General features: G+C 39.6%; 1 protein-coding gene across 1 annotated transcript; it reads left to right on the top strand.

Moving 5' to 3' along the window:
• The first annotated feature begins 14,594 nt into the window (after positions 1-14,594).
• On the top strand, positions 14,595-90,795 carry pcdh17 (protocadherin 17). The gene is made up of 5 exons (XM_053635567.1): positions 14,595-17,281; positions 18,032-20,798; positions 45,610-45,668; positions 45,852-46,024; positions 89,420-90,795. Exons 2-5 carry the CDS (start codon positions 18,297-18,299, stop codon positions 90,076-90,078), a joined length of 3,393 nt encoding a protein of 1,130 aa, XP_053491542.1. The 5' UTR covers positions 14,595-17,281; positions 18,032-18,296; the 3' UTR covers positions 90,079-90,795.
• Positions 90,796-144,179: the final 53,384 nt, after the last annotated feature.

Here is a 144,179-nt window from a genome sequence, read left to right on the forward strand (position 1 = left end):
CAATGGCACACAACTAGACACACACTTGCACCTGCATGCTAACACACACGCACATGACTACAGAGTAACATTTAATACTGCTCTTCTGTCTACCCCTCCCTAGAATTGAGAGTCTAAACGGATGAAATAGGAGATTGAAAGTGAAGTTGGATGTCTCACAAGGCGACCCAGGTGCTGCTCATGGCTCCTAACTCTGAACTCCTGTGTCCTGACTTCCCAACCTTATAAATCAATCTGCCCTTCAAAAAGTCTGATGAAATTATTTGACTCTGGAGCAAGAAAAACATGATGACACCTTGCTGCAAGTCTGCCCTGCTTGGCGGTAAAACAACCTCACCATCAGTAGGGTGACACTGACATAATCATATGCTGAAATGCTCATGGAGATCTTGCTCACATAATGGTTTGGGACCAGGAATAGACTGAGTTTTCTTATTAAATGCTAAAAAAAAAACCATGTGGATGAAGTTAAGGCAGAGTGCTTTCATTTGTTTCTTTTTTCCAGTCACTCACTCACTCACTCACTCACTCACTCACTCAATTTCTCACTCACACACTCTCTCTCACTCAAACACACAGACAGAGCCATCTTTTGGTGCATGCAGGGATTATTTTCAGCTTTTGGTTTTCAAAGGCACCTGGGGAGATACCATGATGTGGCAGATTTCAGCAGGAAATCTTATAGAAAGTGAGAGAGACAGAGAGAGAGAGAAAGAGAGAGTAGTGTGTCTAGGTGGTTGCTAAGGAACTGCCTGAATGAGCCGAAATTGTAATGTCTGGTGTCCATTAAAGTGTTAGTGAGTGAGCAAGGTAGGAGCTCAAACCATTCTCCTTCTCTTGCTTTCATCTGCAATACAGGAAAAACTCAATGATGCACAAAAGCTAATTGATTATGTCTAGATGCTATCATTCTGAAGAAACAATTGTTTACTTGATGGAGTGAGATAGTTTTGTTCACTCTATTAGCCAAAGAGAGTTGTGCAATGACCAGGTTAAGAGAGACACGGAAAAAAAGAAGAAGAAGAAAAAAAAAACAAGGTCGGATTTGGGTTTCAGGTTGTGTTTGAGATTTTCTCAGTTTTATAGAAATTAATTCTGACACATTAATGTGAGAAAATTAATTAACCCTTAGACCAATCTTATTCACGGTCTGTTTTGTTTCTTTTCTTAATGTTTATTTGTTGAATATATTTAGAATCAGATACAGCCTATGTGAATATATTAAAAATTATACATCAATCAGCCATAACATTAAAAGAACTGACAGGTGAAGTGAATAACATTAATTATCTCATTACAATGGCACCTGTCAAGGGGTAGGATATATTAGGCAGCAAGTGAACTGTCAGTTCTCAAAGTTGATTTGTTGGAAGCAGGAAAAATTGGCAAGTGTAACTATCTGAGTGACTTTAACAAGGGCCAAATTATGATGGCTAGACGACCGGGTCAGAACATCTTCAAAATGGCAGGTCTTGTGAGGTGTTCCCGGTATGCAATGCCTAAGTGGTCCAAGAAGAACAATGAGTGAACCGGTGACAGGGTCATGGGCACCCAAAACTCATTGATGTGCATGGTAAGTGAAGGCTAGCCTGTCTGATCCCACAGAAGAGCCACTGTAGCACAAATTGCTGAAAAAGTTTATTGCTAGCTACGATAGAAAGGTGTCAGAACACACAGTACATCACAACTTGCTGTGTATGGGGCTGCGTAGCTTCAGACTGTTCAGAGTGCCCATGCTGACCCCTGTCCACCACTGAAAGCACCTACATGGGGCAGTGGTGGCTTGGTGGTTAAGGCTCTGGGTTACTGTTCGGAAGGTCAGGGATTCAAGCCCCACCACTGCCAAGCTGCTACAGTTGGGCCCTTGAGCAAAGCCCTTAACCCTCTCTTCTCCAGGGGTGTTGTATCATGCCTGACCCTGGGCTCTGACCCCAACTTCCTAACATGCTGGGGTATGTGAAGAAAATAATTTCACTGTGCTGTAATGTATATGTGACAAATAAAGACTCATTATTATTATAACATGGTCTGATGACTCATGTTTTCTTTTATATCATGTGGACAGCCGGGTGCGTGTGCGTCGCTTTCCTGGGGAAGAGATGACACCAGGATGCACTATGGGAAGAAGGCAAGCCGGCGGAGGCAGTGTGATGCTCTGGGCAATGTTCTGTTGGGAAACCTTGGGTCCTGGCATTCATGTGGATGTTACTTTGACATGTACCACCGATCTAAACATTGTTACAGACCAAGCACACTCTTTTTGATGACAATGGTATTCCCTAATGGTAGTGGACTCTGTCAGCAGGATAATGTGCCCTGCCACACTGCAAAAAAATGTTTAGGAATGGTTTGAGGAACATGACAAAGCAAGTGAAATGTATGATTCTCAGTTTATGACACTATTGTGAATTACAGTTAGTACCAAAATTCCACATTCGGATCATGCTTTGTTTAGACATGCTTTCCCTTACTCAATTGCTTGCACACACAGACACACACACAGAGAATAAAGAAAAGCACATTTACACACTCAAGCCTGTATATTCTTTTTTCCTGGTTTAAACTTTCTTGATTAACTGGTCTCCCTCTCAAGACTTGGTCTGTTTCCATATTTCAGAATAACAAAAAGCGTCTGTAATTAGTCCATGCCAGCTTTGAGACACCACTAGGTGGTGCTAAGGTGCCAATGAAGCCTACATTTTTGTCTCCACAGAATGCCATGTGTTCACCAGACCCTGTTTCACCATCCACATTAATACGAAAGAGTTGATGCTAATTTTTGGGACATTTCCTTATGTGTTCTTTCATTCAAAGTCAGTGCAAGCAAATGTGCTTCTCAGACAGACCTGATCCTAAAGTTCATTTGAATGCAGGGTATTAATTCACTCCCTGGTTGTTTACCATGCAAAGTACAAGAGCACAAAATCTGCATAGGGGTCACTTATTATTCACTTATACACAAACACAAACTTCTTGTATACAAAGAGCTGTGCAGTCAACATTTGTAACTTTGGTTTCTTTCCTTATACCCTACAGTGTAATATGTGGCAAACTTTACTTAATCATTGCTGCTATGGTGTTACATAGGTTCTTTATCAAGATGATATTTACTATAATATTCAAGAATAGCAATCTTAATTAAAGTACCTGTGCAAAATAATTAACACAACTGTCTGTTGTTCATGTAGATTTGATCTGTTGAAGATATTACAAAAAAAAAAACAGAGCACTCATATAAAAGATAATACATACAGTATATTTTATATATAATATGTTTTAAATACAACAAGGTGTAAAGCTGACATTCTTCAGGACAGAGTGATTGTGAGCATGTGAGCGAACTGAATCAAGCCCACAGTTGTCCTCTCTCAGGTGAGAGGATGCGACACATGAAATCAGTTACATGGCTGACTTGCCTTGGTAGCCAAAGATAATAGCTGGAAACAGCTGTGAATTGCTGGTTTCATACTTCCGTGATCATGCGTCAATTTGTACACTGTGAAGATAAAAACCAGTGAGAAATGCTTCACACTTATTTAAGGACAAGTTGAGAGGAGGAAAAAAAAATGGAGGGAGATGCAAAAATGTATGGGTTACCATTTCTCCCCAAAGGGTATTGATCATCCATCAACATTCATTACTTGTTCTTGTGCAAATCAGAAGAAAGCTGCAGATCAGTCTGACAGCAATTTAACATATGCTATTTTGGAGAAGGGAAAAAATCTATAGAGAGCAAGTTTCCATCATTGTTTTTAAGATCTGTAATGATCATTTCCAAATGTACTTAAATCACTGAGTCCTTAGTTCAGTGTGTAGGATCTCAGGCTGATATTTCTACTCTGCTGTGTGCCAAATAAGCTGCTGGATACCTACGCTTTATTTCCACATCAAAGGCTTGAGTAAGGAGGCTTCCTTAAGAGAAGCACTGATAAGAGTCATGAAGACTTAGAGGAAGCTCAGTGTCTTATTCCCCAAGCTCCCAACCTACTGAAGTAGCACAGCAGGCACGGCTGCAATAATTTCAGATTTACTACTATATTTCTTAATACAGTATTTCCCCTAATTGCATGCAGTAAATACTGAGTTGTGACTAATTTCCAAATATTTAGCTTTGACTGAATTGCTGGCAGCTTTAGTTTTAGTCTTTTAGTATTCTTCTAAAAGAAAAAGCAATATGAATCTGTACATTATGTTGTATTGTTTTCAGTCCAGCCAAGTAAAAGAGCAAGGAGACACATCGAAACGTGAAATAGCCTAGTCTCTTCATCCTGTTCTTTCAGCCCTGGTCTTGTTAAATGACCCCTTTGTCCCTGTCTTTTTCACTGGGAGTATAATAATGATAATTGTGGACTAAATTGCAGCTTGAGAACAGAGAAAGCTGACAGTAGCTTCCTGAAGCTGTGTTCTTCTCGTGCCCCTGCGGTCATCTATGTACCACATAAACAAGCACAGCCGTGCAAAAAAACACACTCACAATCACACACAAAGGCACTCATACACAAAAAGATCCCTCCCTCTACTTGTACTATGCCTATGTGGTCATTTGTTTTATTCACTGCTGAGGGAAAGGCACAATTTCTCATACACACAAACACAAACAAGCACGCACAGCACCAGTTCTAATGGTAACGTAAATAATTCTGATTTGTAAGCTGCCTCTTGCTTCTTTTTTCCAGGACAAGTTTTGTGAGCTGCAGAAGAGAAGAGAGCATAAGGCAAAAAAAGGCAATGTGTGAATTAGTCAAGGGCAACCCAAAAAAAGGTGAAGAGAGACGTCTTTATCCTTGATGGAGTCTTTGACCTCATTAGAATTACTTCTTTGGTGGGAAGAAAAAAAATAATCTGAACGTGTGATTCTGCTAAGGAACCTAAAGGCATGTCTGAATGTGGCTGCCAGATGAAAACAATTTCGCTCGCTCTCGTTTAATTATGTCTTTCACTTCTCTAATTGCCAGACTGCATGGAGGAAACATGCACCCAATTTGTTAGATAGAGCGAGTGAGTAAGATATTATTTGATAATTAAAGGGAAGGTGGAAGGAGTCCTTTGCATTTCATTGTTTATGAATTAATCAAGATGTAATTCCTGAAAATTACTGACAGGTGACTTTATAAAAATTGCACTAATAATCTTCTTGGCAGCTAAAATGACATTGCTTCTATGGGAACTGCATATTTATTCAGATCAAGATGTGTGAATTCCACATGGCCATATATTGCTCATGCATTTCCCGCCTTCTCCGTCTGCTCTCCCACACACTTACCCCGTCTGTTCACTCCCCATTTTTGTCTTCTGCTCAGGCAGACTGATCTCCTCTTCTGTGCTGGATCTGCTGTGGGTCTTTTGCATTGGTAATTCTCTACACTGGCTCAAGCTGACCAAACCATGTCCTCTGTCTCTGTGCTGAAAGATGGAAGAAGTATTGGATGCTGGCAGACCACCTACTCAGAAATTGCTGCAAAGCAATACCCTCCACAGAGTAATGACAGATAGAACAAATCCTGTACATAGACAAAAATATAACCAAAAAGAAGAAGCAGAGGGAGAGAGAGAGATCTTTTAGAACCATGCAAAATACACAAAATGCAGCAAACTTCCTGATGCCTGTATTTATGACGGAGAGACAAATGCTTTCTGCAGCACGATTCGGCTTGAGTTTCACTTTCATCAGTAATACAAAGATAGGCTCTGTATTAGGTCACCCAGATTCAATGGTTTTTGAGTTTTCAACATTTTACTACTCCTGTGCTTGTGTGCATTGCCTGAAATAATGCAATGACCCAACTCAATGATAACTCCTCTGTAAAAAATCACGCTGACCCATTTTGATGTAAAGTAGCGCAGGGTGCTATTCTCTCTATCCATTCTTTATGGCTCAAATGAACAAACGAGAGCAAGTCATGCCTCCGATGTCTGTAAAGAGCATTCTCTTACACAAACCAATTTATTACAATTCCCACAAGAAAGAAAATGGAGCTGAGTTTGATGATAATGCACTGTTTTCATATAGACACTGATAGTCCCTGAAGGGTGGTTGAAAGTGAGAACAAGGAAAAAAGGGAAAGAAACGATTCACATTGAGCTTTATCTGAGCATGACGGATGGAGGGTGTGTACAGTAAAAATGTAAGAGGGCTTGAATCATTACTCTTGGGTGGTATTTGTTGGAACACTTGAGACTTGGCTGGACTTCAACTCTGATAAGCAACTCCAATAAGCACATATGTAGGACATTAGGCATTTGTGCCAAGTGTCTGTCCCACTTAGAAATATTATATACCAGCTTTGTCGAGCAATCAGACATTGTGTCATCTTGACTCAAACGTACACTTGCTCTTCCTTATGGTTTGTGTGAAACAGGCTGCATTACACTTCAAACACATTTATTATTGGAAGAACAGCAGTAAAACTGTGGGTGTCTTGACTCTAACTGAGTCTTCAGAAGACAGAAGAGGAATCACATTAATATAAAAAGAGCATGCGACAAGGTAATGCACTTTCAGCCAGAGGAAGAATGTTGTGAGGGAGGGAAAGCCTGCTAAATATGCTCTATGTATATATGACAAGCCTTATTATATAAGATATTATAAAATGACACATTCATTAATTATGGTGTTTTCGTGTTGTGCCAAATGTATGTCATTGGCTAGTTACCACTGACTCACATTTGATTGGTCTTGACAGCGACTGGTAAGTTTTCGAAAAGCTAATCAGGAGTTTGTTGACGATTAGTGTCAGTGCAACTCCCATTGGTAGATAAAATGGAGGTTGAACCCTTACATACCACTGCCTCAGACAGCAGCAATTACAGCTAAGTTGTTTGTCTGGATGAAGCTTAGAGTAAGAGCTGGTGGGAGAAACGGAATCAATCTTCTATCACTGGAATGAATGAAGAATTAATCCCTGTGGTCTCCCATGAATTGTTTTCCAGTTCTGACAACTGCTTTCTCTGTCACTCCTTTTAATCGCTTGGCAAACTTTAACTGTTTGTTTCTTAATTTAATCTTCTAAACATTAATTAAAAGTGTGAGGCGGGACTGTGTCTGAGAAAGGTGCGAGAGTGTGTCACTCCAAATCGCCATCCTCTGCCGATCTTCCATTTCCCAAGGTTTGTCAAACTGACAAAACAATAATTGGAAATATGCCTTTGTGAGCTTATCTCACACCTGCAGAACAAAAAGGAATCAGGAGCGAGAGAGAGAGAGAGAGAGAGAGAGAGAGAGACAGAGAGAGAGAGAGAGTTTGGTGAAAGTTGGAGAATGGTAAGAAGTGTGGAGGATCACAGCAGGTGTCCTCGCTATGAGACACCCAGACACACAGTCAGAACATGCACCAATCCATGCACAATATCTCGTTTCTCTGCATGTGTGTGACCTGCTAGCAGCGTGAGATCAGGCCTATGCCACAGTGTGAGACATTGTTTACCATTCCCTTAGGGTGAGAGATCTATTCATCCTCTATACTTAAAGGCCCTTCATTGCTGTCTTCTAGAGTACAGAGTGCCAAGCAGGGTCTCCGCGTGCACGCACACACACACACACACACAGAGGGCTTAACCCTGTCTCTCTGCTCAGTAAATAAGGTCCACAGTGTGAAGCATTGCAAGTGATAAGTGGAGTGCAGCTCACGCACACCCAGAGAGACATAGATCTCTACCCAGAAAATCTCTCCACTTTGATGGGTGTCCCAAAAGCTGCTTGGACAATTTCACACAATGAACCGTGATCAGTGGGGGGTGGTAAGACCTACCTGTGACCAAACGTCTCAGCTTAGAAATGTGTGATAGTGTACGGTTGTAAGAGACAACATGGAAGAGTAAGTCAGAGGAAGACAGACAGAAGAGAGAAAAAGAGAAAGAGGCCATAATAATTTCAGAGGCAGTTGTATGAGCAGTATTCTGGGTTTTAAATGCAAAATGCTTTTTATTATAAATACTAGAATTTTGACTAACCTCAGCAACATCTTGAGCACATTTGCAGAATGTCCCAGTCAATCAGCATAGGCAGGCAGCTTTAGAATTATTATCATTATGGGCAAAAATAATAATATGAACATTACACACAATAATTAAAATGCTCCACTCGAACAACTGAAATTTAGAAATTCCACTAAGCTGGAAGTGGCTCAGTGTATTATTCTCACAAGGAGCATAACGCACAAATAAATAATAATTGTGTGTTTGTGTGCATGTGTGTGTGTGTGATGGGGGTATAATCAACCATGAGTTGATTATAAATTAAACTGAATATAGAGAGATCTTGTCTTTTTTTGAAAGCCATTCAGTTCTCTTTGGTCTGAGGAACTATATATCCTATATTTCTATATATTCTATATTATAACTATATTTCCAACCACAAAATTGTGACGAAAAATAACATCATTAAATGAGTGTATTTTGGAAAAATGCAAGGTAAAATTTGAAGACAAATGTGTGCATTATTTCCTAATTGTTTTTCTGTAATGTTGTATGCCTTCTTGCAGAAGGGAGCTGTGACATAGACATTCAGTCAAGCGCTGCTAAATATTTGCATTAATGAGGTAGCGCTGCCACTGGAATAGTTCTCAGTTCCTAGGCATAATCTTCAAAACAATCGATATTATTAGCCACGTGTATGCAGACAAACTGGACCTTCTAATAAACTGGACCATATAAGTGATTTTCTAGAGTTAAACAAAAAAAAAAAAAAAAAAACCAACAAAAAAAAAACAACCAAAAAAAAAAAGATGCCAGGAAAATAAACATGAAATCTGTTACAGCACATGACACACACCACTTACCTTGGGCTCATCAGATTCAAATTCATTCATTTTTTTTTTTTTTTGGCAGACTGTTTCCTTCACAGTATTGCCAAGGCAACGGGAGGTGACAAAGCATACCACAAATTTACAAATGACCTGTAAATAATAGAATGCTCACAGAATTGATACTAACAATAAATGTCTGCTCCAATATTGCTGAGATGACTTACTCAAGAATATAAGCGTGTTATTTCTTCACTATCCCTCAGGCTATAACACAAACACTGCAGCAAGCATGGTTACAGCTGCTGTGGTGTCCCTCTCCTATGAGAATTGTCACTTTTCAGCAGTTGTGAATTTATTAAGGATTTTCCATATGCTTAAAAACAAATTGCATCATTACTGCATCAGAGAGATTCATTATGCCTGTAAAAGCACTTAAGCAAGGCAAATAAAATAAAGTACAAATGATACAATATTGATAGACTCATTTGTATGTGGTGGAAATTATTTGATAGTGTAATATTGACAACTGTTCTCAATGGGAGTACTGAATTCATTCTTACTAGATGGGACATTTAATACAAATCCTACATATGCCTATTTCTAGAAACAATGCAGACATACAGAATCAAGAAGAGACTCCCGGAAAGAGTTCCTTTAGATATGTAGCTCCACAAGAACTATTATCAAGGCAAGGCTAAATATAAACCAGGTTATTAAACAAAATAGGAACAGCTATTTCTCTTGTACAATCGTACAATGAAACATAAAAAAAGTCATCTTTATCTCCTGACTGTCAGAGCAGAGTCATTGATTACAGAATGGGCTTGGAAAAGAGGAGATATAAAGACAGTCACTGTGTGACTGGTGAGGTGCGCTTTTTTCTTCACTGTAAAAAAAAAAGAGGCCAAATTGAAATTTAAACCTACAAATCAATCTCAAATTTAGCAACTCTCAGGGGAAAAGTGGCTTAACACACCATCATCTAAGACAGCAGGAGACAAACTCCTACCCACCATATGTCACATGTAAATATATCTTCTTCCTTGGCTTAATAATAATAATAATTATTATTATTATTATTATTATTATTTCAAAAACTGCACAATCCTGTAGGTTCATTCTGTACAACATCGAGAAAATCAGACCCTATCTCACCAAACAAGCTACACAGCTACTAGTCTAGGCTCTTGTTATCTCAAAACTGGACTACTGCAATGTACTACTCCCGGGTCTCCCAGCCAGCTCCATTAAACCCCTTCAGATGATTCAGAATTCAGCAGCATTCCTTGTTTTCATCCAGCTCAAAAGGACCCATGTCACACCCCTCTTCATCTCCCACCACTGGCTTCCTGTAGCCGTTCAAATCACATTCAAGGCCTTGATGCTCACGTACAAGACCTTGTCTGGAACAGCAGCCCCCTACCTCAACACTCTCCTTGAGGGTTTACGTTCCCTCACGCAATCTGCGATCGATTAACGACTGACGCTTAGTAGTGCCTGGTCAGTGTGGCTCAAGGTCCCTTTCCAGAACTTTCAAACTAACTGTTCCTCAGTGGTGGAATGAACTTCCAACCTCAATCCGGACAGCAGAAACTGCCTCTATTTTCAAAAAACAACTAAAGACTCGTGAGCACTTAACTAACCCCTAACCGGCCAAACCCACATTATTAAAAAAATAAATAAATAAAAAATTTACATTGGCTCTTATACATCTACTCTGCGCACTTTGCTTCTCTAGAACTTAATTAAAGATCTTGTACAGTAGCACTACTTGTATTGTTCTCCGTTTGATATATCGCTTTGCTTGTATTTCCTCATTTGTAAGTCGCTTTGGATAAAAGCGTCTGCTAAATGAGTGAATGTAAATGTAAATGTAAATAATAATAATAATAATAATAATAATAATAATAATAATAATAAGTAATTTACTACTGGCATGACTTGCTAAAGGGCTCTAACCCTTTTTGTTCCTGAGCTTGAGTTACTGTTTTTGTCATGTTTTTTTGCACGTTCTCCTCATGCCTGCATGAGTTTCCTTTGGGTACTGCTTTATTCCTTTATTCATCTCTTGAAAACATGCCTGTAGGTGGATTGGCTATGATAAATTGCCCCTAGGTATGAATAAGTGTGTGTGTGTGTGTGTGTGTGTGTGTGTGTGTGTGTGTGTGCATGGTGAACTGCGATCGACTGGCGAACCTTCCAGGGTGTATTCCTGCCTCATGCCTTTCCAGGGTATATTCTTGCCTTTGTGTATGAATCCACTGTGATCCAGACCAGGATAATGTGGTTACTAAAGATGAATGAACGACTTGTATGTTCATCCTTACCATGGAAAAAAAAAAACACAATAGAAACCCTCATAAAATTGTAATGGTTTTAATGGTTAAAATGGGAATTGTATTGGTTTTAATGGAAACTATAATGGTCCCTATGAGTCTGTACTGGTAATTTGTTGCATTTTATTGGCAGCATGCTATGTCTAGTGGATACCATTAAGGACCAATAATGATAATGGTAATTTGTTTATGGTTGCCTGATGGTTTGTAATGGTATTTGTAATGGACACCTGTGAATTTCTGTGTTGGTTTCTTTTTTTTTTTCTTTTTTTTTTTTTTTTCAGCAGGGGTTACATACTGGTTAAACCATTTTTCTGTTTTTTTGCTTAGGTAAACTAGACACAGTCTTGTTAAGAAAACTGCCAGCAACTGTACTAGAATACATTAGGAGAAGAGGAGATATAGGAGGGGCGGAGGTTAAACAAAATATGTTATATTAGTCATGGCATTAAGTGGATCACCTGAAAGCATTGCCGTATAATGAATGCAGCTTTGGTATTTCATGTGAATGTGTGGATCAGACTAAAGCAGGGTTTGTCCTTCGGCAAGCATGTCCTTGTGTTGTTCAAGGGGGTTTGCAGAATGTCAACATCACAGCCATCCACTACACACACATTTAATGTTTTAAAGAATTTGAAGAAATTAAGCAAAGGATTTGAAGAATGCACACATGTGAAGCACTTGCAAAAGACAGTACAGAGACTTGTGTCATTTACAAACTTTACAAAATCAAATCTGTGTTATTACATAAATGGAATTGTTCAGCCCATAGTTGTACTAGCAATTTGTTAAAATGAACTAATACCAAAGAAATCTTTGCGCATACCTTGTTGTCTTTAAATACAATACGTCACCAACAATATGTCACTTTTTCTAATATTATGGTTGTTTCACAGTAAATATCTGTATTGCCAACTGCATACCTGTTTTATACTTGTTTTTATGTGTTTTAAATAAAAACATCTGAACCAAGGTCTGTCGCTCTCGATATAGGGGGAATAACATTAGAAGGATTTCTACCTAATAATATATTTTACAATTAAATGTTTTAGGTTGAGTTCAACAAGCATAAAAAAAAATCACTTTATAAATGTATCCATTTCATTTTAACTGTATTTGATCAAATTAAGTTGGACAAACTCAATTACATCTCGTTGCATGAATCAGTTTTTTTACGAGTTGGGGCTATACATATTTATTGGATGGAAATCCTGCCCTCAATTAAACTGTGTTCATCCAATGAGTTATTTTTGAGTGTGAAAAGAGAAACTTGCTCCCAGAACTAGCCTTGAAAGAAAAATTTTAATTTAATAAAATGTTTTGTACTACATACAACTCTCATTTACATAGAAGGGACAGAAGAAGAGAGACAGACAGAGAAAGAGAGAGAGAGAGAGAGAGAGAGAGAGAGAATTTCATATAGCCTGTCCAGAGCACAGCCGCTCGTTCGGTCTCATTACCTGAAGACAGACTGTCGCCATTAAATTGAAATTTAATTTACGAAATTGCATTTTAATGTGCGTATTCCCTTCCATCCGTCCAAATGTGGTTCCCGTCACTAGTGTGTCCTAAGGACATTTAATTGGGCTAATAGAGAAGCCTATTAATAGCAGAGCTTACAGTTTCTATACTATTTCATTAAAACCCTTATAATGTGCTGATGATGTCTAAGATGCAAGACAGAGTAAGACTGCCTTATACGTTGCTTAAATATTTGACTTTTACTCTTTTCCTGTAACAGTCATGTCAAGGTCTCACCAAATTATTTACTCACTAACCAAGTTGTTAAACAGACGTCAACACAGTTTATCAGACCAAGATTTCACAGTGAACAGAAAGAAAACAATCAAGATGACAAATAAGTAGTGTATCGTCAGTGATCCCTCTTTATCCTCCTGAATCAATTCGCATGCATTCTTGTCAAGGATGTAGTGCTCTGAAATGAGGCTGAGTAGGAAATATTAGCAGTGCGACACTAGCGAATGTGCCTCCATCTCCACATAATCAAAGGACATTAGAGACTAAGGAGCTTCAAACGGCCTGCATTAAACAGACAGCATTATAATGATATGACAAAGGCGAAGCGTCTGAAGAAAATGAAAGCATACTGTGTGGAAATACATAATGAGCTCTGGTGCTCTGGTCAATTCCACTGCTGCCCATTGGCAACTCTGACCCTGCTTCTGCCCAGGTACTGAGCCTGTACTGGTTCATTAAAGCATGGTGTCAACCCCACTGTGGTACAATGCTTATCTAAAACAGAATGCAAAGGTGCAGAACAACAAGCGATCAGAACTAAAGGGTGTCTTGAGCAAGGCTAGGAGACACATTGTTCCCCTGGAGTGCTTATTCAGCAAAGGCTTGATCAAGAAAGAACTGGGAATATTGAGATTTTTACATTTTACTTTCTCTTACTCAGGAAAAAAAAAAAATCTAAATAATTTTCTCTGACACAGTGATATATACACTTACACACATAGTAGCCCTTTGTACACTCAATGTCAAATGCATTAACACTAAAGCTCCTAATCTTGAGAAACTAATTCATACTAGGAACTGAGGAGCAGTGTTGCTAACTTAAACACTTTGTTTGACAAAAGAACCAAATGACAAATTTAGGGACTTTTTAGCAGATTTTAGCAACTGTGCTGCACTCAATACAGTTCTCCAGCTCACATCACAACTACGGGTTATAAGAGTTGACAGAGCAGGTTCGAACTAATCACTAGCAGTGTGAAAAGTCTTGATAAGTTGTGCTTATGCGAGCCTATGTTCCCAAACAATCAATGATCACCATTGTCCCAGATGACCTATCACTGATCATCACTGACCCAATGAACTATCACTGATCACCAGTGTTTCCAATGACCTATCACTGATCAATACTGACCCAATGACCTATCACTGATCACCAGTGAACAATGGCCTATCACTGATCACCACTATTTCAAATTACCTATGACTGATCACCATGCTTCCCAGTGACCTATCACTGATCAACATTGTTTGTCCACCTGCATGCTTCTGTGTTCCTATTTTTAAACTCTCTTCTTGGCTATATTTACAAAGGACAAAAGTGAACTGTTTCCTGACTGTTCACTGAAACTGCTTAATTTTGTATGTTTTCTTAATAGATATTAAGGCACTTTTGCAAATATATATATATATATATATATATATATATATATATATATATATATATATATATATATATATATATATAAGTTTTAAAAAACGTTTGTGGTACACTGACCAAAATTCTTGTTTCTATAAGTAATACATTAAATTACAAAACAATGGAAATTATTACCTTGTGTTCTGTTCATTTTCTATTATCTTCTATTTTATTCTTCAGTGTCTTCAGAAGTGTCCTCAGAAAACCCTTCTTCTTAACGTACAACTTTTTGATATGTAAGTCATTAAGAATTTGCTTGAGCTTGTATGAGAGTATTTTGCAGACAATATTCAAAAGCAATTGCAAACTGTATTTGCAATTGCATTTCCTACTATTGGACGCATAAATTGTGACATAATTCAAATGAAAATGCAAATCATGTATTAACGTTTGCATTTTCATTTACACAAACGTACAGTTTCTGCCAAATTTCAGATGGAAACACAAAGTTTATTTGCAATTGCATTTCCCGTGTGTTACGCGTTATGACCCTGTCATATTGAAATAGCAATAGCAATTACCCCGTTTGCTATTTAATTTCCTCAGTGTTGCGTATGGAGTCTGACAATATCCGAACGGAATGGCAAATCCCTTTGCATCTGCATTTCCAATGCCTTACACGGAAACCTGCCAATAGGTGTTGTGGGCAGGAATATACTATGGGCCATGTTTGTATTTGGCAGTCACATTCAACCACATTTTAGACTGGCTCGTGGTCACTGGAGGTTCACTGTAAAAACCAAATATACTAGGATACAGTTCATTATTACTATCAACTAAAGCGAGAAGATTTTTTAAATTCTGTTTATTTGATTTGATTTTTTTTTTTTTTTTAAAGAAATGGGTTGTACATGAGTAACTCCTACAATCAAAAAGTGACTGAATTTTAATTATTTTTCTTTTTCTTTTTTTTTAACAAAAAAAACCCCACCTTATTTTCAAAATTGAGTTTTGAAAATAATCTCTTATATGAACAATGGAATATAATATAGTGTGAATAATAACATTTGTTGAGTTTCATTTCTATTTGTTTACAGAAAAAATGTAGTAATAAAAACCACTTGGTTTTGTTTTTGTTTTTGTTTATTACAGCATTTTGCTGTAGTTGCTAAGACTAACCCTGGGTTTTATGTGGCGTAATAATGTTTATATAATAATAATTGTTTGTATCATTAATAATTATTAATAAAATATATGCTATAAAAATAAATAAATAAATACTGTATCCATACTGTATCAGAATACTGCAATACGTTAGATATCCTGTGAAGTAGATGACTATAATCTTGGTCGAATGTTACATAGTTGCCCAGGTCATGCAATTTTTAGACGGTCCCTTACTGACTTTAACACTGTAACGTGCTGGTGAGCTGCGTTTCTGAGAGATAAGCTTCAGGGGGATTTAACGGGATAAAAATTAAAAGTGCATTCAATAAGCATTTTGTCCTTTCTGTGTGTTTGTTTGTTGAGAAATAGAAGAGAGAATCTCGAATGTGCAGTGAATCTCCGGTGACCGCGAGCCAGTCTACCACTAGAGGGCAATGATGAGCTGAATGAACACACCTCTTGGTCTGCCAAATGTCCAAAGTCTGCCTGGTAGTAGACACTCCTTCTATGCAATACCATTCACAGCAATGTTTGGTAGTGTTGCACTTAGTACATACTATATAGTGAGTTTTACGACATATGCAAATTAAAGTTTTTTTTTTTTTTTTTTAAGTTTGTGTATGAGATCGTAATGTTAATGAAAAGAAAAGGTCTGTGTTAGATGGAATCATAGAGGAAGCAGACTGAGAAAGTACAGTCATACATACAAAGCGGAATAAACTACAGATGTTTTCATCTTTTATTAACGTGAATGTATTTATCATGCTTATTTATTTATTTCTTCATAAACATCTCACCCTGCACGCAGCAATGTGCATTAATGTTTTTTTTTTGTTGTTGTTGTTGTAGTTTTTTTTTTTTTTTTAATGATAATAATACGTTATAAAGATACAGTTTTGCTTTAAAAGCCTTATTGGACACAACAAACAGGCTCCAGTTGTAAACTATGCTCATATATAGAGCAGCTTATATAGGCAGTGACCGTTAAAACGAGGCGTGAAGTAAACAAACAGCGCCTGAATAACGGACTTCATCATCATCATCCGGATTTCAAATCCCGCACGGCGAGTGTGAGATTTGAAATCTGGTGCCTGTTCCAGGAGGGACGTCCCACTTGGTGCATCGGTCGCTTAACTCCGCCTCCAAACACCGAGCGGGTGATTTGATTGGACAGCAATCCGGAAGCCACAGCCCCCTCCTTCATGTATTGGCTGGCAGCGGATCTGCAACGACCTTTAATGCACAGTGAGAAAGAGTGAGTTTAGTCAGAGTGAGCCGTTGAGGGGATGGAACCGGCAAAACCGGGCCAGAAATCAGAACCACACTGTTCTTTACAGTTATCGTGACATGACTGGGGATCTGTTCAACCGGGCCCACGGTATAGAGATCAATGTCTATCAGTTGGCTTTCTTCTTTTTTTGTGTTTGTTTGGTTTCATTTTTGCCTGGACGTCCGTGTTAGGAGCAAGGACGCGCAGATCTGACGGCGATGCGCCGTGTCACAGGGCTCCCTACAGCGCAAACGCCCTTTGTGGATCTATATTCCGTGGCTGGGGCCCCAAAGCTCTCATAAAGATTCTTCAGCGGAAGCCCGGTGACTCACTGCATGCTGCAGCCGCGAGCAGAGGGGACTCACTGCATTCTAATAGGAGGAGAGACGCGGGAGAGAGGACTCGCCTCGGTCCTATTACACACACACGCGCGCGCGCGCGCGCACGCACACTGCTGGAGCACTTTGCACCCACATCCACGCACTGTAGCGCGCGCTGGACCTCTCCGTGGCTTTCCTTGGCTTTTTTGCGCATAAAAAGGATGTAACCTGGCTTTTTTGTGTGTGGTTATTGGGTTATTGTGGTTTGGTTTTGGGGTTGTTGTTATTTATTTATTTATTTTTTGCCTGGACAGCGCGCTGTGTGCTGGGTAAGTGTGCATTTCTAATCTGTTCTGAGATGTGATGTGATGTGATGTGATGAGATGAGAGAGAGATGTCATGTGTGCTTCAAACCCGAAGCAGGACTTGCTGCTGTGCCACAACCCATGCAACAGATTTGTTTTTATTTGTAGGGGGTAGCAACCTAAATATAAAAGGAAATGACATTATACTATAGAGCAGAAATGGTGAGCGCGCGCGAAGGGGTTATTTCTTTTAACGCATCTGTATTCATAGTGTTGCCTCAAGACAGACAGGTACAGATGGGGGCCCCAGTTAAGCCTCTCTTTGTGATAAGAAAAAAAAAAACCCTAAAACAAAACAAAACACGATTAGTAGGCTTTATACACATGAAGTGTGAGCTCAGGTGTGTGTGTGTGTGTGTGTGTGCGTATAGTTCAGCTCGTGCGCATTTATTGTGACATTCTAGTCCTGTACGCGTTGTTAAAACATGATAAATAAACACACCGAGCTGTGCTTAGCTGTAAAGCGTCCGACGCGTTTCAAGGTTACATTATTTACACGCTGTTCACGTAGTTCGCTGAGGAATGAGGAATATATCAGATGCGCTTTTCGTGAGGATGGGGAGGGGAAAAAGCCGCATTTTAAAAAAAGCACACAAAAATGAGAGAGAGAGCAGTTTTGATTTGTGGAATATTCAATTATTCAGGAATCATTTCCACAGCGATTTGCAAGAAATATGTTTCCGACAAACAGTTTATTTTTTGTGTGTTTTGCAGGTGAGAGGAATCACAGAAAAAGCTGCTCGGTCGTGGAAGCCGGATGGTGGTGATCCAGCGCGCGCAGGCTTTCAGCAGAATATCAATTAGATGTTGAGCCGCAACGCTGCTTGTGGAAACGTCGAAGAGACTGTTTGACTGAGGAAAAGACCGCAACAATGTCTTTGCGCATTGTTTCACAATGAACAGACTTGTAACCGGAGGTGTGAATTGTGAGATCGCTTGACGGATCAACAGGTCGCAAGCGTAAAGCGCATCTGGAGCCATGGCGCTCGTGTCGAGAGGAATGCACCTCTCTGCTTTGTCTTTCCTACTCTTATGGGCGCAAGCCCTGACATTGAAAAACTTGAACTTTACGATCTCCGAGGAAAAGAACCAGGGTGTGATTGGAAACATTGCCAAAGACGCAGGGCTCGAGCTCAGAGAGCAGGGCAAAAAATCCAACTTCAGGGTGCTGGAGAATTCAGCTCCACACCTCATAGATGTGGACCCTGAAAGTGGGCTGCTCTTTATCAAGCAGAGGATTGATAGAGAAACACTGTGCAAACGAAACCCTAAGTGCCAGCTCTCTATGGAAGTGTTTGCCAATGACAAAGAGATCTACATGATTAAGGTAGACATACAGGACATAAACGACAATGCGCCCAGCTTCCCTTCTGATCAGATCGACATCGATATTTCAGAGAACGCTGCCCCTGGCACCCGCTTTCCCCTAGCTGCTGCCTATGACCCCGACACCCGGGAAAATGGCCTTAAAACATATCAAATCACACGAGATGATTACAGCATATTTTCTCTGGATGTGAAGTCTAGAGGAGATGGAACTAAATTTCCTGAGCTGGTCGTCCAAAGGTCTTTAGATAGAGAGGAGCGCAGCCATCATACTCTAATCATAACTGCCACAGATGGAGGGGAGTATCCAAAGTCAGGTACAATGCAAATCAATGTGAAAGTAATTGATTCAAATGACAATAGCCCTGTTTTTGAGCAGTCCTCTTATGTTGTGGAAATTCCCGAGAATTCTCCACCAGGCACATTGTTGATAGATTTAAATGCCACTGACCCCGATGAAGGAAGTAACGGGCAGGTTACCTATTCTTTGAGTTTTTATGGCTCGGATAGAATCAAAGAATTGTTCTCGATAGACCCCAAAACAGGTGTCATAAAGATTCAGGGGAAAATTGACTATGAGGAAAACCCAATTATAGAAATTGATGTACAGGCGAAGGATCAAGGTCCGAATCCTGTTCCTGGTCACTGTAAAGTCACTGTTAAAGTGCTTGACAGGAATGACAATTGGCCATCAATAGGCTTTGTGGCGGTTCGGCAGGGGGCAGTTAGTGAAGCAGCACCCCCAGGGACTGTCATTGCTCTCGTGAGAGTGACAGACAAGGACTCTGGCCGCAATGGGCAGCTCCAATGTAGGATTTTAGGCAATGTACCTTTCAGACTTGAGGAGAACTCTGACAATTTCTACACAGTGGTGACCGATAGACCGCTGGATCGAGAAGTGAAGGATGAATACAACATTACAATCATGGCCAAAGACAGTGGTAACCCTCCACTGAACGCCACAAAGTCTTTTACAGTCAAAATACTCGATGAGAATGATAATGCACCACGGTTCACAAAGATGGTGTACCTCCTTCAGGTGCCTGAAAACAACATCCCAGGAGAATATCTTGGCTCAGTTCTGGCTCATGACCCAGACTTGGGCCAAAATGGCACTGTTTCTTATTCTCTCCTTCCATCTAATGTGAGTGAGGAATCCATTACTACATATGTGAACATCAAACCTACTGATGGAGCCATTTATGCCCTAAGGAGTTTCAATTATGAGCAGACCAAATATTTTGATTTCAAGGTCCAGGCTAAGGACTCAGGTAATCCCCATCTGGAGAGTAACACTACAGTACGTGTGAGTGTACTTGATGTCAATGACAACATCCCAGTCATTGTGCTGCCACTGCTGCAAAATGATACAGCAGAGATCCATGTCCCACGCAATGTTGGTGTAGGCCATGTTATTACAACGGTGAGAGCAGTGGACAACGACTTCGGTGAGAGCGGCCGCCTTGCCTATGAGATCTCAGATGGCAACGAGGAGCACCTGTTTGAGATTGATTCTGTGACCGGAGAGGTGCGGACAGCTCAGCCACTGTGGGAGGAGGTGTCTTCTGTTGTGGAGCTCATCATCAAAGTGACAGACCATGGAAAGCCCACGCTCTCAGCCATGGCCAAGCTTGTGGTCAAGGCATATTCAGGACCCCTGCCAGAGGGCGAGCCACGGATCAATGCTGAGCAGCATGGCTGGGACGTGTCGCTCCCTTTGATTGTCACACTCAGCGTCATTTCTGTCATGCTGCTGGCAGCCATGATTGCAGTCGCCGTCAAGTGCAAGCGGGAAAACAAGGAGATCCGCACCTACAACTGCCGCATCGCAGAGTACTCACACCCACAGCTGGGCAAGAGCAAAAAGAAGAAGATCAACAAGAATGACATCATGCTGGTGCAGAGTGAGGTAGAAGAACGTGACACCATGAACGTGATGAATGTAGTGAGCAGCCCCTCGCTGGCCACATCGCCAATGTACTTCGATTACCAGACACGTCTTCCCCTCAGCTCGCCTAGGTCCGAGGTCATGTACCTCAAACCAACAGCCAACAACCTCAGCGTTCCCCAAGGACACGTGGGTTGCCATACAAGTTTCACAGGGCCTGTGACTAGCACCACAGACACACCGGTTAACAGAATGTCCATAATTCAGGTACGCAACGCTGTTTATATTTTCTTTTCTCATCACCCTGTCCTTCCTGCTTTTGCTTTCTCTGACTCTGTCTTGCCCTGTCTGTTTAGATGAATAAGTGTGTGTATGCCGAGCAGCTGGCATGAAGGGTGGGGAAGAGGGGGAAATGGGAAGGGGAGGTAGGAAGCGGGGAATGGTGGTGATATGTAACATTACTCACTCCCGTTCTTTATGTACTGCAAAGCCTACCTCTCTATCCATGTTTGACATTCAGCTTTGCCCATATTGTTTAAGGTAATGCATTTTGGTGAATCGAACAGATAACGTAATTCTATTACAGAGGTATTGTTTAGATGCACTTGTAAGTATAAGTGAGACACTGATAAATAGACAGGCTTGGTGTCTTGCATTCATTATATGATTAATGCTTTACTGCTTTTGTTCATGAAGGGTACTCCACCAGTTCTGGCAAACAAATAGAGCTTTCATCAATCTCCAGCTTATTGTCTGTCTTCATTTATCTGGATGTGTAATTTTAATTTTAACATCTAAAGGTTTTGTTATGCACTTTTTTCTTTTTTTTTAATCACAGTAACCAAATGATCTCTGCATCTCACTATAGTCGTCAATGGCTCAACTATAGACTTGTGCTTTTTGTAGAGGGAAATAAAGAGCTTTGGTGGATTTCTTCATTCCTCACTAATGCGTCTTTGTGTGCAGCACTTTGACTAAGCCACTGACAACTCCTGTGTCTCTGTTAATGCTAAGCCAGTTTCAAGGCATTTGAAATCTGTCGTGTCAAACAAGGCTAAAGTCCCTATTTTAAACACAGCTATGCCAGGTGCAGGCCTGCAGCCTTGTGAGATTACAGCTAGCTACAAGTAATTTACCTGTCGCTCTGTCTTTTCTCCTGCCTTTAATGTGTGCTTCTTATTAGATTTTGTGCTCACGTGGGGTTATGTTTTTTTGTGTCTAGTGATGTTTTACAGTGTGCTGTAGCTCTAACATATTCAGTGTGAAACTCTGTGAAATTTGCTTTCACTCACCTCATATATATATATATATAGAAGTGTTATTGTGTCTGAAGTTGTTGTTTTAATCGGAGCATGTCAGGTGTAATTGAAATCAGTATGGATGAGAATGAGTTTGATGTTGGGGGTATTTCAGCAGATGCTAATTTGTGCATTTAGCATGTCACTAGTAGAAAGGTTCAGTTTATATGTGCGTTTTGTGAAAGACGTGTTGGTTTTGTTTGCAAGCTGAATGTGGGCGTTCCAGTCTATGATCGTGTAAAGTGTGCAGACTGTAGGTCAGCATGTGTGTGACCATTTATGATGGGACTAATAATAAGCAGAATAATTATAAATGCCTGAGCGAGCTGCAATTCATCATCAACAACCCCTGCATAGTACCTCTCTTACCACCTCTTCAATCTGCAAAATAAAATGAATATGCTTCAAACATCACACTCACCTTGACTGTGGTGAAGAAAGCAGACACATACACACACACACACGTACACACACACACACACATACACACACACAGACATACAGACACACACACACACACACACAGACACACACACACAGTTTTTTGTATTCTGACTGCTGGATGCGCATGGTAGAGCTTCTTCCATACATCAAACTGTGTGCTTTCTTTCTTTCTTTCTTTCTTCCTTTTTTAAACACCAAAATGATGGACGGAGGCAGAGCTCGGATCCTGTTACTGAAACCATAAAACAATCAGAGCCTGGCAAAGAGGGAGCTGGAGGGTGTCATAGATCTGAGAAGTGTTGTTATAGGAAACATGTCAGAAGGAAAAACTTTAAACCTCCCTAAATCAATTGAAGTTCACCCCACACTTCTGTCATTAGTGCTGGGAACCGACAGACTGACCAGCATGAACACACACATACACACACACACACATACACACACACACGCCCTCCCTCAGCTCAAAAAAAAAGCTGTAGAAGGGCACCTTAAGCAGCTCCTATTAGGCCCGGAGGCTTTTTAGTGATATTTTATAGCAGGGGGTCCAGGGGTTGGTAACAGCTGGCCACACCATGAGTGGAGCTTGCTTGAAATAAGCAACGATTGTGCGTGTGTGTGTGTTAAAGAGGTGCCACTGGCTGAATCTCTTGGTGAGCTGAAACGTCGTGTAATTTGCCTGGCAGTGCAGGAGCTCCATGATAACAGGATGGAGGATGAGTAATGGCACTTAATTGCGCTGCAGGCGCCCGGGCATATTACTTACTGACGAATCAAGGTTAAAGAGAATTATCCATGCAATCCCTCCAAGCCAAGAACAAGGGATTTCACTAATTTGTTTAAAAGTGGTTCGTTTTTTTTTTTTTCTTGTTCTTTTCCTTACCTTGAAAATGTTCCTTTTCCACGTGCTATCCGGAGCTTGAATTAAAGCCAAGAGAGGATTATCTGTCGGGGTTTCTTCTTGCATGCGACTTAAAACACACGGCTTATGGAAATGAATAATTCCACTTGTTCTTAATGGGTTTAAATGACAGATAGGAAATGTAATAACCAGTAGATTGTGTTCATATTCCGGCTTCTGAGTACGGACATGCATGTAAGCTGAGCTATGTACATAGTACATGAGGTAACATGTCTATAAAATTCTCCTCTAGGTGGCGACAGTCTGCCTAGAAAGTTTCAGAGATGGCTGAAGAAACAACTTGGTCTGGTTTTGATCTGAATATAATTTTAAATCAACTTCTACGGTGCAAGTAACACCTGTTTCATTGCTAGTTTGAATTGCATCAATCCAATTTATTCATCCTTATGAAGTACAAATCCTCCTGTGCTTCGACTGTAAGGTGAAATCCTTACGCCTTATCCTGATGAAATCTGCTTTCTCTGCTTCGGTCGCTGATGTTTTCTGGTTTGTCCTACAAGAAAAGGTCAATGGATACGCAGAAGGACAACTAAAGCAGACAAAAACAGTAATTTACTTAGTTTGGAGATGGGGGATGTAAATATGAGGAAAAGGCTGGTTTGAGCGGTTTCTTATAGAGGTCATATATATGAAAGGTTTCCCTAAGGATAACCATGATTCATAGAATATTTCCTTCAATACAGCGTTCCTCTGATAAATAAGGGACGGTGGAAAAGTGAGACACTACAGCAGATTTACTTTGTGAGCTGATGTTATTGGTGAATGAATTAGGGTTCTTGTGATCTTGGTTTTGTCACATAGGGCAGTAAAATTTGCTGTTAGGTACTCAGTGGCACGTGGGAGAAGCGATACACTGACAAACGGCTAGGGCTTGAAGACTCAATATGTGTCTACTAAGTGCCCCCCTTCGCTTGTCGCTCTCTCTCTCTCTCTCTCTCTCTCTCTCTGCCTGTGTCTGTTTGTGTGTTCTCTATATAATTCTGTGCGCAAGTGAGGGGCCGTGAGTGTAGTCATGCATGCTAATAGATATGTCCTTGCATAGAAACTGGATGCAGAGCAAAAGCTGCAGAAAGGCAATGCCTGAGGAGGGATTTTTCACTTTATTTGTTTATTTATTCATTTTTTGGCTGGGAGGGGGCATTGTGCATTATGTATTCCAGGCATGATTTAGTCACAGCGCTTCCTTTATATGTGTACGACAGCCAACTGTTTGTCCTTACCATTCTAAGGCCTTTCCTCCCCTCATAACACCCCCACCACCACCACCTTCTCCTCTCCTCTCCTCTCCTCTCCTTTCCTTTCCTGTGTGCCCCTCATTTTTCAGAAGGACTTTTTTTTTGCACTCAGGCTTGGAGATTTTTCAGCAACTCGACATAGTATAGAAAGTGTAGTTGCACTTCAGTGCACAGCCGTTTTGTTTGTTTGTTTGTTTCTTGCACTGGATTTTCAAGCCCTCCAGGATTTCGTGAATTTGCGCTCGCAGAAATGAGCGTAAAATCAGGCAAACTCTGCAATATCTGGAGGAGCTTGTAATTTTTCTACTTCCTCAGATTTGGGCATAGACGTGACGTGTGACATCATCACAACACGCATTCAGCCAAAGCCCTCTTCGATTCACGTGCGTCGAACATGAGTACAGCTCAATGTTGGTCTCATTTACCAACAAACACTGAGAAAGTCATGCAAAACAATTTTGTGCAAATGCAATTTTGCCAGTTCAAGTACTTTTCCGCAAAAAACTCCACAGCAAAATCAGGCGTTTTGGCCGCGACAAAATCAAGCATTTTTGGCCGAGAGAGTCAGGTCAGGGAAGCAGATAGTTAAAGAATTGGAAGGAGAAGTTAGAAAATGTTAGCAACTCATGATAACCCTTTTTCCTGTTTCTTTTTAATAGTTCCTTCTTCAATAGTATTTTGTATACTCCTTAATGTGGCACTATTGCATTAATGTTTACTGTGTTTTGATTATCTAAATGTTTTTAGCAATTGTGACATTATGTTTTGCCATAGTGCTTATCCCTTACTCTCTCTATTTCTGTCTGTGTGCGTGTGTGTGTGTGTGTGTGTGTGCGCGTGTCGGTCTCTCTGCTTTCCATCTCCTCCATTTGTCTGTGCATTAAACAGCCTCATTGTCCTGCCCTTGGTGTATTGTTCTTATTTCCAGATTCTGTGCTCCAGTGAATTATTGATGTCAGGTTTTTGATACACATATGCGAGATCAATGTGTTTTGCAGCCTACAAGGGAAATGCATCTGAGCGTCTGCATGAGTTACAGTGTAGGCATTAGAGCGTGCTTTAAACCCGCACCTTGCTTTTTTTATTGTTTTTCTTCTGATCCGGAGGTTTTATTTGCCACCTTGTTAACACTGTATATATTTGTGCGTGTGTGTGTGTGTGTGTGTGTGTGTGTGTGAGAGAGAGAGAGAGAGAGAGAGTGACTAGAGCATACACATAGCATACTGATCCCTGGCTATATTTACTCCCTCATTAATAAATCAGCAGGTTTAGCCAATCAGACATGAATGCTGGGTGTCAGGATACTCTGAAATCCTTCATTACATGGTCTGTGAGCACAAGAGGAAAAGGTGTGTGTGTGTGTGTGTGTTTCTTATTCGTATACAAGCTTTTATAATTCCTTTTTAGATTAAACACACACACACTCCCTCCTGCATTCATACCCTATTTATTTATGTCGCATGGTGAAATTATGACTCAAGTGATGATTTAGATACAAATTAGAGATGGTCTGAGATTAGCCTAGTTTTTTTTTTTATATAAAAGAAAATCCATTCTACTTTTTTTAAAAATCTCTTTCCCTTCTTCCCTGCTTCCTGCTTCTTTTCTTTGTGTGGACCGAAGTGAGTGGAGACAAATGTAGCACGTAGGCTAGCGAGGGAAAAAAAAACCTTGCCACTTTTACACATTCACACAATTAATTAGCGGGCTATAAAAAAAAGTGCATGTCTGTGTGCTTAATACACAGGACATTTGTCGAGCTGCATGTATTATGTATGACAATTCTGGAAATCTAAGTCACGTTGTTGAATTATTTAGTGAGTTGTATAGCCCCATAATCTAGCTCATGCAAGTCTGCCAGGGTTTGAGCTGCGCTGCAAATCGGCAGGTTATTATTAACCCATAACCTGATAGATCTTTACTAATCTCTGTATCTCTTCTCAAATGATGGAATCAGTCGGAAGCTGGCTATTGTGTCCAACGGTACACAGCGGTAGATGGAAGGACAGGATTTGTTAAATGAATGAGTAGAAGAATAAAAGATTTATTGAGCTAAGAGCCATATTTTTGAAGTGGAATACTTGTTTCATTATGAGTCTGAGCATCATCTCTACAGCCTGCTACAAAAGGCCTTCTGTTATAACTACATTGTCGAAGGCATGGAAGTGCATACTAGATAATGCTGTTTAATGCATTTGTGTATGCGTGTGTGTGTGTCTCAAGGTCTACAAGACATTGTTCTTGAAGGATAAAGAAATATTGCTTATTCAGTGTTGCATGGTTAGGTTATTTAATTACTTAAGCAGGCAGCAGAAGCTATTACCGTAGACTGTAAACTAGAGCGAGAGAGAGATGTACCAGTGTGATGCAAGACCACAAAGCCTGACCCTTGAAGCAGGAAATACAAAAGTACTTAATTTGCCTGGTCAAGACAGCTCAAGCTCTTGCGGTTTTGGTTTTCATACTACATTGTTTTCCTATGGTTTTATTGCGACTCTTGGACACGTCAGACAGGTGCGATACAGGATTTACGATGTCGCGCTTTCCATTCTGCTTTTCATCTCAAAGGCTTAAAATTGCTCTCCGACAGCCTGCTTGTTTTTTCACAGGCTTTTGAGGTTTTGTGTTCTTCCATCGATCTTACAGTAAACAGTGGTTTTCTTCTCTCCTCGTACAACGCAGATGTTTGGAGAAGCGAGCCGCTGTTAGTCCCTGTCAATATTTGCTCGGGCTCCTCCACTCTGTGCACTATAACCTTAACCGCTAATGGTAGCCATGCTCAGTGCTGAAAGGCATTATTATTAGACTTGCAATAGATCATACTCTGGTTTGAGTTGATATTTGTTTAACAGGGGAACAAATAGAGAGAAAAAAAACCCTTTACTTTAGTTGCTCGTCCTGTCAGAATGCAAGAACGTACTTCATGTTGCTTACAGTGAAAGTTTCCTTTTTCTACAGTTTAAAGGAATTACAACTTAGCAAGTGAAAATATTTCAAATATAGTCAAATGTATCTAGTATTTGGTATTATAAGATTCAAATGAAACAAATACACTTTCTTATTCCATTGGCAGATAATTTAGCTTCTTATTAGAAATAAATGCTTAAAATTAACTAAATTATCTGCCAATAAAAAAAAAAAAAAAGTTTAAAATGAGGGAAGAATGTCTAGAAATAGGTTCAATAATCATATATTAGGTTTATTGTAATCTTATATTTGGTTCCACTGGACACAGTCGACTATATCCAAGATATTATCATTTGCTAAGATATCATTTTTTTGCGGTACACATTCTGACATTGTTTATATAAAAAAAATTATGTACACCGGTCTTTGCTATGTTGTGAATCCCAAATATTGACTCCCTGGCTGGGTGTTACAAGTGTTCACGCTGCAGAATTAGTCAACTTGACAATTGCTTGGATGATGGAGAACACGACTGGACACTCAAATCAAATTAGTGCTTTTCAGAGACCAGTAAATAGATAAGGATTGTAATTTTGACCCAAGTTTAATGAACATTTAACCCTTCTATTATGTTGGATAAAAAAGTTACATCCATTATGTTATGGGTCAGAATGACTTCCACAGTTTAAATACACACAAAAAACAGCGAAGAACAGCTTCAAACAGTAAACCTTTATTACAGCGTGTCCGAGACAAGCCATAAGAAGAAATATTTGCATATAAGTTCATGACCCTAAATGAGAAAAAGAGAGATTAACCAGTATTTCAGAAATGGGTAAAATTGACCTATAACATAATAGTAGAGTTAAAGGAAAACACCACCCTGAAACATTAAATATGCTTGTATGGAAATATTTTTGGTGATTCTGGTGTGAATTTATTGGTTGGTTGATGGTGTGGTTTTGTAGGAAAAAAATAGAAAAAAAAAGACCATGTTGATGAAAGAAATTTAAACTTAAAACATAAACTCAGACTTTGATCGCAAATAACTATTGGATGCCGCTGAAGATCACGTGTTAATTATAAAGATTGAAGTTGTTTGGGGTGTATTTTTCCTTTACACTAGCACTTTCTGGACTAGGCTTACAAACAGTAAGAAGCCTTTGAAACTGTCCACAGTCAGAGATGAACAATTTGTTCACTCCATGCTGTGACCCCAAAACACACACAAAGCTGGGTTTTATGGTGCACTTTGCCTTGAGGGAATGAATAGAGGCAGGATGATGCTGAGCCTCCACTGCCTGGGTGGGAACACACAAGATTGTTCAATCACCAGCTGTGTTTTGAAGTACCATCCCGCTTCTTTATTATTTCCGAATTATGCTGGCGACTCAGCGGGGCATTCCGAACCCTCAAGGGCCCTTGGAATGCTTCTCATGGGCCTCCTTGAGCTTAATTGTCTAAGTGGCAGGATCCACTCTAGGGTTCTGTTTGTTTGGTTCAATTTTAAATTCTTTTGTCTTGAATGTCCTGTTAGCTAAAATACGTATTGGGTTCATTAATATTCAAAGACCAATAAGACCGAGGATGAATTTTAGTGACAGTTGGTGTTTTATATCTAATCAAGTGGAACTTTTTTGAGTGTTGGCAGTCGCCCAGATTGAACGCTGCCTCTTCTTTGAGTGCCCTCAGGTAAGTTCCTGTGCTGGGGAGTGAGGGTCTTTCTTGTGAGAACCCAACAGAGAGATCTGCTTTTTCACGCAGCACTCATTTGACTTGCAAAACTGTCCTGTTCGTCTCTTTTAACTATAATAAAACATTTGAGGAACCGTCGTCACCCCTGATTATTTGACTGCAGATGTGTTTTGAAACCTGCGTTCACAAACAAACTCCTGCAAAGGGTGAAATCAATGGCAAAATTGGATTTCTGTGAATAGCAAATTTTCCAGTCCTATCTTTTATAAACCAAACTTATGTACCATTTTTGAATCATCATTCACATATACAGTCCAGTAGCTTACATCTTACTATATAGGTTTAAAGCTTACCAGATCTTTGACAGTTGTGACAGTTTTACAGTTTCTCCTGAGACATCTACAGAAATTATGCTCTTCAAAACGTTACAGCAGTTCTGTCTTTGAGTCCAAAGACATCCCTCTTGAAGGATAACAAGAAATATTGACTAGCTAGTGTTGTAGTTATCACAAATTTGTAAATGATGTATGGAAATTGTAAGTATACAGTATATAATTTGCAATCACAACATGGACATTGTGAAGATATAAATTAGGATTTATAGTTGTAATATCTGAGAATAATTGAGGATTGCGCTCACAATGACAGCTGGATTGTTATTAATCTGATTATGGATCAGTTATGGTCTCATGATTACATTTAGGCACAATTGTTTTCCACAGAAAATGACTCCATATTGTTAGTGTGTTAAATGTTGATATAGTGAATGTATGTAATACTAAGCACATTACTCACATACAGTCTTGAAAATTACGCATGTTTATGGAGCAGCCCTTGTCAAAAAATCCTAAAGGATTCCAATAAAAAAAAATAAAAAAACTTGTACAGGATTCTAATTATAATTTCTATCATATTCAGTAACCACTGCTATAAGATTCCTATAGGAATTGTTTTATAGGACAAGATATAAATATACTGTAGGACCACTTCTACATGATTTTTTAATGGGATCCATTTGGGTTCCTATTCAGGTCTATTTGGGAATTCATTGTGATAGTTTTAAGAATCCTACAGGTGCACTCTTCTACTTCATTTTTCTTTTTTTATGGAAAAAAATAGTATTTTTTGACTGTCTTGCAATTTGATTGAACTTACTTTTCAATATCAACTTTTACTTTTTAATCAACTATTACTAATGTTTATCTATCTATCGATCGATAGATAGATCGATGGCTAGATAGATAGATATTAGTAATAGTATAAAATTAGAAAATACTCTACTTTTGAAGAAAATCTTTTAGGATTTGAAAACTCCCTTAGCACCCTATGTAATTTCCAATTACATACTAAGAATCAAATAAGATCCAACTCGATAAACTGAAATTCCAATAGGACTCGTTGACAAGGGGGTTGAGTAAAGGTGGTATTTCTGGTCACCTTTGATCACAATCCTGATATAGGACAGTAAGGGGATTGTGTCAGTGGGTAATTACAGCACAGTGGTTCAACTCAAGCAGTTGACCTTTTCTATTAGCACGATCACTCGGTAGCACTCTAGTGAGAGGTTTCTCAGGTCACTGCGGTTAAATCAATGGCCCGTCCAAATGTGGAACACGGTTTGCCTTTCCAGTGTGCACTCATTTCTTTCCCAGTGTTCTTAGATTGCTGAGTGGCAGGACATGGGGGTAATATGAACCCAGTGACTGTGGCCTTGTCTGTTACACACATCGGGCTTGTCAGCACTTGTGTTTTGTACACAGTCTTATCTGTTTATGGTAAGTCTTGTTCCACCTCGCCTTTTGCCACTTGCTCGAGTCCCATCGTAAATAAAAGGTGCTTTGTTGCCATAAGATCACCAGAGTGACAGGGCTAGTTAAAGCACAGCCTCAAATAGCACCTGGGTTTTTTTTTTTAATCTTAATATGAAAAGGAACAACAAATGAAAACATGTGTTCAAGTCGTTGAAGGGATTAAAAGTAAAGTACAGAATTTAAAGGAAATTTTAGGTTAAATGTGCTGCTCAAATGTGGAGCAATTGTATTTAATTTAATAAATTATTAAAACGGAAACCCCAAAGCACAGGCAGAACATGCAAACTCCACACATGCAGGACAGAGGTGGGACTCAAACCCTCAACCCTGGCAGTGCAAGGCAAATGTACTAACCACTAAGCCACCATAACACTGATGTAATACTTGATATAGCATTATCTTCTTATAATATTGCTTGCCTGAATCATATCCATTGTAGGCCTGCCAATGGAAAGAAAAATAGAAATAGTTTAAAGGTGTATAGGACACGTATAGAAGCATTTTGGCATAAAAGCTCCCTGGTTTGATCCTAAAGTCAGGTTACTGTCTGTGTTAGGTTTCTCTGAGTTCTCTGGTTTTCTCCCACTATTATCCTAAAACGTACTGTTTTGGATACGCTGTGAATGTGTACTTGCATAGTGCACCATAATAGATTGGTGGCCCATCCAGGGTGCATTCCCAGCTCATGCCCATTCCTGGTATAGGCTCTGGATCCACCGCATCCTTGATCAGGATAACGCGCTTACTGAAGTCAAATGAATGTAAGTGGTATTTTCCAAATCAATATTTGCTTTTATTTCTTTCTGGAAGAGAAAAAAAACAAACCTCTTCCTTCCTTTCTATCTCCTGAGGAATGCTGGTACAACGGTAATAGACTGCCATACTGGCACTTAATGTTTTTGAGCGAGGGATCACTGGCGCCTTTTCAAAGTTAGATCCATCTACAGACTGGGGCGCTATGATTGATCCAGTGAGGGAGGAGTTTGTAACTCATTTCGTCTAGTCAGAGAATTGTTTTCCTATCTGATAATTACAGTAGCTCCTTCTTTCTCTCTCTCCCTTTCTCTCTCTCTCTCTCTCTCTCTCTCTCTCTCTCGCTCCCCCCACACACACTTCATTCTTGTCATTTTAAATCAGCTGTGCAATGGTTCATGTCTGTGACGACCCAAGCCAGATATCTGATGATGAGATTATCCTGTCATCGACGTGAACTTTGTGAATTCTCTGCAATCGATCGACAAAAAGGCTGCTCAAAAGCGAAGAGTCACTCTAGAACAATGTTACATTTACCACAATGGAGAAGACAGGACATGTGAATATACACGTTCTCTCTCTCTCTCTCTCTCTCTCTCTCTCTCTCTCTCTTTCCTCCGCCTTTTTCTCCAACCATTTCTTGAATAATCATGAGAACAGTGATCATTTTCGGTCGACACGGGCGTGTATGTGCTCATAACAAGCAGACCGTAGAAACTGCTGCTATTTATTAAGCTCAGTTAAACAAGAAGACCAGTCCATGACTGGTATGTCAAGGGGCAAAATGGAAAAAAGCAACAGAAAACAACCTTAAATGCTGAAGAGAGAGAGTGAGAGAGGGAAATTAGTGAGGTTCTGAGGTTTGCTTGCTCTCCAGGTTTCTCATTTGAGGAGGAATTCTTCTGTGTCTTTTAAGAGAATGTCAAGCGGCTTTATAGCTGTAGATTATGTGTAGTTGTATATTGTGGGTTTTCCTGATTAATTCCATAGCCTGACTTTCTCCAACAACTCACTTAAAAGACTGTGCAGTGTTTCTGTGGCATTCTGGCACAGTTTAAGCAGCATGTTCTTTTTTAAGAACACACACAAACACATGCGCATGTCCTCAGTGTAGCAGGCCACAGAGAGTTGACACAAACAGTAGTTCTTTATTCCAGTTCTGGGTACCATGGACTCTGCACACGTTTTTCCTGCTCTGACGGCCCTGACACACCACAGTGTCGAAGTAACCACGGCTGATGGAGATGAAAAACCTTTTGTGAAATATTGCTTTCTAAATGCTTTAAAATCCACCATCTTCAAGTTAAAACAAATCCAAATTTGGCTTCGTAGATGCTTTATTTGTGCCCTACATAGGATATAAAATGGTGGAGCCTAACACCCTACCTCATGGCCTATGAATAGTATAGACAGAGTCACAGAAAATTCACAACTGCTTATGTATATATGTATTTTTTTTACATACTTTGGTATGCTTTTCATTCAAACATCTCTTTATATCCAATAAAGACTAATGTATTGGCACACTTGACTGCGTTTTCACGCATAGCCAGTCATTAAGTAAACATTTGTTCCCGTTTATTTTCAGTAAACAGGAAAGTATTGTCAGCATTGTGTTTTGTGTGCGCACTGCCACTGAAACCAATTCTCTGACTCGTGCTTACTAGTTCATACTGTGAGAGAGAAATAAGGCAGCGCCACACATTTTCAACATTGAATTACAGTAGATATGCCTAGCTTGGTTTTTTAAAAACTTTTTATTTGAATTTTGAGTTGTATTTTACTTCTCCAAATGCCCTAGGTTTAGCGCCAGGTTCAGATTTGTTTCCTGCGCTGTTTCCTGTGCTGCAAGCAAGTAATACAATTCCCAGATCATGATCTAATCTATTTGTGCCATTTTCTCTGAATGAAAATGAACAGCTTTGCTCACCACAATGTTAAGAAAAACATGTATATTGAAACACATATGCATAATTAGTTGTTAGAAGTGAGTATTTGCTATTAGCTATTTGGCAGAAAAGCCTCTTTAGATGTATCCATAAAGAGCAGACTACCCCGGTCACTCTACAGTAAGCCTGAGCAATTTTTTTGAGTCGCTTTTTCTCAGACGTCTGTCTGCTCTGTCATTTTGTATGGACTATATGTAATACGTTATTTCTAAAGTAACGTGACATCATCCATACTGGCCCTTCCCCTCGATGTTTGGTAGTCTGTTACACAAAGTGACAAGACTCTGGAGGGTTTACAAAGATTGACCAAATCCATACCAGGTGGTCCACGACTACATCTGGCACCATCTCTGAGATGTTTATATAGATGTGACATACAAACTTAAGGGAGGATTACGGGTTCTTTGACCTGTTGCACACACATATAACACACCCTGTGATTACTGTAAGCATCTTAGCAAAAGCTCTAATGCAGCATGCTTAATAAGAGTTAGGCCAAGTAGTATGTTTACAAAGAGAGACACCTAAGATTAAAAAAAGACGCCTATGTGTCATTACTTCAACTGCACTTCCAATTCAAGCTCTTCCGCTCTAGTTTAGAGCCAGTTATTTTCCACAAATATCAGGTGTCTAGGTATCCAATGACTGTTTAAGCATCTGGGACCTTCTGCATCATTTATTGTGTATTCTGATACAGTTTAAACAGTACAAAAAAAGGAGACTCATAACAGTTTATGAAGTTCTACATTTCAAAACACAGCAGGATTCAGTTATCTTTCTCTCTCTCTCTCTCTCTCACCGTCTGTAATGAAAAGTTATGGTGGTGATAAGTCATGTTGCCATTGATTGTTTCTTTGTTCCTTCTTTCCTTCCGTTCTTCCATCCATCCGTCCATCCTTTCTTCCTTCCTTCCTTCCTTTTAGTGGTAACCTAGGTCCTCGTTCCTCATTCTCTGTAATGAATAGTTACGTCACCAGTGAGTCACGTTGCCACTGCTGAGTGTTAAGAGATGCTGTCTGAGTCAGGGGTATCGATTTTATGTACTTGCCATGTCCGCTCCACCTCACAAAGTCTTCCTCTCTCTCGCTCTGTCTTCCAGTCTTATGTCAATAAACCTAGCTCACCGTAGCATTAGAGGTGTGCATCTGGACAGTGGAAAGTGGCACTTTTACTTACATGCTGGAGGTCATATATGAAGAAAAAAGGTTCATTAGCACATGAACGTATTGGCTGCTCATGCTGTGCGATGCTAATTTGTTTGGGAAATAGAACCTACTAAAGACATTTGAAAATATCAGGCAGGCACAAACAAAAATAAAGACTGCAGGCAAGATTGGTCAGAATTCCTTTGGGAAGGATGGAAACAGGATTTAAAAAAATAAAAATAACAGTCTCGTGTGCATCTCTACATAGCAGTGAATGATGTGCTCCACCCTGTTGTTCAAGCCTCACCCATCCAGTGGACTGTTGTTTAAATATTTGTGGTTGTTTGTGTGTACTATGGGTCTTTTGTGTCTGTGTTTCCACAGATACTAAACATTAAATCATGTGTCTTTGGCTCTGTAATACATTTCATTGTTTGTTGTGGATGGTAATGTTTGAAGGACAGTATACGATTCAAGGACTTTTCAGACCGGCCCCCTTCTGTGTGTGTGTGTGTGTGTGTGTGTGTGTGTGTGTGTGTGTGTGTGTGTGTGTGTGTGTGTGTGTGTGTGTGTGTGTGTGTGTGTGTGTGTGTGTGTGTGTGTGTGTGTGTGTGTGTGTGGGTAGGTAGGTAATGTGGCTTAAAAGCATTATTTGTGCTCATTGTACAGGTCTTCCTGAGGGAGACTTGGCCTGCTACCAGAATGGATGCGTAGGGAATCCAAAGGCTTCACTAGAGGCTGAGCTCTCAACAGAAACCTTAGCTCATTTCTAAATCACTTCATGCTTTTATATATCAATTACACACTGCTTATACTGCATTGGAGTGTTACAGCACCACATACTTTTACTTTCCTGTTTGTTTAAGTGCTCAAAATCTTTCAGTCCTGCTAGGTTACACAGCCACAGCCAGATCTCAGTGTCTTATTTACTCAGAAGTCCTATTTACTATATATCAGTGTTTACTGGGTTACATACTATTATCTCAATCTGGGAGCAAACTGTAATAATACTGTCAGAAATAACAGCATGGCCATGCAAAACACAAAAGATGTAGATCTGATCGAGTCAACATGCATTTTTCTCCTCTGTATGTCCTTGTGGAAAAGAACAGCCTCCCTCTTGATAGCAAGCTTGCGTGCTATCAGATTACAGGATTATATTCTGTTATTTTGAAAGGGGAAACTGATTTTTTTTTTCCACCATACATACATCTGCCGCACATCCTATCTCTATTTACTGATCAGGGGTGGTTTTGGGCAAACTGTACACGCAAGGCAAGGGTGCTTGCATATCTCTTTTAATCTGACCCTGGGATTATGTTAATCTTCATGTGTTTATTTGATGAAAGTAGGATTTGTAATATAAATTGTAGTTCACAGTATGAGCATGCATGTGTGAGGTTAAAATAAATTACATACAAAGCCACAATTTAAATTATGTTATTCGTGAAACAATGGCTTCTTTTAAAACGTGTATCTAGTTTAGTTTGTGTAAGAGCAAGCTGGACAAAACACTATGGATTTTTTTTTAATTTAATGCCCGAATTTGCTCTTTTTCCAAAAGTTTTTAGAAGCAAATTTCCCGAACCCATTCTCAGCACGGATGAGCCGATTTTGGTTTTGTGAAAGCACACGGTTCGATCCCCGGAATGATCAGAGGTTAATATTTTTGATGACGTTTGATTTATTTGACAGAAGCACGTACACATCATGTAGTCTGAGTAATCGGATGAGTGATACAGGCAACAGCCAACGGCAAAGCTATCCTCAGAGAAAGGGGATTAATTCTGCAGTTTAGAGCAGTAATCTGTTTTGTGCTGCTTAAAATACAAAGCATTGTGCGTGCATATATTCACTGATAGAGCACTATTAGGAATTAAGACCTGCTAAATGTAGGGCTTTTTTCAGTCCTGAATAATGCAGACAAGATTTGTGGCGTCTCTTTATAATTAATCCAGATGGATACGCTTCCTGACCACAAACGTCTGGAGTTGGGCAAAATACATTTGAGAGGAACCAATTAATTTTTCAAAATTTTTAACTTGAATGGGACAGGAAATGAATGGCCATGGCATTTAGTTCATTAAGGCCAGACGATTGATTGGCTTGGTAGCCGCAGGAAAGCATGCAACTGGTTAATTAAGTTTTATCACTTTGAAATGCGCCCGAGAATTGGCTTGATCAATGCCACTGCCACTGAGGCCCTGTTTACACTAGTGCGTTTTTGTTTTAAAACGGCGTTTTAAAATTAAAACGATCCTTGTCCATACTGGCATTTCCACTGCCTTTCAGAAACGATCTCCGTACACACTGCACGACCGAAAATGCATGTCACATGACCATTCATGCACACTGGGCATGCTCATACAAGTGTAAACAATGAGCATGATGGTGAGGAAAAGCAAGGACGTCTTCATGTGGACATTTGATGAGGTGGAATTTTTACTACCAATAACTACAATGGTGGTCGAAAATGTCGATTGGGAGTCATGTAAAAACAAATATGGCGACATACTCGACAGATTTAGGGCGCACTATCCACCACCGGAGGAAGCAACGGGAAAGGATTATCTGCACAAAAAGGAGGATATCACCAAAGGTATGTAGGTCTTATTGTTGATGTAATGTTTTGACTTTAAAAAAGTTGAAATCAGTAAATTTAAACAGAAAATGTTTTCTTACTCAGGCACACCTGCCTAATCACCAACATTAACCATAATCACCAAAAACCATTAATCACCAACATTAACCATAGATTTAATGTAGCAACACTAACAACTCAGAAACTTGGAAATGTAGCAACTTAGAGGCACTGGTGCTACTGCTCACACATGTTAGTCTGGAGCCCTGTATATATGTATGTATGTGTGTATATATATATATATATATATATATATAAACATATATATATATATATATATATATATATATATATATAAACATATATATATATATATATATATATATATATATATATATATATATATACATATATATACATATATATATATATATATATATGTGTGTGTGTGTGTGTGTGTGTGTGTGTGTGCCTTTATATAACTGGGTTGTATTTTGTGTTCACAGGTCACAAGTCAATTTGGGGAGGATCACCGGCCACATTCGAATTGTCTAAGGGCATAGAAACCAGCGACATAGGACCAGAGGTCCCGGTCTCAGAACAGACAGGCGCAGAGTTGTCCATTTCCAGTGGAGAAAGAGTCGAAGAGGTTTCTGTGTCTGCAGATATGGGAAATCGACGCCAGAGACGCTGCATTACCCTGACTAATTACAGAAGAGTGAAGCTAAAGAGGAAACTCTCCTCTGTTGCTATTGCATATTGGCTTCTGCAGCAACTTGAAACATCTGACAATGAGTTTGTTCAGACAATGAGTCGGTGGTCGTGACGATGGACCATCTGAACTCAAACATTGAAATGCTGGTGCAGCATACTATGGGATCATGGAACCATGGTTACATGCCTTGACCGTCACTACACACCCCTCACCAAAACCAATATTTCTATGCGCACACACCCACAAGAAGACCACTTGTGGAGTACAATCCAGCTGCACATAGCCAGCACAGTACCTCACCTTCACTGTACAGTGACTACACGCAGTTATAGCCTAAACTACAAAAGAGCATTTGCAGCATTGGTTCCCTTTGTGTTGCGCTACTTATATTTATATCTGAACATTAAAATAGCTCCAGGTGTGATATACTTAATGTATATTTACAAATTTGCTATGTGTCTAAATATTTTGTGTTTGTTTTCATGCTATTTTAATTAAAACATCATTTATGACTTTTTGTGTTGTGATACTTAATGTATGTTTACAATTTTGATATTTATCTTGATATTTTTGTTTGCGTGTATGCAATTTTTTTTTTTAAACATCGCGTTTATTAGTTTCTAATCATTCTATTTTCCTTGTCATGTTTTTTCTTTATAAACATGGATAATTGAGGCTAGCATGTAGCTAGCATGTATTTATTCAAACTCAATGCAAATTCAAATAATTGAACTTATTTGTACCATTAGTACACTGGCACATTGCAGTAAAAACGATACATCATTGTAAAAACAGATGCATAGGTCAAATAAGTAGTCATACACTCGTTATGTAATAAAACAATAAGGGATATGTTTGTTTGTTTTTTTAATGTAGGCTGCTCAAATGGCTTATGGCTTAAGAAACCCTGTCAACACGCTTCTCACTCGTTTCCCCTCGGTTTCATTGTCCGCTCTCTCAGCCATTCTGGTGGGGAGCTGAAAGTCCCTTTTGTACTGGAGAGCAACATTTACGCATTGTTCGTTTATAGGTTCATGGAGCGAACAAGCATAAGTAACAAAAGGAAGGTCATGTCACAGACCGTGCCTTCAAACGTCCAAATGCGCACTTGATCACCATACCTTGCAAAGTGATAGTCCGTAGTACTGCTCCTGTGGGGTAACTCCACCATTGGGGTATTCTATCATGAGATATGGCATCGGGGGATAAGCTGGATCACCCAGAAGAAACACGGGGACAGCATCCTCATCTTCCAGCAGTTGTTTAGGTTAGGAGAGAGTGGTCCCATCTTTTAGGTCGGCACTCAGTTGTGAATTAGCAAATATGCGTGCGTGATGTACACTGCCCGGCCATTTAAAAACAACATCCATGAAACAGTACTTGTGGTCACACAACGCTTGAACATTCAAAGAATATTTACCCTTCCTGTTAATAAAGTCTGTGGAATTAGACAAAGGTTTTTTGACCTTGACGTGTGCACAGTCAATTGCCCTCAAGCACTGCGGCATACCATATGTCTGATAGAAGTTGGCGACAAGTTCATTAAATTCGGGCTCTGTTTTCGGTGTCTTGATGTAGTCTGGACCAAGAATGACGGTGAAGGCTTTACACACTTGTCGTATGATGACCGAAACTATTGATCTGGATAATCCAAATGCATTCGCAGTTTTTCGGAGCCTTCCCTCGTCACTCAGGTTGTAGAGTACATGCCGGAGTAGTGTAGACAACCATAGCAAAAGTTATGCATTTTAAAACGAAAATGCACTAGTGTAGATAGGGCCTGAGTGTCTCTTTTCTTTCTTTTTGTCTCCCTCCCCTCCTCTCTCTCTCTTCCTTTCTTTCTTTCTCTGTCTACGTCACTCCATTTCATGGTGTAGGTCTTCAAAAGACTGCACCTGTAAAAAAAGACAAGAGAATTAGCTCTAGCTTTTGTTCTTTTGAATCAGTATTGAGGATAGGGTTTGGTGGTTACTCACGCAGGCCCTATTTACAATGTTCTTGTAAACATTGATTGCTGTTTGTGTATGTAGCTTTATAGTACATGAATACAGATGGCGGTTCTCCCTATGGGCCTTTTGCCTAAACAGCAACTCAAATAGTTTTGCTCTTCAGTCGTTCTGTCTTCAGCTATAAACACGTTCCCTATTTATTTCACTTAGCTAAAGGTTTTGAAGAGTCTATGTTGAGGCATAATTTTACCGATTTTTCACAATTTCTGCATAACTGGCCTGTTGAGAAGTAAATAACGTCATTCAGATTGTTTTGGTGAAAAATGCAAACTTTTTGAGACCCAGACAGACCTCACAGAGAGTTATTGCACTAAATGGTTATAAATACCTTTCCTGATGCCTTACAGACGTCATACAGATTGGTGAAAAGACAAGAAAAGTCTGCTATGAGGGGATTTTGCTGGCATGTTTTTGGTCCACTTGTCCCATTGGATGGAAGGGTCATTGCAAATCAGTACAAAGTTGCTCTGATTGATCCTTTATCTTGTGATGAATCATTTCTATCCTGACGGAAATGGTCAGTGCCAGGGTGATGAATTCTCCATCCACAGGGCACAAGATCTCATTGAATGGTTTCATGAGTTTGAAAATGATGTAAATCATACAGCCTATACAGTCACCAGATTTCAACCCAACTGAAAACATGTTAAACAGTACTCTCCATCACTATCATCAAAAAACTAGTAAGAAATTATGTTTTATTAAAAAAAAGGTGTTCCTCCCTTCACTACAGTTTCAGAGACTTGTAGAATCTATGCTTAAGTTCCACTGAAGCTGTTTTAACAGCTCAGTATGATCACAGTACCGTTGGCTTTAAGGACTTTGGCTTAATGCGTGTTGTGATGACATCCCATGATGCCTCTTGGGCCAAATTTGCAGAAAATCTGCTGTATTTGTGAAAAATTGCAAGCTCCTTGTTTGCTTGATTTTGCTTTCGTTTCTGTGAATGAATGCAAAATCGTGGAGGTATTGTAAAAAAGTTTAAATGGGTTTCTTGGGAAGATAAACCTTTTTATAATTTTGAAATTAGGTATTTGGAGAAATTAATCCAACTGGTTTCTTATCATCTGTAGTGACTCCCAGTTCCAACCACATTGTCGAACTATGTTTTACTTTGTTTAAGAAGAAATTGTGTTAAATTTAGAAAGAACAAAAAAAAAAACAACTATGAACTGTCCCTTTAAAATGGGTCTGCAATTGACTCAGAGGATCTGAAGAAGTAAGAGAGCCACACCACATAAGGTCACCTTGGTAGAATCCTTGGTGGAATAAAAAGACATTCATGTCAACTTGGCAGAGGTACGTGATAAGAGAGGGGATTCGCTTTTAATCCATGCAAATTCATACAATTTATCTACTTCTTGCTCTCTAGTCAGTCTGTCAAGATGTTCTTCTGGATGGTAGACAGGTAGACCCTTCCTTCCTTCCATCCAGCCATCCATCTCCTTGCCCCCAGGCATCCCACAGGTTTATCCCTTTTCATACATTTTCATTCATTCTCCCTTGTTTCTCCCCACCTTCTTGTTCCTCTGTGCCTCTTTTTCCCTCTCTACCTGCTTATTTACACACACACACACACACACACACAGAGTTCTGTTCATTTGTCTCTATCGAGAGGTGTCTTCAGAGAGACCACTGAGGATGCACCAAAATAGATCGGCTATTTTATACTGAGAGAGAGAGCCCATATACGCCCACTTACATCAGACTTGTGCTTTTTTCCTCCCTAAGGTGTACCCATATTCCACCAAGAAACACACACATACACATTTATCATCTGAAACCTGGCCATGCAAAGTAGCGCCTGCGGGTTCATTCTTTAAGCTGAGAGAGCAATCCAGTGTCAGAGAGATGGAAAATGTCTATGTTTGTGAATACAAGCTTATTAACATGGGATAATCTTTGTAGCTGGTTCTCCATTTACACACATAGAACTACCGAGAGTGGCATTTTTGGAAGAAATTACACCCCCGTAGGTCTAAGAAATGACGAGAACACTTTTCATAACATGTGGGCAAGTTTCCGGCATTCCTGCAGCTGTCAATAAAATATCCTGTATGCTCGGAGGAAAAACTCAGTCTCTGTGGCACCTCAGGCTGTGAAAATGAGAGAAAAAAGACGAATTATGTGAACTTTCAGTATGTAGCCAAGGCATTTCAGAGCACACTCATTCCACACTCATTCAAGCGTCAGTAGCACATGCATTTTTGGTTTCAAAGGTCTTTGAAAGTTTTACAGAAAAATATTATCGATAATAAAATCTTTAAAATCCTTCAAAATTCTTACTATAGACCATATTTTGTCTCTCCCTCTAATGTTTCTCTCTCTCTCTCTCTCTCTTTCTCTAGGGATAGTTTGGATAGAGGCATATTATAAAACACTTTCCAGGAAAGTGCTCTTATCGTCTGTTTTAAAGTGCTGAAAGCTGGGTCGTGGTCATGTGATAGCATGTAGTGCTTGCTAGGGCTGCCTGGAACAAGCTGTTAATGCTATCTAAATAAATTAACCCCTATTTGCCTCTGCACTGACCTGAGACCTGTGTTCCACTTCTACCCAACTTTTTAATGTTAACATCAGCTTGGATGAACAGCATACACAATCATTTGGCGTATAACATCTCACAGTCAACTTATCCCAGCCAGTTTATAACCATCCACCAAAAATAGTTTTCTGCCCAAAAAAGATTAGAAAGATTAATGAGGTGGAATGTTAGACTTCAAAACATATTCTGAGCAATTGTTGGTGCCATGCCAGACATTCTTGGTCATCTTATACTCTGATCTACACGACAACCCTCCTCAATTTTTATATCTCCCGTGAAGTTCAACATCATGGCACAATAGAAAGCGTTGACAAAAGTGGAAAAGGTTCTTGTGGTTGAGGGAGGCCAATTTGACCTTCTCCAAATCCTTCTTCCTGCTGAGCCCCTGCCTTTTTTTTTTCTTTTCTTTTCTTTTATTCCCCCCTTCCTCTTTGTCTGTCACTGTCATTATGGCCCCTTTTAAAACTTTCTTTTGAAGTGCATTTGAAGTAGGGTCTTACCCATATGTGGGAAAGAGGTGAAGAGATTTCAGTGGTGTATCATTAGCATAGATTTTAGAGACAAAATGTGAAGGGAGGTAATAAACGGTATACAATTTTAGCTGTTTAATTCTTTGTGGGGATTAGCCTCCTTCCATCTTGTTTTTATCAAGCTAAATCCCTCGCAAAAATACAAGTTTTTGAGTTTGGCGATAATAAGTATTGTATATGTAAATGCATATGTACATATAAACTGTCCACATATATTAACTGCTTTCATATCCCACAGCTTCGGCGGCACTTTGATTGCACATTTGGTGTAGTAAACTTTGTGTACTGAGATATAGGGTTTCCCAAAAGTCTCCATACATAGGGGAAAAAAAAAAAAAATATATATATATATATATATATATATATATATATATATATATATATATATATATATATATATATATAACTCATGCCTCTGACAAGAGAAGAACGTACTGAAATAATTCTCATGGATGGATCAGGAAGCTGTCGCAAGGTTGAAATGGACTTTAAAAGGGAACATGGCAACCACATCACACACAAACCTATTAAGAAATTCAAAAGGACTAGAAGTGTTGCAAACCAACCGAGATGTGTATGTCCCCAAACATCCACTGACGAAGGCACAACTGATGTGGTGCTGGCATAGATAGTTCCCTATGTATGGGGACTTTTGGGACTCACTGTATATCATGACAGAAAACATAGCACAATCTTTCAAGTAATCTTGTATCACAGTATCACTTCTTTTATCATGATATGTAAGGAAGAAAACATGATAAGGCATGTTATTGGAAAATAATCATTACCACAAAAGTTATTTTTCTCACATCCAAAATTGTTTTATTCCTCTTAAACCACAACAATTTGTCAATAGTTAAATAAAAGAACAACAGAACAACACATCATACTTCTTATCCATTTATATTTACGTTTAATGTTGTGGAACATCCATGAAACAAGTTAGTTCATGTTATCACTTTGTTATAGCAGCTCTAAACTATAAAGTAGTTCCCTCACTGGGCTCTTTGTTTTACTCTCTAGTTTCTGTCTGTTAATAAGACAAAAATATGCAGTTTGCTATGTTATCGAGAAACCAGAAAGACATCTATGAAAACTTTACCTCCGACTGTAACAAAGCACTGACACTGGAGACTCCTTCCAAAAATCTTTACCTTTATCAACAGTTACACTTGGAGTGTCTGCCATGTGTAACAACAGGAAACAACAACGTATTAGAACAAGCACATTGATATAAATCTACTATTTGCCTTTGAGCCGAACTACTGTCTTAGCTGCTGTTGTAGAAAATAACAACTCCTGACCAATCAGAATCAAGAACTCAGCAGCTTTGTGGATTTTTTTTTTTACAATATTGACAATAAATAATTTTGCAATATTACAAAATGAAAGCAATTTAAAAAAGAAAGGCTTACAGTTGGCTGTTTGTTACTCTGCATATCAGTGGAGTTGGTTAATACATACATATATGATATTAGTTTTCTCTATTATAGTCAAAATTCCCACCCCTTGTAGACTACATTTTTTGCTACCTCTAAATATATAAATATAATGAGTATATATATTAATCCCAGGACTGCCATTGAGATGCTCTTGCTGTTGTTTTCCCATGAGCTTGGCTATATGCTTGGACTTAATTCTTAGAAGTTATAGGGTTCACTTTGGGTAAAAGCGTTGGGTAACCTCAGATATTTAAATTTTAAAGCTATCATATTGCTGCTAAGTACATGATGCCAAACCCCTCCGCAAGATTGAGACAGGTGAAATTGTGTGATGTGAGATGGAGACACGGGCCCAGTGCATTAGTCTTCGTTCAGGCTCGTATTCAGCCATGTCAATATTGTCTGAACCACAGCTTATGCCGCCTTCTTCCTACTCTCCACTCCATATTGACTGGGGACTGCAAAGCAAACTCATTGTGGCAACATTGACGTAATGCAGAGAGTTGAGTAATTGCAACCTATAGGAGAAGGTGCTATTGGCTTTTCCGGTGTTGTGAGATGTTCAAAAAATGGACAAGGATTGAGGAGAAGGAAGAACTTTGGCTAAATGGATGATTGTTGAAGTTTATTGAATAATGCACTCTTGCTACTCATGGGTGCTCTCTGTTGAGAGACGATAATGTTGATAGTCGACAAGCCTGGACACAGCCTGCTTGTGCTGTGAGAACACATTCACCCCACCTTTGTGTGTGCATGTGTATTTACAGTACTTGGTGCAATACTCTGCAGGTGTGTCTCTTTGCTGCTGCCTTTCCTTTTCTTGTCTTACTATTTCTTCCCTTTCCTATTTATATCCATTAGGTCACTGCAAGTTCACAGTAGTACAAGACAATGTTTTGAATGTTTAATTGCTGTATTAATTCAATAATTAAAATGTACAAATGTAAGGATTAACACCCTACCACCATCTCTGCCGCTTTCCATCCTTCCCCCTTTTATTTCTGAATAATTAATCAACCACATTCACCAGGAGATCTCTATCAACACCAGTATGTGTTTCGATGTCGTGCAACACCTGAATTTCTCTCCCTTCTCCTTCACAGACTGACAACTTCCCCACCGAGCCCAATTACATGGGGAGCAGGCAGCAGTTTGTTCAAAGGTAAGTCCTATTAAATTACTCGCTCAACCGTCACATATGCCTGGACCCCCCCATCCCCCCTCCTTTACTTTACGAGTGAGTGTATGTCTCAAATTAGAACGCGTCCTCCTACCATTTTCATTTCCCATGTCATTTATTTACGCTGCTGTACTTTTTTCTTATTTGATTTTTTGCATCATGTAGCAGCTCCACGTTTAAGGACCCGGAGCGGGTAAGTCTAAGGGACAGTGGACACGGGGACAGCGACCAGGCCGACAGCGATCAGGACACCAATAAGGGCTCATGCTGTGACATGTCCGCCAAGGAAGCACTCAAGATGAAGGCAACAGGGCTCAAGCCTCAACCTCTTGAGCAGGGTGAGTCTTCTTCAAACCTGAAATATTTAAGGGTTTTTTTTTTTGTTAGTTTTTTTGTTTTTTGATACATTTTTTGATACATACACTCTTTGGTGCATTTAGCTTTGGAACCAAACAAAACAAAACAAAACAAAACAAAAGAACTAGTCAAACTCGTCTGACACTGCGGCAAGACTGATTGGAGCCAAATGCAGGAATTTAACCAAATTAACCAAACTGCTATGTGTTTTGGGTTGCAGGTAGAATTATTTTTTAGCTTTAACATTTTAAAGATACTAAGCTAACAAACCAGATGCAAAACGATTGTCAGAAGACAAGAGCTGGAGTTCTGCAGAAGTAATATGTATTCTGGATATTGGGGAACACAAAAAACACAAACACAAAAATGGTACAGGCTCCACGCTCCCTGCGACCCTGTGTAGGATAAGCGGTATGAAAAAATGGATGGATGGATGGATGTTCTCCATGCTTGCTTGATTTCCATGATTCCTGATCGCTGAATGAATTTTCACCAGTAGGGTATTTTCTTGTTGTGGCTTGTTTAAATTTGAGCCGTGTGAAATCAAATTGGACCAGCTAGAAAATAAAATGATCGAATTCAAACTAGGAAAATGGACGAATAGATGAGAAAGTGCCCTAACTTAGCTGACTTCTCTGGGCTTCGTATCACAATACACCCCTCCCCAATATCTTTTGTTCTTGGTTTAATAGGCTTTATTGGCACTATTGCTTTACAGACGACATTGCCAAAGCAATTACAAGTTGGTATAACGGACCGGATGCCAGTACCTAAACAACATTAATTATTTATTTTGGATCCCCCGCTATCTCTCATTCTCAGTTCAGTTTAGTGTGTTTCATTGGCCTGTCTGCTTTTCACGCAGCATTGCCAAAGCAATTACAACTTGGTAGGCAATGCCATAGCAAGATCCCAACATATGAATAACATAACATTTCATTTCCACTTTCTCAATTTTCTCTATGCGTTTCCCCTCTAACCTTTTCCATTCTTCAATATTCACTGCCCCTGTGTTGCTCTGCATCTGTATTATTTATTGCTACTATATTGGACCTTACTCTTTTTATTTATTTCCCTAATCTTTCTCTTTTCTTTTTTTTGTTTGATCTTTATTTGATCTGCCAAAAGTGTATAGCCAGTTTGACTTTCAAAACCCCTCCTTTACTCAGTTTTCGCTCTTTCTCTATACCCTTTACAATCTTTCTTTTTTTATCTCACACCCAAACCAATCCTGTTCTCTCATGTCTTACTCTGACTCTCTCTCCCTCATACTTGTATTCCAGCACCATTCTCAGTTTATCAAACCAGACAAGCCCATTATGATTTTATAAGCCAAACCACTTTAGCCTCTCCATTTAGTCCATGCTGGGGAAGCGCTGGGAGCGTGCTTCTTTATAACTTTCATAATGGAACATGGAAAGCGACTTATCGCGCAGCAGGAGAAATTACGTGCTCAGCCTGATTAAATATGAATAATTATTCGCCGTTCCATGTCGGTAGGACAAATGACTAGTGACATTCGTTGAACAATTCCTTGAACTCCACTGACAGATACGAAGTTGCATGTTCCATGAGAGGAGGCTGGAGAATTATTTGCACTTGTTTCTAAAAGAGGTTGTGTGCATCCATCCAGGGGCCTGCTGAGTCACATTTAAGACTATTACACCAGAGCTTTATCCATCAAAACAGAATCCAAAACCAAAAACACGGTGTGTGTGTGTGTGTGTGTGTGTGTGTGTGTGTGTGAGTGTGTGTGTGTGTTGGCAGTTAGAATAAATGGCCTGTAAAAAAGCTATAAATCAAATATAACAGTACAATTAATCAATAGAACAGAAGGGATCTTCTGCTATTTGGGTTGAGACAGTGGAGTACTATGCTACTGATGTCTGCCTCAATTTAACTGTGTGCTTTGTGTATTTCATTGAGATTCAGGGAGAAAAAAACAACAACAGTGAATGCACTGGCAAGAGAAATTGGCCAATTAAAGAGGCCCATATGTTTCTTATTTTTATGACAGTAGTCATTTAATGGTGCATGGGAATAGTTGGAAAATGGCTGAAATTTGCTATTTTAACTGTGGGACTTGTTCACATGTTCAGTTCAGCAGAGCACTGTTGTCTCAATCTGTGTGTATGTGTGTGTGTGTGTGTGTTAGGCCTGGTTTAACACAGGTTGGTGCCCTAGGGTGACCACACTTGAAGTGCCCCCTTCATCCCACTTTACATGAAAAAAGGGTCATTCTAGCCCTTACTGATGCTCAAAATCTGAATGCAACTCATTCCATTGCAACATATCCTATATATCATTATTCCCAACATAAATGGCCTCTATCAGGACTACATGCAAAACCATTAGAGTATGTCTAAAAAAATCATTGCACACATATACCAAATAAGGCAAGCTCAAGGGGGGTTGGGGGCGTCGGTCACATGCACCCAATTCTTTATATGCATATATTTTTTATATTCGTCCCTCTCTCTCTCTCTCTCTCTCTCCCTGTATATAATATAATATATATATATATATATATATATATATATATATATATATATATATATATATATATATATGTATAGTATTAACTGTTCATTTAGTATCTGTTTGCATCTCTTCCAGTAAATATACTCAAAAAAGAAACGTCCCCTCACATTCAACTGCTTTTATTTCCAGCAAATTTCTTAGCATGTGTAAATATTTGTATTAACATAATATTTATAATATAAATATTCAATAACAGACATAAACTGAACAAGTTTCACAGACATTTGACAAACAAAAATGGAATAATGAGTCCCTGAACAAAGGGGGGGGTCAATATTAAAAGTAACAGTCAGTATCTGGTGACCTCCAGCTGCTTTAAGTACTACAGTGCATCTCATCCTCATGGACTGCACCAGATTTGTCAGTTCTTGCTGTGAGATGTTCCTCCACTCTTCCACCAAGGCATTTGCAAGTTCTCTATCATGTCTGGGGGATACATGGTTTTACCACTGCAAGGAAGATCAGGTGTCCTTCTTGTCTCCCTGTAGCACTGTCTTAGGCATCTTACATTACAGACATTACAGTTTATTGCTCTGGACACATCTGCAGTCCTCATGCCTCCCTGCAGCAGGCCTATGGCATGTTCACGCAGGTGAGCAGGAACCCGAGGCATTTTTCTTCTAGTGTTTTTCAGGGTCAGTAGAAAGGTCTCTTTAGTGTCCTAAGTAACTGTGACTGTAATTGTCTGCCACCTGTAAACTGTTCATGTCTTAAGGACTGTTCCACAGGATATATATACCACTAAGCCACCGTGTGCCCCTATATATGGTTAGCACGTTCGCCTCACACCTCCAGGGTCGGGGGTTTGATTCCCACCGTGGCTCTGTATGTGCGGAGTATTGCATGTTCTAATATATATGATTAAGATAACAACTACTCCTTTAAAAATTTATATATTTATATGGGTGACCCCATTGGCTGGTGCTCCATTGATTCGCACAATCCCATGGATAATCCGGCCTTGGTGTGTGTGTGTGTTGCGGCGGGGGGGGTTATGTTTGTGATACCTGATTCCAGTGTACATTGTTAGGATCACCGGTGAACAATGTCAAGCTCTTTCCCTTGTCGTGTCATTACCACGTTTGATTTTTGTACAGGCATCTGAACTGGTTTGCTTTTTAAAAGGGTCTTGGCTTTGAAATGGAGATTATGCTGTTGTTATGGGGCAATGAGGGAGCAGTATAGCCATCATATTGCAAGCAAAGTGATCCATAATGCATTATGTTGCATTATTGCTGTGTGGTTTAAAGTGGAGTCTTATAGCTCTGTCTTGCAGCAAGCAGGGGGCAGTGTAGCGTGGGGGTGTGGGTGTAGGGACACCAAGCTTGTAGCGATTGTATTCTCGTCATTACTGGAATGCATTATCCAGGGAGGCACTCCTATTGCTTCCTTCATTTCTTCCTTTCCCCTCTGTCTTTTTATGCCTTTCCAATCCTTTGTCCTCTCTCCATTCCTGCTTCTTTCTGAGAACAGATTCAGTAATAGATACTTCTGGACCTGTCTTTGTACAGTGTGTAATTACAGTGTGTAATGTCTTTTCCTTTCTTGGTCGAACATGCACTAATATTTGACATGACGATTTTTTTTATTATTATTATTTATTTAAATTTTACCAGAATTAGACATGTCAAGGCCTTGCAATAGACAGTCAGTTGTAGCTAAGGATATTTGTGTATATATATATATATGTGTGTGTGTGTGTGTGTGTGTGTGTGTGTGTGTGTGTGAATGTATGTATACTTATATATATATATATATATATATATATATATATATATATATATATATTTCTTAGATCCTTCCGTGGTCAATGCTTATTAAGTGATAAATCTTAAGTATCACAAAGGATTTCACATCTAATACCTTGCTGACAGAGGATTTAACTCTTCCAGAGAGCGAAAGATTTATTCAGTGGCCGTGAGATGGAAAAAGCTCAAACTGTCCACTTGAGCAGTTAGTAAAGCATGCAGTCTGTAGTCATCAAGCCCAAAGCGTGGAGAGTTCATCCTGTCCATGTGTGTGTCCATGTTCACTCCTTGGGCAATGTTTATTAGGCAGTAATTCAGGCAGAGACAGAGAAAGAGAGAGCAGGCTCGAGGCTCTGATGCACATAAATAAGCAACACTCCTCAGCAGGGTCTCTCTCACTCTCTGTAGCTCTAGGCCTACACATGATCCACTCCAATTACCGTGTACCCTCCAGCATTCATTTACTGGATTCTGGGCAAAAACATAAAGTGAAACCAAACAAAGTGCAAGACCAGTATGAATTCATCAACACATTCCTCTAGCCAGGTCTTTGCCCAGGTCAAAAAAAAAAAGAACAGATTGACAAACTGTACTTCTTGAAAGCATTTTTTTTTTTTTGTCTGACACCATAAGCAACACATTACTTTTTGGCCTCATTCAGGAATTAGCCAAAGTAAATCGATTACCCGCTATATATATATATACAGTGAGGGAAAAAAGTATTTGATCCCCTGCTGATTTTGTACGTTTGCCCACTGACAAAGAAATGATCAGTCTATAATTTTAATGGTAGGTTTATTTGAACAGTGAGAGACAGAATAACAACAAGAAAATCCAGAAAAACACATGTCAAAAATGTTATAAATTGATTTGCATTTTAATGAGGGAAATAAGTATTTGACCCCCCTCAATCAGAAAGATTTCTGGCTCCCAGGTGTCTTTTATACAGGTAACAAGCTGAGATTAGGAGCACACTCTTAAAGGGAGTGCTCCTAATCTCAGCTTGTTACTTGTATAAAAGACACCTGTGCACAGAAGCAATCAATCAATCAGATTCCAAACTCTCCACCATGGCCAAGACCAAAGAGCTCTCCAGGGACGTCAGGGACAAGATTGTAGACCTACACAAGTCTGGAATGGGCTACAAGACCATTGCCAAGCAGCTTGGTGAGAAGGTGACAACAGTTGGTGCGATTATTCGCAAATGGAAGAAACACAAAAGAACTGTCAATCTCCCTCGGCCTGGGGCTCCATGCAAGATCTCACCTCGTGGAGTTGCAATGATCATGAGAACAGTGAGGAATCAGCCCAGAACTACACGGGAGGATCTTGTCAATGATCTCAAGGCAGCTGGGACCATAGTCACCAAGAAAACAATTGGTAACACACTACGCTGTGAAGGACTGAAATCCTGCAGTGCCCGCAAGGTCCCCCTGCTCAAGAAGGCACATATACATGCCCGTCCATGCCCGTCTGAAGTTTGCCAATGAACATCTGAATGATTCAGAGGACAACTGGGTGAAAGTGTTGTGGTCAGATGAGACCAAAATGGAGCTCTTTGACATCAACTCAACTCGCCATGTTTGGAGGAGGAGGAATGCTGCCTATGACCCCATGAACACCATCCCCACCGTCAAACATGGAGGTGGAAACATTATGCTTTGGGGGTGTTTTTCTGCTAAGGGGACAGGACAACTTCACCGCATCAAAGGGACGATGGACGGGGCCATGTACCGTCAAATCTTAGGTGAGAACCTCCTTCCCTCAGCCAGGGCATTGAAAATGGGTCGTGGATGGGTATTCCAGCATGACAATGACCAAAAACACACGGCCAAGGCAACAAAGGAGTGGCTCAAGAAGAAGCACATTAAGGTCCTGGAGTGGCCTAGCCAGTCTCCAGACCTTAATCCCATACAAAATCTGTGGAGGGAGCTGAAGGTTCGAGTTGCCAAACGTCAGCCTCGAAACCTTAATGACTTGGAGAAGATCTGCAAAGAGGAGTGGGACAAAATCCCTCCTGAGATATGTGCAAACCTGGTGGCCAACTACAAGAAACGTCTGACCTCTGTGATTGACCTCTGTGATATACAACATATATATATATATATATTATATGTTTATAATATATAATATTTCATATATATATATATATATATATATATATATATATATATATATATATATATGAAATCTTTGTGCCATCATGCTATTACAAAAAATATGTTGTTGTTTTTTAAACATAAATAAGTTAGACTTATTAGTGATTTTACATTTGATTTCCAACCTCTACTTTTTAATTTTTCCACCACTAATTATGCGGAGAGGCAAACATACAGGACACCAAATAATGTGAGTAGTCCATAAATTATACAATTGTCTACAATGACCATGAGCCCTTACTACAGTTATTTGTTTCTCTCTCTCTCTCTCTCTCTCTCTCTCTCTCTCTCTCTCTCTGTCATCTTACCATAATTGCATAATTGGATTAAAACCAAATTGCTCCAAGCACACACACTCGGTATTCCCCATCCTCACTGTCCACTGCATTATAGACACATGCTTTCCTGTTTTCCATTTATGGTGTTACTCTGAAATTGATTAATTAAGCTCCCCAAATTATGAACAGTGTATTAATTAAGCAGAAGTGTATCACAAGATTTTTTTTCTTTTCTTTCCTGTGTCTATTAATTGGTGATTAATTGATGCGAGGACTCGCCCAGAGCAACATCTAATCCTGGAAGGTCTTCCTCAGTGATTCGGTTCCACTCCTGTCTATCGTGCGCGGCCTCAGAGATGTGCGTGCATGATAAAGTGTGTAAGTGTGTCTGAGTTTGTGAGAGTGTGTGTGGAACTGGAGAGGAGGTGGGGAGGTGGTTTCTTTAGATTGCTGGGTGAGTGTTCTGGATGACCTCCTCTAATTGCATTTGATTGAAGCGCGATAATCAAATTGCTTCCCCTTTTATTGTCCCTTCTCCTCTCTTTCATTCACCATACTGTCACGGTAACCTTAGCTTATTACAGAGTGACAGAGAGATTGAGTGAGAGAGAGAGAGAGAGAGAAGGATGGAATGTTTTAACAGTAAAGGCAGGAACTGAGCAACATACTGTAGTGTGAGAGAAAGATACTAGGCTTCTAACATTACTCGTCTCCCCTTGTCTCTCGCTTATGCTATTTAAACAGAATCCTGGTAAACATATCAGTGTTTGGAGCAGAGAGAGGTCATGCTGTATAAGACACACACACATGTTCACACACGGAGAGACTATTGTGTGGAGGCTACCCGAGAGCATTGGCTGATTGATTTGCAATGGCCGTGCCAATAAACTGAATTGAGTATACTGGTGGGTGGATTCTACAAAAGCTGATTTACCTGACCTGCTCTAGCTATCAAATTTCAGAGCACTACAAGAAGCCCAGCATAATGTTCTACTCTGACGACAAAGATTGGCTTTTGTTAGTATGGTTTATCGGTATATGGATCACGTTACGGATCAAATACACCACAAAATTATAATGTTTATGCCCATATAAGGAGATCCATTGTCTCACACACGCAATATGAAAATGAGTAGGGCTTTAAATTAATGCCTTCACCTACATCCAGTGGCAACATATTTATAGTTTTGCTGAAAGTATTTTATGATTCTGATACAGATTCAGTATTAAATCTGATATATAACATTTTGCCTTATTTTAGTCATTTATTTCCTGTTAGTCAATGAAAACTCAAATTTCCACAATATTCTTTTAATGCTTTGAAACCCCATTTGAAATTAATTTCTCATTTTTCAGTTCTCTGTAAAGTCTTCTGTCATACAGAATACTTTGAAATTATTAATTTCCCAAAGCTTGTTTTTTTCTCTCGTTTTTTTTATACGATAAAAAAAAATACTAAATAAAGTGTCTGCAGTGGCTCAAACACTTAGTAATGTTACTCTAGTGAACACGTAGTCAAAAGTTAGAAATTTCTGCATGGTGTTGCCAGACATGCTAGTTCTAGTTAGCTAGTATAATATTAGCCTACAAACAAGGCGCTACAAACTAAACACTATGATCAAGTATTTTAGGGGATAAAACATTTGATCATAAGAATATTTTTATATTATATTATAAATATTCTAAATAATATTCATAATATTACTATAACAATATTATATAATATTATTATAACAATATTATAAATAATGTTTTTAGGTTGCTAATGTATGTCAATTATGTTTCTGCAATCATGAAGCATTACATTCCCCATGAAGTGCCTTGAAATGTATTTCGAGCATTACTCGATTGTGTTGACGTGATTTCCATGGAAACTGGAAGTCAAGGTGTGACACATCAAGTGGCTCATCCTACTTTTTAAATAGCCAATAGCGTTTAGCTTACCTCACAAAATTTGGGGGCGGGACACTTCAGATTCTAGAGAGCATTTGATTGGACAAAAAATCTGATGAGAAGCCAAGGTGCAGAATGATGTCATCAAAATTGTTGAGCCGTGTCGGTGGTAGAGAGAGACTGAATTTTGAATGTGTATATCTTCTTAATGTGAATTTTGTCATGGTTTTGGAGCATACTAGCTTATAGATAACCTTAAGGCTAAAATATTGGCATAGCTATGCAGATCAGAAAAGAAGACACCCACAGCCATTCGTCTAGCAAGCAGCACGCAGAAGATTTCACTTCCCTTGTATAAACGCAGTAGGCTTGTGTGATATTGATCCATTAAAAACCATGATATATAGGGGAATTGAGCATTTCCACCATTTCAGGTTTAGGTAGAGTACAGGAGGATGTAATAACAATATAAATATAAAACCTGCTTAGTCAGGAACTGCTTAAAGTGTTAGATTGACACTTCATTTTAGGCATATTTAATCTTTTTTCTTTAGGTCAGATGTTAGAACTGACGTGAAGTATATACTTGTCTAACGTGAGCTAAGTCAAACATACAGTACACGGCTAGATTTTATTTCACATTAATGAACTCAAACATTCTCTATTTGCCTAGATTGAAATCACCCCATGAGTCTTGTCGAGTGCATACAAGATGGTGGGAAAAGGGGGCGGGGCTTCCAGGCCGTGTTGGAGAGTTCAGAACACCTGCGCAAATCATTCCAGATTCATATGTTGATTGGCTCATGTTCTCTTTTTTAATGGGGGGGGACATATTTCCCATCTTGACTGCTCTCAGGTTGGCAGGTCTGATAAAATAATATAATCAGAGTAAACCTCACTGGGCATTGAGGATAAGATTGTACCTACAGAGCACTGAGTGCACAATGATGGATGGAAAAAAGCTTGACTGTTTCTGTATCATTCATTAATATATCACATGTATTTTTTTGTTTGTTTGTTTTGTATTCTGTGTATTAGTAATTGTTAGTCAGCTAAGAATAACTAAACTTGTTTCAAAAAGTGTATGTGACACCTATATTCTCACTCCTGTAACTTTTAATCTATAAACATGAGTGAGTGCAGTGAGTTCACTCCTCTGTACAGGTACATGTTAGCTCTCCAATTAAACGTGTTACCCAGGAGGCCATGAGCCAATCGCAGAAAACTGAGATACAAAAAAAAGAGCCACTTGTACCACCAGTCCTCTTCCTTTTACAGCTCTAGACCCCTGAAACACATCCACTTTGAAGAAGTCAAACAATTAATTAGCGGTTTCTATCCAAATGCCCTTTTTTAGCAGCATGCTACAGAGGACGAGGCTTCCACTCAACTACCAGGATTCAGTGCGATCCATATTGACAGACTTCTAAAGGTCATTTCCTATCATTCATATTTTACGTGGCTACAAAACCTGCAATGAGAAGGCAGTGTGTGTATTGGCTGATTTGTTTTGAAATGTCTCCTCGCTTCACACATAGAGTTCTTCCTCTCCTGCTAATTGACAGCATAAATTATCACTTCAGCTCACCTCATAGATGCGTTTTCTGTATTTTCATTTCGAAACATGTAATCCTGCTCGTTCCTTGGTAACTTATGTGTCTCTATTTTTTCCTTTTCACTAGCATAAGTGGAATGGTATGCAAATTGAAGCACAGGCAGCGTGTTAGTAGAAGTGGTTGTGATTTTCTAGGGCAGTAATGGGGGGACTGTGGGAAAGCATTAGCAGCAGGAAGGTAATGTCTTTTGAGATCCCCAGCTAAAGCTTTTTAAGATCTGGCCAGCCAGATATCAAGCAATTGCACAGTCAGGTTCCCAGCTTTAAAAAAAAAAAAAGAAAGAAAGAAAAGGAACTAACACTGGTAGCAGTGATAGAGACCATCTGCACAGTTTTCCTTAAAGTATGCCTTCTAGTTATTATTAGCTAATCCAACATATTTAAATTGTAGTCTCTGGCTCCTAACAGCTGGCTCTTACTTGCCAAAAAATATTTAAAGGTAAGAGAGTATAAAGAGTAGGAGTAGTTTTGCAAAGAAAAACTTACACGTTAGCATTTGCTTTAAAGTGCTGAGCATACAATAAACTCCACCAGCCCTAAAATTTATTTTCCTAAAGCCAATATGGTTGAAACTGGGCCTAGATGAATTTAGTCGAACTGTGTACTTTCCCTTTCCTTAGTGCTTTTAGGGAGTACAGTGCCAGCACAAGTAAATCACCAGCATCATCCCTCGATGCAGTGGCTCAAACCTGAATTAATATCACATAACGCTTCGATTTTCTGAACGTCAGTGTATTATTTATATTGTGCAACTTCTTCTTTTTATTGCAAGGTGGAGCTGTCACTCACAGTAATTTGGCTGTAGTCTGTAAAATTTCTTCTATATCAAGATTGACAATAACAAATTCATTGCAATAACACAGCATTGATTTGCCGCCTGGTGAAATAACTAGGAATAGTCCACAGACAAATTGAAGGATCAACGAATTTCTACTATAGGCGTTTGTTATTTAACCTCACTAACACCAACAACAATTCATCAATCGACAACGACATCAAGTCTTTCAAATTAAAATGTAGCTTGATTAATGATCACGAGGCACGTTGAACCCCAAAGCCTGAAGCCAAGCCTGCAGTCTCTAGCAAAGAGTTGCCCTTTCAAATCTGAAGGCACATGAAAAAGTTTGACCATATGACCACCATGGAGAGGAGCAGACGTTCTCTCATAATGATTACAGATGGCTCGCTCCACAATTATCAGAGCGCCACTGTCGCTCTTAAAGCATTATATCTGGGCTCGGAGAGAACCATTCAGCAGCAGACTATAACATGAGATTTGTTACGGCTCGAGCACCCAGTAGGACACCCACGCGTCAGCGAGAAGGGTATAAGCATTTCGCATCTTGATGTTCCTTGAAGCTGATGTGCCCTAGAAACAAGAGCTTTTCCACTGAGCTTGGATGAGTCAACTAAACCGCCATTAGTGTCTTTGTTTGATGTTTTGATCAACCCACCCCTTTATGACAGCTGTTATGCAAATTTCTTTCATGCCTCATGTTCTGTTGTTCAGCTTTTTAAGTGCTTAGTTTTCATGATTTGTTGAAAGTAAACTTTACCTCAGTGTTACTACGGTATTAATGTCAGAACAGGTGGACTGCTTAGCCTCAATGGGAATGTTTTAATTACAGTATTTGCATGCACGAGGCCTAAACAGGTAACATTGTTATTACTTACTGCTGTCGCACATCTGTCTTTGATTGTGATTAATTGGGCTTTTCTAGGCCGCGTCTCAATTCTTTGATGAGAGGAAGTTTCAGATGTCCTTATCTTCCGAAACACGTTTTATTTTGTAGCAGGAGTGTAATTGAATAAACATTGTTTCTTTTTTTTTTCTTTGTCTTTTTTGAATACATCTTGTTGAACCGGAGCTGGATACAGCATACTTCCCTGGTTTACTGTTCTGTTTCTCTCCTTCTCATTTTCACCATCTTCTCTGTTGATTCACGTGTGTGTCAGCCACAACATTCGGAGAAGGCAATTAGAAGCCTGAACAGACAGAGGGGTCTTATTCCTCGATTGTGATTTCAGCACCTTTGCTTTTGATAATGCTCTCTTCTTCCCCACCGCATTCTCACTCAGAGATACAAGCCTGTGTATGGAAAGCGCTTTAGACTGCTAAGCCACTGCAATCCCACAGAAAGGCTGCAAACCGTTTAAAAGGAATATCACCATCTTAAGCTTCCCATTCTTTTTATTTAAGGGATTAAATGGATTAGTTTTTAATATGCAAGCCTTCATTCTATTGTTTGAATGAAACAGCAGGGCAGTCTCAGTGTTACTCTCTATATATTATACCCGAGGTAGCGAGGACATGATCACTCGGATGTCACACATGCATACACCCGTGCTTTCTCTTAATCTGCAGCTCTGCAGCTGGAGATTGGAGCCCTCGTTAGCCTCCTGGTTGTGATATTCGAGGTAATAACAAGACTATGTCCTTTGCCTTTCTCAGGGAGCTGGCCATAAATCTTTGACATTAGCCCACTGGCCTTGGTGCTGCAGTGACTAATTATGGTCTGTTTATGAAAGTAATGGCTCATTTCTCACGTGACACCATCAGTATCCCCGCTTCGGTAACAAATCGGACGTCTCAGATTTCTCCCACTTCAGTCCTCCTTCTACTGATTAATTTGACAGGAATAAATGAATGAATGAAAGAACGCTATCTGAGGCCCTTTTTTTTCTCCAGCGCTGTAATGGAGATCTTTTACTGCAAGTCATTAATTAGAGCATGAGCTAATTCCTGCTTCAAACGCACAGCCTTCTTTTAAAGATATCTAGCTGTGCTGCATAGAGAGAGCTGTAATTGGTGGCGCATTTGTGGTGTGGTCAGTACACTTTGATTTCTCTGAGCCTTCCTCGTTGTTCTTTATGATCTTCAGCATTTGACCTTATCACTTGAATTCAGCCAGTTTTGACTTAAAGGTTGGAAACGATGTTTTTGCTTAAAAAGGCCAGTCCACTCCATGGCAAGATTCTGAAAAGTGTTTAGGTTCGTTTAGAATGCAGCAGATGCAGTTTAACCAACAGCTTAACTCATTTATGAAGCTGGATACGAACTAATTTATCCATAAACTGACTATAGGAGCGTTTACACAAGATTCATGAAAAGCCAGTTCGGATTCTACGACAGCTCCTGAGTTCGTGTAAATTTGCATATAAGGAGATTCAATAGCATGAACCTCGATTGATTGGCTGCAAATTTGATAACTTACAGTTTTATATACAGATTATGAGTTTTAATGGCTTATTTATTTCAACTGCAGACACAAATTTGGTCCACGTTAGTGCTTTGGGGAAAAAATGCATACCAGAACAAATCCCTAAATTAGGTAAGACTAGCCATTTAATTAGGACAAAAGAAATGAGAGCCTAAAATAAAAGGAGCTGGATCGTGTGTCAACGGTAGCCAACATATTCGCTTCAAAGGCTGAGCTGCATTATTGGAAGATTTAGTGCACTGTGCATTTAGTAAGCTACCCATTTCTCTTGTTTTCAGCTCCCTGTGAGTTTTGTCTGTTATGAAGTTTTGCGGACCATCACTAAAGTGTTAGGCCCTGTTTACGCAAGTGGATTTTCGTTTTAAAATGCATAACTTTTGCTACGGAAACTCCAGTGTGGACGAGGATCGTTTTCGTTTTAAAACGAAAACACATTAGTATAAACAGGGCCTAAATCAAATGTGCCGTGAAGGCGCTTGGTAACTTGCACATGATTGCTGTGCTCAGTAGTACACAGAAAATCAGCCTTAGCGAAACTTTTGTAAATCTGTGAGGAATTTTTACTTCAGTTTATGAAATGTTGTTCTTAAAAACTAAATAAATAAAAAAGATGAAATCCTTTTAAATCACTTCTTTTAATCACTGTCAACATTGGAACAGGTGGTAAAATTGTAATAGTTCTTTTGTTCATAAATCAAACACGGATCTTACAGTAATTTAGAAATTACTGTTTGCTGCTAAGCCATGTCCTGTTTAAGCAACAAGGCATTTTCATTTTGTTTTCTGTATACAGATCTTGACAAGCCTGGTTGCTTTTGCATATACGAAAGCCCATAAATATCTGATGTCTGTCTGATGGACTGTGTTTGGTCTTTTATTTTTCTTGATTTTCATTTAACCGTGTAACTGGCAGGGAGCATTTGTTTGTTGTTCTCTCTCTCTCTCTCTCTCTCTCTCTCTCTCTCTCTCTCTCTCTCTCGCTTTCTCTCATACTGCTCTCTTAGGGTTCATGTCAGTTTAAACTGATGAACAGCTTTATAAGTGTGATAAGTACACATATGTTGGATTAATTAAAGCTGTGCATCTCCCCTAGGCGATAGCAGCCTACATTTCAGTTTTAACCTTTTCTTTTTAAGGCATTGTTGGGTGTATAATTACGCTTTGCCTAATTAGTGATCTATTAAGGCTGCTGATTAGATGAACAGAGTCAGAATTTCTGTGCATGCAATAGATGGCCAGGGCCGTGAAGGTTGGGGGGGTCGAGGGTGTTGTTGTTGGAGGTTGCTATCGCTAAACTTTGGTTGCCATGCAGTTGTTAATACAATAACACGATTAGGATGAAAACACCACTTCAGCAGTCATTCAACAGGCCCACCCCTGCCTTGTTGTGTGTCTCATTATTATAAAAAGACGTGAAGTGTTTGTGCGGAGGCCGCACTGGCCGCAGTGCTACGTTGGGCACAGACAAAGCTGGGCTCAAGGATACTCATCCCCTTTTATACAAACACAGCTCCTGAAAAGGGAAATTGATCGGGCTTATCACACAATAGTCAGCTTCTGTTATTTCTATCTTTGGCTTCCGCTCCTACCCTCAAGCTTTTGTTGGGACTCGAATAGCTGAATTAAGAGACTGGCTGCATAAGACACATGAAATTATCTCAATATTTCCATCTGTTCTCCACATAGCTCGCTTGTCCGCTTATTACGAATAATGTCCAGTGCCTCAGCTCTTCGGTTATAAGCAGTGCATAAGGACGTTGTTCTCTAGCTCTTATACTGAAGAGTGGTGAATCTGTATGCTCCTGCATGTCCATGTCCACTTGAGAGCTATGAGGGATTCATGCACGCATCCACCTTCCTACTCAAGATTTTATCTTGACGTGGAAACATGGATTCACATATTCTGAGTCTATATGATGCATTTACAACATCTAATCAGAAACCCTGCTAGTAGCAAGGGCTTAGTGGAATAAAGGTTTCATGTTTGGTAGCTCTATGGCATGTGACTGCGCAAGCAATTATCGGGTGCTGAGAGATGTTGAGATGGTCACTGCCTTGTGCAACTAGTGTGGACGCTGCAGTAAGAAAATCACGATCTCTGTGGTTTCGCATCATTCACCTTTGTTCACCTAGTTGCTGCACACTTTCTGTGCATAATTTGCTCGATACCAATATATCCATAGGGAAAAATCCATACCTTAACAAAACCAGCACACCACCCTTTACTAGTGTGTAGGCGTGTATGTTTGGAGTGTGTGTGGTGGACAGCAGAGATATGGAGACCGACTCCAGCCTTGCAGGCTGCCTCTTTTCCTTAGCTTAATGGCTCACAGAGTGTGTGTGTGTGTGTGTATGTCAGTGTCCGTCCCTAGACTCAGTTGGGGAAACATGTTGTCCAGTATCGCCATGACGATGACGCCCCAGAAGGAGATTATGATGATGCGTCCTCTCATCTTGGCACCCTGCCACTTCTTCCCATCTGTCCTCTGTCTTCATTACAGCATGGAATTGTGTGTGTGCGCGTGTGCGTGTGTGTGTGTGTGTGTGTGTGTGTGTGTGTGTCACAGTTAAGCTGTGACACTAATCCAAAGGACTGTCATAGGAGACTTTATTAGGAGTTCAGGTTTCGCCCATTATTGACTACCACATGGTCGACTTTATTCTTATATATTAATCCTATTTCTCAGATGCACTTTCTTAACATCATACTATGAATGTTTGATTTTTGTATCTGCACTTGATATTCATTGACTTTAGTGCATAATAAGTGGCACAGTTGTATATGTGGCTTCACAAAACTTATTGATAATGCAATTTTTAAAATACGTTTGACTCCTAGCTAGGTATTTGTGAATAAAAAATATTTTGAGAATAATGAAAACAAAAAAATGCAGGTGTGGATGGAGATACTCCAAGCTTCAGCTCTCTGTATTACAGAGAGTCTAATTCGTCACAAACACTGCTATATAAAATATTTTTTTTCTGATGGCAGGAGATTTTAAGAGGTTAAAAGTGTCTACATGACACCATGTTGAGCTATAAAAATCCTAATATTTATTCATGTAAAAGCCTAGCTTATAAATTGCTTCAAGCCCCTAAACCAAAACTTCATGCTCTCCCATGTCCCTTTTCATCTCCCTCTTGCCTACCCCATAATGATGCCTCACCGTTCCTCCAGCAGCACAGCTCTCACCATGCTTTCTCCCATAATTGCATCACCTTCCTTTTAACACTAGGCTCCCTCTCCTCAACAGCTTCTTAAAGAGAGCAGCTCCGAAAACGTTTCCTCTACGCACCGCGGCATGGACACTATGTGCTTCACTTAAGCAACTGCCCATAATTACAGTGCATTAGTAGACAAAGTTTTGTTATGTTTCTTTTTTTTTTTTTTTTTTTCAACTCCTAAAGAATGTTTATCGGGTGCACCAGCAAAGAGGTTTCCTCCGATAAACAGATTGAAGCTGTTTGTACATGTCAGATTTCATAGCACATTAAGCTATGCAAATATTTCTCCCTGCATGAACCGCTTTCCACAGTTTAGTCATGTTTCATATTCAGCCCTAGAGCGTCGGCTTTAAAAGGCATCTTTTTGATCTTCCTCCTCCCCCCTCTTCCCTTCCAGTCTGGATGTCACTTGTTGTGGCCTGACTGCTTCCTGTAGAGAGCAGGATGACAGACTCATTAAGAGAAATTGGGGGAGAAAAGGAACGATGTTGATTTGAGATTGGTGAGCGAGAGAGAGAGAGAAAGAGAGAGAGAAGTTAAGGAGATGGTAGTATATGCCTGATGAAGCACTCATAGGGCGCAAAAATGGTGATGTAAGGACGAGAGGTTGGATACAAGAGGGGACAGTGCTAAATGGAGACCTCGAGAGCCACAGAGGGAGGGATGGAGGGCAGAAGAACGGATAGAACAGCAGGCTTTTTCTCAGTAGGAGGCAGGCTTAAGTAGCATACTTCCCCTGCTTCCTGTGGGCTATAAGCCACCTACAGTTAAAATAATAATCAAAAGGAAGGCTGGCGACAGAACGGCACAGTGTGGTGCTCTAGGCAGACCCACACACACACACACAGAGTCGCAGAGGAGATCTGGATAGTTGGAACATTTAGAGATGATCTCTCAGACTGGTCTCGTCCTTATGTACCTCTTGTACAGGACTATTTTTAAATAATCACAGGATAGTCTGAGCTAATGAAATAGGTTACCAACAAGAATATCATTTGGTGATCAAAGGGAGCGCCAGGTTATAATTGGCAAATAGATATCGCACAAGTTTTTATTTATTTATTTATTTATTATAGGTAGGGTAGAAAGTAAAAATACTAGACAAGAATTAGATCTCAAATAAACAAAGGTGACTTATTATTATAAGGCCACAACGATTAAGATAGACTAATGCAATAAATGCACTTGTTCTTGGTGCATTTTTAAGGTTTCATTAACTAATAAAAAACAAGCTGAAAAACGAACCCAAGAACCCAATCGGTGCCTTTTGACAATGACATGATACGTAAGCTCTTTGCAGACCATGACTTCAGGAGTCGGATGAAACCAAGATGATGTCAAGAAGACCCTACAGGAGCAGCTGCTCTTTTTTGGGGGGGTTAATCAGAATCACTTTATTGATGACTGGTGTATGATAATTGCTTTTGATCATGAGGTTAAATGTTCATTCTGAGCACAGTCATATGCCCTTTGATAAAGCGTGTTCACACTTACGGAACCAGATTATTGTATTTTTCACAAGTCTTTCTGTTTTTCATGTTTCATTGTTTTACTTCCCCAAAACCTACAGTTTCAACAGGGATGTGTGGACCTTTTATATCCATCGCACCATATTTTAATTGAAGTAAAATGAGTACACATAAATTAGCATATATTAAATTAATGTTGTAAATGTTGATGATCAGCTAATCGTAGGTCACAGGTGCTGCGTCCCAATTTGCCTAGGATCCGTCCTAAATAGCATCCGAGATGAGAATTAGTGTGTCCCAAATCATAGTATGTTGAAATGAGTATCCCAAAGGTACCCAGATGGTCTACTATTTCCGGTACATTTTCGAAGTGTGGATCTGTGGACACGTTCAGGTAATATTGCCCACAAAATGTGTAACGTTGGTGATGTGTATTTTAGAGAGGTGTAAATTAAATGTGGAAAAATAAATCAAGGGAATGGTAAATTATATTATTAAATTATAGTATACATTATGTAAAGAATAATAAATGAAGAAAAGCTGAAATACAACAAGGAGTTTGTTTGCAGCGACAGCGTGGGTTAACTAGGCAAAAGTGTTCTCTTCCTTTACACAAAGGGTTAGTATGTCCCAGTACTTGCATAATCTTTTGATACATACTGAGAAGTATTTACTTTTTCTTCACAAAAAAAAAAGAGTACATACTTCTATTGCATAGTAGTCCCCTCTGAAACAGCAAGGCCAATTGTTTTGTTTTCACTATACATTGAAGACATTTGGGTTCGAGATCAAAAGATGAATATGAGACGATAGATCAGAATTTCAACTTTCATTTCCTGACATTTACATCTATGATGTATTAAACAACTTTGAACACGGCACCTTTCATTTGAACCCACCCATTTGTTTCTTGTTGGCCAGGTGTGACCTGTTAGACTGATTGTTTAAACAGTTAATAGCTCTGAATTTGCTGTTTAAAAGGATAAACAAACATGAAGACCAGAAAGATATCTACGGGCAAGCCATTTTGAAGCTGAGAAAAGAGGGGAAATCAATCAGAGCCATTGCACAAGCATTGGGCATAGTCAGTAGAACAATTTGGAATGTCCTGACAAAGAAAGAAACCACTGTTATACTAACAGTCATGGAACAGGTCGACCAAGGAAAACAACAGCAGTTGATGACAGTAAACACTGTGAGGGCTGTGAAGAAAAACCCAAAAACAACAGTTTGTGACATCACCAACAACCTCCACAGGGCACTGGTGAAAGTATCACAGTGAAAATGACTTCGAGAGCAGAAATATAGATTCCATACCACAAGATACAAACCACTTATAGGCAGTAAGAATCAGAAGGAATCAGTAAGAATCGTTTCAGTACTTTCAGAAGGGTAAATAGGCGAATTGGGACACAGCATGGGTGAAAACTTTGCAATCAACGTTTGAGTTAATTCTGCCAATTAACAAAGAACGTGTTAATTAAGGCATTCCTTCATAGTGGTCTTTGTTAGCTTGGTTTTAGCCATGGATAGAATAAGCAATAAATGTAAGTTCATTGTTCAGCTAATATTTTAACAAGCATTAATTCGTATTAATTAATGGTGCATTCATGCTAAACTGGTTAATGTTAACTGATAAGTTAGTTTAGGGAGTGCTACCTAAATAGGATACAGTGTCCAATTAAGGCTGACTATATGCTACTACATGATACCTCGAACTAGATTACCAGCCTATTGGTAAGTAATTGTAGCTATATGTGTATGTTTACAATTGCTATCTCTACTATGCGCCATATTTTTTTTCTTCCACTGCTGGTTTAAGATAAAGGTCTATTTTAATGAAGCAATCACATGGCAATACCTTGGGGAATACCTGTGGACAAGCTACTTTAATTTGGAAATCTTTATCTGAGTACATAGCTAAGCATTATCCTTCCACAATCATGTAGGAGTATGTTGGGCCAGAATAACACATGTACTCTTGTAGTATGGTACCAGGAGTGGAAGCAGGAGATCGAGGCAGGTCAACCTGCTTAATCTCCCACTGTTAAATCCAGCAATTAACACTGATCAGAGCACGAGAGACAAAGCGTGGAGGATCAATTATGGAGATTCGCACTCTCTCAAATGTACACCCTGGTGTTGTTAAGCATGTCTTCATTCATGTCTGCATGTGAAAGTGTAATAGCAAACCTTAAGCTCGGTATTTGGATTGTTTAGATGTTTTTGAAGGTGTAGCTATGTAGTGCTTACACAAGCTGTCCAGCCATCTGTGAAGAAGGTGCTGGAAATCCAAAAATCCAGGATTAAAAAGGGCAAATCTCAAGATCAGCCCCCCATCCCCCCATCCCCTAACTCTGGAGATCAGCTCCATTTGTGACAGAACCGAATGAGGAAGTGACCTGCCAACATAATCTAGTCAGGAGCTTGTGATAATGCCTCTCTTAGGTTGGTGACACAGACATGGAGAGAGACAAAAACACACCACCTCTGTAGCTAGGCAACACTGTGAGCAATTTCTAAGCAGGTAAAAACTGATATATGTCCCTTGTGTTCTCAGGGACCTGCTGTAAATTGACTCTTTGTACAGTCTTACCGACTGTTCAGTTTCAGGAGTCTTCCGGTGTGTTGGGAAGATTTTCTACTTGGCAAGTAATGCAGATTGCATCCACACCACCAAGTGCATGATTCATCACAGACCTGCTCACTAAAAAAAAAAACTAAAAAAAAAAAAGGATTTTAACTCAAACTGGCATGTGCATGATTGCCACGCTTCAGTTTCTTATTCAGCCCTGTGAAAACACTTAACCTTATCAAAAGAGGTGAAAGTTGTGGCACTGGTACATCAACATTCTTCGTTCTTTACCGACCAGTAATCAAAGAATGATTTGCGTGGACACTGGTTGGGTTTTTTTCCTATCAAGGAATAAGGCCACCTGGAAGGAAGGGGGAAGGGAGCAACATTCTGAAGTGGTGGCATTACCCTGATTTCACTAGTGGCGCCAAAGAAAAAACAGATAGCCGTGGCATTCAAAGTCATTTGCATTTTATTTGTTTTGCTCAAACTCGCTGTGCCCAGATGTCAGCTCAACTCCCTAGCATAGTTTAATTAGCTTGAACTCGGCACTGAAATGTTGACGGCCTTCACAGACTATATTGCTTTGTTCATGGGACGTGCACTGGGTGTACAATAAGGACAGAGTGGAGAGGGATATGTTATCAGAGGGCTTTGTGTCATTAATCCCCAATGGAATGGGTTTAGAATGTCCAGACTTGTGTTTTTTTAAGGAAATGAGAGCGCCACACAGTCCTGCTTATTGCGGCAGCTGTTGTTTTTCTGATTTGAATTCACTTCATCGTTTCGGTATTATAGGTGAGATATTATAAAGAATGCTCCCAGCCAGGTGTTTTTTTATTATTATTATTATTATTATGATTCTTTCAATAACTCTCAGACATGTGCTTAAACATTGTCAAGCCCATATAATCCTATTCTTATCCTGTGTAAGCCTAGTAATCTTTAACCTTAATCTTAAAGGACTACAATGCATTTTTTCCCCTGGCTTCTATGCGAGCTTGCTTTCTGAACAGATCCTCTAGCATGGAAATTTTGTCAAGGTTTTGCAAGGCTTTAATAATAAAAAAAATTCATCCTTGATCCTTCATGAAGTCAATTTGCTTTTGTTGCTTTTGTATGTGTTTATTGCAATGACATCCTTTTGAGCCTATTTGAGAAAATACCAATCTTCTTCGAAACGCTATGCTCTAATACACAAGCATGAAATGATACAGCTGAAATTTGATATTAAAAGAAAAAAAAACCCCAGCTCTAAACGATTATCCCTCGACAACACAAAGGCTAATAGTCTCTTATTACATTTCATTCAAACATCTCGTTCTAATTTCATCATATTTATGAAACAAAGAGCAAATATATATTTATCTCCGGCTACATTGCTGCAGGGGTCTAGACGCCAAGCAGCGCTGTACTCAGCGGAAAAGGAAACGTCAATGCTAACTCGATGGAGTTGAAACAGAAAGCTGCTAGTGCGCTAGCTAGCTAAGGCAGGATATGGGTGGAGGAGATGGAAGATGAGAGTGGACTGGATCATGGCAGGAGTGTGTCAGTTAGCTTTGTAACCATGTTAGCACTGAGCCTTTGGAAACCAATACTTCGGAGTGAGTCCCAAGTCTCAAGCCATGTACGTCTGGGATTCTGGATTAGCTCAGCTGCTGGTTTCATGTAACAGTCGAGATCTGATTAGGCTGATTTTCTGGTCCTGTAAGCTTGTTGACTTTGTGTAGCTTTAGAGAATTGATAAGTACAGTACTTAACATTTGTGTCATTATTTCCTGTCTTTGGAAGTCGAGGAGGAAGTGATGGCTCTCGCTAATGTCAGCCACTTCATCTCTCATTATGTTGATGGTTTGTCTTTGTGCTAGATCTCTTATCTATTAATGGGCTCTTTTAGTTTTCTTTTTCCCACTTTCTCTCTGTGTGTGCATGTGTGTGTGTGTGTGTGTGTGTGTGTGTGTACATGTGTGCATCCTGTAAGCTGACCCTTGATATTCAAAAGCTGTCCTGCTGCTAAAATGAGATATTCATTTCAGCCTAATCCACCACATCAGCAGCATATGTGCAATTGTACATGTAAACAATTTTTCCATGATTCCCTCTATTGAGGAAAAACAGTTGATAAAACTTATATTTGTATTTCATCAGGAAACATTGAAATGGCTATCTATATAAGGCAACTTCAAATCTAGAGTCATTACACTCTAATGCTAAAGGTGTTCGAATGAGACGGACAGGGCTGCGTTTTCTTTTGGCAGGTCCAAACACAGTAATCATACGAAAACTGGTTGACGAAAACAACCAGTCCAAGATCATCTCGAAGCGATGTTTGACTTGCAGTGAGAAGAAGCGTGAAGTAAACCAAATATAGAGTGTACTGGACTTTGAGTTGCGCAGCAGCATTTATTTATTTATTTATTTATTTATTTATTTATTTTTTATAGTTGCATGCTCTTAACTGAGCCAGGAGCCACAAACTGAGCCAGCAAAGCTATACTGCAGTAATATGATGTGTTCTGGATATTTGGACCCAGGACGAAAGAAGTTTTTTTTTTTTAATGATTTCTGTGTTCACTTAGTACATTGTTGTTTACCTTGTGACCAGTAAATGAAGGAGTTTTACTCACAAAACTCTTATAATTAAAAATATTTATTTTCAGCTCTACTTGCCCTTAAGACATGGGTTCCAAAACTAGGGGTCGTGACCCCACGCGGGATCACTTGATTTACAAATAGGCTCATGAGAGAAACTCAGAGAATCTCCTCTTTTGTTTCACCGATATATTTTACAAAGTAATATTATAAATATTGAAAGATGGATTTTGTCTGCTATTATTTTGAAATGTCACAATTTCACATTAAACCAAGCCATATTTTAGTCGTTTTCATTATCCTGGCACGCTGCACTAGCATAGTTCGGCAATAAAAATGAACAGATTTCCCCATCTATCTACCTCCACAAAACAAATCAACGTTGTATGTCGAATCTCAAACTTATGTACTATTCTAGACCATTTTTGAGTACTACATATTAACCGTTTTTCCTATTACAGTTAGTCTTTGAGGTTAAAAACCTCTCATGTAGTCTTCACACCTAATCGACAGGTCTGTTTTCCATACCCGTTTCCAGATTTCTAGATTAGTAGACTTTTGAATGTATCAGAGTTTTTTTCTATTCAAGATGCATCCCATGACAACAATCATGATGACGGCAGAATGTTTTATAGAGACAGAGCTCATCAGTGTGTTTAACATCACAGTGCACGAATTCACTAAACATTTTACAGTTTGACTTCAGAACCTGATGGACAGGGGTGTTTTAGGTCTGGCATGCTATCTAGTGAATGTCGCTTGTAAATCTTCTGGATGTACCTAAGATGCACAGCGATTGTGCAAAAACTGCCGCTCGTGTTGCACGTGTACTTCTGCATGTGTACGGAATATTCCTTTGGTTTCAAATCACTTATGTTATACATACCTATGTTACTGACATAATAAAATATTAAAGTGTTGCTCCTATATTATAATTCTGGAAGAAAAAAAATTATGTGCATTTGGGATCATAATGTGCATTTGGGGTTGTTTACACAGTTTGTGAACTCCTTCCTTAAAACAAACCAAAACTAATAACCAAAAGTATCAACTTTCACTTTGATTCTGACTTGCAACTGTGAAAATACTCTCTAAAACCTTTGTTAGTTACTTATACTTTCTCTGAGGTTTTGTGGTATACAATCAAATGCAATTGAGTCCCTTGTTTACTTTGAGCTGGTAACACATTAATGCAAATTACTACCTCTGAAAAAGGACAAATTATCCAGTTAATGCTTAGTTTACTAATAACCTAGACTAAATAAAGAAGTTAACTACAAAAGAAAAGTGTTGTGTATAATCATTTATTGACTGTCTTTCGACCTGTATTATACATTATAAATGAATGAGTGTAGTAATCAGCAATCCACTACAAATATGGTTGACAGAGATTAGGTTGAAAAATGCTGTAGTTTGACTTTAACAAATGATCCTTGGTTACAGTTTTCCTGTATACTCTCCATTTAAATTCCGTATATTTTTCACATTTTGCTCTCTCTGTGAGCCGTCGTCTCAAAGAATCCCAATACGAGGCACTGAGAGATAGATGAACAGAGAAGCAATGCTGTGGGAATATTAGCGATGGAAGCCGGAGAACGACGTGTCAGGCAGTGTTTAAGAGTGAGTAGATTGGTGTTCAGTAATGTTGGCACAGTTCTTTTCACCCTAGCGCGATCCACTCAGGAGGCTGAACAGCTTGCTCTCGATGACCCACAATCATCAGGCAGAAAGGGCCGGCTTCAGTAGATCAATTACCTCCATGATTACATTCATCAAACGCTTGATTGAAATTCATGAATCCTGCAGAATGAATGTTTTTATCTCTCACTACCCTTTTCGCTCAGATTAGAGAGGACAGTTTTAGTGTCCAGGATTTAACTCCTTCATCACATGCATTTGCTCTCTGTCTCTTTCTTTCTCACGTATACAGATATACGTACTGTATATAGATGTATATTTTTTTTCATTCAGTCACTTAAAGGTCACATAACATCTCCCTGGAATGCCTCATTTCGCACGTCCTTTGTTCTCTCATGTCTTGTCTCATGTCTTGTCCTTCTAATAAGAAGCTGAACCCGTTGCATGCAGCATGCTAAACAGAGTCTGCTAATGAGAGATCAGACGCAGTAGAGAGTGCTTGTTTAGTAATCTCGATCCTTGGCTGAGATTTAAGTATCCTGCTGACTGCAGGATAATTGACAGAAGTATAATCCTCTTCCTCCACGCAGCACTCCAGAGAGCGATCACAGTGACAAAGTGATGATACACGGAAGTACTGAATCTGAACGTGGCAAAACGTGTGCTGAAGAAAAAACGGCATTCATATGGTGGAAAACTGAATTGGAAGCAGAGTCAGGTTTGTCACTGTACTTTAGTTAAGTAATGCAGTCTTGGGTTAAAGGAATACTCCAGCTTTTTTTAACATAATGTCTGTGGAATGTATGTGTAATTATTTTTAAAAATTGACACGTTTTGCTTTATTGACATGAGAGAAAAATGTCTTTACTTAAAACTCGTCAACATAAGTCCGTATAAATTTGAAAACGTATCTTTTTCTCTACGTTTTGGCTTTCCGTCCACACTGAGACAGAGTTTTTTTGTCCAGGAGCTTTTCGAAAACGCTTTCCCAAGTGGATACATTCGAAAACTCAGTTTTCGCGTTGTAGGGTGGACTGAGAAAACAAAAATATTCAAAAACAATGACGTATTTAAAGATATTCAAAAGAGATTTTCAAAAACAATGACGTAAAACAAACAAAATGGCGGATGATGTTGTACTGCAGTTGTTGTGCCTGTTGTCCAGTTTGATAGTGGTGTTAAAGATTCATGTCACTTTAGTTACAACCTTCAGATTGCATTTTTGTGGTCTTCTCGTATTGTAGCCTATCCACTTCAAGGTTTGACATGTTGTGCATTTTGAGATGCTTTTCTGCTCACCGCAGCTGTAAAGAGTTGAGTTACCGTAGCTTTCCTGTCAGCTCGAACCGGTCTGGCCATTTTCCTCAGACCTCTGTCATCAATAAAACGTTTTGAGCAGTAGAAATACTGCTCACTGGATGTTTTTTGCTTTTCGCACCATTCTGTGTAAACGCTATGGACTGTTTATTAATTATTTATTCGTTCATTCATTACTTTTTTATTTACTGTTATTATTAATTAAAGTATTTTACCTTGACTATATATTGCTCCAGTGCTGGAACATAAGATAATTGAATTTTTTGTATCGATTCTTATTGTCAGAATGTAATGTTAGTAGTTTTGATTTTTGTGATGTTAGTAGTTTTGATTTTGTGGTACATTATGATGTAATCACCTGTCTTAAACATATTTTATAGATGGAATTCGACCATTGACCTTCCATTATAAGTGAGTTTTGAGTAAGCGGGGTTTCTGTAATAATCCTACGTACACTGCAGTAAATAATCAATATCGAAATAATGCTTAGCCTTCAATGATTTTGCCTGTATTCTGCTCCATATGAGCAAGGCAGAACAGATTAAAGTAATTAACAGGTGTATAGGGCTGTGTTTTTTTTTGTTCTTGTTGTTTTGTTTTGGGGTTGTTTTGCGCATGTGCACCTCTTTGTCATTTGGGCTTTATGGCTGAATAAGTGACTTTTCAAGCTTTTCATGGAAAATTACACATCTTAAGCTGCAGGCAGCATAGATACACATGCACACACACGCAAGCAAATGAGGACACACACAACCACACCTAAAAATCCCAGCAGAACACACAACGCGTCTCTGATCCCCTATGTCCTAATTACAAAGGCTTAAATAAAATGGAGGATTGCATTTCGATTTGCTCCTGTTTTTCCCTTTCTCTTGACATTGTTTCTATTAAACTAGAGCCCTTGAAGAACACACACACGCACACACACACACACAAACACACTCTTCAATATTTATCTCAGAAAAAAACATGGCACTAAGTGTGTGTGTGTGTGTGTGTGTGTGTGTGTGTGTGTGTGTGTGTGTGTGAGAGAGAGAGAGAGAGAGAGAGAGAGAGAGAGAGAGAGTATTTTTCACCTTCAATTCAGTTCAGTGGGCTCAGTGTACCCTCTCTTTACACCACTAGTGGACCTGTAATATACTTCTTAAATCTGTTCAGAAAGGTAGCAGGATATTTTATTGCTGTAATCACTGTGCATAAAAAAAGGATTTAGAGTTTCAGTAGAGATCCACAAAGAATAAAGCACCACATTCAGCAACCATACACCGTTCAAACAAAGCAGCAGTGGGTCTATCAAACATACGTAACAAATAAACAAAGACGCGAAACTGATTCCGCCACAGAAAACATTACAGCTAGATCCGTTAGGGCTAGTGTTGTTGTTTTTCTTTATTATTTATCATTATGCTATATTATTCTGTATCGCCTCTGGCTGGCTCATTAGGGATACATTTTTATCCATTTAAAATTTAGATCTGAAATTTATATATTTCTGTAAAGCTGCTTTGTGACAATGTCCATTGTTAAAAGTACTATACAAATAAACTGAATTGAATTGAATTGTATAGCTACTTTAGTTAACAGTTAGTTCCAGTCCATTCATTTGACTGGACAAGATTGATGATATTTATTATAACTGCACTGGAACATTTCACTCCGCTTGTCTGTGTTCGCTACATAATTCTAGCAATAGTTCGTTACACTGAAACCGCTACTACGCTTACCACGGGCTGTCGGTCAGTCTGTGTGTTACCATGGCAACACGCAATGCTCAATCCAGCTGTGGCTTCTCTGGGAACTATTTTCACTGACGGAGCAAAAATAAACAAAACATTTTTTTATCGGACATGTCAGTTACTCATATGAATTTCTTGTTCATAGAACCGTAATTTGACGTTCGCAGTCGTGCGAATATGCTGAACACCTGCGGCCGAATTGAGCACTCTTGCTCGTGCGTTATTGCTTAATTGAGATAGCTGCTGTGGCATTATCTATGCAGGTGAATTCTAAAGCAGGAAACTCTTTGGAGAAATTATAGTCACTGGTTTAAGTGTAAAAACATGAGACTTTATGCTACAATGTTATTGACATGCAAAATATGCATATAGTCTTTCTGTCTGCTACTAGTCACTGGACTTTTGAGGGGGGAAAAAACAGGTCAAAAGTGCCATATATATTTGTCTCTTTTTTTTTCTCATTTTCCAAAAGTTGGTACCCAATTTAGCCTCAGATTCCTTTTGGCTGACAGGAGTGGAACCTGATGAGGTCTTCTCCTACTGTAGACCATCCACTTCAGGTTTGACATCTTGTGCATTTTGAGATGCTTTTCTGCTCACTACAGTTGTAAAGTTGTAGTTATTTGAGTTACCATAGCCTTCCTGTCAGCTCGAACCAGTCTGGCCTTTCTCCTCAGACCTCTCTCGACAAGAAGTTAGAAATACTAGTTAGTAGAAATACTGGTCATTGGATGTTGTTGTTTTTTTTTTTTGTTTTGTTTTTTGCACCATTCTGAGTAAACTCTAGAGACTGTTGTATGTGAAAATCCCAGGAGTTTCTGAAACACTCAAACCAGCCTCTCCATGCTACAGTCAACATCACCGAGATCGCTATTTTGTTTTCTGATGTACTGATATAGTCAGTACATATGACTATATATAAAAGACCAAAATCAGCTAGAATGAGTGAACAGATTCCATAATGACCGTAATGTGAGTACGCTCACCTGTGGTGTAAATGCACCGATGCTTATCAGAGGGACACCGTAGCCTGTACAGGAATGCTAAGAATCCATAACCATGCAAACAACAACAAATATAAGTAGACATCAATCTTTACTGATTTTGAGTTATTGTATGAATTACAATCCCAGTCAGTATGCTTAGCAATCTCTGTGTAAATATCTTTTTCCCCTCCTTATTTCTGTCATCATTGATCTGTACCTGAGGAAAACATAGCAAAACATCTTGCGAAATAGTATAAAAATAAACATAATTAACATATGTCTGTGTACCCTCTCTGCACACATCACACAAGTGTATGAAAGGCTGTCTAAGCTCCCACCTCCACGTCACATGCCTATGTGGTAAAGGTTAGCACCTTTCTTTTTTTGTATAGCACACAAACTTCCAAAGGCCACAGCGCTCCATCTCCTCTGCAGGCTCTGGTTCAAAATACTAAGACTGCTTTCACTCCTACCGAGCTAGGAGAAAAGCAACGTTCTCTAAACCTCCAAGTCTCCGCCATCTCTCATCCCTTCTCACCACCCTCCACTTTTGTCTAATTTCTTCATTTTCAGTATCAAGTTGGGGGTGGGGAGGGGGGTGGGGGTGTGTGTGCATATGGCTATTGATTTGGCTTTTGTGAACGTGTTCTCTCCTGCCCCTGCTCTGCCCTCTCAAGGCGGCCCAGCCCCCAGGGGTTCAGCTTTGAACGGTTTAACCAGGCTATAAAGCCCTGCCAGTATGCCAGGAAAGCATGAAAGGAAAGACTGTATCGAAAGGCTTTTGTCGGCCGTGAGTTAAGGTGGCTCTACCTTTCCGTGGTCACCACTCGCCACTCGTCAATGCGCCTCCCTGGTGTGTATCGGTATTCGCCTAGCCGCCCTGCAGAGATAAAAGTGCCCCTTGCCACAGATTGCTTCACCTGTGGACAGATGTGTTGGAAGTCTGTGTGCATGGATAGATATGTGTGTGTGTAAATCTGAGCATGGGCCAGTCAAATCAAAACAAATCGTACTGTGTTCATATTTGGCTTCTGTGATTGGTTAATGTGATGCGAATTAGGTCAAAAAATAAAATTGCATAAGAGAAAATGCAGAAATCTGTGGCCTCATTTATCATTCTCAATTCAAAATTCCTGAATGGTGTGATATTTGGGGGGAGCACGGTGGCTTGGGGGTTAGCACATTTGCCTCGCACCTGTGGGTTTGGGGGTTTGAATCCTGCCTTTGCCCTGTGTTTATGGAGTTTGCATGTTCTCCCTGTGCTTTGGGGATTTCCTTCAGGTACTCTGGTTTCCTCCCGCAGTCCAAAGACATGCGTTGTAGGCCGATTGGCATTTCCAAATTGTTTATAGTGTGTGAATGGGTGAGCAAGTGTGTGTGTGATTGTGTCCTGCAATGGGTTGGCACCCCGTCCAGGGTATCCCCCACCTTGTGGAGAGGCTCCAGGCTCCCTGTGATCCCATGATAAGTGGTACAAAAAATGGATGGATGGATTTGATATTGTGATAAAAGTGACATACAAGATAGCATTTAAGAAACCTGAAACTGACAAAACACAAAATGAAAGTATGTATACAACATCTTATGGCTGATTCCCTCATCGAAAATCCAGCGAACTCTGACTAGCTAGCAGTCAAATCCATCCATCCATCCATCCATCTTCTATACCGCTTATCCATTTCAGGGTCACGGGGAAACCTGGAGCCTATCCCAGGGATCATCGGGCACAAGGCAGGGTACACCCTGGACAGGGTGCCAATCCATCGCAGGGCACTATCACTCACACATTCACACACACATTCATACACTACGGGCACTTTGGACTCGCCAATCAGCCTACCATGCATGTATTTGGATTGGGGAGGAAACCGGAGCACCCGGAGGAAACCCCCACAGCACGGGGAGAACATGCGAACTCCACACACAGGGCCACGGTGGCAATCGAACCTCCGACCCTGGAGGTGTGAGGCGAACGTGCTAAGCCACCGTGCGCCCCAGTCAAATCAAATACGAGTAATATTACTAATCACTAAATAACCAGTACTAATGCTATATTGCAGATATATTTTTCATTTTTAAGGCAACTTCAATGTTTATTGCTCAGTTTAGTCAAGTAATAAGGAAGCTGAAAATAACATCCCAGGTGAAATGGTCTACCAAATGGTTGACCAGCTCGGCCTGTGTTTTGGTAGATGGTAGCTGTTCAGACCAAGCTGTACTTTTTTTTTCCCTCAGGGTTAGCATTAGAAATTATGAACTGAACTAAAAATCTGTGACTGTCACTTGCAAGTCCCTTCAGAAATTGTGTCGAACAAAATCTGTGAAAGTACATCCGCACATATGATTGTCCATGACCTACTTGAAGACTTGCATAGTTAAAGACCCTCATTCCCATCTGTGGAATTTCAACCACACTCATTTACAGTTGCTCTCATTTCCATATATGACACATTTTCCATGGTGTGATCTGCAGACAGATCCTGTTGCACACATAGCTTCTCTCTCTCTCACACACACATACACACACACACACACAGAGTGCAGATTCCCCCAGGTGCTATGGAAGTCTGTCACTGAGGCCTAAAGAAACTGCCTTATGTAGCATCTCATCATCTTTTTTTTCTCTCTTCTTTTCTCCTCCTCTCTGTCACTCAGAGATCCTTCTTCTCCAAATGCCCACTCAACCCCTACCACCTCTTACACACACTCCTACCAGCTGCGCTGCAGCCTGCCAGGCCACAGGTGCTAGTGCTCTGATGCTTCGCTAGTCATGCTGTGCCATGGTACAAGATGCGACACAGATACCCAGCTAGCAGCCCACTACCCTGCAGAGCTGCCATGCTGCACCGTGCCCATTTTTCCACAAGTGCCAATCTATAGCAGGCTCTTCCACTGCAATTCTCCCTTTACAAGGTCATCATTATCTCTGACATTCTGTTCGAGTCGAACAAGTGGAACAGTATTAAAAAGACAACGTTTTTCCAACAGGAAACTTAATGCCCTTGAATAAATGATGCAAATGAAGGTAGAAAATCAAGTTATACTTAAATATTGCTTACATTTTGTTTGAAGTGAGAGTAACAAGGTGAAGTATGCATTGAACACGAAGGTGAATTTTGGGCGTAGGTGTGGGCGATAGGATGAAAATATCATATGACATCCCTTTGATACACAATCACAGTATAATGGCCAGCAAAACATTAGTGTTGCATTAAGTAAATAAAAAAAAACTGAATAAAATTTTTGATGTATTCAAATTCCAATCCAATTTTAAATATTAAAAGGACTAAAATTTTATTTAAATCACGTAAGAAAAATCACAATTATCACGTTACAGAGGCGAAGGCAGATGCAAGTGCAGATTTATTGAAATAAAGTACAAAGCAAACAACAAATCCATTAAAACAAGGATTATGAACATAAACAATGGATACCAGGCAAAAACACAAAGACTAAGAACTAAGCTGTGGCATACACAACAGACCAGAAACAACAAAATCACTAGAATTTACATAGGGATGCTAATGAGGGTGAGACGAGACACAGGTGTGAGTGTTTGGTGAGACATGTGAAAGGGTCATGTGACATCCGGCTGATGGGTGATGTTGAACAGCACCGATTTCGGCATAACCATGACAACAGTATTAACAATATCCAGAAAACAACATATTGTAACATAATTTATTATTAATTCGTTAAACTTTGTTCATTAAATATTACTGATAATTAAGACTGAACATAAGATGCACTGTATATTTTGAGAGTAGTTTAAAATTTTAATTAAGCTCCACTGGGTCTATTACTAACTGCTCAATACATATTTAATGGTTTAGGAATTATGTTTTGTGAGATGAGTCAGCTAAATCAGCTTGGGTTTTTTTTCTTCTTAATATTCCATTAAAGGTCCGTATACATCATTCTAAACCAATTCTACACACTTTCTCCACCAACTCCAGTGTTTCCCTTTACATCTCTATCATGTGGTAGATCAGTGGTTAAGATATTGGACAAATGATCAAAAGGTCATGAGTTATAATCCCAGCACAGCCAAGCTGCCACTGTTGGGCCCTCAACCCTCAAGTGGATAAATGTAAGTCAATACATCATGCATGTCATAAATGAGAGACCCATAGCCATTTTTTTTTTTACTGTTTGTTGACAGGGAGTGCAGATCAAGTAGTCATCTCAGCAAAGTAACTACTTTTTGATAGAGACAACCGGCACATCTTCCACTGTTGTTTGCACAAGACACAATGCAGAAAATGTACTTGAAACTGTCTGAACACACTCTGCACGCCAGTAGTACACAGAAGCAGTATTGTGACTAGCACTACAATAGGCTAAAACGTCACATTTGTAATTTTGAGGTAGGTATTTTTAATATTTCCATCCGTTTACAAATACATGGATAACAGCCATAAGAGGACACGGAATTTGCTTTGTATGCATTCTAATATGGTCAGAATGTTACAATGTTTGTTTACTTTTCTCATTTGGCTGCGTTCAAAATCGCATACTGTGACAGTACCTACTGCTCAGCCATTGATACAGTACTTACTGATAGATATAAGTGTGTAGCGTGAATACAATCCAGACTTACTACATCCGCCAAGTTAGCACTGTCATGTGACCAACAACTTCAAAACAGCCGACACACTGCCTTCCGCCATTTTTGATTTCTATAGCTCCTCCACGCCAGTCCCGCTGCCTTATGTGATAGCGCAGTGTCCACTGCTTCCATACTGCAGAATCTCAGTGTAGTAGGGATATTCGGACACAGCCATTGTGTTTTTCATGAATGACGACTTAAGGAACCAAAAAGTAGCTACAAGTAAAAGTAGCTAGAAATAATGTTGCCCATATTTATCGTGTTGTGAAAGCCTCTTTTTTTTGTCCTAGTCCTCCAATATTCAACCTGTGTTACATTTCTTCCAGAATACCGCCCACTACAAAACACGACATCCAGTCCAGAGTCACTGAAATGGCCTTGAAAATTCTCTATTCCATCCTGTGCCTCTGTTTTGCCCTTAGCTTATGCTCAAAGATTCAGCTTTATAGTAAATATGAGTAATTTCTCCGGCCCTTCTTGCTGTACAGATGTCAAGTCATAAATCTTGTCGCTGGGTAATAAAACGTGCCAGTGCACAGTGCACTGTGTCTGACACATTGGTGACATTTAGGGAAATCAAGCTGTCTTTCATGAAATGTTCTGCACATCATGTGTGTGTATGTGTGTGTGTGTGTGTGTGTGTGGCCCTCCTCTCTCTTCCCAATTTACAATTCCTGGACCCATTTTACACGCCATCAAAAACCCCAAACCAATAATAATCCAGAATGAAGATGCAAGGGGTGGGGACACACACGTACGCACACACACATACATGCACGCGCGTGCACACAAGCACACACAAGCACACACACACTTTGTGGCATGCAGCCGTCTTTCATGAAATGTTCTGCAAATCGTGTGTGTGTTACTCTGGCTCTGCAAAGACGAATATTTTAATTTGTGACTAGTAAAGTGTATTCACAGAGGTCTACGTGTGTTTACCTGTCTTTCTCTTCTCAGGTGAGCTTTTAAAACAGTAGCAAAAAGCTTTCAATTCTTGCAAAGTCTGTGTGACAGTTGTGTGATAGGAATAGAAGCATATTGATGCAATTCAGATATTACAGTAAATTCTCATTGTGTGCAGTTAACAAGGAATATCAGTAGCATCCTTAAGCTAGCACTAAAAAAATGGAAGGCATATATCTCTCTTTCATGTGTACAGTATTACTGATTTTTCTTCTTGTCCCCACATTTTTTCTAGAATTAAGCTAGCTTAAATCATACCATTCATATACAGACTGTGTTTATGCTGTGTTTTGTGTCAAGTTTTCAGTGAAGTTGAAAACATATATGTAATTTTCACAGCTTTTGCGTTTATAGTTACCACCAAAATAAAATGACTGAACAGTTCGTTAATTAAATTGCACCTCCACACTGTAAACAACAGAAACCTATCTTTTCATCATCTCTTGCGCTTTCCTACTGTCTTTTTTTATCTTCATTCATTCTTTCTTCTTTTTCTCTGACTTTACTTTCCCATGCCTTACCCTATTTCTCTTTCTTGCTCACCAAGCTTTGGATTTGAGAGACCTTTCTTTAGGACTGGCTGGTATATTGGTATAATATCGATATCATAATAAATGATTACATGATACATTTTTCTGAGATATTGTTGGTATGGTGATGTATTTTTTTATGTTTTTAATAATTACAGATTAAATGGTACTAAATTGATGACACTGATTTGTAAAAAAATCAAATAAAATAAAAAAGTCAAAGTCTTTGCATTAAAGAAAAGTACCATCAAGGACAGATTAACGTTTTTTTTTTTTTGTTTGTTTTGTTTGTTTGATTACAGTTTTGCAGACAGTTTGTTACCTAATTCATATATCATGATACGCACACGCACTATATAGCGTAGAATGTCCTCAATTATTGTGATATTAATATTTTTGTCATATCGCCCAGCCCTACCTTACCTTACATTACTCATTACATTTCCAGCAAGCACAGTATGTTACAGTTGCATATTTGGCTTGATTATTTATTGCTTAATTTACTTACAATAATATATATATAGACTCACCTCAGGGTTTTTTTGGTGTTGTTGGCCTTTTCCTTTAACATTGTCTGTCTGCTTTGATGACTGAGAGACAGAGATAGAGAAAGAGAGAGACATATATAGAGTGACAGAGAGCCAGTGAGAGAGAGAGTGAGGTTGGAAGGTGTCTGCGGTTGTGGGCTAGGCGAAGCAGCAAGCCGCTAGCGTTGCTGTGGGATCAGCTTGGCGAGAGAGTGTACACAGCGGGCCTGAAAAATAGGGATGCTAATAAAAGATTTGGCAAGAGCCCTTAATGCACCCAGTCTGAGCATTAGGAATACACTAGAGCCTCAGCTACTCCTTGCACTGCTTTCCCCTCCCGCAGTCCCTATAACTTGCAGTCTCTCTCCTGCTGTCTGTAATAAAAAAAAAAATAGTTCACGCGTCCCCATTTTCCTGAGAGAAAGAAGGAAAGATCTAGAATGGGAAAGGGGAAAACCGGCACTGAAGAAGCTACATACTGGATGCTATATACTGGTGGTGGTTGAAGAGATTTTCCCCCCATACAATGTAAAGTGCTTTGTGTGCCTAGAAAAGCCCTATATAAATCTAAGGAATTATTATTATTATTATTATTATTAAAGAATATGCAGGTGTTAATACCACTATAAAATATGTACTGTATTACATTATTCTACAGTATTTTTAATATCTAAAAAATAAAATAAAATCTGGCAATGACAGCCGTTACTCTTGACCAGTAGACTGGGGGTGTGGTGGGGGGTGGGGCTTACACTGGCAATCCTTCCCAGCACAGCATCACATTCAGTGCCTTAATACTGATAGCATTACCATGATGTGATGTTGTGTTATTACAAGTCACATAAAACTGGTGGCCTTCTCAGATCACTTCTCTGCCTACAGACATTCTCGGGCACAGAGTGTGATGAGATTTGCCATACACATCATTAGCCTGATAAATGGCCAGAGGTGAATCCTAGCATGTGGTTGGAGCAGTGCAATTTCCAATAAGAGACCACAGTGTGCCTTGACAGCAAGGTGCTTCCCCTCCCCCCCTCTCTGTCAATGCTAGTAATTGTGGAGTTGATAGGAAATACCTGGCCTTGCAGCCGAGGGAGATAATGCATGTTGATCCTGCTGGTCATATATAGTGTCACAGAAATGAGGGCTCTTCATCCGATCGATATATAGATTTGTGTGTGGATAGTCAGGAAAGCACAGGAATAGCAGGTTTAAAGCTTTAATTAAGTGGATCCAAAAACGCCAATAACCATGCATGCGTGTGCATGTGTGTCTGTGCCTGTGTGGCCGCTTCCTGATTTCCACACTCGGCTTCCTGATTTCTATCCAGCTTCCGTTTGCATCACGTGCCATGTTGTTAAGGATTCAAGGTCACTTGCTCCACCCAGGCATGCATAATCTATAGGTGGTTCAGTTCCTCTTGACTGGCTGCGTAGAGATGTGTCAGCCATGGATTATTTATGCCTTAATATGCCCCTCGCTGAATGAGCAATCAGTCCCGAGAAGTCATATTCCCTTCAAGTCCAGATTATGTTGTACTCTTGGAGCCATGACTCTGCACACTATATTTGGTTCAGATGATCTCACCATAATAATCTTGGCACTTGTACATATAATTGGAGTGTCTAAGTCTTTTACAAACGGCCTATGGATTTAACGTTGGAATGTTTTAGTTTATTCATTTGCATATCATTTTATGTTGAATTGCTCATGTGAATGCTAGCGGTAGCGCTACAACATGCTACAAAAGGTAAAAGATTGTACTGCCTTCTGAAACACAAGAGAAGACAGTATCATAATTTTATCCTAAACATAATAATGTTGCATATTCATTCCCTCCAGGATTTCGCAACCGCAGAAATGAACGCAAAATCAAGCAAACTCTGCCATATTCAGAGGAGCTTGCAATTTTTCAAAATTACCGCAGATTTTTTGCAGATTTGGGCAAAATCACGCCCTCTTCGAATCATGAGTACAGCTAAAAGGTCTTATTTACCAACAAACATCACTGCGAAAGACAAAACAATTTCGTACAATTGCAGTCTCGCCAATTCAAGTAGTTTTCCACAGAAAAAGCAGAAAAACTCTCAATTTTGAAAAACTGCGCAGCAAAATCAAGCATTTTTGGCCGCAGCAACTCACAAAGAAATTCCGCGAAATCCTATACAGACTGTTTATTATATTTATTTATTAACTCACAGGAATATTTTTGTTGTTCTGATATTTAGCTAGATTTTCCATTTCTCAGGTGACAGGATCATCAACACAGAAAAAAGTGACTGTTAAATTTTTCATGGAGGAAAAAAAACCTTGATATTAATATTCCTTTGGTTTCTCTTGATTGTGCCTTGTAGTTTTTGGCTTGTTTACTTGTTGGAATAGAAAAATATAGTAAAAATACAAATCCTTTTCCTACACAAACAACAGTCGTTGTTGTTTTCACATTTTTACATAAAATCAATAAACAAAATTATTATTTGTTTATTTTTATTTTTAAAGAATGATACAAACAATACATTGAAATACGTGACAGTAAAGTATGTTATATATGACATGCATTTATTCATAGCCATTACCTACTGGAAGTGGCATAGAGGTCAAGCAAGTGTAGAAATGCATGTTCCGGTAAATGTTATGCGACTAAAGGTTAAATAAAGAATACTAAACCTTTGAATAAAAAAAAATTGCAATAGCTTTTGAGCACTGTGAACAGTGAAATTTGTTCTGACAGCCCTAACATATACACCCACATGCAGCCAACCATGCAGTGCTTCATGAAAAAAATACAACACAGTGAAATCCTGTGTGTGTGTGTGTGTGTGTGTGTGTGTTCACACTGGAGACCAGCCACCCCATCTTTTCTCCTCAATAAAATGTACTGCATCTCAAATGTCTCCAAATACTCTTATAGGGTTTTTCCACCACCAAACCTCGCTCTCTCATCTCCCCATCTAGAAGAGTTCTCCCCTGGGCTCAAAGTGAGTCTGCTGACTCTTCACACCCCACACAACCCCCCCACCCCTCTCACAGGCCCCTCACACACACAAGACTGTGACAAAAACACTCCCGCCGTTTGGGGTTAATGGGTTCACATGCTCTGTCAGTCACCTTGATCTCAAGTGTGTTTGTGTTTCAGTAGCCTACACTCTGACTTTGTCGTAAGTAGCTACAATCTGGCGTTAACTTTTTCTACACTCTGTTGGGAAGCAGTGCTTTGATGAATCTGAAAAACTTTTTTTTCCAAGGTTACCTGAATCCCTAAACACACACACACACAGAGAGAGAGAGAGAGAGAGAGAGAGAGAGAGAGAGAGAGAGAGAGAGAGAGAGAGAGCAGGGAAAGGCATCGGTTGGCCACATGCAGTGAAATCAAAAACAATAGCGACTCAGGAGCCAGAGAGAGCAATGATCATTTTTCATTGCACCATTGGCCTTTTTCATTGATATGATGGAGCCATTTAAAATATGATTAATGATGATTATAAGGTCAAAGGTTGATCATTTATTTTCACTGAGTATCTGATGAAAAAGGAAACAGTGTCTATGCTGTGCAAAAGGTAAATGCTGCTATTTTTGCCTCAGTAAGTGCTCTATAAAATGCAGTCTTATATATTATATCGTTTTAAATTGGAGAGGTAATCATTTTTGTTCAGAATTTTTTCAGAATTTTTTTTTGGAAGGTGCGTACAGCACTGAGCCTTATTTTCATTTCATGCAAAAAAAAGGCATAAGATCACAAATTATTTTATTTTTTTTTTGTATTTTTTGGCTTTTTTATGAGCATTGGTAAAGAAGAGAGGTGTATTTTTAAAAAGAGGCACGGTGAAGTGTGCTCCTGTGATATCCAATCACATCAGCTCCTCTCATTCTTAAAAAAAATTGTCTTTGTGTGTGCTGTTGTGGCTGTTTCTAACACATATCATTTACATTTACATTACATATTGTGATAGCAATATGGTTTTTAATTAGTTTAGTGTAGACATTTTTATTCATTTTACTGATGATCAGGTAGTCCCATGTGTGATGTCAGATCAGTAGCCACAAATACTAAAAAAGTGATTTGTTTTTATGTATCATGGTTAAATGGTAAATGATCTGCACTTATACAGCACCTTTTAACCTTAGTAGTTCTACAAAGTGCTTTACTTTGTGTCTCATTCACATACACACACACTCACACACATCAAGAGCCACCATGCAAGGCGCTAGCTTGCAATTAGGAGTAACTTGGGGTTCAGTGTCTTGCCCAAGGACACTTTGGCATGTGGAGTCATGTGGGCCGGGAATCAAACCCCAACCCTACGATTAGTGGGCAACCTTCTCTTCCACCTGAGTTGTAGAAGATTGAACAGGAAAATTGCATTTTATCATTGGGTTTACACTGAGCGGTGATAATTAAATGTAAACCCTTTTTTAAGCTTTATTTGGCAAAATTGCATTAAGTTAAATACAAAATCAAAGAGTGCATTTTCTTCCTGTCAGGAGACAGAAGGCCACATCTTGAATGACTGAATGGTGACAACATGTTTAACTCTTTTACCATTATCGATTCATTCATGGCTATAAATTTAAAAAGCTACATCAGTTTGAAGTAGCCGTGCTTCACACTGGTACTTCACATTAACACTAACTATGTGACATCCGTTTTGAACTTGAAGCCAAGAATAAATGCATACTTCTCTGTCCAATCATCTTAACACATTCTGTTTTAGAGCACTTCACTAACTAGACCAGAGTGGATAAATAAAAACGCTGAAAGTCTGTAAAAACTCTTTACTTTCTTGATAAAATGCCTTCTGGTAAATAATTTGAATAAATGCATGTATAAATGCATGTATGACAAAACAAACCACATTGGAGCATCTACTACAAATGTCACAGTTTCATGTTAAAAACAAAACAAAACACTAGAGCCCTGAACTATGGCCAGGTTTATATATGTATGTATATATATATATAATACACATACACAGCATATAGATGGTAGAGCCATTTCCAAGGAGCACACTCTGGGGTTCGCTAGTTTTCCTGAAATCCTCAATTTTTCTGAAAAATCTGCATCTCTTACTTACTTAAGAATTGGACAAAAATGTTAAACCAGATATACATGGCTTATCCTGGTGCTAAAGCTCAGAACATAAAGTGATGTAAGCCAGGTGCAAATCACCCTCCCCTGTATAAAATGAGTAAAAATGATGGAAAACTGCTATGTATAACAAGCACCTTTGGGAGTCCAAGAAGCAAATGTAGAAGGCATTGTGTGGCCCCAGACACTTTAGAATAGAAATAGTTATTAGTGTTATTAAACACATTTAGGAGCATCTCCCATTGTGCTCTTTATTTTATTTCAGACAATCAAACTAAAGGGAAACAAGATATCAAGAGTTATTTTAATATGGTATTTTTGATCATGTATGCACCGGAGATGCAAGGAGCCATAGAAGGACTGGTAGTGCTTTGGTACTAGATTATTGATTAATAATTACTAGATACTAGATTAAGTCTTCCTGTTCTTCCCACCATGCTTAACTTCTGTAAAACTGAAACTTCAGAATAATAAATATACATGAGGTGTCATATGTAAGCCATAAATCAGTGCACAGAGCAGCAGGCCCTGCTTCATGTTGACTCTTACTCTTACACACACACACACACACTGAATTTCAGAAGCACAGCCATACCTCATCCCTTTGAACTTGAATATTCACAGGACAGCACCTGTCCATCCCTCAGTTTCTTTCAGTCTCTGCCTTTCTTTTGCACTAGGACTTGCTAGGCCCTTATTTGTGTGTGTGTGTGTGTGTGTGTGTGTGTGTGTGGCCCTCCTCTCTCTCCCCCCAATTTACAATTCCTGGACCCACTTTACACGCCATCAAAAAACCCAAACCAATAATAATCCAGAATGAAGATGAAAGAGGCATGCACACACACACACACACACACACACACACACACACACACACACACACTTTGTGGCATGCAGCGCTAGGCACTTGGTTGAAAAGATACAAGGGCTGCCATGGGAGAGCTTCAAAGCCCAGTGACATAAATTTATGATAGCAGCACTAGACATTTTTTGCCAAAACAGAACTGTTGTTGTTTTGCTATGTTGCTGGGGGTGGAGAGATGGGGGATGAGAGAGGATGGAGTCTTCACTGCCATCGTCTTGATCATGCTCATTGAAACACTCACTCAACCAGCATGTTCTCGCAGTGCTTCGGGGGCTTCCTCCGGGTACTCCAGTTTCCTCCCCCAGTCCAAAGACATGCCTTGTAGGCTGACTGCCATTTCCAAATTGTCCGTAGTGAGTGTGTGGTCACTCGCTTGGCATCCCATCCAGGGTGTCCCCTTCCTTGTGCTCGGAGTACAGAAAATGTATGGATTTGGAGTAGTCTGGATTGATAAACAATTGACAGATGCTTAAGATCTTTAAAAGTTATCACAGAGTTTTGTTTTAAGAAATCAGTGGTGTGTAAATGTGATCTCTCCTGAGGTTTCTGACAGGCTCCAGGAAAGGTCTGTGGCTGGTCAATTGCTGTTTCATTCAAATGGCCTTTACCTGTAACCACTTTCAGTGTTGAAACCTGTCAGACTCTCTAGGGAAAGCTAGAGGACTGGCTTGCAAGACTCCATTGACTGACACTACACAGGACACAGCCTGTCTGATGCATAATTCGGCAACAGAGGCTTGCAGAGTCAGCTTGAGTATTAAGATGTTAGTATGTGATCAGTATCAGATATGACAGATACTCAGAGTACCCAAAAAATACAATATTGAAAAAAGAGGGCTCTGTGGATCCCTAGTGTATAAAGTACGTTACGTTTTACATTTAGGGCATTTGGCAGACACCCTTATCCAGAGCAATTTAAATTTATCTCATTTATACAACAGCAGTTAAGGGTTAAGGGCCTTACTCAATGGCCCACAAGTAGCAGCTTAGCAGTGCTGGGATTTGAACTCACGAACATCCAGTGTCTTAACCGCTGGGCTTTATAGTTTTATAGTGTTGACCTACAGTATTGGGACCTGTCAGCCTTCTTCAACATTGATTTCTATTGATTAAGCTTGTTGAAAGTTTGTTGTGTGATTCAGCCTAGTGAATCAGTCCAGAAGAACAGAAAATAAAGTGATCAAAGCAACTGTATGATGCTCACACACATAGTATCTCATTTCCAGCTTCTATTATGTGCTCAACATTTCTCATCTTCTCAAATGCTGTAGCATACTTTATTGTAATGAAATAACCAAGCAGTCTGAGCAGAGCAATGAAATCCAATGCCGGCCATTTAAACATACACACAGCAACAAGAAAATGGTAGCTAGGCTTGTTTGTTTAGCTACCTCTGAAAGGAAATAACTCAGGCAATAGTAGTATTATGGTAAAATAATACACCATAATGGGTGATGATACCCAAGATGGTGGGTCTTACAGTTCTCTCTTTATTAATTTTTTTTTTTTTTTTTTTTTACAAACACCAGTCCAAGCTTGTTCAAAAGCAGGCTTTCATAGAAAGCTTGAGGCAATGGTAAGGCAATGTGAGACCAGCATTGGCCAACCTTAGTTGATCTGTACTAACTCTGGGTCTTTGATTTACTTTTCAAAGACACCATTTTTGTCAGTTTTTTATTTGAAATACAGTATGCTTACTACTTGACTTGAATCACTTTGGTTTTGGAACAATCATAAACATATCTGAAAAAGAAATGTTTTAGTTTTGACTAAATTGTCTATCTGTTTCTCTCTCTGCAGAAGAGGACTGCGTGAACTGCACTGATGAGTGCCGGGTCCTGGGTCACTCGGACCGCTGCTGGATGCCCCAGTTCCCGGCACCAGGTATGGCGCAGGCTGAGGGTCTTGACTACCGCACAAACCTTTTCGTACCTGCAGGAATGGAGGCAGTGGCCACTGAGCCAGAAAGCTATGAGGCAACGGGCAACCCCAGTGGCAAGAAGACCTTCTGTACTTTTGGCAAAGAGCGGCGTGAACATGCTGTCCTGGTGGCCAACGTCAAGCCCTACCTCAAGGGCAAGCGTGCTCTCAGCCCACTGCTCCAGGAAGTGCCCTCAGCTTCGTGCAGCCCTACCAAGGGAACCAAAGGTGTTGCAGACGGCGCCGAGGTCAATCCCAGCACCAGCCACTACGAAGGGCCCAACGGACTTTACACTTCTCCTGGAAAGCAGAGTAGAGATCAGGGATACTGCGCACTTGCCGCCTCGGATCCTGTAGCCAAAGTGCTGTTGGAGGCACGTTCACGCATCAGCCAGGAAACAGCTAATGAGCCAGACGGAGCACTGGAGCACGGAGGAGAGCCAAGCCGAGGAGGCATGGATGCTGAGCAGGTGGTCAGAGACATCGATAAACTTCTGCAGGACTGCCGAGGCAACGAGGCTGCAGTGGTTAGGAAGTGAACAGACTAATACAGTGATGAAAAAATAGAAGACAAACAGTTAGAGAGGGCGAGAGTCTGTGAGCTTTGAAACACTCTCAAAGCGTGAGGTGCTCATGAGGTTTGGCAAATTAGGACAGAAAAGTACTTTTGACAAACTGTCTCAAAAAATAAAAGAAAAAAAGCCAGGTTTTCTGGACGCCATGTTGTGTTTTGGGGGAGGGGATTCTTAGGGAGTTTCAGAAGTTGCTGTTTCTGGCTTCTTAGCAAGCTTTTTTCTTCAAGTGCCCACCAGCTCTAAACTTTTCTTTCTGACTCGGAACACCACAAACCGCAAGAAAAGGTTGATTCTGACAATCGCAACTGAAATGTAGAACACTCCAAATGCGGTTGGCTCTCATCAAGACCGAACCACACTCTTCTCTTTTCTGACTTTGTAACATCATTGTATGAAATACTAAATAATCTCTGATTATCTCTGATCTCTGGGGAGGGGGAGGGGTGGTAACGGGGGTGCTTAATTAAGAAATGTTACCATTTCTTCACTCGCCATTTCTAATCATATGTGTAAGCTGTGTTCCTCCTCCCATATATATGTGTGTATATGGAACATTCCAGATTGGTGAAACTGTTACTCTTTTCCTCATTGGTCCTTTGTGTGAACACTGTCTTCACCTGTCTTCTTCTTGTCACTTCTTTTAAGGTGACCTTCTACTCGTCCTACATTAAAATTAAGGCAATCATAATTATGTATATTAGGGACATATTTCCTCGACTGTGAAAAAAAAAATCTATATAAATATATAGATAATATATATATATATACATACATATATATATATATATATATATATATATATACATATATGATCTTATGTATAGTGTCCAGATATTAACAAAAATATTTATACCTTTTCTAAAAAATTTTAAAAAGTGGAAATCAGAAAAAGAAAAGTGTACTGATGCTGTAAACGCAGTTAATGATATTTATTACACTACAAAGGACACTGGTTTGAATTCGAAGAAAACGAATGGTGTAAAAGAGAAAAAAAAAGGAAATGTCCCTTCACATTTGTCACTTCTTCACAATATCATTTTAATGTGCAAAATGTATCCAATTAATGTGTTTACATCGAAATTACATATTTTTATTGATTTTTTTTTCCCTGCAATCTCTGTGCATATGAGCCAAATTGTTACGTGTACAAGAGCTATATTGTGTATTTTATTAAATTAATATATAGTTGTGTTGCAATATATATGGGCTTATATTGTATTTGGCAACTGTTGCCTTAGTAGCCGTCAAACTCTGTGAGTTTCCTTTTGCTGTTGGGTTTTGTTTTCTTTGTCGTCCTTTCTCTGTCCGTGCTCTTACTGAGCGAGCCAGCTACCGTACATCTGGGCACGCTAGCGGGGCTTTTTTTGTTTTGTTTTTTACACGCGCGTGTTCGGGCAAACTCCTTCGCTTTAACTCGGTCAATAAGAGCTTGTTCAGCCAGCACATTTCTATCAAAATGAGACAAAACACATATGACATACAACTACAGTTTGATGACCTTTTTTGCAATGCTGAGATAAACTTTCAGGGCAGCTATTTTTTAATTGTGACAATTTCTTGCATTTGGATTTTTCTTTTTGTCCTCTCTCTCTCTCTCTCTCTCTCTCTCTCTCTCTCTCTCTTTTTTTTCCTCAAATCTAAGCCTGCCATTCATAACGCAGCGTGGAGTCCCTGGCTAACGTTCTGTGATACTGCCTTACTCACTCAGAAAGCTCATATACTGTAGTGCACTTGAGAACAAAGAGGACGGGGGGATTCTTGAGAATGTGGTATCTTATTTTATATATAAGGACTTTTGAGCAGGCTGTGTATTTGCTTCGTATATGTGTGTTTTCATTATCTTGAGCCTATCACAATTCCTACAAACTTCCTCACAATTCATACCGGCTTCAAATTTCGTCTTTGTGTGAAACTTGATAACCGAGCATCCATTTTTCTCTTTGATTTGATCTGTTTTTTTCTCGCTTTTCTTTTTTTAAAATCTGTCTGGAGCTTCAGTGTAGCAGTAGAGACAGAATTCAAATGATGAATTAATGTCAGGTCTGTAGTTCAAGCATTCACCGTAGCTTCTCTTTGTAAACAACAAATGAGGAAAAAAAAAATTTTTTTTTCATTCAGGGGAACTCTGACGCTACTGTAAATATGTGGAGTGAAAACTTTTTTTTTTCCTAAAAAACAAACGGCTGTAAAAGGAGATACCTGATCCAATATGGACTGGTTTTATTTCTTAAGTGGTGCTGGTCCGTATTATGAACAGAGAATGAGTACTCATCAGTTTCCCATCTCTCCATTCCTAAAATGCAATGTGTACTCGTTTCGTCTCGACTGTGTACTCGAGTGAATTTTTACACACCTCAGGACCTAAAAGAGCCCATGACTGACTAGTTATGACACCTGATGTAGTCACCTGAGGAACAAGTTAAACAATACTGCAGTATTTAAAAAAGCCTCCTATTATCCTTTATTTTCACACAGACATGACAGACAGAACTATTCACCTATTTATTGCTTTATATATTTATTTATCCACCAAGAAAGCTCTCTTTTTTCCTGTTTTTTTTTTTCTTCTTCTCTCCCTGTTTTGCAGCAGGTTTATCTATACCCAGGTGAAGAGATATAAGTTTGGTGTCAGAGAGAAAAAGAAACTTTATGTTGGTTTCTAATTGAGTTTTTTTTTTTCCTGCCCAAACGCAGTGACGAGCGTGATATTTTTGACACCCTCGACATAACCTCAACAAATAATGAAAGGCAGCACACCGGCTTGCGCTCAGAGCTCGAAGCGGCATCTGACACGAGCGTCTTCTCTCTTCCTGCGCACTCATCAGTGTAGTGCGACGCCGTGCGCTCCCTTTCATTTAAGAGAACAAAACATTCAAGAGATGCGGATGATCTTATGTGCGCTTTAACCCAAAGCCAGACAGATAGAAATAACTTTTCTGTTTGTCATTTGTCTCCGTTTGTTTGGGGTGTTTCTTTTTTTTCCCCCAACTCACTCTATTCACTCCGAGTTTGCTCATTTTTCACGGCTTGCAAAGATGTGCGTGTGTGGTGTACTAGTGGTTGCCATTCTGTGAGCAAGTGTGTGTCTGTGTGTGCCCTAAATTACTCCACGACCTAAATTTGACCTAAACACGTAATTTTTTTTTCATCCTAAATCCAATCTTGGTGGCATAGAAAGACCATCCTGAGGTGTCTCGTGCAAAGCCTGTTCAGGTCTCCCACTGAGGTGGAATGCATGGTTTATTACCCTGGCCTTGCGAGCTATTTGTTGTCTAATGGAGTATAAGTTGCTGAGGTCAACACATAGCTGGAGATCCAGCATAATGCAGTTGCGCCCTCATTATTGTCTAATTACACAAGTTAGGCATGGAGAGGGATTGATCGCTGCATTAGTCAGACCAGGGGTATTTTTGGCCATCAAAGTCTACCACTTCAATGTGTAATTGAATTAAACCCATGTTTTAAAAAAACAAACAAAAAAACATCCTTCTACCGTTTCACCAAATCCTGTCCTGAACACACATACACACAGTCACACACAGAGGGATCCACCATACGCTGGGCAAAAGAAACGAGGCATACAATTGTATGGATAAGCTCAACTGCTATTGTCTAAGGCTGTGTTCTATGTGATCTATCTGAAAAAAAAAAAAAAAAAGAATAAAAAGCAAATTAATACATTTAATACACATGGCTCCTGACTATGTATATATATAATCTCTCCACATATCAACATGCCACTAGTGTTGTTGTAACATTCTTAATAAAGATAATGAGCACATTATAGTCACGAAAAAATAAGTACACCCTTTCGAAATTAATTGTTTTTTGACATATTTGGACAAGCATGTGATCCTCTTTGAAACAGTGACTATTAATAAAGTTGACACATTCTATCAAATGACATAAAATTGAGATTTTGTAGTAATTTTCACAATTTAAATAAACAGAAAACAGATCAGTCACATGGAAAAAGTAAATGCACGCTTACATTTATCACACCTTCAAATCCATAAAAATTTTAATCAGGTGTGAAAGATTGGGTGCCAGTGATTTGAACCTGCTTAGGGTGTGTGGGTGAAATCTCTATTTAGAGAGATTTATACCCATCTCATATCTAGTGTCTGGTGTTCCCTTTGTTATTGAGGTGTGTAGGGTCATCATGCCAAGATCTAAAGAGTTCTGTAAGGCCTTCAGAAAAAAAGATTGCGGATTCCTAGGAGTCTGGCAAGGAATTTAAAAAGATCTCCGAATTATTTTTGTAGATTATTTAAAATAAGATTTCACTACTACTGCCAATTTGTCCAGGACCAGTCATCCCAGTAAATTCAGCCCAAGAGCATACCGTCTGATGCAAAAAGAAGTCTCAAAAACCCCAAAATTTCATCACAGGATCTGCTAGTAAGTCTTGCAACTGTTGGTGTCAACGTGCATGCTTCTATAATCAGAAAGAGATTGCACAAATTTGACCTGCATGTGAGGCGTGTCAGGAAAAAGCCTTTGCAAGACTACAGTTTACCACTGAGCATATAGGCAAAGACCAGGCCTTTTGGAATAATGTGCTCTAGACAGAGGAATCAAAGATAAAGTTGTTTGGCCACAGTAACAGCAGACATGTATGGTGCAGACCAAAGACAGCTTTTCAGGAGAAGCACCTCATACCAACTGTGAAGCACGGTAGTGGTAATGTTATGGTTTGGGGTTGCTTCACTGCCTCAGGGACTGGACAGTTTGCATTCATTGATTCAACTATGAATTCTGCATCATATCAAAGAGTGCTTGAAGATAACGTAAGATCATCTGTCCAAACGTTGAAGTTGAACCGAAAGTGGACCTTTCAACAAGATAATGATCTTAAGCACACTAGTAAATCCAACAAGGAATGGCTCAAAAAGAAGAAATGGAGGGTTATGTAATGGCCTTGTCAAAGCCCGGATTTAAATCCCCTTGAAATGTGGGGGGATTTGAAATGGGCAGTACATGCAAGAAAACCCTCAAACATCTTGCAACTGAAAGAATATTGCTTGGAAGAGTGGTCAAAAATTCCAGCAAGCCTGGTGGAAAATTATGCAAAACACCTACAAGAAGTTATTTCTGCTGAAGGAGGCAATATTAGCTTCTGAGGCCAAGGGTGTACTTACTTTTTCCACAGAAGAATATCACATCTATTGATATTTCTGTTGAATAAATGATTAAAAATGCCTATTTTCCTTGTGGTTTTGTTCAAGTACATCAACTTCATTAATAGGCACTCAAAGATGATCAAATGTTTGCTTGTCCAAATATATATATATATATATATATATATATATATATATATATATATATATATATATATATATATTATATATATATATATATATATATATATATATATATAAAAAAATACAACAATTTCCATGGGATGTACTTATTTTCACATGACTGTAAGTAAACACATGACTATTGTATTCAGGATCTATGAATCTGAATATCTATAAATAACTGCTGAATGTATATGTTTCCCAAGTCTCCCTGTTTGCTGTTGCTCCGGCTCAAAGGAATCTGTATTTTATCTCTGCACACAGATGATATCTTAGCTTTAGGCTAATGAGCCCTAATTTATCTCATTAGTTCACATTCCCAACACACAGGAAGATTAAAGCGGCAAGCTAGCTGAAGGGCACGAGGCAGCTTGATAGTTGGGCGAGCAGGCTTTGCCGAAAGCACTTTTTGAACACAGCCCAGCTCCTTCAGGCTTGGAGCCAGGCAGCCTTTGGGCAGCTTTTCAGCGCTTCACTCAAATGACAGATGAGCACCTTTATTTAAATATCCTTGCTGATTCATGAGTACTGTGTCTAGCAAACACAACATTTTGGTTCCAAATGACCCAGAAAGTTAGTAGGCGAATGTCACACCAGAATGGCAGCAGAAAGTGGCAGACTGACACTGTCGTATTTACAGCTTTCAAGTAAACTGTGGCTGCGTAAACGTGAACAGGAATTAGAAAACAGACACCAAGACCCCTCCCAACCCCTAAAAAAATCAGAAAATGCACACTGAACGTAAAGCTTAAGCAGCACTGACCCATCAGTCTTACAGGGCTGAATACCAAAACCTTTAAGATGACAGGCAAATCATCTGCTTGGTGGCATCAATGATCAGAGTTTTTAATCAGAAACTTATTGCTATGGTTGTCAAAGTTGTTCTATTACGGCAAAATATGTGCTCAAAGTCTCAGTATTGCCCCAAGCCCTTGTAGAAAAAAACAAAACATAATGTGAGCTACCAACTTCCAACCATTCAGGACAAGCAGTCTCTCCTACCTGCCAAGCAATCATCTTGCCTGGCTATAGACCCCTGATTGATATACATCACAGTGACGACAGCCCCTGGTTGTAAAATCATGGTAAACGACTACAGTAATTTTTAGAATTTTTAGTAGCAAGCCAGATTTTTTTTTTCTAAAATGTCAAGTTCTGCTGTTGGGTGTCAGAACCAAAAGTGTTCACAAGCACATTAGTTTTTACCGCATACTAACGAATCAGACCATTTTGGGCAGAGGATCTCCAGACCCATTTCATCTCAGCTACAGCAAGTAGCTAACTATCACATCAGTGAAGTTGGTGTGCTAACAAAAAAAATGTAACAGGCGTATCTTTCTAGCTAGTTAACATGCCTATTGCTAGAAACTAGCTATCTAAAACTAGATACAGTGAGGGAAAAAGTATTTGATCCCCTGCTGATTTTGTACGTTTGCCCACTGACAAAGAAATGATCAGTCTATAATTTTAATGGTAGATTTATTTGAACAGTGAGAGACAGAATAACAACAAAGAAATCCAGAAAAACGCATGTCAAAAATGTTATAAATTGATTTGCATTTTAATGAGGGAAATAAGTATTTGACCCCTCTGCAAAACATGACTTAGTACTTGGTGGCAAAACCCTTGTTGGCAATCACAGAGGTCAGACGTTTCTTGTAGTTGGCCACCAGGTTTGCACACATCTCAGGAGGGATTTTGTCCCACTCCTCTTTGCAGATCTTCTCCAAGTCATTAAGGTTTCAAGGCTGACGTTTGGCAACTCGAACCTTCAGCTCCCTCCACAGATTTTCTATGGGATTAAGGTCTGGAGACTGGCTAGGCCACTCCAGGACCTTAATGTGCTTCTTCTTGAGCCACTCCTTTGTTGCCTTGGCCGTGTGTTTTGGGTCATTGTCATGCTGGAATACCCATCCACGACCCATTTTCAATGCTCTGGCTGAGGGAAGGAGGTTCTCACCCAAGATTTGACGGTACATGGCCCCGTCCATCGTCCCTTTGATGCGGTGAAGTTGTCCTGTCCCCTTAGCAGAAAAACACCCCCAAAGCATAATGTTTCCACCTCCATGTTTGGCAGTAGGGATGGTGTTCTTGGGGTCATAGGCAGCATTCCTCCTCCTCCAAACACGACGAGTTGAGTTGATGCCAAAGAGCTCCATTTTGGTCTCATCTGACCACAACACTTTCACCCAGTTGTCCTCTGAATGATTCAGATGTTCATTGGCAAACTTCAGACGGGCATGTATATGTGCTTTCTTGAGCAGGGGGACCTTGCAGGCGCTGCAGGATTTCAGTCCATCACGGCGTAGTGTGTTACCAATTGTTTTCTTGGTGACTATGGTCCCAGCTGCCTTGAGATCATTGACAAGATCCTCCCGTGTGGTTCTGGGCTGATTCCTCACGGTTCTCATGAGCATTGCAACTCCACGAGGTGAGATCTTGCATGGAGCCCCAGGCCGAGGGAGATTGACAGTTCTTTTGTGTTTCTTCCATTTGCGAATAATCGCACCAACTGTTGTCACCTTCTCACCAAGCTGCTTGGCAATGGTCTTGTAGCCCATTCCAGACTTGTGTAGGTCTACAATCTTGTCCCTGACATCCTTGGAGAGCTCTTTGGTCTTGGCCATGGTGGAGAGTTTGGAATCTGATCGATTTATTGCTTCTGTGGACAGGTGTCTTTTATACAGGTAACAAGCTGAGATTAGGAGCACTCCCTTTAAGAGTGTGCTCCTAATCTCAGCTCGTTACCTGTATAAAAGACACCTGGGAGCTAGAAATCTTTTGGATTGAGAGGGGGTCAAATACTTATTTCCCTCATTAAAATGCAAATCAATTTATAACATTTTTGACATGCGTTTTTCTGGATTTTCTTGTTGTTATTCTGTCTCTCACTGTTCAAATAAACCTACCATTAAAATTATAGACTGATCATTTCTTTGTCAGTGGGCAAACGTACAAAATCAGCAGGGGATCAAATACTTCTTTCCCTCACTGTATACTCAGAAGTTACCTATAGTTAGCTAACTTTGTTTGGCTAACAATGGCATCTGTTTAGGCAGCACCTTGGCTTTCAGTGCCACTAAGTCCTCAGGGTTGTAATTGTAAAACATTACATCTTGAATGTGACCACAAACGACAAGGTTGTAAGCATTAAGAGACTTGTTAGGAGTCTCTGTAAGGAGTTTAGCCAAATAGCATTCACCACCTTTAGTGGTAACCCATAATAACACATGTATAATATTTTAGCTAATAGCAATGGCACGGTGGATCTGAAGCTTATCCCAGTAACACTGGGGACATGGTGAGAGACTGGGACATCAGTCCATGTCAGCACCATGCACCTACACATTCACACCTAAGAGCAATTTAGTGTAGAGAAATCCACCTATCTGAACGGTTTTAGACACTGGGAGGAAACCATAGAAACCCATGTGAACGTCAGAAGAACACAGAGAGAAACTCCGCACAGACAGTAACCCTCTCCAGACTGAACCAGGGACCTAATAACTGGCATTTTTAATTAACGTTTTCTTTTCTTTTTTTTTTAACAAATTCCAGGACTACACAGCATTTGGAATCTGTGAGAAAATTCTACATAATAAAACAATCTCTAGCAGGATGCTATTATTGATGGCTTCTCAAAATCAAACACATGAAGAACTTTTACCTGCTTACTTTTGTGAGCTCTGAAGCAATTAAGAATATTCATTAAAGAATGCATAATGCATGTTACAATGTTTATTTTTTTAAAACAAGTTTTGCGCAGAACCAAAAATCATTCCTCATCTTTGCCGGAATATTTCATATTCGTTTTTTTTTTTTTTGGTTTTGTCTTGTTTATACACAGCCCTGAGGCAGATATTAATTAATGAGGGAGAAGAAACGGGGAGGAATTAAATGCAGTCTCTGGTCCTGTGCTCTTTAAAAAGACACACTCCTCACTTCTCTTTAATGCAGTAATGCTTTAAAGTACCGAGACTTGGTGTGCACATAAATATAGCTCAGGCACTCTAGCAACATGATGCATTGTACTTGCCTGTGAGCTTTTCAGCATTGTAGCTGCACAAACGTGGCACTTTTAATTTAAGCATTTAACATATAACACTTGCTTGATGCAGAATGTGATACATGCTGTACCTCTAAGTAGACACCCTCAGCCTGTAATGCTCTCTTAGACATATAATGATCGAGCGTGCATGCACCCGGAGTAGGCACTTCAAAAATCAGTGTTAATGACAATGGTCAGATGGACCACAGCAGCGAGTGACAGGAAATTAAGCTGTCAGCTTGAGCAAGGACAATTGGCTTGACTTTGATTTGATAGCAAAGGTGGCCTCAATGAGATGCTAACACAGAATGTAATCATAGCCAGGGGTGCCAAAAAGCCTCATGTCATCAAACAGCCGCAACATAAGCAGGGGGAAATGATACGTCCCTAAATCATCTCCCAGCCTCCTTTTCTCACTGTACTGATCTGATCTCAATCTGTACTCTGTTCCTTTCTCTGTACAGGGTATACACCATGCATAGACACACGTGATTAGAGGAGAAGTGTCCTTTGGGAAGAGCTTCAATTTAAGCTTTTTTAATGATATCTCTACAGGCATCAGAATTAACCGGCACCAGTGCTGAGATGAACAACACCAAAAAGCAAGTTCCAATTACTGATATCAGATCATCACGCTACTGCCATGGTTTTTTTTGTGTGTTTTTTTTTTTTTCTATTGCATTAAGTGAAATGTCAGGCAGCTAATTACTGTAGAGAAGCAGAGCTCACTGGAGCTCTGATAGAGGACAGGCTTAGATTCCCAACATTATGCTGAAAATGGTTAATCTCGAAATCCCAGGACTTTAGCTAATCTTTGAGTGCATCTCTCGGTCTGCCTACCTACATGTTAAATCCTGAAAAACAAACATCAGTATTTATTTTCTCCTCCATTTTTGGGATATAGATGTTTCTTATCTGCTTAGGGAGGTAATTGTAGTCTCCATCATGGAGACTGACCAAGGACAGGAATTATCAAAATAATTGAATGCACCATGTAGATTAAGGAAAAAAATATATAATATGTAGTGGATTGGGATTGGGGGGCACGGTGGCTTATTGGTTAGCATGTCTCGCACCTCCGGGGTTTGGGGTTCTGAATCCTGCCTCTACCCTGTGTGTGCGGGGTTTGCATGTTCGCCCCGTGATTTAGGGGTTTTCTCCGGGTACTCCGGTTTCCTCCCCCAGTCCAAAGACATGTGTTGTAGGCTTATTGGCATTTCCAAATTGTCCATAGTGTATGAATGTGTGTGTGATTGTGTCCTGTGATGAGTTGACACCCCATCCAGGGTGTCCCCCGCATTGTGCCTGAGCTCCCTTGAATAGGCTCCCTGCGACCCTGTGTAGGATAAGCAGTTGGATGGATGGATGGATGGATGGATGGGAAATGTTGGTTTAGCCCATCTACTCATCTGATCAATAAGATCTTTAAAAAGTCACAAGCTTTTGTGAAAGGTTTCAGAATGATTGAGGTGAATCCTAAGAATGAATTTCGCTTCAATTTCACTTAGCACCTAGAAGCGGATCTAACGAACTGCCTCGTACTCGACAGGAAACATGACACTGCTTTACCATCGGCACCAACATACCCGCTCGGAGATGCATAAAATCTGTTAAGTGTCTTTACTTTAACAAAGCAATATGGCAGGCATAATGAGGCCTGAAACATACAGATGCAGAGTAGTTGAGCCAGCAATTCAAGATGATAAACTGTTACGACACGGCGAAATCGGCGCGGCAGCTCACAACATGTAGTGCCGCCCAGGGACATGGCGGAGGAGGACTACACTTCCCAGTCATACCCGCGCTCAAGTTCGCCAGAGTTCTAATTACGAACACCTGCAAACACCTAAGGTTATATAAGGGCCTCCCTAGCATTAGCCGCTTGCGAAGTAACCGCTCAGCAGCCTCGTCTCTGTTTGTTTACCAAGACGATTTTCATAGAAGTGTTTTCCCTGGTGCTCGACTTAACGCTCGTCTCTCACTACGCTTTTGCCTACGCCCCTGATACATAGCTTACCTGCTCTGTCCCGATTCGATTCTCGTTTTGTGTTCATTCTCACGTCATCTCTCCGCTCGCCCGCGCTTGTCTCCGTCTACACTTCGTAACATAAACAAAAAGGCCAGTAAGCCGTGTGCAAGTTTAACATGAAGACATACGATTCAAAATGATTATTGCCATTGACAACGTGCACCTTTTACTGACAATGCCAAATCAATTCATAAATATCCGATGTAGAGAATGGGCTTTCTGTGATACTGTTGCTCAGAGGGATTTTTGGTAAATGTCACCTGCATCTTCTGAACCTGCCTGTTCCCCCCTCCTATCTTGTCTCTCTTTATCTGTTTTTCTTCCCATTGATAGTTTTCATCACGTTTTTCATTGAACATTAAATAAACGCCAAACAAGCCACAGCGCTAAATCGCTTTTGAGCATATTCTACATAGCTCATTTTGTACTTTGGTGATTGAGGATGGCCAAATGTCATCAAAACTGAAAGTTAGGGTTAGGGTTAGGGGTTAGGGTTAGGGTTAAAGACAAACATGCTGTTATTATGACTTGACCTTTCCTGTTTGCTGCAGTAATGCTTATCATAATATCAAAAGCAAAGTCTATAGATCACACATGCTAGTTAGGTATCATCCGACTGTATATTTAACAGGTTACACTAGCAAATCATCCATCTATCAATCCCCATCCATACTGCTTATCCTACACAGGGTCGCAGGGAGCCTAGAGCCTATCCCAGGGAACTCGAGGCACAAGGCGAGGGACACCCTAGACGGGGTGCCAACCGATCACAGGGCACAATCGCACACACATTCAAACACTACAGAAAATTTGGAAATGCCAACCAGCCTACAACAAATGTCTTTGGACTGGTGGAGGAGATTGGAGTAGCCAGAAGAAACATCCAAAGCACAGTGGGAACATGCAAACCCTGCCCACACAGGCGGGATTTGAACCCCCAGTGCTGGAGGTTTGAGGTAGATGTGCTAACCACTAAGCCACAGAAAAGATCTTCGTGCGTTAGATATAGATTCCATGCAAATGGTCATTCTGTAATCTGCCATAAGGCAAGCAACAGATAGTTTTTGATGAGTCTGGATCACAGAGGTACTGATTTAACTTGTGATTTTGCAACTCTCTTGCTAAGTGTCTGTCCTCTTTGGTAAATTAGTTTGTGAGTGTGTTTGACATATGTTTTATATACATTATGTCATTTTCATGTTGTTTTAGAACTAAGAGTATTCTGGGAAGGCTTTCCACTAGATTTCGGAACATAGCTGTGGGGATTTGTGTTCATTCAGTGAGATCACACACTAATGTTGGATGAGGAGGGCTGGGATGCAGTTGGTGTTCCAGTTCATCCCAAAAGTGTTCAGTGGGGTTGAGGTCACAGCTTTTCCAGTCCAAACTTCACACACCAAGTCTTCATGCTGGAACAGGTTTGGGCCTCTTAGTTCCAGTGAAGGAAACTGTAATGTTACAGTCTCGTTTCTCTCATGTTTAACTGCGAGGTGGCTGTTATAGCAGGAAAGTTACGTAACAAAGTTCAAAATCCCTGATCCAGAAAAAAGACATCTGTCATGCCTGCAAACTAACTAATTCTACAAAAATTTAAATAAATAAATAAATAAATGATGTCCTCTCTCGGTTGATGTGTGTAGTACAGTAACTAGTTTTCACTATAGTTTCACTATGGGTGGCTGTGGCTCAGGTGGTAGAGCGGGTTGTCCACTAATTGTAGGGTTGGAGGTTCGATTCCCGGCCCATGTGACTCCACATGCCGAAGTGTCCCTGGGCAAGACACTGAACCCCAAGTTGCTCCTGATGGCACGTTAGCGCCTTGCATGGCAGCTCTGCTACCGTGTGTGTGAATGGGTGAATGAGACACAGTGTAAAGCGCTTTGGATAAAAGTGCTATATAAGTGCAGACCATTTATAGTTACAGCACTGAGGTTGAACCGTGAAGTGTTTCAAGTTTAAACGTGCATACCAAAATTTAGGCATTTGACTGAAATGTTTCTCATGATCTTTTGACCTGAAGGTGTATGATTAAATGTTTGAAATCCGTGTTGTATACAAAAGTATTATTGTGCCAACATATTCATTTCTTTCATTAGAAAGAAATTTTATTTACAAAAAACTATTTTTTTTAAATGGATGACTTGGAGCGAAATATTCTGAAAAGGAGCCAATAAGTGTCCAGCGTAGGTGGGAACTCCTTTAATACTGTTTAAAAAGCATCTCAGTGAAATTCATCAAGAAATCAGTTGAGAAATTGCCAAGAATACATGTATGGAAATTCTAGACAAAAAGATATATTTTTGAAGAGATATATATATATATATATATATATATATATATATATATATATATATATATATATATATAGCATCAGTCAGTAGGGGTTTTTACTACAAATAATAATAAAAAATAATAATAATAAAAAACACTTGCCAGACACCCAGCTTGTGATTAGTCCACCCCTGTACTATAACTTATAACACATAACCCCATCATTAATTTATAATTTATAATTTTAAATGTTTTTATATAGACATAAGTGCAAAACCTTTCCAAAAATGTGTTAATGTGGAGGAGCTGAGTGCCAATAATGGTCTTTATGATATAGAATCACAGAGTAAATTATGTGCTTATGCTATTTGAAATATTCATTCAACGAGGGAGGACAAACTGAAAAATTAATGCATAATTAAAATTATTTACGAAGCAGCAGCACAAATCGGTTCACGTCCCATAAAAAATTACACTCGAACATTTTTGTGACCTCCTAATCTTCATTCTTAGTCCTCCGATCCATAAATCCATTCTTCCATTTCCTGGCACCAGCAGCTGCTAATAAATGGGATATTTTTACTAGTTGGAGTCAACCTATGTGCTGTCAGTTAGATATCTTGTCAACAGCATCAGTGTTGAACCCGGTAGCAGTTACTAGGTTAAGGAAGGCAGGCATTAATCAGGAAACCTGTTGGAAAAGTGTCAGTCAACATGTTGGCCTTGGATTCTTCTGCACACTGTTATGATTAGCCTGTCATGTTGTTAGCAGAAGGCAACTGCTATTAGGCATATTTGGTGCCATGTTACAGGATGGAGTTTTGCTTTGGCATGACTCAAGAACACTCTTACACTTTCCCCTGATAGGAAATCCCATGGGAACAAGGACATTTTGAAAAACAAATTTGCTTCCTGTAATCATTTTCTAAGCAAGAGAAAATCAATCGATACACTCTGTACACCGAACCTCAGCATACGGACTGATCCAGATGGTGTTTAGAAAGTCAAGCGCAGCTAATGGGCATTCAAGAGTTGTTGTGCATGTAATGGTCTTGCATTAATGACAATCTAAAATAGCAAAGGGGTTAAAAAGTTAAAATACTGCTTACTGGAGGTGGAAGGAAAGATTTTATTATAAGAAAATATGAAGCTAGTTCTCAGCATTTGCATATGACCAGGGAAAGCAGATATCTAAACATCAGCCGGAAAAGCCTGCTCCTCGGGTAATGGTGTGATATTGACTGACACGGGGGGGATCAATGAGCGACTCTGTCATTAGCAGAGCCTAGCAATTGCAAAGTCATTCCTCTTTCAATGTTAAGTGTAGAGTAACCCCTGAGGTGCACGCACACACACACACAAATTTTTTCCCCCAGGGTAAGAAAGGAAGCATGCAAATTGGAGGCACAAAATCAAATTTAAATGAATACCTTCATGAAACAACAACAAAAAAATAATAAAAACCTTGTTGACACATGTGGCACTCTTTAGGAGACTTTATCTGGAGATGTCTAATTAAGTTTGCTTTGTTATGAAGCACAAAGGCAAATAACAACACATGGTAATTACAGTCCTCCCTTCTCTTCTTCTTTATTTTTTTTTTTTTTGGCTCAAGTGACCGTTTGTGAGGCCTTGACAGGATTTTAATTCGCTTTATCTTCGGAGCACTGATGCAGCCGCCTCCAAACAGGCTGACACAGTGGCTGTCAGCCTCCGAGGAGACATTAGCCTGGCATGACACTGCTGACAGTGGCATGTCTTTGGTAATTAGGAGGAGACAACTACAAGCCGCATGCATCAGAATACAGCGTTCACCGCATGTCAAAAACACAGGACATGTTCTGACCGAATGATTTTGCACAAAGCATGTGTAAGACACACTGCCTGGAAGTTGTCAGATATGAAAGCAGGTTCTTGTTGTTTTGGCAACATGCAATCTTTTTTTTTTTTTGGAATTGCAGCATGGAATTCAGCTTGCCTAAATCAAATTGTAGTGTAGTCCATCACAGTTCTGACTGTGTACTTGCTGTGTAGCTAACTGTATACTCCAAACTGCGTCATGGTTATGCTGAAGCCAGGGCATGACTATGATTCCCATCAGTCACTGCACCTCACTGGATCATGTCACATGACTCCTTACACCTGCTTTCATGTTTTGGGCTTAAGGAGCACTAGTGTAAGTGTCACATCTTGCACAGCACTCATTGGCTGTATTCTAAATCACATACTGTGACAGTACCGGTCACAGGTGTGTGGCAATAGTAGCTCAGTTAAGACATTGGACTTCTGTTCAGAAGGTCATGAGTTCAATTCCCAGCAGCACCAAAGTTGCCACTGTTGGGCCCTTAACCATCATCTGCTCAGTTCTATAAATGAGATATATGCAAGTCGCTCTGATAAGGGCGTCTGCCAAATGTTGTAAATGTAAACGTACCTACAGTGCATTCATTTCAGGACCTACTGCTTGGCCGTCGATACAGTACGTACTGATCAGTATAAGTGTGTATTACATTTGTCATGTAACCCACAACTTCAAAAGAGCCAATGCGCTGTGTTCTGCCATTTTTTATTCTGACAGCTCTTCAGTGCCAGTCACGTTGCCTTACAGGATAGCGCAGTATCCACTCCTTCCATACTGCATAATCTAAGCAGTAGGTCATCTGAGTGTCTCTCCCCACTGTTTTATGAATACTGATAATTCAGACAAACTACTCTTTTCGCATACTGCTTTTCACCTACTGTGTAGTAGGGTAGTAAGGATATATTTAGATGCAGCCATTGGGTGTGTCTCGATCAACTCCCTAGCTCATGAATCATGGGACACTGATGACACAATTTCCGTCAATTTTCTGATGTACTCGTGTTATGTTAAATTTTACATGTCATATAAATTTGTTAGCTTAAACATATGCATTTCTGTCATGGAACATCAAGCAAGATTGTATACTATTTACTGGATTAAAAAAAAAATCATTAAACACTTAAAAGTTGTTACACTCAAACAAACCATATATAGAACGTCAAATAAAGTTAAAATCGCTAACATAAATAATCATTTGAGAGCCACAACAACGATAACAAGCTACTTACATTTGTAGATAGAAATTGGCTGAGAGTTCATCCCTCATTTTTTCGAGCTGAGAGGCTTCCGGAAATATGACTTCATTTCCAGTAAGATATAGTAAGTATCGATGCAACCTGGTTTGTGTGGTGCATTGTAGGATTTTTTTAGGGCGTGAACGTGCACTAGAAGGATTTTGCAATTGAGTCAGTGCCCTGACTACTGAATTAGGGAGCTGATTGAGATGCACAGATTGACTAGCTTTTGTCTTTCTTTGTCCATGTAAAGTGTGTCTTTTGCCACAAAACCATAGTTCATGTTTTGGTGTCTAAGTGTTAAGTTTTGCACTGTCTTTATTGTTAGCTCGTCATATCATTAGCTTCTAAAATAGAAACATGCACTTGCATAGATAACTGAACTTTCCAACAGTTAAATTACACCGTTTAACCACTCTAGCTTGTTCCTTCCACCTATTATTGTCACATAATGGAGGCTTAAAACAGATGCAAGTGCAGATAAGAGCTTTAATGAATATCCAGAGGGCAAGGGCAAGACAAACAAAGACAGACAGCGGTCAGGCAAACAGGCTAAAGCAGGTAAGGCAGAAATCAACATCAAAGGCAAAGCAGAATCAAAACCAGACTAGCCTAAACAATGGCATGGCTTGGTACACAACAGAGACTATGGCAACTGAACATGTTACTTCTCAAAGACCTTCTGTATGAGCAATCTCTTAAATAGTGTGGTGTGATTGTCAGCGTGATTGGGAACAGGTGTGTGTGATTAGTCCTTAGGAAAAGGTCTGTGTGTTCCATGGGGAGCTGTAGTCGTCGGCCATGTTTGTAGTTCATGGTGCATTCTGGGAAATGGAGTCGCTAGTTTGCCGTGACATGACAATTAAAAGTAGACAATGAAAGCCAAATAAATGCACTTCATGGTTAGAATTTACTTTTAACTATACCTTCAATTGAGACTTACTGTGAAGAGTAATTCAAGGGTTTCCTGATTTAGAGATCTAGGAAAATTATTTCCTAATTTCATCTGGTTGGTCCAATTACATCGCTTTTTTAGTTTGAAATTATTTGTTTCTAACTGCGCAACATCTCTTGCCAACATCAGAATGCTTTTTAATTATAAATATAAAAGTGGGGCCTGAAACAAAGAGAGAGGAAGAAGAAAAAAAAATTGGACAGGACAAAACTCCCATTATTAGAACTAGAGATGTTGTACCTCTTCTCACACTGCTATGTGGTAAACAGTTATCATAAACAAAGGCTAACAGATTAATACTTTGAGTGTGATTAGTTGGTTAGCTAAGAGCAGCAATTTATGATATACCGATTTGTCATTTTGTAGCATATATTGTACTGTATAATGACTACTATGTGCTCAGCATCATCACTCATTACTTGTTCAGGACTAATCTGTTTGTATGCTAACTCAGTGCTTTTCAAAGTGGGGGCCTCAACAATTCGGTGTGAAAAAAGAAAAGAAAAAAAAAAAAAATATATATATATATATATATATATATATATATATATATATATATATATGAATACTTTCCGGATGCACTGTATTTTCAAAAATAAGTTAAATTCACGATAAGTAAAACGATAAACAATGCATTGATAATGTGTTTTCCCCATAGTACAGGGTGAATTGAATTCTCAAATTCAAAGAGATGCGAATAAAGGTAACACTTTAGAGCCTGGAAAGAAGATATATCAGGTATTAACGCAATAGTAATTAGATGTATTAGCACAGGTGTAAAATTTAACCAATTCAGACAGAAGGCATCAGTAGCACAAAAAAGAAAATTTGACACCTCAGCCTGGCTTAATTGAGAAGACAAAAATGTTTAATTTATCTAAAATTTTATCTTTTATATGTTAGTCCATGAGTGCACAGACTTCTCTCTCTCCTTGTAGCACGTACTGCTCATAAACATTCCCTACAAGACATTTCTGGTATTATTAGAGGGCAGCAGCATTTTGAAAGCCCCCCTGATGCCACTGAAATGAAAAAGAGTGGATGAGAAGGGCCATCATTGGCAGAGCTGCCATCAGCAGGACACAAACATACCGTTGTGTACTTAAACCACCAGGAATGTCACTCTGTCAGCTAACAGCAACACTGCTCAAGCAGAATATTGGCTACGAACAGGGTTAAATTGAGATTTAGGACATAGAGGAGCCATGCGGGTGTCAACAATGTGAGAACAGTGGCGCTCAATTTATGTTTTTAATTAGATGCAATACTGAAATTATGGAAAGTGATTAAAATAGATTAAAATAACTGATGCTTGGGTGAAACACCACACATGAAGGTCTAACTTCTTTCTAGTAAGTTCCTATGTTTAAGTACAATTGGTTGGCCAGAATGTTTCAGTTTTCAGTATTACTTGTTTGACGTTTTTAGCATTATACTGAAATCACAGTATCTTCTCTCTTTACCACCAATATGGATCAACAATTTTGATGACTCATTCTGCACTTTGGCTTCTCATCAGACTTTCTGCCCAATCAAATGCTTTCCCGAATCTGAAGTGTCCCGCCCCGAACAGTTGTAAGTTTCCAGGCTGTGAGGTAAGCTAAACGGTATTGGCTATTTAAAAAGAGGAAGGAGCGACTCAATATGTCCCGCCCAGACTTCCTGTTTCAGTGGAAATTATGTCAACGCATAAAATATTGCTAGACGTTTCAAGGTACTTCAAAGGGACTTTAAACTAGCAAACTGAATACATTCTGCTTTAATGATTAAATGTATACACACAGCACTTAGCAATTGCCTTGACTGAATTAATACGTTTTACAAATTTGAAATAATTTTACTAGGCATGTAACTGAATATGAATACATTATTCTGAAACAGAAAGTGTGTTCTAAACATATACTAATAGAGATATGGATAGGAATCACACTATTTATATTTATTAATTTCATTGCTTGTAATCTGGGTAAGGATAATGGTGGGACCCTTGTGAAATCAAACATACCAAAAAAAAAAAAAAAAAGGTAAAACTAACAGGATATAAGGGATTAGATATGAAACTTGTGGGACAAAGAAGGAGCGCGTTAATTTACATGAACATGAGTCACTTTGTGATGCATTTACAGAGGTCATTCATTCATTCATTCATCTTCAGTACCTGCCTGGTCTGGGGTAGCAGTGTTTTAAATTAAGCTAAGCTATGTGATAGGATATACAGAGTGTCCCAAAAGTCTCCAAATATAGGGGACTATGTTTGCCAACACCACGTCGGTTGTGCCAGCATCAGTGGATGTTCCTGGATATCCACTACTCGATTGTTCCAAGACAATTCCAGTCTTTTTGAATTTTTTAATATGTTTTGCAGCAGTGTCGTGTGTGATGTGCTTGCAATGTTTCCTGTTAAAGTGCATTGCAACCTTGCAACATCTTCCTGATCCAGCCATGAGAATGATTTCAATATGTTCTTCTTTTGTCAAAGGTGTTCTTAAACACTAAAATATATATATAATATATACTAAGCCTGAAAAATTTTGGAAGACATTTTGCTAAAAAGTGTTAATTTCCCCTATGTATGGAGACTTTTGGGACACCCTGTAAAACCTCTAATTGTTAGAAAATAGCATTGGCAGGTACAAACAAAAATGATGACTTTGTTATTATTGGCGGGAATAAAACAAAAATGTACCGTGCAAAGCTGTTGCCATGTCTGAACTTGTGAGCCTGAGGAATTCCAGTGTTTTACAGTGTTTCTGGGTACAGCATAGTATGGTACATATTCCATTAAAAATAAATTTTTAGGCCACAGCCGCTGTATCTCTATTCAGATTTTAGTTTTCTGTACCACGGGGAGCCTGGAGCCTATCCCATGGAACTCTGGGCACAAGGCGGGGGACACCCTGGACAGAGTGCCAACCCATCACAGGACACAATCACATACACACACACACACCCATTCACATACTACGAACAATTTAGAGATGCCAATCAGCCTACAGCGCATGTCTTTGGACTGGAGGAGGAAACCAGAGTAACCGGTGGAAACCCCTGAAGTACGGGGTGAACATGCAAACTCCACATGAGGAGGATGCAGTTGATTAGGTACAGATAGATACAAACATCTACTGGCATTGCGTTATACACAATTTACTATAAAACAGCGTGAAACTGTATTATATCATCATTATTGTCATCCTCATTCTGCCATGCCTTACGTTTACATGGATGTATCATACCAGAGATAAATGATGAATTGAAAGAGTGTTTCATCGTTTACAGAGCCTCAGTATTGCTCCGCTTTTAGTGATTTGGTTTTCTTCTTTAAACACTGTGATCATGCTTGTTATGTCAGCACATCTCACAACGTATGCAGTGAGGACCATTTCTATTGAGCTTCTCATGGTCTTGATCTTGAACAGCAGTTGTCAGTAAAGATGCATGAGGTATAAAGCAAGCGTGTAAAATTTAAGGTAATTGCTTTTGTAAGCATAATGAAGAATTTCTCAAGGTAAAGTAGGAAAAGTTAATATTGAACCACCATTCAAAAGGATGAAAGGGAAAGCCATGAGGTGAATTCCTGTAACACCAGATATCATAAATTGATGATTATATTTTATGCTAATACTTACACATTTTCTGCTTTTCCATTGTGCTGAATTCCTTTTTAATTGCAGAATAGTTCCCATCATGTGATGTCTTCACACTGTTGTCTTTTAGTCATCACCCCCCCCCCCACCACACACACACACACACACACACACACACACCCAAACACACACACACACACACACACACACACACACACACACACACACACACACACACACCAGACAATGTTAAAACGTAATCATGTTAAATATGGGGAAGTTACAACTGAACTGTGGTACATCAGAATGGTTAAGATATAATCTGGGAGGATAATCATTTAAGACCAGCCTAAAATCAGCTTCAAAATTGGCACAGTTATCCTCTAGTGTGGCCCAGGCATGATCTGTTCCTGCTGGTTCTTGGTCCCATACTGTTTAAATGAACGCAGGTGTGTGTATGCTCAGAATCATGCATTTCTGCTTCATAAACACTTATTCTGGTTCTGCATTGTACCAGAAGGCTGCAAAGTTGCATAATTTTTAATTAAAAATGCAGAGGAAACAGATTTATTTGCCTCTGTTAGGTAATTAGCATTTGTTTCTTTGAAACATAGTTACTATTTGATCTTGGCCCAAACTGATGAGAGTCAAAATGGAGAGCAAGTTTCTCCTATTAATTCCAGAATGTGTAATTATACTAGCACAAATAATAGAATTGCTTAGTTGCTTGGTTTATTTTTTTTCTCTCTCTCAAACTTTTGGGACATTTTTTCAAAGTGGCCATTCATACACTATATGGCCAAATGTTTCTGGACACCTGACCTTCACACCCCAATCTGTCCTTGAACATCCTATTCCAAAAACATGGGCATTAATATGGACTTGATCCCACCTTTGCTGCTAGAACAACCTCCATTCTTTTGGGAAGGATTTCCACAAGAATGTGGCTTTGGGGATTTGTTCCCATTCAGCCACAAGAGCATTACTGAGAAAGTTCTGATGTCATGTGAGAATGGAGAAGGCATGGCATGCAATCGGAGTTCCAGTTCATCCCAAAGGTGTTCAGTGGGTTTGAGGTCAGGGCTCTGTGAAGGATGCTCGAGTTCTTACATACCAGCCTTGGCAAACCATGTCTTCATGGATCTCGCTTTGTACATGGGGCATTTCCATGCTGGAACAGGTTTAAGCCTCTTAGTTCCAGTGAAGGTAAATTGTAATTCTACAACACTCTATACTATAATATGTATATTCTATACTATAACTATAATGTGTGTCTAACTTTGTGGCAACAGTTTGGGTATGATGGTCAGGTGTCCTCATACTTTTGGCCATATACAGTAGTGTATTAAGCATGCATTCATAGTTTGTAAAAACTATAGCTGTTACATATATCTTTCCGCTCTCCTTCTTCCCAATCAATAGAGGTAAAACCAGTATCAGGATCATGTTGCACATTTTGGTTAAACGTTCCATTTTAATGTTACCTTTATGTGCTGGTCAAGGGCTCTTAGAAGTATAAGTTAATCTCGAGTTGAACTCAAATCCCAATTATTATAAAAATAGTGGGCAAAGTACTATTATGGCAACGTGAGAAACCACTAATCTCTGACCAAGTGAAATTGGGATGGATAAATGGGATAGTATTTCTTTTCATGTCCAGTCTTGTTTCGGCCTGCCTGTAATCTTCCCTGAGTGACAGATGAACAGAGGAAGGATCATTAGTGGTGCCAAATCTAGTGTCATACAGGCAGACATTGATGGGTTTACATGTGCTGTGCAGTAGAGTGGAACAGTTAAGTCTGTCCTTACCCGTGGTCAATGGGTGGCACATCAGTGGAAAACTAATTAACAAAAGGCTATATCATAATAGAACTCATCATAAGAAATAATAGACAGTGTCATGGACGGATGTGTAAATCTGAGGTGAAAGACAATCTCCAGGTATAGTTTCATCTCAGGCGTATTGTGTTCCAGGATCGTTTATGTGTTAGTGGCATTCAATTTGATCACAGTTTAATATTTTATATCCTGTTGTTGCAGTGAAATCTAATAGGACAAATAAGCCAATCTCTTGAATTGCTTAGTAGGTTATGAATGAACTCGTGGTAAAGTACCCACTCATCAGTTTTCTGGCAATTTACTTAAATATTCCAATCTTTACAGAAGTCATTTCCAATCATGTGGTTGTCAGACATTTGCTCTTCAAAAAGCGAGATGCATTTGATCGTTTAGCAAAGATTTTCCATAATGATTCCATCTATTTCAGTGTTCCAAACCATCGTTAATCAGAGCAGGAGAGAGAGAGAGAGAAAGAGGGAAAGAGAGAGAGACAGAAACACTTTTCCAACCCAGATGGCAGGCCATGTTGCATTTGAACCATTAAATTTGCAGGGTTTATGCCCATGCCATGGGTGGCAAGGCTGCAGCTGGTGTGTGTGTGTGTGTGTGTGTGTGTGTGTGTGTGTGTGTGTGTGTGTGTGTGTGTGTGTGTGTGCGTGCGTGCATGCATGCGTGCGTGTGTGTGTGTGTATGTGTGTGTGTGTGTTTGTGTGAGCTTCTGGACCACGACGAAGGCGGATGCTCATACACAGAAATACTGGAGCATAAAATTATAGGAGGGCAGTGTACATGCCTGTTTTGTTCTCTCAGACAAACAGACAATGAAAACTTGAGAGACAATAAAATATTTAACATTTCATGATAACAGACCCCATGTTATCTGATCATTTTAGAAACAGATTTACCATTTCAGACCCTCTCCATGCGGGCTCAGTCATTTTATTCAGAATGCGTCTGGGAAACCAGTGGAGCATGATCAGATTGGAAAACACTTCTGTATTAATTGTATTATGTGGCAGTCATGCTTGCCTGCTAGCGTTCTTTGTCTTTTAGAATCCAACCACTGTTTGGAAATTCAAAAAAGAGACATGTACATCTTTTACTTCCTCTGCTGACTCTTGCTTGATGTACACTGGTAATAACAAGACCTGCAGAATATGAGGGATGTATTTTGATGTTCCTGGCCCCTGTTCCTGCATGTACCATATGATAGATGTGATTGTGAGCATTGGGGTCCACTACTCATGACAGCCCTCTCTCCACTGGTCCGAGGATGTTAGAGGAGACAGCAGTCAGAGAGCCTGTGTGCCGTCTGCTCCAGATCATGCGGTGCATTATAAACACCTCTCCACTACAGCAGAGAGGGGATGGCGTTTGTTAGCTAAGGCAGGCTCTGCTTAGCTAATATAAAGAAGAGCACTCTGCTTTGTGCCTCTGAACATGCTGAGGTCATAAATACTTCAGACTGAGGTTTTGTCATTCCACAGCTCTGGAACAACATCCCCTCATCCCCACCCTCTGAGACATGGGCACTTTGGTAATATGCCTCCCAGCCATACACGCACTGATAGCACAATATATCGTGATGTATCGTCATAAATGTTTAAATGCCTGTGCCACTAAGACAACGAAATTGCAGCCTAATGTGTTACCTTACAAGACACCGAATGGAAGTGGTTCGGCTACATTTGGAATGAGATTGATCGTATTTCAGCCATAAAGTTTTGGATGGACATGAATCGCATGCAACTGGGTGCATAATTTAGGCTGTTTGGAATGTTGATAGAGTAAGCTTTCAGGCATGGGTGTATATCAAAAGATGGACGTTATCTTTGCTTCCAGTGTCGTGGACAGTTTGAGATTCTCCTTGCCGGTGACACACAGCCAAACCTGGCTGAGCTACAGCTAACAAGCTTAGCGCATTGTGTGACTAGTTTTGAGCATCAATAATGCTCGTCAGAGTGTTTTTTTTTTTTAAGTGGTTGGGTGCTAAACGTTCATTTTTGACACTTGTTTACATAGAAAGCTTCAAAGAAAGCCAGCTTATGCTCTTATTTGGGAGAAAAATACCTCACACTTCTAAATCTGGCATTTGCATAAACGCTTTGATTAACAGAGACGAATGCAGAGGCGAGAGTGCAGCTTTGTTACGATTAAAGAAGTTCATTTGTCACATTAGGAATAATTGCATGTGTTGGTGTCATCGAGCAGAGAAGGTGCAAAAAAAGCTAAGGAAAAAAGAGGAAGAGGTAAGAAGAGCAAGAATGCAGCAGCCTAAAGTGAAGTAGAGGAAAGAAAGATCTAATACATTAAAGCAAATTGCATGAATAAGCATCAGACAGGAAACTGATTGCTGATGAGATACTAGGGAAATTGGGAAAATGCAACGAGATTAGCAAGTGTGCAACGAGATTAGCAAGTGTGGGGGAGAAATGGTACATTAATTCAGAAGGAAAATGACAAATTGGAAAGAGGGAGAGTAAATGAATTGAATAAAAGAGAGAAAGGTCACAGTTACCATATGCCTACTGGCTTCCATAGTGCCCTGAGTGGGCTTTTCTGCATAGGCTATTTTGCACCTCCTACACACTCACGCAAACACAAACACTTGCACAGAGGTCACTTTGCTTTACATCCAGCTAGACTAAACTCTGCCATGAGAATACAGCTATTCTCTGCTAGACACTACATGGTCAGGAGTCTGTGTGAGCAAGGGCATAGGTTTCAAATATATTCATAAACAAACACACTAGCTTGGTGAAGCACAACACTAAGTGACCAGATGATCACTATGACACTGATGAATGGAAGTCAAATCGTGTTTCACATTCCAGGTTTGGCAAAAACTAGACAACCTTTTCTACAGACATGAAATACAAAACCGTGTATGATCTGTTTGTCAGGGCCATGAGTCAGAGACCAAGAATGTAACCCAAGCCTGCAATTTCACAACAGTTTCCTGTAAAGAAAACGTGCCAAAAAAACCAACCAATTTTCTCTCTATGCCAACCCACTGCCTTGCGTCGCCCTGGAGTGGACAAAAAGAACCTTTTGTGAACCTGGCTAACATTGTTCTCTTTTCTGAGGCATAGATGAAGGTCAGTTGGATGAGTCCGCTGTTCTGGGATGGTTTGACATGGGTCTGACTAGTGTACTCACCTTAGTGGGCTTGCTGGACAAGGTCGTTGTTGGTTTATGACTAGCTTTTGGCATATTTGATAGAAGGAAGAATTAAGGAACTCCTAACTGAATACATTTTGATTCTATGCACAGCTCTGCCCATTTTTTCCCTCAGCAATGAATCTTTATTCCTCTTGCTGCACTTGCTGCCTTTTTCATCTGTCCTTATGATGGTTTTTGTGTGCCGACTGTCCGTTTTTTATTCCTGGCAGGTTTAGATAAAAAAATTGTCAAATGCAGAAACACTATGTTCGGGCTGGTATTTCGGATATATGGTACGTTATCCACCAGTCAAATGACTGGTCAAAAAAGTAGTGCTGATTGCTTCAGTAGGGCACAGTGACATAGTGGTTAGTATTTTTGCCTCACACCAAGGTTTGGGGTTCGATTCCCGCCTCTTCCCTGTGTGTGTGGAGTCTCCATGTTCTCCCTGTGCCATGGGGGTTTCCTCCGGGTACTCTGGTTTCCTCCCATAGTCCAAAGACATGCATTGTAGGCTGATTAGCATTTCCAAATATTCTTTAGTGAGTGAATAGGCTGAAGGCTTACCATGACCCTATGATATATATATATATATATATATATATATATATATATATATATATATATATATATACACACACACACACACACACACACACACACACACACACACACACACACAGGCTTTGTTTGTTTTCACTAGGCAGGTTTGACATGCAGGTCTGTGCTTTTCAGTTATATTTTCGGTAGCATCCTAGGAAAACAACACAAAAAAAAAGGAAGAAAGAAATGAAAATACATACCACATGTCTGATTCTGCTCACCTTTGTGTTTTGTCACGGATAAACAGTACAAATGCCTGAAGACAGACAAATAACTCCCAAGTACCCTAACATTTTGGTGACTTTTACTCAAAGATGCTGCTTCAATTTAGATTTATGAGAGTGGCTCGCAAGACTCAAGCTGCAAATTGCTTTGCCAATGTATGCCTATGAATGTGCAAAATTCAGTCCTTCTCCCAATTCACATGTGGGACAGTAAAGTAATGGATTTGTCTCTCCTATTCTTTAGTTGCCGGAATGTTAAAGACAGTGATGTGGCTGTTCTTTGCCCTGATACAACTGAAAAAATACTAAGATGCTACATTACAATGTTTGCATAACTTTGTCTCAAGTCCTCCCAGGTCACAACAATCTATTCATAGCTCCATCCCAACTGTGATAGGTTAATGACTGACAGACGTCTTGGCTCCTCTTTAACCCATTGTCCCTTGTGTTCTGTAGGAGGGCATCCGGGCGTGTGGCACATGCCACATGTGAGAATTTCAGGGGCAGATGCCAGCCACATTAGCAGGAACAGCTGGGGAAGGTTCATAAAGGCCCTCTCAAGATTGACCTTGATGGAGGAGTGTAATGGCAGCTGGCCTAAGTCTGTTTTTTTCTCTCTCATCATTATGGGGACACTTGCAACAATACTTGTTATAAGAAGAGGCAGTGCACTTCATAATGCTCTTACTGAGCCTGGTAAAAATTGCATGGCATCCAAAATGGTACCCTACATGATGTCTGTTCCTTACAATTAGCATAGGCATTAATTAAGGGTACTCTGTACAATCTATTACTGTCTGTGTGGAGTTTTGCATGTTCTCTCCATGTCCATGTAGGTCCTCTGGATTTTCTCCCACCTCCCAAAAACATGCCTTTGGGTCAACTGGCTATGCTAAATGGCCCCGGGGTGTGTGTATAGTGGATCTGCCTTGTGCCCAGTGTTCCTGGGATAGGCTCTGGATCGACTGCAACTCTGACCATGATAAAGGCTGCACTAAAGATACCATCAACAGCATTGTCAATTCTTCTCTCTCAGATATGGGATTCTTTAATAACTCTTTAATAACAGGATAGTGTCTAAGCTTCCTGTTTTGTAGGGTTTTCCAAAGAACATTTAAATTTCCCAAGAAACAAGCCAAGAAAACTTTATGGTTCTATATTTACCTTAAGACTGTATATGTCTAAGAAATATGAGATTATTGTAAGGACGCATTATAACATAGCAATAGTTATGCCCCATTACATCAAGTTATATAAAAAGGTTATTATGTATTATTCTCATGTTGGAATGCAGAGAAACTTATTGTCTTAGCTTCATGCTTATCGAAAGCTACTTTGGGTTATTGATCGATTTATAATCCAAGCACCTAGTTCAGTGCATATTACTGGGCTGCCCACATAAGTTAAACTTTGCTGTAGTATGAAACAACAAAAGTGATTTTCCCTTCACATAGAGGTCACCACCAAGAGCAAAAGTTTTACCGCTTGGTTTAACAAAGTAGATATGTTTTTTTTTTCATACCAAGCCTTCTGCTTGTCTGCATTCTCTCTGCCTCTCTTGATGTTGCAGATGCACTTTATTTTCCACTTGGTTGCTGGTGAGAAGTTGAACAACAAAGCTCTGGTGCTCCGTACTTTTTGTGCAAATGCAAAAAAAATATGATATATAATTCTCCTTGTCACTAACGATCTTGGGGCTTCTGTGCTATCTCAGCTTCTTCAGCAAGCATCTGCCACCACACGCCAGCACTCTGTGCTCAAAGTCACCCGAGACAGCTTTTGAATATCAATCCTTCATGACTTGTGTATCTTAGTGACTTGTGTATCAAATTACACAAGCTTAACTTTGTGCATGTTTCCCCCATTTTGCTGACTTACACAGCCATAATGAAAATAAATGGTGGGTTAATATAAGAGTACTGTATTTAGAAATATACAGTATGATGTGTTTAGAGACTTACAGATTTATAAAATTCATTATGCTTCAGTACAATGTAATGGTAATTGACTTATAACCCCCTTTTATGTTTCCTGCACATTTGTGTTAATGCTTCTATATGCTCTTCACAAGACCTAATCCTGTTCTGAGCAATACACTCACCCTGTACATGTGCCTGCAGTCCTCTATGCATTACCCACAATGCACCAGAGCCATCTGTGGAAAAGCTGCAGGTTCCAGATGTGCAATCAGCACCCGAGTCATTGGATGAAGAGATGGAGAGGGAAGGACGTGTGGAGGGGACAGATAGGAAAGGTGCAGGGCATCAAGTTGAACCATGAGATGTGGAGATACAGGTTTGGCTGGAGCAGCTGGGTCTATATGCAGAACAGATGATGGGTGACGCATTAACCCAACCAGTCACCCAAACAGAGACAAGGACACAGCTGCACACACACTCTGGGATGTCTTGTATAGAGAGAATAGAGGAAGTAATGGAGCAACAAACATAAAGGCATGCTTTCAGTCCCTCTTTCTCTCTCTCTCTCTCACTCAAAAAAACATCCAGTGAGGGGCAATTCTGCAAGCGGAAATGCCTTGTTGATGAGAGAGGTCAGTGGAGAATGGCCAGACTGGTTCGGGCTGAGCAGGGAGGCAGCAAAGATAAGCATTTCAGAATGCACAACATGCTGAACCTTGAGGCGGATGGGCTACAACAGCAGAAGACCACATCCGGTTCCACTCCTGTCAGCCAAAAAAGGAATATGAGGTCACAGGATCACCTAAAATGGACAATTGAAGATGGGAAACCTTCACCTAGTTTGATCGATCTCAAGTTCTGCCTTGACATGCAAATTGTTAGGGTTAAAATTTGGCGTCAACAGCCTGAAACTATAGCCTAACTTGCTTTGTGTCAACAGTTCAATCTGGTGGAGGTGGTATAAAGCTCTGGGGAATGTTTTCTTGGCACATGTTGAGCCTCTTAATATTTAATTAGGCATTGTTTGAATAACACAGTATATATGACTACCATGTGCTTCCCTTAATGGCCGCAGTGTACCCATCTTATAATGGCTACATCCAACATGATAATGCAGCATGTCACAAAGCACAAGTCATCTCAATCTGTTTCCATGAGTTCAGTGTATTTCAGTGGTCTCCCCAGTCTACAGATCTGAATCCAATGGGATGTGGTAGAATGGGAGATTTTCAGCATGAAAGTGCAGCTGACCAATCTGCAGTAATTATCTGATTGAAGCAACATGTCAACAAGAACCAGAAGCTTAAAGCAAACACATTGTGGAAACCATGTCATGAAGAATTGAGCTGTTCTGAGAGCAAAAGTGGTCTTACCTAGTATTAGTATGGTTTTCCTAATAAAGTGCCTAGTGAATGTATGTTCTCATGAACAGTCATCATTCATCCATTTGATGTTTGTGACACAAAAGGGCAAGCTTTTATTTTCTGTCTTGAAAATGTGTTTTATGTTTTTGCAAGATACACTTATAAAGGCAAGGGCAAATTGTCTCTGTACTGAACCATGACTCTATGAAAATAAATCCCATATGACTACAGGAGATTTGTATGATATGATCTAATCTAATAGACACATTATGCACTACCAATAAAAGCAAGTGAATGCTATTCTAATGACAGCAATGCTTCTCTCTTCTGTGACACAGTTTTAATGATAGCATAAAAAAACAAAAACTCATCATATATTGCTCCCAGACCATGTTGTATCTGAATGCTTCAAATGCAAGTATATTTATTGCAAGGGATGGGGGTGTGATCCTGTTTGAGCAAATTTTAATTATTCTTTCCTTTCTGATTTATGATGTCCTTTCTCATAAATGGTGTGGAATTAGAGAGGCCTGAAAAAAAAGTTTTCATGCCCTTCGATGGACAATTATGGAGAAGGAAAACAGTTAGCACAGTAAATCAGAGACTGGTCAATTCAGGCGAAGATATTTCATCCTTTAAGTTTACATATTTTTTGTCATAAAAAGGACACTCAATGTCATCATTGGCCATAAAATCTCTCTCTCTCTCTCTCTCTCTCTCTCTCTCTCTCTCAATCTTGTGTGTTGCATATCTAATAGTGTCCAGAAACCTGCTAAAGGGCACTTTTTTAATAACCCGTAACATCACCTACAGCATATTGATGCTGATGAATACACGGTTGTGGAACGATTTTTATAAGCTTAACTATTCTACTCATAACTGCCTCTGATGACACAGTTTGCTGTGGGGTTTATGGTTAAACCTCCTTTCCCATACTGAATATTGTTGTCGTTTATGAGAAGGAAAAACTAATATGTGAGTAACGCACATGGAATGAATAATGCATTTATTAATAATAATCATTTTCTTTTCAAATGAAAAGAGAAAGTAGAGCCTGTGCCACCCTATACTGTTCAGTATATGCATACTGTATACTCCACCTTAATATTAGGCCATGTGTACACATCATTGTAGATACATTAAAAAAACACAATACGCTTTCTCATTTTGACTTTCTGTCGATATTAACATGGGTGGTTTTGACCATTAAAAATGCATCATTTTTATAAGGCTTACCAGGCAGAAGATTCAAAATGCTGTTTTCGGGTATTAGTATGGGTTTTAGCATTTAGTATTAGTATTTTTCTCAGAGTTGTTTTGTAAGTCTTTTAGAAATAAATGAAGCTATGTACAAAATGCGGTGTGCTAGACAAAGTACTATGGAAAGATTGTATGTCGTTAATGACTTCACAAACAGTCTTTATTAAGCCATCTTCGCTGGTGCACATCACATCAAACCAAATAAACAACACAAACTGTGTAAATGACATAAAACTCTTGGTTTAGGCAGTGTACACATATGCTCAGAACAGGTATTTTTACCCTATTCTATCTGCAATTTGTTGTGGACAGCAACAACATTTAGAAATGATGTAAAAATGGAGACAAATCCCTTTTCAATGTAGCCGTATTAGTGAAAACATGGCTCACTAATGTTTACTGTTGCCCATTGAATTGGAATACGTCCCTGACGCAATCCGAAAACTTGACCAAGGATTAATTGGCCATGTTTATGGGTTTGCTCTCATTAATCAAGGATCGATTAGCATGCCAGTGCCTTTTCAATGCCTTTTCATAAGGTCATATACGTTTAGCATTGATTTGCATATCTTAGCTTAGGTACTATGGGTTAACAGTTCATCTACATATAATTAGGTTTCGCATGCGCTCAGCAGTTTACAGTCTGCTGTATGTCATCTCATCTGCTTCTCTAAACACTTTTTAAAATAGCACAAAATGTTTAGTAATGCATGACTACCTCGGACAACTCACTACAAGAGTAAAGTGGATTCTATGTGAAAGTTATAGTCAGCAATTTTTAAAAGTTTTCTGAAGCTAGCTGTGTTGAACATCCTAACAAATACAACCACTTCATTCAGTGTTCCAGCCAATGCCATTACTCAAACCACATGCATACATGCTAAACCAGGCTTGAATGCCTGAATGAGAGGGAATTTTTTTTTTTCTCCCATTAGCTATTTCTCTCAGATGACAGCTACCAACTGAGGAAGGTGAAAACTACCATGCGCTTCCTAGATAAAGCCAGCCACGGCAACATGTTAGGTCACAGAGCGGCTGAACACACTCAGAGAAAAGCGTTCTTTTTCATACTTAAGCTCACATATTTCAAGCCGACAATTGGTTAATGTAACAACGATTGAAAGGAAAGAGAGTAATGCCTTCCCTCCCACCCAGAAAGTACATACAATTTCGCTCTCTTTGACTTTGCTTGGATTCAAACTCAATCTCCTGACAACAGAGCAATTGCTTTTCAACTGATAGCCAATACAGATGTCAAGCAAGTAGAGATGCCTTGTTGCCATCATTTGTTTGTTCTCCCATGTACAGAACCTGGAGCAGCAACAGTGACCAGAGGTTTCTATTTTATTTATTTATCTATTTATTTTTTAATAGAGACAGTGTATTGTATTGACAGCTGCAGGAATGTGAGAACAAAATATTTGTAAAAAATTATTCTGACCTCATGCTGACTCCACAGTGCAGTAGATATTCAGAAGTCCATCTCTTCTCTCTTCTGTTTATTAGACTATAAAGTAACATGATAGTCTCAATTCTTATCTTTAATATTGATTATTTTACTGTCCCTCTACCTTAAGGCTGCATTCACAAGAACATTTTAGTATACATCACATACACACATCTTGCCATTGATTTTATGATGATGTTTTAAAAATTATTCACGATTGTCCAGTTAAAAAGTTAACTAGAATTAAACTTTTAATGGAACATAGTCAGCCAAATGGAAAGTGGTTTGGGGGTGGTGCTTTAGTCATTGACACTGATGGTGAATATGATAGAGGACCTAGTCGTGGGTTTTAGCTCATATCCAGAACAGAGTGTATATACAGCCTGAATGATATGCTTTCATGAGAAGACCCCTTGTAGGCTAGCGGCTATCAGCTCAGACTTCAACAGGAAAAAGGATGCTAAGTGTAGATTACTGTAATGTTACTATCTTTCCTTGATTCAACTCATTCATCATGGCTATATGTGAGTTAAACGTCATTTTTATTATTTTTTTGTCAGGAAATAAGCAAAGTCCTTTTTTATTTTGAATGCTTGCTTCCTCTTCCTGTCTTTATCTAAAATCACAGATGATTGCTCGAGTAGAAGATATACACATATATTGTGCTTAATAAAAAAATTTTTTTATTCTTGTTCCTTGCCAAAATCCTTTTTTACTTGACAATAAGCCTCCTCGCTCATGTTTGAAATGTATGTACGTAATTTTATCCAACTTAGCAACATAGTAAAAAAGCAGTTCTGGTTAAATCTCTAAAATGACCTTTTATATAGATGTAGGGCTTATATATATTATAATTAAGAATCCAAGGAAGCCTTCTACAGGAACACACATTTTAAATAAACTAATAAATAATTTGCTTACTGCCCCTAGCAAATGCCTACAGACTTCTATAAAAAGGGGCTGTAATACACTTTCATTTCAAAGGCATAGTGAGGAGGCTCTGAGGTCAGTCCAGTCTGCAAATCAGCAGCTCAGTCATGCAGAGGTGCTTGTGATCACATCTCTCAGGCCAGTGCCTTTTCATATAGCAGTATACCAGCATGGGGAAAAGCTTACCCACTTCTATTTCACTTTGTCATGCAGGCCAGTAGCCATGAAAAGGGAGCAGCATGTGTTATTGATCTTCTGCCAATGCACTCTGGGACCATGACTTCATAGCTTTAAAGGAGTCGTGAAGGTGAGAGTTCAACCTCAAATATGAAATGCTGTGAACAGAATGCCAAACAAACAACTGGACCTCATATATTGACAGCAAAATGTTTTGACCTGCCATTTGATGATTGCAGGCTGTGAGAGCAAGCACGTGTGTGGCAATTCATATGTGGTAAAATTATTGGCACCCCTGAGCAATACTAAAAATTATTACAAACAAGCAAATTGTCTGCTTTGGTCACCGGAAATATGAGGTTGTACACCTTGTTTAATTTTGCAGTATGGGGAAAATCAAAGTACTTCAACACAAAAGAGACATATAAAATATTGAATGGCACGGTGGTACACCAGGTAGCATTGCTGCCTCACAGTGCCAGGGTTCCCAGTTTGATCCTGAGCCCAGGTTCCTGTATGTGCAAAGTTTCTGTGCATGTTCTCCCTGTGCTTGTGTCGGTGTTGTTCGGGTTCTTTGGTTTTCTCCCACTTTCCAAAAACACACTGTATATGCTAATAAGTGCCCTAATAAGTGTTAATGTTTTTTTTTCCATGGTCCTGTGCAATGGACTTGTGTCCCATTCAGGGTGAATTCTCCTGCCTTGTCCCTAGTGTTACCAGGATTGTCTCAGAATCTACCGTAACCCTAACCAGGATAAAGCAGTTACTAAAGATGAATGAAAGAATATAAAATAAAATAAAAACATTACACACAACAACCTTATAACATCTAAAATTTGCCTAGCATTAATAGAACTGCAGATGGAGTCATATGTCGTTGTCAGATAAAAGGAAAAGCTTCTTGGCTGACACAACATACAAGGAAATGTGCTCCACATCAACTGTAAAATATAGTATGGTGGTGAATCATTGATGCTTTGGTGCTGTGTTGGTCCAGGAGCTCTTGGAAAGATTGATGGGAACATGAATTCCATTAATCATTATAATTCTTTAGCCCAAACCTGGTTGCCTCTGCCAGGAGGTTAAAACTTGGTCATAGATGGATCTCTCACTATCTCAATAAGATTCAAACTTCCGGTTAAATCAATTCAGGAAATGGGTGAGGGATATAAAACTGCTGTTTTGCTATGTAGTATCCACATGTGTCCATGTAGCTGTAGTATCAGTGCTGTTATTCTCTCCAGGGGATGCTTCATCATCTTTGTTAACATATTAGTAAAAAATAATGTAAACAAATTAATAAACATTTTAAGTCACATTCTTGGTATTAACCTAAAGACTTTTAACCGAAAGAGTAACTATTAATTAATTAAATGAAATGTATTTTAAACATTATGGAATTATTTTACATGAATTATCATTAATAAACTACACATTACATGCTCCTAAACAGTTTATTATTGAAGTTTAAGTTCAGTAAGAAACTACAATAAAAATTAAGTAGTCATAGCAAATACTGCTATTCATTCAACATACATTTACATGTTTGCTCATTTTCAGCAAGGGTGCCAATACAATACAATACAATACAATACAATACAACACAACACAACTTTATTGTCAGACTAGGATTTCTCTGTTGCTGCCTGGCCTGCCAGTGATTTATAATTCCGGTGTTGACTATGTACATAAAAACTAATATGGGAAAAATTAAGTCGGCCTTCATGAGTTTCTCCTTTTTTTTGCTGTTCTATAATACTATAAATGCTAAAACAAATTATCCAAGTCATAAAAAATAAGACCTCTGGTCAAAGAAACACTTTTAATGTTCAGTGAGTGCCAGTTAATACTCATTTACCAACCTCAACCAGGTGAAAGTCATAATTCTTGAAATGCCAGAGAGTGAGTGGGAGAGAGAACAGATAAAATAATGACATTTGCTTCTGAACATCTCACGGCTGCTTATGTAAACTCACTTGTGACCTGGATGCCTTTAAAACTAATATTTTAAGCAAAGCTTGGGCTACGCTACAGGCTAGTTCCTGCAGACTCAGAGAAAACTTCAAACAGCTTCTAACCTCCTGCATCTCTCTCTCTCTCTCTCTCTCTCTCTCTCTCTCTCTCTCTTTCTCTCCTCTCTTGCCCCTCCATCAGAGCCCATGTTCATTTGCTCCGAGCAAAGCACAGCTAAATATTTTGTCTCCAAAAGAGCGAATTTACATACTGTTTTGGAGGTAATGGACCAAAAAGCCCCACGCACTCACACACAGACAATGACTGAAATGAACTATTAAGCTTTTGTTGTTGACGCGGCCATACCTCATTTGCGTTTCCGTGTGTAATTGTTTTTTTTTTTCTTTCCACCCCATCTTTCACAGGAGTGCTTCATTTTATATTAACGAGAAAGCTTGGGTAAACAAACACTTGCCTCTCTTTCCAATGCTTTTGTGGAGAATAACTTAGAGAAGGGTAGGGCATGGAGAAGAAAGCAAAAGTGAAAGGAATGATGAATAAACCTGAGCCTAGTTCATTGCTCCAAGTGTGGGCTGCCAAGCCAAATGAATGTACTTTACTAGGGTGATTGAGGAGTTTATGATCTGGAGGCTAGGAAGAGCCTGCCAGATCTTCACTGGCGCTGAATCCTCAGTCTAATCAAAATGGGTTTGGTGGCACAGGCCCTTCAGTGGTCAATAGACACTCACAGATTTAAGCCATCTGGCCCCAATATTACACCCACCATATACACATACTGTATAAAGCCCCCATGACAATTAGCAAAGGGAAATGACAGAAAACAAAAAAATCCCTAAAGATTTGTCTGTAAAGTTTTTGAGAGGGATGAAAACCTTGAAATTATTTGTCAGATAGGAGTGAGAATTGGAAATGAATGCACTATTACACTGCATTTTCGCATTGCTGATTATGGGTGGTAACACATGAAAAAGTGTGATTGTCTTTATTACTGTGAATGAGGACCCACAGGATGTGATCTGTCTCTGAGAAGAAGACAGAAGGCCATCTCTCCTGTCTCTGCCACTCCCCCTCCACTTGGCCTATGTACTCATCTCTGGGAAGAAGACGGCAGGGGCAGGGAACATCTCTACTCTTGGCATTGTTCCTGAGCCAGCCCCATCACCTTCTGTAGTCTCTGCCTTTCAAGTGCCAGATGTGCTGCACTGGAGGCCCGCCAAACCCGATTGTATTGGTATGGTAGGGGAGGGCTAGGAGTGACAAACACACACACACACACACACACACACACACACACACACACACACACACACACAAAAACACACACAGAATGAAAAAAATAGTGCGAATATTTTACAACCCATTCAGTACTCTATCTGCACTAGCATATACCTAAAAAATCACAGACAGTGAATGGAATATTAAACATAAAACATATGACTTTAAATACTACATATCTGATTTTACCATCAGATACACACCTGTTGTCATGTTGGTTTATAGTTAGTTATGTTAGTTATAATTCTATTTTTGTAATTAAGTTCCTAATTTATGTTTTAATCCTTGAGCAAAGGAATGATATGGTTCTTACTTCGGTAACACTTTACAGTAACAGTACATGAATAATCATGCCCTAATACCTGAATTAATACTTACTTAAATATGAACTGTCATATCACAGAAAACCGGTGACTTCATTTCCCATCCTGCACTGTGGCCTACAAACATGACCGCCATGGACTGCAATTCCAAGAACACTCACCTTCATTCTAATCCTGCACACCTGCATCCAATTCACAGCACAATCACAACCACAGTTTAAAAGGACTTTCAGTGCATTCACTCTTTGTGAAGTATTACGTGAGTTTTCCGTATACCAAGAGTTTGTTTCTCGGTTTATGTGTTATAGTTTTGATAGTGTTCTCATCCTCATTCTCGATTCCTGTTTTGCCTTGGTTATGCCTGTTTGCCGATCGCCTGACCTATTGCACTCTTTTTTGACCACGCTATTGTCTCATGTTTTGAATTTGTCTGCCTGTCTCTCTTTAATAAAACTCCATTACCTCCATTATGTTCAGTTACATGATAGAATACTTCACCTCAACATGGAAGCAGCATGACAGCAAGGAGATCGTCACACCAGCATACATAGGGATGTCTGGCCACCATTCATGTCAGCCTAGTTTCCCCAGCAGATTGACATAGACCTTCCAGATCCGAATTATGGATTGTGCAACTACCTGAGGCAGTTCCTGTTCCACTGCCAAATCTACTTTTCAAGCCAGGTGAACCCAAAGCCGAACAAGAAGCAGTGGCTCGGGTTCATTGTGTCACGGCTTTCTGGCCCGGCCTACCAATGGGTGGAGCATCTGGCCAGTACAGGTCCAGTGCCCTCACCAATGTAACTCAGTTTGCGAAATTATTTCTAAAGGAGTTTGGGAATCCAGGGCAGAAATGCAACCTGAATCCACACATTTATGAGTGGATCGACAGGGCGGCCTCCACCACTCAGCTCCAGTGCCAGGCTGACAGGGCGGCAGTAGGGGTGATGCAGGCATGCAAGACCAAGGGCTGCTGTAAAGAAGCCACCCTACAGTGTCCAATGTGCAGGAAACTCGGGAAACACGGATCATATTTCTGCTCTCTGGAATGTTTCAAAGGCAGCTGGCACACCCATAAATGGCTCCACAAAAGAGCAAGAGCCGAGTTCAAGCTTGAGACCCAACATAACGACCTCATCTCCAGAGCTCCAACCTGTAGAGGTTCAGCCAGAGGTCAACAGGGTGACCTCATCTCCAGAGCTCCAATCTGAGACCCATGAGGTGGCCTCACCCGCAGAGCTCCAGCTGGAGGTCAATGTGGTGACCTCATCTGCAGATCTACAGCCTGAGATCCAGGAGGTGGTCTCCACTGCAGAGTTCCTGCCGGAGGTCAACGAGGTGACCTCATCTCCAGAGCTACAGCCTAAGATCCAGAAGGAGGTCTCCACTGCAGAGCCCCTGCCGGAGGTCAGTGTGGCGACCTCATCTCCAGAGCTACAGCCTGAGATCCAGAAGGTGGTCTCCACTGCAGAGCCTCAGTCAGAGTTTGACATGGCGACCTCCTCCCCAGAGCTCCAGAATAAAGTCAAGTTCAAGGTAGAGGTAGACGAGGCGACCTTCCAAGCCACTTTACTGTCTGAGGTGGAAGAGGTGGCCTCCCAAGCCACTTTCCTGTCTGAGGTGGAAGAGGCGGCCTCCCAAGCCACGTTCCTGTCCGAGGTCGAAGAGGCAGCCACCCAAGCCAGGTTTCTGACCGAGGTCCAAGAGGTGGCCTCCCAAGCCATGTTCCTGTCCGAGGTGGAAGAGGTGGCCTCCCAAGCCACTTTCCTGTCTGAGGTCGAAGAGGCGGCCTCCCAAGCCACGTTCCTGTCCGAGGTGGAAGAGGTGGCCTCCCAAGCCACTTTCCAGTCTGAGGTCGAAGAGGCGGCCTCCCAAGCCACATTCCTGTCCGAGGTCGAAGAGGCAGCCTCCCAAGCCACGTTTCTGACCAAGGTCGAAGAGGTGGCCTCCCAAGCCATGTTCGTGACCGAGGTTGAATAGGCGGCCTCTCAAACCATGTTCACACCCGAGTCTGCTGACACAGACAACCAAGTTCTACTCATGCCTGAGTCTACTAACATGGACAACCAAGTTCTGCTCACGCCCGAGTCTGCTGACACCTACAACCAAGTTCTGCTCATGCCCGAGACTGCTGACATGGACAACCAAGTTCTGCTCATGCCTGAGATACACGAGCTGGTCTTTACTTCAGAGTCCCTGCCAAAGGTCAACGTGGTGACCTCTGCTCCAAAGCTACAGCCTGAGATCCATGAGGTGGTCTCCACTGCAGAGCCCCAGTCAGAGGTCAACATGGCGACCTCCTCCACAGAGCTTCAGCATGAGACCCATGAGGTTGTCTCATCTCCAGAGCTCCAGCATAAAGTCAAGTTCCTGCTAGAAGTCGATGAGGTGACCTCCCAAGCTATGTTCCTGTCTGAGGTTGAAGAGACGGCCTCCCAAGCCACCTTCCTGACCGAGGTCGAAGAAGCGGCCTCCCAAGCCACCTTCCTGACCGAGGTCGAAGAGGCTGCCTTCCAAGGCACGCTCCTGAACGAGGTCGAAGAGGCGGCCTCCCAAACCCCGTTCCTGACCGAGGTCAAAAACAAGGATGAAATTAAGACAGTAATATTTATTCACTTATCAAACTGGAGTTTATTATTAGTAATCTTTCTTATAGAGCATGTTTGATTTAGTTTACCTCTGTGTTAATTAATACATTAACTAACAATCATGCACTTAAGATGGTTGTTATTCACACATGAATTCATAAGGCCCATATTTCATATTTAAGTAAGTATTCATTCAGATATTAATACATGATTATTCATGTACTGTTTTTGTAATGTGTTACCCGACTTCCTTATCAACCCAATAACAAATAACACAAATAGCACATGTTACATTATGCTCAGCACAACAACAACAGTCACCCCACAATATCATACTAAAACCAAAGGGTGGAAAGTAATGAACTACATGTACTCTCATTACAGTACTTGAGAATATAGTTTATATTAACCGTATTTTTTTTTCCAATGGTCAATCAAATTAAAGCAGTTTCCTGTTAATAGACTACACTTCAGGCGCCAAATGTTTAATCAGCAGCAGCAACGTCTGCGACAGTGGAGACAGATGAGCATCCCTGCCTCAATTAATCAGCTATTTTCAGTTTTAAATGCTTCAAAGGAAACAATGTGATAATGATCTGCAGATTATGTGAGCCAAAACCTGTAGAGATATCAGCATTTCATAGCTCAACATCAACCATATGGAGGTGCACTTGCATTGATGACGTCACTGCCTCCAAGACCATCACCACACACTCCAAACAGAAACCATGGATGACTGTGGAGGTGTGTGCACTGCTGAGGACCCGAGACTCCGCCTTCAGGGCAGGTGAAAAGGCAGCCCTAAGAACAGCGAGAGCTAACCTGTCCCGGGCCATCAGAGAGGCAAAGCATGCACGTCACCACAGTCACTTCACGGATAGTGTTGACACACGGCGCATGTGGCAGGGCATTTAGCCATCAGCAACTACAGGACAACATCAACCGCCTGTGACAGTGATGTGCCCCTTCCAGATGCACTGAAAAACTTCTATGCTTCGTTTGAGGCGCAAAATGATGTGACAGGGAGGAAGACCACCCCTCATACCAGTGACCAAGTGCTGTGTCTAATCACGGCTGATTCATCCCATGGCAGAGTCAACCAACGGAAAGCTGCTGGACCAGACAACATTCCTAGCAGAATGCTCAGAGGATGTGCAGAACAGCTGGTGGATATTCTTCAACATCTCCCTGAGCAGTCCCATCTTTCCAACGTGTTTCAAGAGCATCATCATTGTCTTCATGCTCAAGAAGACTTCAGTCCTGTCTCAATGAGAGGCTCGTCATGAGGCATATCCCACAGGACCCTACTGCCCCCCTCACTGAACCCCCTGCAATTTGTGTATTGTCCCAACCATTCAACAGATGATGCCATTGCCTCCACCCTACATCTGGCCCTCACTTGTTTGGACAAAAAGGACAGGTACGTTCAAATGCTGTTCATGGACTTCAGTTCAGCATTCAACACAATCATTCCTCAGCACCTGATTGGAAAGCTGAACCTGCTGGGCTTGAATGCCTCCCTCTGCAACAGGATCCTGGAGCAGCATCTCCTACACCACCGCACTAAGCACTGGAGCCCTCCCAGGACTGTGTGCTCAGTCCACTGATTTTCACTCTGCTGACTCATGACTGTGCAGCAATGCACAGTTCCAATCACATCATCAAGTTCACTGATGACATGACATGACATGACCAGCAAGAACGATGAGTCACCATAGAGAGAGGAGGTGCAGTGGCTAACGGACTGGTGCAGAGCCAACAACCTGTCTCTGAATGTCAACCAAACAAAAGAGATGGTTGTTGACTTCAGGAGAGCATGGAGTGACCACTCTCCTCTGAACATTGACGGCTCTTCTGTGGAGATCATCAAGAGCACCAAATACCTTGGTGTTCACCTGGTGAAGAACCTCACCTGGTTCCTCAACACCAGCTCCATAACTAAGAAAGACCAGCAGCATCTCTACTTTCTGTGAAGGCTGAAAAAAGCCCATCTCCCACCCCTCATCTTCACCACATTCTACAGAGGAACCATCGAGAGCATCCTGAGCAATTGCATCACTGCCTTTTTCAGAAATTGTTCTGTATCGGATTGCAAGGCCCTGCAGCGGATAGTGAGGACAGCTGAGAAGATCATCGGGCTCTCTCTTCCCTCCATCATAGACATTTACACCACATGCTGCATTCACAAAGCCACCAGCACTGCGGACAACCCCACACACCCCTCACACAAACTCTTCACTCTCCTGCCATCTGGAAAAAGGTACCGAAGCATTCAAGTCTCACGGCCAGACTGTGTAACAGTCTCTTCCCCCAAGCCATCAGACTCCTCAATACTCAGAGACTGGACTGACACACACACACACACACACACACACACACACACTCATACTGAACTGAACACAATCCCAATCTCCTTGCAATTTTTGTACATTTCTGTACTGACTGCCGGTACTTTTGCTGTTGTTGTACCTATAAAAATATCATCTTTAATTTCTTGTCACTATTATACACTTTACCTAGCTCCTACCACAATAACTGTCATGTCCACACATGGTATAAGCTAATCTGCTGAATACTATGTCATAGTATGTTATATTTATACTCACCGCATTTGTTTAAATTATATTGTTATTCTTTTTTTATTATATTGTTATATCTATTTTCACTACCTGTTATATCTGACACTTTCACACTAGAACTGTGTACTGGTTGGTGCTACTCTGTCACTTACTGTTCCTATTGTCCTGTTGTAGTAGTTACTGTACTGTCTTGTGTTGTTTGTACATGTTTGCATGTGCACTTTATGTAGACTGTGTAGGTCTTATTTAGTTCTGTGTCATCTTGTGGTTAATGTGTTGTTTTATGTAGCATCATGGTCCTGGAGGAACGTTGTTTCATTTCACTGTGTACTGTACCAGCTGTATATGGTTGAAATGACAATAAAAGCCATTTGACCTGACTTGACTTGATATACAGGTAAGCCTTTAACAGCTGAGTGAGCTAGACTAGCTATATAGATCGTCTGATAATTTACAATAAGATAGCTTGGTATTAAACTTAATATGTAACTTCAATGCAGGGTAGTGATTCAGTGCAAGGTAGCTCATAGGTGGTGCTTAGGATATTGTGAAAGAGACCTCTTTGCCACATAGCTAACTATGTAGCTGGAAACATGTATGGATTGACACAAGCTAGCCATCTAGCTAGCTAACAAACCTAGCAAGCTACTGAAAGTGTAACAATATTTGGCTAAGTTAGCTAGGCAGCTAATGTTACTTTGTTTTTATATGCCGTTGATAATCAAGGCGGTGTTCACTTCAGTATAACTCATTTGGTTACTTAACATCAGATACAGTAGATCTACTTTAGCACTTCCTGGCCCACATTGAAAGATATTTTTAGGAACTGATGAAGCATTTAGTGTCTTAAATTATGAGTAGTACTGGCTAGGTTTGGAGGTATACAGTGGGTATCAAAAGTCTACACATCCCTGTTAAAATAATTTTTTGTGATGTAAAAAAAAAATTAAATAAACCAAGATAAATCATGTCATATCTTTTTCCACCTATAATGTGATATAATGTGAAAAAAATAAAAGAAAAAGAAATGTTTTAGGAGAAAAAGAAAAAAAAAAACCAACAATAACCTGGTTGTGCATGGAGTGCATATGAAACGTAATTTGATAGTAATTACTGTGTGAGTAACTGCTTATAAAGTAATTACTCAAACAGTTTCTCACCAGACGACGTATTTACTCTTACTTGAGTAATATTCTTGATCGATACTTTTGCTTTTTCTCAAGTGTGTCTTGAGTGCTACAGTAGCAGTACTGTTACTCAAGTCAGTGTGTTTTGTGCTCTTTCCCCAACCTCTAAATCCACAGCACTGTCATGATTAATTATGCAGTAAGCATGCAATATTTACCCTAAAATGCCATATTATTATGGTTAAAAACAACCAACCATCGTTACCGTGACGTTTTATAGTAAAACCATAGTAGTATCATGTTTCAGAGTTTGATAATGTTAATTACCATAATGAACCATAGAAAATGATAAAAATGTAGTATAAATTTTGCTTAAGAGCATTTCCAGCACACACACACTTCATAACATTATGCATTCAGCAACCATAGGCAGTTCATAATATGTTACAGATATCCAAAATACAGGAAATAAACATCTCTATATGTCTATAGTCTCTGTAAATCTAATCCTAGGGACAAAAAGGAAACATTTTTTGGCTCTTTTAGTTTCTTAATAAAAGCTGCAATTTTTGTATTAGGGAACAGTCACAGATCTCCACATGGTCAAAACGGTCAGATATTCCTAATCTTTTGGGGAAATGTAGTCCCCACCAAGCTAAAAGAACAAACATGCCCACACACTATCTCTGTCTCTCTGTCTCACTCGGTCTCTCTCTCTCTGTCTCTCTCTCTTTTGACACATGCATGTGATTCATGCCATGCCTTTGATGAGAATAATCCTTTGGTGTTGTGGTCACTGGGGAGTGGAGTATGAGTGAGTGTCCTATATGATTGGCCTATTTGTACGGGAAAACAACTCCTTTCCTTGGGACGCTTCCATGGTTCTTTGTTCTGATGTCACTTTTAACTGGGTTTGTAAAACTCTCTCCGCTAACTGAGTATGAGCTTCTTCCTCTCTCATCATGTCTTTAACCTTGAACAACAAAGTTTCTTCACAACTTTAAACATACAATGTAATTATAATCAATAATAAAACAGCCCAAATTGTGTAGGACCTGGAGGATTTTTCTGAAGAACAGTGGGCAGTTTAAATGCCCAGGACAAACAAGGGACTCGTGAACAACTATCACAAAACAATTTTTTTAATATAAATTCAGCTATTATCTTGTCTTGTGGACGATATGTAAACATCTGTTATGTGAAATAGCTTATTCAGGACATTACTTAATAAAAAAAAACAACATGGGAGTTTTATGATCCCTCTTATTTTGTTAACAGTATTAAGATTTAGCAGATTCTGCAAGGGGAATGCAAACTTTTGGGCACAACTATGTATGCTGGGCAATAGCCTATGAGTAATAATACAAATATGTAAATAACAAATAATTTTAAAAATCTCACACAAAAACCTCAAACAAAATGGTGTAAATGGTCTTCAGCTATTTAGACCTTCAGTTGTGCCCTGCGATGGACTGGCACCCTGTCCAGGGTGTACCCCGCCTTCTGCCCAATGCTGCCTGGGATAGGCTCCAGGTTCCCCGTGACCCTGAAAAGGAGTAAGCGGTAGAAGATGGATGGATGGATGGATGGATGGATAGACCTTCAGTTGAGTAATTTGCATAGAAGGCTCACCAAAAAGAGCTGCCCTGGACGTGAACTTTTGAGTAGGAGGGCTTTACTGCTTAGAGAACATATCACATTTCATTAATTTATTATATAATTTCATATAAACATTTTTTTTCCCATTTTGGCCGTTTGTTTTTCAGTGTTTCATTGCTTTCAGCGTTTGTTTATATGCAATAAGGATTTGTTTATTTCTTCAGGATGAAAATTTGGCTCAGCTATATTCATTAATAAAGCTTTAAAACTGGCTTCAGTTAAAGCTGACCTATTGCATTTCGAAAATGAATAAAAACCTAGCTATAAATAGAATTCACATAACTACATCTGAGGATGGAAAACAGTTCTGTTTTCTCCCTCATTATGGCCTTAACAGCTTTATAAAAACAGAACACATTTCCATAATTTTATTTTTATTTGCAGGAACCGCAAGCAAAAAGCACTTCTAACTCCATTTCCTTTTTTCCTCTGCTCAATTTGGAGGGTTCATCCTTTCCTCGGATAAAGGTATTCTGCTGAATGATTTCCTTAAATTGGCTCACTATCACAATACCCGCATAAAATGTAAATTAGATATGAGGGTATATGATGGTGTCTTATAATACCACGTGTAAATTAAAGACTAGTGTGTGGTAGTTTTTGTCTAATTTGAGCTCAAGCTGATTCATCAGTTGAGCTCAAATGAATACTCATTTTTATTTCGAACACCAGCCTCCTAAATCGGATGCAGATCTGTTGGCTTGTCATTTCATGCATGTGTTTCTATGCAGCTTTAATGAATAAGATCATTGATGTATTATTCAACTCTTACAAGCTCAAACCTATGAACTGTCACTTGACACTGTCTAGAACCAATAAGAATAACATGTGGAATAACAAATACGTAGTAATGAGATGTCAACTATTATTAACTGAAGCATAATGCTTTGCATAACAAGGTCTTATTGATCACTGTTACAACTAAAAATGCAATTATTAGCCATTTTCATGGACCAGATTTTCAATTATGTAGTAATTAGAGGTAGCAATACAAATAAAGATTAATGCATAGTGAATAAACCTTAAAAGTTTTAAGAACAAGGCCTTAATGAACCCTCATTATATATTACATAAAATAAAGTGCAACCTTTTTTTTATTATGTATGATGCTAGCCAGCTGAGAGCCATTTAATCAATTGAGAGACCATCCCTTTATGTTCAGTGTCAATTAACTAGCTTGAAACTCTATTCCAAGCTCTTGGCTGTTATTATGATTGCTTATTATACAGTAACAAGTTACATGTCATTTTAACAAACAAATTGACACTGAGCTTGTTTACATTTTGTGATACATAGAAAGTCAAGAGAGTGCATTAATCTGATTCTTTGTGTCCAAATTCATAACTCTCACTAGTGGTGGGCGATATGACAGAAAAATCATATTGCGATACTTGAAGACATTTCTACTATACACAATATGTATCGGTACATACTGTATAAGTTTGCTAACAGACTACCAGCAAAATAGAAGTGTTGCATTTAGAAAACATGTGGAAAACCCTTGAAACAAGAAGGAAATTGTTTTTAATCTGTAAAAATTAACTTACCAAGTTTCCATACCAAAGATTCAGAACAAGAAGCTTAAGATTAAGATTCCGCGCATTAAAAAAAAAAAAAAAGGATTTGCCTCACACCTCAGGGTTTGGGGGTTCAAATCCCACCTCCATCCTGTGTGCACAGAGTTTGCATGTTCTCCCTGTGCTTCGAGGGTTTCCTCCTGGTATTCCTGCAGTCTAAAGGCATGAGTTGTAGGCTGATTGGCATATCCAAATTGTCTGTAGTGTGTAAATGTACGTGCGATTGTGCCCTGCGATGGGTTGGCACCCATCCAGGGTGTCCTCCACCTTGTGCCCCAAGTTCCCTGGGATAGGCTCCAGCCTCCCCCACAACCCTGTGTAGGGTGAGCAGTATGGAAAATGATTGGATGGATAGCCTGCAATATCTCAGTGTATTGAGGCATAATTTATCACAATATCAATATTATATTGTCATATTGCCCACCCCTAACTCTTACAAACTACATAGATAGATAGATAGATAGATAGATAGATAGATAGATAGATAATTTTATTGGTCCTCAAAGAGGAAATTTGTTTCCACTGTGGGTGCGTAGAAAAACAAAAACATAACAACATCATACATATAAACCATCATAAACAATCACAGGCATAGAGAAGGGGAGAAGGGGACAAAAACAAAAACATCAGGATCATCATAAAACAAATGCATCTGGCATCACAATGGCTGAGTACCTATGTGTTTAACGCTCGTATAGCCATAGGAACAAAACTCCTACCATAACTGGCCTTTCTGCACATGGGTAGTCTATACCTGCGGCCAGAAGGAAGGGGGTTGAAATATTGATAAAGTGGGTGGTTTGGGTCATTCAAAATTTTATGTGCCTTCTGGAGCATATATGAAGTGACACAATCCGATAAATTAGGGGTGGGAATACCAATGATTTTTCTCGCTAAATTAGTTATCTTCAAGAGTTTGTTCTTATTGGTTACTTTTAGCATATGGAAAAAAACAAATGGCACCATACATAAGAACCGGTTCAATAATACTTCGATACAGATGAAGAAGCAGACTAGGCTGAACAGACAGATATTTAAGTTTACGAATAACTGTGAGTCTCTGTTAACAGCACTTGTAAATGCCTAGAGTGTGCTGATTGAAGTTGAGATGTTTATCCAATGTAATGCCCAGATATCTGAAATGCTCCACACTTTCAACCATCTCTCCATTAATGGTAATACTGGAAGGATGGGTCAGTGTTTTGGAAGAGCTAAAAACCAGTTCCTTAGTCTTTTTGATATTAAGGTGGAGAAAATTTCCATCACAATATGTACTAAAATGTGATATGGAGCGTTGATAGTCCAAAAAAGAATCATTGTCCTTATTAAGCAATGCCACAACGGCAGTACGTCTGCATATTTAAAGTAATCAATGGTGGTGACTGAACTCTGACAGTCATTTATATAGAGAATATAAAGAAGTGGACTAAGTACACACCCCTGAGGGGCACCAGTGTTGAGAACAATAATGGGCGATAATGCATTGTCCACCTTTACCACTTGTGGTCTATTAGAAAGGAAATTATAAATCCAGTGTACTAGTGGTGATGGGACTAACTCACTAACTAACTCACTATTGCTTTATCCTGGTCAGAGTCATGGTGCCATGTACGCTAGGTAGAAGATGGGAATATTCACCTTGAATGGAATGCCAGTTCATTTCAGGGCATCATTAACATACATTCTCACACTCATTCACACCCAACACCTACATTTAATTTATCATAGTGAATCCACCTACTGGCATGTTATTGGAAGTTGGGAGGAAACCAGAGAAACCAGAGAAAACCCACATGTACGCCCAAGCTCTGGACTGAACATGCAACCATGAAGATGTGCCACTATTCTACCAGAAACTCAAACCTTTCTGAGATGATTCAGTGTTTGGGCTGTATGAGAAATCTTCATCAGAAATATCTGAAATATAAATGAATACATGTCATGTACAGTGTAGAGTCATTTGCTTCATTTTCAAACAATACTGCCACAGATCCAAATGGTATTTTAATAGTAAAACATACACTGCTAACACACTGTGTTAATTGTCGTAACAGCAGATCCTTGGCGCTGATTCAAGTGGCATGGTCTCTACTGCTTTTAGTAAATAATTATTTTTGCCTGATCTTATTGAAGCATGATGTAATCCAGTTTGTAAAACATAATTTGACAAAGTGAAGTCTATTCAATAGGCAAAGCTGTGTAGTTTTTTTTTTTCCCAGACAGCTGTTCTCACTGTGCCATTTTTAGTGCCTTGCTATAGATCCAGTATTGCAGTAACACTTTCACTCCAGAGCACTACCACAGTCAATAGGGCTGTCCCTCGCAGACTCATAAATCACTTTTTTCTTTTGTCAAGGTGGACTGCATAATAATTTTTTTTTAAAACTTGTCTGTGGCCATATTTCACTCTCGCTCACACACACACACACACACACACACACACACACACACACACACACACACACACAATCCTTATAGGGGTTTTACTATATTACTGTAGTGAAATACTGTTGCATCTACAGTTAATCCAAATCTAAACCTTTAACCTCTGTAGCTTTTTCATTTTCTGAACTCTGTATGCACACATACACACGCACACACACACACACGCACACACACAAAGACAGACACATTTTCCCTATGGCCACAAAGCCCTTATGCCTCAGCACCTCTAGCAAAAATCAAAACACTGTATATTTTGGTACATGATATAAATCACCCCAAATGTAGTAGATGTACCAAAATAAAAGATAAAATATTACAAGAATTGTTTTTGTAAGGTGTCTGTGAAATCAGTAGTGCCACTTTTTTCTTATTTTTCCAATGTTTGTCCAATTTGGATGACCCTATACGTCCTGTAGTCTCAGATCCATGTTTTTGGCTGACAGTAATGTGACCTGATGTGTTTTTCTGCTGTTGTAGCCCATCTACCTATAAAGGTTCACTGTGCTGTGTATTCTGTAATGCTTTTCTGCTCACCACGGTTGTAAAGAGTGCTTATTTGAATTACTGTAGCCTTCCTGTCATTTTACGTGAGTCTGACCATTCTCCTCTGACCTCTCTCACCAACAAGGCGATTTCGCCTGAAGAATTGCTGTTTAAGTTTTTAAATAGCTGATTTCGCCTGAAGAAGTCACTGGGATAACCATTTTTCCCCACTGTTTGATGTGAAGATTAACTGAAGCTCTTGACCTGTATCTGCAAGATTTTATACATTGGGCTACAGCCACATGGCTGATTGGATAACTGCATGTTAATTTATACTAGCAGGATGATATACAAATATACATAGCCTTGATGTCATATTAATTTGCCATGTTTGCATGTACTGTATGTCTCAAATCCACAACATTATTTGGATGCCAGCCTATAAAATAGCACCTAGACTGTCTTGAAAAGCCAGTGGGAGCAGCCATGGTGCCTTTTTGCTTCCATTGATCACTGTCCAATTTCCAGCTGTGATAACACAATTCCACTCCAGAAACAGCAAACAAGCCAATCTGGTCAATAGTTAATACATTTAGTCACATTTGAAGTTATGGGAGAATTGAACTTTTATGCTGATGTGAATGCTTAATTTAAAAAAGTTTTGGTGTAATTGATGCTTCCCCAATCACAATGTTCATGTCATCTTTGTGATCTGTCACTATCTACCGATAATTTTTTAAGGTAAATAATAACGTGTGTAGGATTTCTCTGGGAAAGAAAATACATAACATTTACACCAGTTTACATGTAATACTACAATTGACAATGTAAATAACGCTATGACCAGAAATTCACTTCCACGTGAAGTGGTGGATATTGAAAATCCTAATAGAAATTGAGAGAAGCAAATGAAATATATATATATATTTTTTTTTTAGATTTCCACTAAGTATGTAGTATCTGCATGCTCACAAATACTGCTTTTGGTTGTGTGATTAATTTACAGCTTTCTCTATTAAAGATCGGATTTAGACACCAAGCAGAAAGCGTGAAGCGTGAACACTGGCTGTTTTTTCACCCCTATCTAATTGCAGCAGAAGTGTAGATAAAAATGATTTTGTTCATAATGTCATATTTATATAGATGATACTGCCTTCAAATGGTACTCCATCATTTTGTACTCGTATTGCTCAAAACACATCAATTTCTAAGACCTCTGAGTCTTTTTGGCTACAAAATGGTATAAATATGTTATTTATATTTCAGTGAATATATGTGTTTTACACTAAAAGATTTACACTAAAAATGTGTAAGAAGATACAGCATATAGAATGTTCTATAGAAGTACTTACAGACCTGCTGGAGATTTTAAACACAGAATTGATCTTTAAAAAATGATAAAAGTGATAAATAAATCTGCTAAATTAAATACAGGTGCATCTCAAAAAATTCGAATATCGGGGAAGTTTTTTTTTTTCCATAATTTAATTTAAAAAGTGGAACTCATATATTCTAGATTCATTACACATAAAATGAAATATTTCAAGCCTTTTTTTTGTTGTTTTAATCTTGATGATTATGGCTTAAAGCTCATGGAAATCAAAAATCCAGCATCTCAAAATAGAATTCAATTAGAATAAAGAATTTATAATACAGAAACGTCGACCTGAGAAGAGCTCTAATCAGCTCATTAACTCCTGCAAAGGTTTCCTGAACCTTTAATCTCTCAGTCTGGTTCAGTACACAACCACAATCATGGGGAAGATGAAAGTAAATTTTGCATTTCATTTGGAAATCAAGGTTCCAGAGTATCCAGGTTGCTTGAAGTCCAGTGTGAAGTTTCCACAGTCAGTGATGATTTGGGGTGCCATGTCATCTGCTGGTGTTGGTCCACTGTGTTTTCTCAAGTCGAGAGTCAGTGCAGCGTCTACCAGGAGATTTTAGAGCACTTCATGCTTCCATCTGCTGACGAGCTTTATGGAGATGCTGATTTACCTGCCCACAGTGCCAAAACTATTAGTAACTGGTTTGCTGACCATGGTATTACTGTGCTTGATTGGCCAGCCAACTCACCTGACTTGAACCCCATAGAGAATCTATGGGGTACTGTCAAGAGGAAAATGATAGATACCAGACCCAACAATACAGATGAGCTGAAGATCGCTATTAAAGCAACCTGGACTTCCAGAACACCTCAGCAGTCCCACAGGCTGATTGTCTCCATACCACACCAAATTGATGCAGTAATTCATGCAAAAGGATTAAAGCCACGACCGAGTATCAAGTGCATAAATGAACATACTTTTCAGAAGGTGGCCATTTCTGTATTATAAATTCTTTATTCTAATATTTTGAGATACTGGATTTTTTATTTCCATGAGCTGTAAACCGTAATCCTCAAGATTAAAACAAAGAAAGGCTTAAAATATTTCACTTTATGTGTAATGAAACTAAAATATATGAAAGTTCCACTTTTTGAATTAAATTATGGGGAATAATGAACTTTTCCACAATATAATTTTTTTTTTTATAGATGCACCTTTATGTTTATATCTTATTAACTATTGAGTGTTGCATATTTATATGTTCAAGACTTGTACAAATGCTATTGGTAAAATTAATTTAACCTGCACTGGACAAATTTCTAGATTGCACTGCCATGAGTGTGAGCATATGGGCTTAAGTGTGATTGTATTGCTGCATTTGTGGTAATTTTCAGGTTGTAATAACATCATTTTCCACCTCAGGATGTTCAATATGTGAAGTGGAAAAAAGACATGGACATCTCCATTAAAACGTCTGTCAGAACACATAAAGCTCAGAGAAAGTTACTTTACCTGCACTTTTAAAATTATAGGCCTGAATGGCTATTGGTACGGTTCTAATATAGTGAACTTCAAACATTCATGCAACATTTTGGACTGAAATTACAGCACAGCATCAACAGCGATCAACAGCGAGTAGTTTAGCAACAAGATAACTAGCTAACATTAGGTATAACTATAAAGTTGATGATTATCTTCTCAAAACAGCCCTTAATATGGTCAGTGTTATAGATTTAACCAAGTATTGTGTCTGTATATTAACTGATCTAAAGCCAATACTGCTATAAACTAATTTAAAAGTAGAGAAGGGAAACATTACAATGGTTACAGTGTGAGCGGCCATGTTGATTTGACGTCACTCCGTAAACTGGGAAGGAACTGGTAGTTGAAAAGACAACCCCAAGCTGCAAGTTGAGGAGGCGTTTTTGGTTGTTTTTACTGGTTGTATGCATGGAATTATGCGTTGCAACTTTGCCTCGAATGCAGCAATGTGTCAGTTTTTGATCACATGACATCTGTGAAAGTAGTAGAGAGTAGAGTTTCTCCAAGGTTATAATGAAATAGTATTTACAGTGCACAGCAAGTTTGTTTTAATGGCTGCTTGCACCCCCAAACACAAGCATGACAGTATTTTAATCTTTAGAAAATACAAAGGAATGCAAGTACAAACCTTACCAGATGACATTAAAATAGCCCAAAACACAAGCAGTCATGCATTTTCTGTGTCTGAAAATGTCACGTCTCCAGTGTCAGACAAAGCACTAGGTAGGTTGTTCAGCATAATGTTAAATTGCTGTTTGGAATTCTGACGTTGCCTCATCATGAAGCAAATCTATGTGACATTAAAATCTGTTTTAATATGTATTTACCAACGGCAGATTGAAGAAATATAATATCCTATTTTTAACTACAACTATTTATAACTAAAAGCTGCTCAAAGTCTGATTTCCTGTCTGATCAGATCTGCATGGGCGTGTCAGATCACATGCTGATTGACAG

Source organism: Ictalurus furcatus, chromosome 10, assembly GCF_023375685.1.
Source record: "Ictalurus furcatus strain D&B chromosome 10, Billie_1.0, whole genome shotgun sequence".
Classification (NCBI taxonomy): domain Eukaryota; kingdom Metazoa; phylum Chordata; class Actinopteri; order Siluriformes; family Ictaluridae; genus Ictalurus; species Ictalurus furcatus.

Coding starts and splice junctions, on each gene's coding strand:
- pcdh17 (XM_053635567.1), top strand. CDS start 18,297: ATGGCGCTCGTGTCGAGAGGAATGCACCTCTCTGCTTTGTCTTTCCTA. Junction 20,799..45,609: donor ACAGAATGTCCATAATTCAG/GTACGCAACGCT, acceptor TCTCCTTCACAG/ACTGACAACTTCCCCACCGA. Junction 46,025..89,419: donor GCCTCAACCTCTTGAGCAGG/GTGAGTCTTCTT, acceptor CTCTCTCTGCAG/AAGAGGACTGCGTGAACTGC.